This window comes from Harpia harpyja, chromosome 23, assembly GCF_026419915.1.
Source record: "Harpia harpyja isolate bHarHar1 chromosome 23, bHarHar1 primary haplotype, whole genome shotgun sequence".
Classification (NCBI taxonomy): domain Eukaryota; kingdom Metazoa; phylum Chordata; class Aves; order Accipitriformes; family Accipitridae; genus Harpia; species Harpia harpyja.
This window is the reverse complement of record NC_068962.1, coordinates 15,843,237-15,987,415: the sequence shown is the minus strand read 5'-3', so window position 1 is coordinate 15,987,415 and position 144,179 is coordinate 15,843,237. Positions and strand designations below refer to the sequence as shown.

The 144,179-nt window shown below is 39.3% G+C and overlaps 3 protein-coding genes across 8 annotated transcripts; all 3 read left to right on the top strand.

Annotated features, from left to right (window-relative positions):
- Positions 1–15,287: 15,287 nt before the first annotated feature.
- Positions 15,288–41,720, top strand: CPSF6 (cleavage and polyadenylation specific factor 6). Of its 5 annotated transcripts, none has more exons than XM_052774244.1 (11): positions 15,288–15,423; positions 23,873–24,082; positions 26,001–26,104; positions 26,875–27,020; positions 27,760–27,933; positions 29,044–29,548; positions 30,781–30,873; positions 31,870–31,985; positions 32,319–32,472; positions 33,473–33,664; positions 41,305–41,720. In XM_052774244.1, the coding sequence occupies exons 1-10, from the start codon at positions 15,364–15,366 to the stop codon at positions 33,657–33,659; spliced, it is 1,749 nt and encodes a 582-aa protein (XP_052630204.1). In that variant the 5' UTR covers positions 15,288–15,363; the 3' UTR covers positions 33,660–33,664; positions 41,305–41,720. The 5 variants fall into 5 exon arrangements, with proteins under 5 accessions (XP_052630204.1, XP_052630202.1, XP_052630203.1 ...); XM_052774242.1 differs by having other exon boundaries at positions 33,470–33,664; XM_052774243.1 differs by having other exon boundaries at positions 33,470–33,664; positions 33,802–41,720.
- A 17,687-nt stretch (positions 41,721–59,407) lies between these two features.
- YEATS4 (YEATS domain containing 4) lies at positions 59,408–64,876 on the top strand. The gene is made up of 7 exons (XM_052774544.1): positions 59,408–59,571; positions 59,695–59,814; positions 60,211–60,277; positions 60,377–60,471; positions 61,949–62,041; positions 62,119–62,206; positions 64,275–64,876. The coding sequence occupies exons 1-7, from the start codon at positions 59,521–59,523 to the stop codon at positions 64,442–64,444; spliced, it is 684 nt and encodes a 227-aa protein (XP_052630504.1). The 5' UTR covers positions 59,408–59,520; the 3' UTR covers positions 64,445–64,876.
- Positions 64,877–85,668: 20,792 nt separating this feature from the next.
- FRS2 (fibroblast growth factor receptor substrate 2) lies at positions 85,669–143,548 on the top strand. Of its 2 annotated transcripts, XM_052774417.1 has the most exons (7): positions 85,669–85,810; positions 126,640–126,745; positions 129,294–129,385; positions 131,207–131,393; positions 134,609–134,767; positions 135,691–135,854; positions 138,247–143,548. In XM_052774417.1, the coding sequence occupies exons 3-7, from the start codon at positions 129,320–129,322 to the stop codon at positions 139,195–139,197; spliced, it is 1,527 nt and encodes a 508-aa protein (XP_052630377.1). In that variant the 5' UTR covers positions 85,669–85,810; positions 126,640–126,745; positions 129,294–129,319; the 3' UTR covers positions 139,198–143,548. The 2 variants fall into 2 exon arrangements, with proteins under 2 accessions (XP_052630377.1, XP_052630378.1); XM_052774418.1 differs by lacking the exons at positions 85,669–85,810; positions 126,640–126,745; positions 129,294–129,385 and adding an exon at positions 133,883–133,914 and having other exon boundaries at positions 131,289–131,393.
- The last annotated feature ends 631 nt before the right edge of the window (positions 143,549–144,179 follow it).

Below are 144,179 nucleotides of genomic sequence, written 5' to 3'. Positions count from 1 at the left end.
ATTCTGGAATCCTGGTATGAATATTTTGAAGTATTGACATGAAGCTCTTGTATGCTTCTGACCTGTACATCTTCCTGAAGAACAATATTGGCTCACTGGCATACACCAGTAAATACACACGCATTTTTCACATTGAGGAGAGTCAAACACTGGAACAGGTTTTCCAGAGGTGCTGTGCAGTATCCATCTTTGGAAGTTTTCAAGACCTGACTGGATAAAGCCCTGAGTAACCTGGTCTGGTCTCATGGCTGATGCTGCTTGGGGCAGGAGGCTGTGCTGCAGAATTCCTGACATCCCTTCCAGCCTCAGTTACCATGTAATCCTGGGATTCTAGGACTCTGCATTAAACATAGATATATATATACACACTTTTTTTTTTTTTTTTTTTTTTCAGTGGGTTTGGGACTTTCATTATCAAATACTAGATAATCTTCACACTGCCACATTGTAAGTCCTGGTTGTGTAAGCCAATGAAATCGATACAATATTCTGTTTTTCTTTGAAGTTACAGTGTTTGTGATAATTTAACTATTCAAACTAACAATGATAGAGTGTAAATATTTTTACAAAATATGTTTAAAAATATACATTAAGGTTCTCTTCCCCCCCGCCCCGAAATGCATAGGGGCGAAATATTTCAGTCTTTCCAGTCACCATAACTGCAAGTTCACACTATATATGCCTAAGGATGCTTTTAGAGTCGAGATGTACCTGTTCACACACAGAAGGGTAAAAGCAGAGGATATAAACCAGAGAGAGATAAATCAGAACAGACAAAATGATGATGAATGCAAGAGAAAAGAAACAACATCTGGTGATATCTTTCCCCAGTTAAATAGTGTTCATTGCTGTCCTGAGAGTTGCTGTTACCAGCTTCAGACACCAATAGCATGCAACTCCCACCGATTCCCTTACAGAAGACATTTCATGTTCATTGTGACATTTTTGCTGTATTCCCCTTTGTTCTCTGGTTCATCTTCCTTCCTCCTTTTGTTCCTTTCCATGGCCTTACAAGGTCAGGATTCTTCTCCCCCCTCAGTTTACAACTTCTCAGAGTTCACACCCTTTTCATCCTCTCTCTCAAGAGCTCTGGCAGTAACCTTTCCAGAAAAAATAAACTTTCATATTGCATAGTGATTAGAGAGATTATCCACATTAAGCATTCCCCTTGTGAGCATGAACATAACAAAAGCTCTTTTAAGAAACTCAAGCACTCTGCTGTAACTGGGAGAGGTATCGCCTACCTCCTACAAAAGTGGCCCTTTTATTCCCCTGCTAGATTTAATCAACCATCTGTGTCTGTCATCTCCCGCAAGAAGTCCTTTTGCTTCGTAAGCTTTGTATGAGTTAGAAATGTTGCTGCTAAATCACCAGAACAATTGTATTAGTTTCTAGTTTTTCTTCCCATTTCCTATCTGCTTACCCTGTGCTTAGCCTACTTTGAGATCCCACTAATAATTAAAAGCTCACACCTGTTCTTATAAGGTAGAAAACATTAACTAAAATGTCTGAAAGCAAACAGAAATGTCTGCTGTTTCTTCAGAATATTTCTCTGTGACATTCTCCCCATCTCCATCACTGTAGGCATTAAAATGACACGGCATGAGGCAGAACCAGAAGAAAAGTTCATTTACTAGGAGATTTGACTCCAGTGCAGAGAACCATGTAAGTCATAAATTTTTTTTAGATAATCACATCCTTTTCCCAACCAAGTATCCTGTTGTCCCAACAAATTATCTACAGGGCACCATTGAGCCAGTAAATTGTCTCTAAGATAAATATTTTGACGTTTTTCTTCCTTTCAGAAAATGCAGGCAATGAGGTGTTTTCAATTAAGGCTAAAGAGTTTGCTGAGGATTTGGGAGGTGCATTTGAAGTTGGGAAAAAAAATCAGTTGACAACTCTGATCACTTTGGCATGGCACCAAGAATTACAAATGCAAGAAACCATGTGATTGCCTGTTACCGCTGTCTCCAAATGCAAGTGTCACACTGAAGTCTTCCCTCTGTTCCTGCACGGTTCTTAAGCTTTTCTGTTAAGTGAATGTGCTACATTTGGCTTATGGTTGTTAAATTCACCATAACAGGTGCGATATCAATATGTCTACAAGAAAACATTCATCTACTGAGGACTCAAATGCTGAATTTCCCTTAGAAATTAAAGAAAAACAACAAATGCCAGTAAGTCCCATGTCAGTCATGGTCAATATTGTCATGTAGCAGGTAGTATGTGAAATCAAAAAATTACTATAAACTTATTGTTTCTGATAAATGTGCTAAATGCAATATAAAACATTTGTAATTACTTTTACTTAAAAAAAAAAAAGTAATTCTAGATAAAGAAACACCTTTGACTGTATCAGAAAATGTGTTTCCTTTCCATAATAGGAAGCACAGCCATTTTCATTTTGATCTATGCGCTACGTTTCCCTGATCATATTGGTAGAAAATTTCACCTATTGTCAGATTAAAACCGAGCATACAGCAGCTGAGTACATAAATTCAACTTTTTAGCCAACCTTTTAAATCACAAGGCCTCAGTTTAATACCAGTTTTGAGTAGGTGTTACATTCCTGGAAAAGAAGTATAAAGGACTAAATTTTCCAGCCCCAGATGATGAGAAAGCTGAAGAACTGGAAAAGAAGCAAGCAAAGATCAGGGATAGGCACTGTCTAAATGAGTTTATTTTTTAGGAAACAAACTGCAATGCAAGTTTTGAGGGATTAGAAAAGACACGTGCAAATAATACATTAAAAAAAAATGATACAAGCATTCTAAAATTAACCTTCCCAAGAGTAAAGTTGTGAATCTGAGTCATCCCAGATTGTTCAGGGTGTCAAAAGCAGGGCAGTTACACTGCCTACTGATACACAGTTGGTAGTGAATAATTTTTCTGAAGTATTTTCATAACCTCACAGTACCTGTGGAAGAAATAAGGGACTTAGGTAATTCTGGCAAAACAGAATCAAACAGTACGTTGAGTACAACTATGGTGAGGTCGTTTTAATTTGTAAGTCTGTTATGCCTATAAAATTAATATAACTACTATTATAAGAACATATTTTCAAGATTATTCTTTCACTTATATATATAAATGGCTTATATTAAACCATAAACTTTTGAGAGACTCATTCCTTATAGTAGTACCCTGGATCTAAGGATTCTGACCCTTTTATTTCGTATCTGTAGTTTAATGATGTAACATCCAAAAAGCAAGTTATTAGAATAGTGTGTAATGATTCAGTGAAATATATTATAAAATTATAGCAGCCTGAGACAGACACTCACACTGTTTGAATTAAGGTATCTAGTTCAGGACGCCCTTGTTAATGGAGTGAGTGAGGCTCCTCTGCAGGTTAGCTCAGGGAATATCGCTATATGAAAACCCTCATTAGGTTCATTTTTAAGACAGGTTCCATAGAAAGGAGACACCTGTGAAACTAAAAATGAGTTCTCTCTACTGTATTTCATGGTGGATATAATTTCCTTAAAAATTTGCATTGTAAATTTGTATTTTAAAGTAGACCTTGGTAACTGGTCTTTTTGGAATAAAAAACGTGCCTGCAGTTTCCACTTATTTATTTAGATTCACTCCTTTACTGTTTCAATTATTTGTCTTACCCAGGCCCAGCTGTTTACTGTTTCAAATCATGTCTTGAATAGTTGCTCATCTGAGGTTTCCTACATGATTGTTTATGTGTCAAGGTAAGAAAAAAATCAATCTTACGAAAAATGTACATTATGAATAACAGTTGTGAGGATTTTCCTTGTTTGCATAAAAGTGTGCTCTCTGCTTTTATTCTGGCAATCTACTGTACCCTAGTGCAAACTTGAATCGCAGATTTAGCTTTTGGAAAGGCTTTGTGAGCTCTTTACCAAACAAATAATATTCCTAAGGCAGCAATATCTTATTCTCCCTGGCTTTCAGATTCAGCTCTTGTTGTCTTTAAATTCTTTTTCTTATACTAGAAAAACATTGCATTATAGGAAGTACTACCAGCAGCATAACTGGTCTGATGAACACTGTCATATAGAGGCCAGTGAAATATAATAAAAAATACCAGAGTCCTTTCTGCACTTCTTCTTGAGCACTAACAAAAAACCTTACACCTCAAGATCTGGTTTTATTTTGTCTGTGTATTACTGAAGAAACAAAGGTCCATACATATCCAAAATTATCTTGAAGAAAGCAATGACCCTGATGGAATGCAGTAGCTGCCACAGCTGTATTTCAATATACACTGGACAATAAAATGATACATCATGGGAAGGTTTACATCTCTTATGCTTTCTTGTAGAATTACTTCTTTCTCTGCTTCTTGGAGAGATTCAACTTGTCTTTTAAATACATTATCAAGACAGAGAATTAATTTATCTACAGCTCTCTGATTTTTTCAATACCCTGAAAAGAAGTTTAGTAACAGCTACAAACGCCTTAGGGTGGTCTAAAGCAACCATCTTTATTTCAGCTATCCAGTGTTTAGGGCCTTTTCCAAAGTATATAGGGGTTAACAGCAAGACTTGCTTCAGACCAAGCCTTCATTCTGCAAAACACCAGAACAACCTAAACACCAGCGTAGAGGAATGTGAACTATTTTCTTCAAATGGGATACACAGAACAAAAATGTGCTCTATGTATATCTGAGATACAGATATATTCCATATGTAATGCAAGCCTCCATTCTAAGGCAGTCCCTATGTGAATGAGGTGAAGCTATTTGGTCTATCTGTTCTTCGTTTTTCTATTTGGAAATATGAGTAACATTGCTACCCTACCTCCTGGGATATTATGAGAGCACAAGCAGTAAATTATTTTGGGGTGCTCCAATATTATGGGTGTAGGGTCAGATATACATTCGAGCTCAGATATAGATCAAATTAATGTGCAAATACCGAGTATGTGCAGTTATCATTCCAGGATGTGATCTTCCCAATTTATAGCCAGATAGGATCGTTTCAGTTAGTAATAACAAGATAGCAAGATTAGATCATTATGTTGTATGTTGCTGATAGCAATCCAAAGATTTTCACAGAATTTAATAAAGAAAACAAGATGTATGTGTTTTCAGGTGAAATATTAAAAGGAACAAAAATAAGTCTCTGAGTGGAGAAATGCAAGCAGATGGAAAAACTATTACGCAAATGCATGATTCATAGTTTTCCTAAGGAAATAATTTGACCTGAAAAATCTAAAACTGGAATTTGGCCACAACACAGATGCATGCCAAAGGCCTGATCCTTACTTACTTTGTTGGAATGTTCTTTAAAATTGCACAAAGAATCCCATTATTTAGAGGTTTGCAAGATCCCAGTTCAGCTGACTTGCTCACTTAAGTTATAGTGCCATCTACTGTAGTAGATAGTCCAGATATATTATAAGATTTCCCTGTCCTGAGCTTATTTTTCAATTATTTACCACTGTAGCTGTAATCAAATCAAGCTATGAATTTAGAAGCACTCAAAATAGTATCAGATATGAATATAAATAGAAGGGACATCCAGAGTTACAACAACATAGTTAGAATGCGCTATTAGGAAACCAGACAGACCTACAAACTACAGTGAAGACTTTTTGAGGGTGTATAACTTGCTTTGGAGTTCAGGATGGCCAAAAAAGCCAGTCTTTAAATACTAAAATTAGAAGGAAATTTTCCTGCTGTTGGGTTTTCCTATACCTGCCAGAACTGCAGTTTTCACAGCTTCTTTTGAAGCTTCTGAGAGTGCAGATGCTGAAGAAGATACCCCGGGAGATGAACCACTCTTCTGCAAGAGGCATTTTTTTCTGTACTCTGCTCTATTAAATGCACTGTCTGCTAACCTTAATCCCCTCCCTCCCCAAAAAGATGCCATACAGTTGAATTTTGTGCCCATCTGCTACAGCAGGGATGCAAAGTTGTACATTTCCATGCATATCCTCCCCCAATGCTGCAGTGTGATGAGCATACGTAAAATATCACAGGACATTGACACTGAGATTTCAAAGACAGAACTGGGGCTCAAAACCTTGCCTTTTTGTAGACAACTACAACACGCTGCAGGGACAGATGCTAGTTAGAGACGGTTCCCCTGATTCAAGCAATGTGGAGACAGATACGGAGTAGCCTCCAGAGAGCCTTCTGGCACGCTGGTATCACGACTAGGACATAACCGTCTCTTAGGACGGGGACAGTCGATACACAGCCTACAGTTTTGCAGCCCATGTGTTCATTGTGCAGCTGTAGTCTGGACAGCCCTGCAGAGCAGAGAATGACATACAATAATCTCATTTTTCTACATGCTCATTAGACCAGAAGTAATTATGTTCCAGAGACCCTCTACATCAATGCAAATGAAGAAAAAGGTGCTAGCACTACTCCTGTATCAAGCTTCACTCTGAAGAGTGAGTGAGCATTTGTTGTCTATGATTCTGTTCATACTCCAGACAACATCCGCTAATTTACTGAATCTGTAGACAAGTAACATTTCTTATCTTCCTCAAAACCTTTGCATCAGCTTCCAAGTAAAGTCAGGAGGATTCACATCTAAAATGCACCTGGTTGCATCACTGAACATCAAATTCAATGCAAGACTATACCGCTTTATGTCTTACGCTAACAGGGCTCTGTTCTTTTTGCTACCTACTTCTTGAAACCAGCCTGCCCTTTCTGCTGATTCCTCCGACTGTTTTGCAGCTGACGGCTGCACTGCAAAGGCAGCAGAGATTTACAGCTGGTTAATTCGCCCTTTCCAGTGAACTGCATTGTATGCCCTTCTCCTTTTTGCTTGTATTGTGAATGATTCCCCTGTTGGAATTTTTAGTGAGCAATGGAAAACAGGCCTTAAAGAAACACATGATAGTGTAGCTCACTGAGAGGTCATCTCATGTAAAGACCGGTGCGAATGGGTTGCGTCCCAGATGGGGCTTACTAAGGATTTAATTCCGTATTGGCAGGTTGAGTTTGACACTGGGCATTTTAGTAAGCCTGTGTGAAAACACTTTACTGCTTGAAGGCACTCTTTTCTGAAAGTCCTTTGTTCAACACATTTATAGCACCCACAGCTGAAAAAAATTGGCTGTTTTTCAATGGGTATGGCACCAGAACTTCTGGAAAAAACAACCTTTAATGAACTAAAAGGCAGGCTAAGGTGCTAAGCAAGGTCATAGTTTCACAGTTGTTTGGAACTGGCATAAACTAGAATTGCCACCGAAAGATGTCACCCTGCCCTTCCCTGACCCTTGTGTGCATGGTCCCCGCCACTCCCACCTGCTCACACAAAGGCTCATACAGCCTCACGTCAGCTTCATTTTTTTTACCATGGTAATTTTGAGCCAGACCACTGTTCTGACCCAGTTTGCCACAGTCTACACGGGTTATGACTTTATTGCTAATTAAGAGAGTGCCAAGCGGTGCAGAGGGACTTGCAGCTACTCTCTTTATGGCTGGTCACCTCTGGAGAACGGCTTCTTCCTCCCCACAAAACACCTGGTCCTCGGTCTTCTGCAGATCACACGTAGTGCCATTGTGGCCCCAAGACATAATTACTCTTTTATGTGGGTTTTTTCCTTTCAAAGAGTCTGAAAGAATGAGATGGCCGTGTTGCAGCTTACCAGGAGAGGTTTTTTTATTGCATGAAGCAGTGGGTATGTGTTGCACGCTCAGTGATAACGTGGGCAGGGAGGGGGTTGATGAGCAGGGAGTAAATTTGGGGGACTGTGTAGGACAGGGGACCCCAGAATTAGCAAAGTCTCATCCATCCTGCCCAGTCAGGGGGATTCTGGAGTGAACTGTATCGTGAACCTTCCCAGGCACAGAGGGGAGGTGCAGGCAGGAGAAGGAGGGGTTGCAGAAGGGCAGCTCTCCTTCCTCCTGTGGCAGTGTCCACTTCAAGTGCCTGCAGGACTTCAACTGGTCTTGGAAGGACATCATGAATCTCATAGCAATGATGTGTAATAAACTGATTTTAACGAAAGGGAATGTAATTCCAAGGAGTTAAAAACTGCTGAGTTGGCTTTGGCATACGTAAAAGATGGGTGAGCACCGGTGGGCTTTAGTTCAGAAGAGAAATGGATCAGGGCTCTGGTTTACTGCTCAGGGCAGAGCAGCTGAGACTCTACCAGGGAGGGACCAGTCCCTGTCCTTAAAGGTTGTTGCAGGTCATCTGTGCGAAATTATATGATGGTGATACTGAATCTTTACATGCTCAAGTTTGGGGGGTAGAATATCATTTGGAGTGTGTGCCAGTAGACAGCAGCATTAATGTCCCTGCTGAAAAAAATACCAAGTTTATCTTCAGAGCCATTCATTTTTAGTTGCCATAGAAACAGCCATTAGAGCCATTTTATATCTGGCTGACAAACCCCACATTTTCTGATCTCTCTTGCTTTTCTTTCTTTTTTTTTTCTTTCATGTCTGATTTTTATTTCAATGCAAAATGTCTGACAGAAGCATAACTTCTACCTGAAACACAGATACAAATTTTTTATTTTTCTCCATGAAATTCTCCATTGGTCCTCATATATGTGTGCTCAGTTCATAATAAAAATAAGTATTTCTAGTTAAAAACAAACAAACAAACAAAAGGAATAAAGACACACACATAAAACAAAATTACAGTTATAGATGCTTTTCCTTCCCTTTTCCATTGCAATAAAGTGAGTATCCGATTAATATTAGGATGATATCTCCCTTTTAATGAATCTAATATAATCTGTTCTCCCAGTTTGCCCATCTTCAGTCATCCCAGATGGGTTAAAAACACAAGAGGAGTTTGTATTTACTTACTTGCATTTAAAATTAGTCAAATTATATGGCTTTTGTGATTGTTTTCATTGATTGAGGTGTTCTTCCAATATTTCTGAAATATTCTATTCTTTTTTTCTGCTTTAGTGATGATACCTCATGACATCATACCTCCAGGAAGAGAAAATCAATGTTTTTTAAAATTTTCCACTCATTCTGAGTAGCTCAAATACATAAAGGTGCTGAATTCCATCAGCATTTACTGACTTCTGCTAATACCACAGTGGCTGGCACTCTAGGTGTGACATTCTCACAAATTCAATAGGTGTTTTTGGAAATTTCAGCCCAAATGTCTCCATTTGATTAAAATAAATACCATGGTACACGTACCTAACTTACAGAGAGAGAGTTAACGAATGTATTATAACATTTGTAAACTATATAATAAACTCAGATTTAAAGTGTTGGGAAAATGTGAAATAATTACGAGTACTTTGTGTATTTTCTGTAACATGAAATTAAGTTGGGCTAAAACTTATGCAGAATGAGACCTTACACACCAGAAGTTAATTATTACATAGGAAAATTATTTATTCCTAAAACACCCTTAAAATTCCTAAAGAAATAAGCTTGTTGAGAATAAGGAATACTTTTCTTCCATTAAGCTGGTAACAGCAAAGCATGTTCTTTTTAGATACATGAAAACAACGCTGAAGCACTCCTTGAGAATGGCCTTGAAAACCGCAACTTTGTTGTATTACAAGTATTCTCACAGTAATCTAGTGGTGTCAGCTCACCAACGCACACAGCTTTCATCAATTCGTATTCTGCTTGTTGCTTCCCTTTGCTGTCTTTAAATCTAAACCTTTGTCCTGTAACAACCGTAATGAGTGCACACATAATTGTGGTTTATGGTGTGCGCTGCGGTTGATGGCTCCTCCTCTGGGGTGAGTCCCCTCCACCCTGAATTACAGCAGTGATTTATTCTGCAGCACCCTCAAGACCAAAGCCCCGGGCTATCTGTGCAGCCTCATCCCTCCAGCACTCTCAGGGTGTGTTGGAAGGAAAACCTCTGAACCGCTGTTCCTCGCTGCTCTCTCTGCAGGCAGGATGGCCCCCAGGAGAGCCGCAGATGAGAGCGATCCCTGTTCCCTGTTGCACATCTGCAAAGGTGCCTGGTGCAGCCTGTCCCGCTGCACCTGCCTGCTGTAGCCCAGCACAGCCACTCCTCAAAATCTCGGTGGTACAAATGGGACACCCAACCCCTCTGCTGCAATCCCAGCAGTGGGATAGGGGTTGGGACTTGCCACACCACAAAAACCACCATCCCGGCAGCAGGAGCGATGAGCTCCCGGAGGCCGTCGGCATGGACATGTCCCCTCTGACCATCGCTAACTGCTTACGCGGACATCACTCAGCAGAGCTGCGTAGACACGGATGAGGACCACTGTAAGGCAGGACGGCATACTGTTTGAATACCATACATTGCTTTCCAGTTCCAGACTAATTCTGCTTATTTATAACGCAGTAACGATAGACATTGCTACTCCTGAAATCTGGAAGTGTACAAGTTTCAAAAAACCAAACCTGAATGTCATGGAGGAGGCTTCTCTTGTCTGAAACTGTATCTCTAAATAGCTGAGCTTGAAAGAGAGGAAGCCTGGAGAACAGTCTTGTACCAGCCTGGGCTCAAAGTGCTAAGGCAGGTGCAATACATGAGTGAGCAGTGAAGATTTTTTTCAAATTCGGAGTGACTCCTGCTATCAGAAGTAAACAGAAATTAAAAAGGAAAAAGAAAATGAACAGAAACCTATGCAACTAAGTTATCCCAGAGCTCAAATGCTTTGAAAAATCAAAACCATCTGAAAGTGATCTTGACAGTGCTGTTCCTTTGTCTGTATATGTGTATAGCCCATTTAGAGAAAGAAACAGATGTTTCATGCACTTAACACATTGAGGAGGTTTCAGTCAATTTAGAAGAGGAAATTAACTGCAGAAAGGTATTGCAAAAAATAGATTAGTGCTGATCTTAAGGGTAAAAACAAAGTTTAGGAGAGGTTTTTAAGCAAAGAGAAAGTGAAGCTATCCAAAAAACAGTGTGTGATTTAAAGCTGAAAATTCAGTTTCATACTTTTTCTGGAGGTAACTGAGCCTTCTGATTAACAGCTCATATGGAAGTGGATTCAAACGGGGCAACGGAATTTGTTATCACCTCTTGCACTATACTTACCTTCTCTAATATACCTTCCTGCCTCGAGGGTTGGGATATCCATGCCAATTGCAAATCATCTGCTGATTACCTGTAATTTTCAAACTGGCGCTGAACCACAGAGTGAACAGCTGAACCAAGAGAATGAGCAGGCTGATGGACAGTTGCAGGGCGAAAAAAAAAAGATGGAACACTATGCTTACATGTATGAGCCCAGAACAATTAAACACCTACAGAAAGACAACTCTGGGCAAGAGATGAATAATACCAGCTATTTTCCTACAATAGCTGTGTCAGCAGGAGTTCTTGTAGATGCCCTTCAGTTTCAAGTTACACTTAATCCAATCTAACTGTGAGCTGCTACCAGAAGAGGAGGTGATATTCCTCCTTTCCCAGCACAGACTGTTGCTGCCTTTGTTTGGGAACAGAAACATGACTGTCCCTTTCCTTGTCAGCCTGCAGTTACATTGAAGTTAATAAAACTTGAAATTTCAGTCTTTGAAAGCAAGTATGCAATCAAGGATTTGTGCCTGTTTGCCACCTCATTTGGAACACAACATTTTTTCTCATTTGTTGTCTGTGCAGTTTTATAAACTGAGACACTTCAGTGGAAAAAACTATTTCTTACACTTTAGAGTGTACAGACTTTTACCATTTGGATTTTTTTTTTTAATTATTATTTAGAACAATAAAAGAACGTGCACAGTGGCTCCAGGCAGCTTTGGAAAGATCAAAAGCTTCAGGACTGCAACTAAAGAAACAAAACATATTCAATACTTTTGGACTAACATAGCTGGGACATAAGTTTATACAACAAAACATACATTGTGCAGATGTCAGCTGAGCCAAGGCCTCTTCTGATTTTGAGTACTATCCTGATTAACACAGCATTTTTTCTTATCTTATATCTTATCTTTTCACTTGTTATCTATAACATTACTGCATGAACAGTTTACTCTGATATTAAAATAAAAAGTCTGTTTGAAAATTCCTGTAGCATTGTCAGTCTCAATTCCTCAGGGAAATTTCTAACATAATTTTTTTTTTTAATGTAAAGATATATTTTTGCTGTGTTGCTGTTAGCAAAACTAGATAACTTAAAAACTGTTATTATATTGAAACTGGTTCTGCCACTCTTACTCGAAGTAACACACTTAAATGTATTTTGAAGTCATCACATGCAATACAAAGGAGTGGGAAAAGTGTTCTCTCCTTTGTCTTGCAGCAGTAACATCCTAGTAGAAAAGGCTCCAAAAGGCCTTGGAGAGGAAAGCATGGAGAGGTCTTGCAGGCCAGCACGACATGCGTCATAATGTTCTCAGAGCACCAGCTGCTGCTTTTATGTTCAAAATGAGGATTATACTTGAATTTGCATCGTTACGGCACAGGAGACCAAAGTAACAATATACAAATAAATAGGCTCTTGTGGATACAATAAGAAACATGGACTTAACATATAGGCCACTTTCTTACGCAGAGCTGCCAGTGTCCCTTTTTCCTCCGTCTTTTTATATCAAGGGAGCTCCAGCTGTTGTTGTCAGATGAAAGAATGTCCCGTGGTGTGAAAGAGGAACTGATGGAAGGCACCAGTTCATCTGCTGCCACTCATTCTCATGTTGGGTTATGGGTTTGGAAGCTGTGCAATTACTTCACAACCCATGGCTTTTGCTGTCCCCAGCAAACCTTACCAGGACTCTTCTCCCAGACCAAGCTGTACCACCAATAACTCCTTCTCTCATGACCACATTTCTATTTCAGCCCATGCTCTACCTCAGCCTTCTGAATTTTGCCGGGTGAAGGCAACATACGGTCTAAATAATTTTGACGTGTACAAAACACAAAGCATTAACATTTTCACTAGAGTGGATAAACTCTTAAGATGCTCCATAGTGAGATTATAAATCATAAAGAAGCTATTGCTGACCACAGGAAAGATGAAGATAAATTTAGTGGGTCAAGTCATGAAAAGAATGAAAACACAGCAGAAAGTAAATAGAACAGCTTGCATAATATTTAGTCTCCTACATTGTTTACAGAATTTGGTTAATGGTATGTATACAAGAATAAAAACGCTCATAGCCTATTCTGTACATGCCTGTGGGCAGTAAATCTAGCAAGTCAAACTATTCAGAAACGCTCCAAAATGGGAAAGCCTCCGGTGCACAAAACACAGCACAGGGCAGGGGGTCCAAGGGCTTCATTGATCACCCTTCATTATCTTAAAGAGCAAAGAAGAGGCGATGCCTTTTCCTCTTCAAATACCCCCCACGGGGTCCCTCAAATGCTACTGGCAATCCCTGAGGTGGTTTCTGAGGTGACTGTAATGACTTTCTCATTCATATTTAATTTTCTTGCCCTTTTAAACATCATTACAATCTATGCATAACTTTCTTAAGATATTCGGACGCATATAAAACATCCACCTGCACACAATCTGCGAATTCTCCTGTGAATTTTTGTCAGATCACTAGGATAGCAAGGGTTAAGTTTTCCTGACTTCAGTAACTTTGTTCAGTGTGGCCAGAAATATTAAGCGTCACAGTGTTTCATTCTGTTCTGTAGAAGACTAGTCAATAAATCAGTTCATCATTAAGCAAACATGTGAACCCAATAGATCTAAATACTTTAACAGTACCTGAAGGCACTGTGGCAAATCCAGAAGTGAATCTTCCTTGCAAAACCAATGAATCATTTAATTGACGTGTGACTTGTGCATTCATAAATGTGAACTTGTACTTCTAACCTGTGATCAAACACAGGATTATCAATCGTAATGGTAACACTAAAAAGTTCAATTAAGGCTTTTTTTTTGTTTGTTCCTAAAGTGTTTTTTTTCAGGTGATACTCTGAACCGTTCCAAAGGGTAAGGGATCTGCTAGTTCCTCTAACCAGGAGACTCTGTCAACAGAGTTGAAAACAAACTCAATCACAGGGTTTCTGGATTCCAGAATTACTAACACCAGGAATGACACGAGGTCTGCAGCTGATAAATTTTAACGTACCACGAGCTGGATAAGAACTCCAGGAATAACGTGTCTCCATGCTAGAGGTATTTCCAGACTGTCAGCAGGTGTGCTCCACAGCACATCCTTTGTTGTGGTTCTCTGATTTTTCAGCTCTTTTCTGGTCTGTTCATCTTTCCTTCCAATGGAGACTACAACGTGGGGGCAGCAAGGTAGACAGGGATGGTCTGTTCCCAAGTCCTGGCCCCAACGTGAAGTCAGGACAGTTTGGGACATGGATGCTGATCCAGGAATTGGGAAGTACTGCCAGTCACGGAAAAAGAAATTTTGAGTCCAGCTAAAGATAACACTTAGCATTTTTACTCCTTGTGGTGATGTTTTCACATTATTTTAATTCAGTCTGAGAAACACAAGCTTCTTGCTGTCAGCTCATGGTAAGGTAAAAAAAGCAGCTTTATCTTTGGATGTACAACATAACGTACAACGCAGAACATCATCTACGATGTAGTAGAACACTATGCACATTGTGCATTACGCTCCAGGAGATGCTCACTGGTTTTGAATCATCTGGAGCTTAAACGTGGATCTGGGCAAGAGGCACATTCATTCAAGAACAACCTGAAGCTGTCTTTGCAGCCCTAACAGTTCTGAATGTATGAAAAAAAAAATAAATAAAATCTCTTGATTTGACACTCGTTTTCTTCATTTTGCGACGTTAAAGCCGAGCTCTGTACCAGCACAGTACTTCAGAGTCCGGCTAAACACAGAAGAGCGTGTGCTGGCTTGTGTCCTTTCTGCACATGGTACTGTGCTCCTGCGACCAGCCTGTGCATCCCTGGTTTGGAGATGTGGCACTCTGCTTCATTTTACAGATGTTAACTGAAGTCCTTGGCTATTCGCAGCAATCAAGGCGCTTCTCCTCAGCCGGGCAGCGCTCCACCGGGGAGCGAGGCTGAGCGCGGAAGGAAACACGAGTAAGCACCCAGCAGAGCCTGCCTCAGCCCCATCCCCCGAGACCAAGAAGCCCCCCCCCGCCCTGCAGGACACCCCGCACGGCGAGGGGCGAGGGGCGAGGGCCCAGCTCCGCCGGCCCCGGCCCCCGCGCTCCCCTCACAGGCTGAGGCGCCGCCGGCCCGCCGCCTCAACATGGCCGCTCCCATGAGGGCGGACGCGCGAGCAGACCCAGTGGCGGGAAGGGGCCCACGCGGGGGCGGGGACTGGCTAGGCGGGGCGGGGCGGACCTGGCGCCGGGGGTGGGTGGGGCTTCTCCAGCTCCGCCTCCCTCCCCGCCCTCCCCGGGCAGCCGCCACTTCTGCAGTTGCCGGAAGCCCCCTTCCCCCGCCCCTTCTCGTGCGGAAGTGACGCCTCGCGCCCCGCCCCCTCCCTCCTTCCCTCCCTCCTTCCCGCCCCCCTCCCTCCCGGTGGCGGCGGCGGCGGCGGCGGCTCCGGTCCGGGCGCGGCCGGGCGGGATCATGGCGGACGGCGTGGACCACATCGACATCTACGCCGACGTGGGCGAGGAATTCAACCAGGTACGCGCGGGCCGGCCCGGCCCCTCCCCTCCTTTCCCTCGCCCGCCTTCGCCGCCGCCGCGCCGCCTGCAGGCCCCTCAGCGAGGCGGCCGGGCCGGGCCGCGCCGCCGTTGCCGCCGCCGCCGCCATTGTTCGGCCGGCTACCGCCGCCGGGCTTTTCCCGCCGCCGCCGAGGGCGCGGATCGGGGCGGGGGGGGACGACAGGCCGCGCCTCAGGCCCGGCCGGTCCGGCGGGTGTTGGCGGGCAGCGCCGGCCGCGGTCTCTGAGGGGAGGCTGCTGGCGGGCAGGGCGCGGGAGAGGCCGCGGTGCGCCGGGAGCGAGCGCCTTCCCTTTCTCCCTCCCTTCCCTCCCTTCTGAAGGCAGGAGCGGCTCCAGATCCTCCTCCCGCCCCGCGCCGGCGGAGGCCGTAGAGGACGGGACCCTCCCGGATGCGGTGGGGAGAGCAGCTCCTTCCCGGCGGCTGAGGGGAACCGCTGCCATTGTTCGGAGATGAATAAAAAAAAAAAAAAAAAAAAAAAGGCGCCGAGCGGTAACAGTTTCTCGTCCGCTCTTTGCGGGGGAGGCAGGACTAGTGCAGATTTATTCTGCAGCGCTGGAGAAACTATCTCCCTTTTTTATGTTGGGTGGGTTTTGGGGTTTTTTTGGTTCGCTGTTCTCTCCCTAGTCGTTACGAAAGTCGCACAGCTCTTCTTTAGAGGAGGAGCTCTATTTTAGGGAGGAAGTGTGGATGAAATAAACACAACTTTCCTGGATTGCAAGCCGACCGCTTTTCTAGTTGTTTTCTTACCCCTCATCTTTCCCAAAAAGCAGTGTGCCTACTTTCCTACCAAAACCTGATGTTCCTACCAGTTTTGTGTGCCATCTGTCCTGTTTGTGGCTCTTGCACTTCTCCAGGTTGTGTTGCCCCAGATTGCATTGTTCCTGCCCTAGAACATAAATAACGGAGAACAACTGCACTTTCACACCTTTACTGGGCTTACAGTTGTATGCCTGCCTGCCTTACAGAGAACTGGGAAGTAGGTAACAAGTTATGGAAGTCACAGTTAATTTGGAAAGCAGCTTATAACTACCTCAGGAAACTTTAATTCTTTAGATATTTATTGATAAAGTAATTCAGAAGACTAGTAATCTCCTAAAGGTATACTATAAAAAAATGCCATACCAGCGAGCAGATGATGGAGAGGACTGATTTGCTCTTAGTTTGCCTACACATGAAGATTTGTCCCTTACAGCTGAAGACCCATTATATGAATTTAAATGGGGATGAACCCTAGGACAAATACCATTTAGCATAAAAGTACATCTCTTCAGTTTCTTTAATAACTTTGTTTTGGTTTAATCAGTTCCAGGTAAAACACTGATAACAAATCAAGTTTTTCAGAAAAAAACTAATTTGAATCTGGTAGTGTTTGTGTAAATTCACGTGTGCAGAAGCCCTCACAGTAGAATAGTTCTGTGCTGTAAGTGTAGTGCAGACAAATACTGCCAGAACAAAAGTGACAGGAATGCTCTGTTGCACTCACAGGGTCCTAGTCTACTCAGGTTGTGATTAATATTGATGCTCCCTATAGCCATGGTGCAAGGAAGGGTGATGGTACAGATGAAAAGAGTCTTGTGGTAATTTGGTTTGGCTTATTCCAGTGGTCAGGAGAGCCTTTTGCTCTTTTTGCTGTATTCACCCCAGTTGCTCTCCTGCTGGGGCTGCGTTTCTGTAGTCTGCTTCATCAGTTTGTGATCCTTGCAAGATATAGGGCAGAAAAGTGAGAAGAGGCCGGTGCCCCTTTTCCCTCAGCTTGGCTTTGTTTTGTGGTTGGTCTTTCTTTCGCCCCAAAATTTTGCTGTTTGTTCTTTTCCAAGTTTCATTTTTGTGACTTTCATGTTGTCTCAGGACCTGCTCGGTTGAACTATATTACTTTAAAATACAAAGTTTTACTGAGAGTGACACCTCTGCACTTTCCCGTTTCCTTCTGTCAAGTACGAAAGAAGGCTAGTTGTTACTGCCTGCACTATTACTTACTACTTCTGACATCATTGTGATGGGTCCTCTATAAGCTTCTATTCATGAATTACTGTTTCTGATTTGAAGCAGACAGCTTAAATTGGTAAGACGGGACATAGTTCTGCATGTCTGTGGATGGCTGAAGATGACAGTAAAGAAAATGCTGTGGGGAGAAAGTGATTTGCATTACTTGTTTGTTTATGTAGCGGACATTTTACGGAATGCCATACTTGTAGGGAGAAATTGCTTTATGTGTAAAGCAATAAGCTGTTGTTTTTTGATTGTGTTGTGCTACGTTAATTTGACTTACCAATATTTGTTCACGTTGGACTACAGGAACCCTTTCCTCTAGTTTTGCCGGTAGCAGGGACTGAAAAATACACTGTGTAGCTTAGTTGTTCTGGGTACAGTATAACTGTATTTATACCCAAGCTGGGACAAAACTTTTGTTTGCATCTGTAGTAAATTAAGACTTTTAGGGCCATTTAGGACTTGTGGCTGGATGAGCTGCCTTGGGTTGTTTTATCTTGTTCTGGGCCTCAAGGCACTCATCCTTGAGGCTCTTCGGGGATTTTTTTTTTTTTTTTAATGCCTTTTTCCAGGAGAAGGGAGGGTGGAATGTTCTGCTTGATTAGCGCTTAATGAACCACAGGTTATAAGGGTGAAATAAAGACCACAGAGCCATGGGTTTACAAGCTGGCCAAGATGGATGACAACTGAGAACTGTCTTGGGTTGTATTTAGTGTTGGTTGCAATGAGCTGACTAACTTGACTTGAAGTTTGATCTTTTTAGTGAAAATGCATCTTTCCGATTCCATCTGGAGCTCATCAAAACTATGTCTGTCAGTGTTGCCTCTTACTCTTTCATGAACTTACTGTTCATCATAATTGTATTCTTTGTCCTTGGGCTTACAGCTTTACTCAGTTTGACTCCGACCAGCTGTATTTATTTTTTTTAAAATCATGCTTTCCCTTTTTTTTGCGCTTTTTTCCACCTTTCTTGCGCGCTTTTTTTTTGCTCCCCCCCTTTTTTATTTTCAGAACTTGGTTGAGTCATTTTCCATTTTGTTCTTCTAAGCTGGCTTCCCCATCCAGTGGTCTTTCATGTTTATTTAAAGTCTCATTTTGAGATGAGAGTCTCATAAACGTAGTACTTCCTGCACACATTGCTTGTAACCTGTAAGAAATAGGTACTGCATGGCATATTTTACTTTGACCATCTCCCTACATGTTACTCATCTTGCTCTTCAAGAAACAGATCTGTGCTTCATATGAGAACTGCATTATCTGCATATAAATGGCTGAGGCTGGCATTCTCTTGATGGCAGAAGACCGCAGTAAGATTAGGGGCGCTTTAGCAAATATCAGGGTATGGTTTTGTACAAAAAAGCCTAGAGTATCAGTGCATGATACTGAGATAAGGAGGAGCCAGTGCATGAGGCCAGCTTGGATCTGACTCAAGGTTGCCTGCAACTTTGGCCAGCAAACCCAGTTACTTTCCTGCAGTCACGAAGATGTGACCGTGCGTTGTCAAATTCTCTGATGCTCTGATCAGCTTTGCATTTCCCAAGTTTGTTTTTTCACACAGACACATGCACATAATTAAACAGTAAAAACCTGTTTTTATTATACATATTATATGTATGTATACATATAAAAGTCCTTCTGACCAAGCAGAGGATACAAAACAATTTAAGGATTCTAATGCTGTGGAAAAAGTGCTTGCTTTGTTTATACTCTAATGAGTATACTTGCATAGTTGCATTGTAGATATGTCTAAACATGCCCGTAGTGTTCTAGTTTGATATTTAAATGCTAACAAATTAGAAATGAAAGAGTTTTGATTTTGTATTTTGTAACTGGATAATAAAAGTGATTTAGATGGAGTAAGCAGCTAAGAGGCTAATTATCTGGAAACCTCTGTGGCTACGGATTCTTAGGAACGTGTTAGTTACTCTCTTGACTTCTTATCTGTACCACAGAGAAAAAATTATTTTTTTGTGTAATAAATAATAAAAGCTAGCATTTAATGGCCCCATAAACCAGGTTATTAAAAACAGCCTTTATATCAGGAGGACAGTTGTCTCATTATGGGAGGGGATGGACATATTGTGGTATAATAAATTTCTACTCAGGACAGAGCTGTCCTGTTCATAAAAAAACATAAGCTGGCAGACCCGCATTTATTATAAAATTATATGCAATAAGGTATTGCACGTACTATTTCATCAGTTCTGTTGATCTGCTGAAGGGGGCCTGGGGAAGAGATAACCTTTGTATATTTGCAAATATCAAACTACAAAGAAAACTTGAAACCGTCTCATCTGGCGCCTCTTAGCTTTGTTCTAATGCAAGCAGCAATATCACCTACATTTAATTTATACTTTTGACTACTTGTGAATTTTTAGTTACTCTATTTGACAAGCGATCAGATTGCTTAAATTTTAGTGGTGTGCCAGTTGTAGAGCTGAGAGTGTTTGGGCCTGTAGAGTAAACATGAATTTTATGGTCTAACAAACTTGTCCACCATGGTGGATGGTTCTGCCACAGGCAGTGTGCTATTTTAGAAACATCAAAGGCCTGCTGATTTGTTAAGGTTCCTGTGTGTGTTCGGGCAGCTAATCGAAACCAGAAAGATTTTTGCTTATCTCTTTAACTTGTTATTCTTCAGGATCTACAAACTTTAAAAAGTGAGCATGCTAATGTGTATTTAGAGTTTTTGACCCCATACACTGTAACTTGAATTAAAAAAATAAGGGAGAAGCTGGATAATTTGCTTTTTCGTAATTGAATGTTTTTTTGAGAAACAATAGAAATTTTTTTCATGAAATTTTATTTAAATCAATTTTTTTAATGTCTTTTTGGAGGTGTAATTTAGTGTTTAACTCTTAAATTGAACAGAGTTGAGCAGAAAAAGCAAGTCTCAGAGATGTATATACAGTTTAAAGAAATTTTATTTAAAAAAAAACAAACCAAACCAACAAAAACCCAAACATTTCCAAAACAGCATTTGTAATGGGAGTGACCAGTTCTTCTCAGCAACTCAGAGGAGTATGGCTGCTAAGTTCCAAGAAGAAATGACACTTTTAATTTGTCCTTTCTGGATACGACCGTGATGTTCCATGTGTTTATGGCTTTCATATTTGAATGTTGCAAAACACTGTGAATGGTAATTAAAATACAAAATACTGAGGAAGGGCTGAGGAACTGGAAGTGTAACAGCTAGTCTGGCATGAATATTTGAGAGCATTATCTTTTCAGTACCCTTTTTATTCACCCAGTCCCACTTAATAGCACAGAATGTGGAATCTCAGTCCTGATTTTCCAGAGCAAATGGTCTGGTATTTCAGACTGTGGTCAAGTTAAAACATGGGCTTTGGAAATGTATTGCTACTCTGAGTTGGTTATAGAGGGGGCCAGAATAATGATGCTGACTTTGTTTCTTAGCATGTTTATCTGTAAGATTGTGAATGACTATAATTGAGTAGAAATAATTTTTCTTCGTGCTTGATGGTCTTCTTTTAACTAAGGAAGTTGGAAGAGGTACAAAACAATTCCTGGTACGGGCAGAGCATTTGTTGAAATAGCTAAGACTAGAGAAGTAATGCTTCCTGTATTCTTTTTCTTACTCTTCTGCATCTGGGAAAGAAGGGTGTGTTTAGGTAAGTTTCCATGGTACACGTATGAAGGAGGAAGGGTTGTGGGATCTTCTGCAACAGCCATTGAGACACCTCTCTTCCATCTACGCTTGCAGTTGCTGACTCAGATCATTCTTAATAATCTAACCACACACCTTGTTGACAGACTGGTAACTGAATTCTATGCTGATGCAAAACCAGCACGATGTAAGAGAGATTATAGTGAACAACATCAGGGTTTCTGTTGTGTTTTTATTGATTTAAATTAAGGCACTGATGCTCTTGGGTGCTTTGCCCCCCCCCCCCCCCCCCCCCAAATTACATGCAGACTGTGCTGCCCTGCTATTTCTCTCCTTCTCCTTTGATGGTGACCTGAAAACCTATGTGATGGAAACTTGATCTGTTTCAGAGGAGTTTCTTGCCACTAGGGAAGTGCAGCAGAGCTGTGGACTGCTGCCTACTCTGGTATTTTGGCAATGCTGACTTTAGCTTTCTCGGAGGGATAGGTTAGTGTACATCTGCTGTAAGACTGGTGGCTGCCCGTTTGGATCTGTCTACCAAGACTAAATTCTACTTCCCTGAAGTCATTATCCATACACACAGATGACTAGAATTACTGCATGTTTAGCAGAGGATTTCCTTAATTGCCTTGTGACATCATCCTTAATCTTGCTGGAAGATGTCATGTTTAGGCCTGTCCCAGGTTGTTCTTTGAACCTACTTTCATTAGCTGTGATGATAGGAGGAATCAAACTGAGACAGAGAACTGGACAGACTAGGTGAAAATATGAAACGCTTACTTAATGTAATGATGATAAACTTATCTTAAGATAAATTTTCTGTTGAAGTTTAGGGTGTATTGGGACAGTGCAGTTTACTGAAGATCAAATCTACTTGATTGACAATGCCAAAACTGAGCTTACCTGTTTTGTTTTATTTATTTTTTCTGTTTTAGCGATACCCTCACTGTATGAATACCAGTTCATAATGAATGTTTTCGTATTTTCAAGACAGCTGAGCATCTGATGATGGTTGTGGATATATTGGGTTTTCAATCAAGATTGCTAGCTTTGCAGCCTCTTTTCTGTGGAATCCAACTTGATTCTCTCTAGTCACTATATCCGGTACCTTGAACTATTCTATCTAGGATGTTTGTGTGGGCTTCTAGATAGAGATTCACAAGATAGTGGATGCTGAAATATCTCCGATATCAAACCTGGTGAGGTGGTTTCTCTTCTGGATCAGGGTGAAGTCCAGGAATCCTCTGCAGGCTTTTGAAGTCCAACTTTTGCATGTGGCAAAGCAAGCTATGAAAGTCAGTATAAAAGCTGAAAGGTTAACATTAAACACTGCTAGGGTCTCCTAAGCTTTGTCAGACCACTGTTGTTCACTGAGAAGTTATTGCCTTCCTGTCAGTAGACATTTAGATGGTGCCTCTCCCTCACACAGATTGGGCTGTTCGATCGTAAGTGATTGGTAGGATAGTAAAAAAGGATAGCAGTGTCCCATTGTGGAGTTGATCACCATTGAATATGGTGAGCGACAGTATATAAGATGAAAAATGGCAAGTATCAAAAGAAGTCTTTGTTTCAAAAATAGTTCCTTAATGCAAATATACAACACCCAGCTTCATTCATATTTGGAGTTAAGCAATCCCACTGATTAAGGTTACGTTGTATTTTAAAAAAAGTTTTTGCATGTTTTTGTGAAGGAGATTATTATCATTTACAGTCAACATGTTTTACCCTTCTCTTAATTGTCTGTCTTTGGTGATGACGGCACAGCTGTCTCTATAATAAAAAGTAATATGGCTTGGTAGTAGCACATCAGCAGATTGAGGCAGTCAGTGCTTAGGCCTCCGTCTACCCCACACGCTTTTTGCGTGGTCTACTTCAGATGAAATTTAGTCTGGCTTTTTGGACCAAATATTCCTACCACACTTCTGATTCAAAGCTATCTGAAGGACCACGGATTGATCTTGACCTCTCTGTTCCCATTTAGTAGGTAGGATGCAGTTGTTGAGCACATGAAGCAGAGCTTCTGGAAAGAAACTCGCTTCCATTCCCTCTGAAACGAATCTAGTTCACTTGGCTAGAGCTGTGCTGTAACCTGTACCAACCCAAGGGAGAAGGGAGTGATTCACTCCAAAACCCCACACTGCTTTTCTGAACCAAAATGTTCCAGAGGCAGACTCATGCTGTAGAATAGTCCCTCTGTAGCCCATGAATAAATAAATGTTTAATAAATATAAACCCTTGGGTTTATTAAGTTTAATGAAACAAAATAGAATTCTGTCCCTGTCTGGCCCCTCTGTGAATGAGGAGATAAAAATCAAGTTAGGAATGCAGTAGAAATCTGAAAGGTAGAATGCGGAGTTTGTCAGTAGGGTTCTTGAAGCTTGGTCTGTTTACTCTACCAAATGTTTTGATGGAAAAAAGATTTGCTTGAGAAAGCATGTTAGCCTCTCATTTTGCACGTTGCTCATGTCTCTAATTCTGGGAGTAGGGCTTGTGGGACTTTTGGATTTCTGTTTATATTACAAGGGCAAAAGTATTGCAAAACAGTGGCCAGAGGTACTTTTTGTGGATTTTTTTTTTTTCTGTTCAGTTTAGAATATAATAGAAGTCATAAGAATTTTATATACTTTAATGTGGATGAAACTGGGGCTTAGCTTTTTAGCGGAGTGTTGTGTCGATGTTGGATCAGACTTCCCATGCCTGTGGAATGTGGCAGCTATCACAGCATTTTGTTTCAAGTAAGTTTTAAGAGTGTTTAATGTTAAATATAATCAAGGTGTCTTTTGTATTTTAGGAAGCTGAATATGGTGGACATGATCAGATTGATTTATATGATGACGTAATTTCTCCATCTGCGAATAATGGAGATGCCCCAGAAGATCGTGATTACATGGATTCTCTCCCACCATCTGTTGGGGATGATGTAGGTAAAGGAGCTGCACCAAATGTTGTCTATACATATACTGGAAAAAGAATTGCCTTGTACATTGGAAATCTTACTTGGGTAAGTATCCTATTACTATTTAGGTGTAGCCAGGAGTTTTAAAATTATGAACATGGTTCTTTGTAAATATTTTTGGCTTAAAAATTCTTTTAAATGAAGTATTAAGAGTACAGCAAAGCAAGTGGGTTTTTGTTGGGTTTTTTTTTTTTTTCCTTTTACCTGAAATTTAGTAAGCCTGTCTGGAGCCATCTTGATGTCTAAAAGATCGAGGAAATCTTCAGTAAATATGAACTTTAAAGTTTCCTCTTGTGTTTTAACTGTTATGAAGGGGTATTTGTGCTACCACCTTCTTAAGGTTTTCAGAGAGCTGAATGAAAGAGGAGAACAAGCTTAAATTATCAAATACTGTATGTCTGGAGATACTTAAGACTACTGAATGAACCTATTTTTCAGTAAACCCTTGCTGAAGTTTTTAGTTTAAAAAGGAACTGGAAGGTTCTCAGGGATTTTCTTGAAATTACTTTGCGCCTTTTTCCACTTCCCTTTTTCCAGGGCAGTGACTCTTCCAACAAAACTGTTTTCAGGTATTTGCCTTGAGGCTTATTTCTGCCGTCCTAGGAGTAACAGGTTTGGGATAACTCAATGAACTGCAGTTGCCCTTAAGACAATTACTTTTGTTAGCATTAAAGCGTTTAAAAATCAATTGCAGTTAGGCAAACAAAGTGCAAGAGCTGGTCAGTAGCTGAACTAACTGGAGTTTATATCTGTTTACCTGAAATCAAATTATTGCAAGTCCACGCATGAAAAGTTCTCATTCAAAGCTTTTTCCCATCTGATTAATTTCTTCCTAGTGCTAAACTTAGAAAAGAATGCTTTATGGGTGTTTAGGTGTTTTTTCATTGCTTATTACAGTATCCTAATTTCAGGAGCTAAACAGGAAAGTAAAGGAGCAGTTGACTTTTAACAGTTTTACCATTCTAATATATACGAATGGAATTAGTAAAACGCACATGAATTAGCTGAACTCATCCAAGTCAAATGTCACAATTTCTAAAGCAAGTGGCCCAATGTGCAGCAGTTTGTACCTATTACCTATTATTAGGCTTCACAAATGAAGTTATCCACAAAAAGTGCATTTATTTACTTTAGCATTGCTATTGTGCTTGTTTTCTTTGTGTTTAGCTCTCAGGAAAGTAATTTGTTGAATTTTTAAAAGAAATCTTGATTTGAGAGAGATCAGATAAGTAGTTCAGAATCTTGAAAGCCTGCTTTGCACTTCCCATATGAAATGTAAAGAGGTGATGGAGTTACAGAACTAAGAAGAAAACCATAATTATTGGTGTATTTGTGTATCTTCAGATATGAGTGAAATTGTTAAATGGTACATAGTAATTAATAGGAAGTTACAGCATGTAGGTTTGGTTAAGTGGAAGCAGTTGTTTCTAACCATAGTTTCTGTACTAGTTTCCCTTCTTTTGTCTGTAAATCCTGCTATTTTTGTGCAAATAATATGTAGTTCGCTAAACTCTGATTACTCAAGGCTCTCACAAAGCACCTGGTTAATACAGCATTTTAAATGGACTTTTTTGTAGAAATAATAGAATCAGTGGGAGAAAAAATGGATTGGGTGTGGAAAAACTAAGTTACTGAAATAGTTCAGTTGAAGCCTTGCACTCTCAGAAAACAAAAGTTACTCAAATACAAATGTTTTTTTGCATACTGTAGCTGGTATACTGTGTGGAGGAGTTGATGCAATGTAGCATATGGGGAAGTGTGTATATTTTTAAAACTAATTTTCTGAGAATTGTAAAATATAAATGACTGCTCCCCAAATGTCAGAAAATATTGACAGCCTGAATAAAGTATTCCTCTTGACCAATTTCACACACACAAAAAAAGAAGGCATGGAAAACTTAGTTGACCTTTTCATGGTGTTTTAGATAGGCTTTCATAGCTTAATATTAAAAATTTTTTTCAGTGGACAACAGATGAAGACTTAACTGAAGCAGTTCATTCACTGGGGGTAAATGATATTTTGGAGATAAAATTTTTTGAAAATCGTGCTAATGGCCAGTCTAAAGGGTAAGAACTTGTCATTTGTTTTTTCTGTAAATGGACTGATGTTTGGGAGGGTGGAAAAGGGGGAAGAGTTCTCAATTTTCATAACTGTCAGTATGTGAACTGATAATGTTTGTTTATTTAACAATGACTGGGTGTATAATTTCATACTAATGACTTAAATTTCAGGCATAATTTTTTATGACGGTATTGCGTGTCTCACTATTTTGTGAGTTAAATCTTGTTGGCACTCTTCATTAAGATTCTACTCCTAGATTTCAGTTCGTGTGGTGGTGATATTTGTTGTTCCTCATAGTGTAAATAGTGTTCCCCTAACCTCCATTATTATATCTTTCTTTACGTGCTTTATTTTCCATTAACTGTTGAAAGTGAGCACTTGAGCCCATTTTTCACTGGCAACCTAATCTTCCTTGTATGAATGTGCCTTTCTCTCTCCTTAGTAATAATGAGAACACACTGAATGCTTAATAACTTGATCATATGAATTAATATATAGTGTATTGATACGCTACCAAAAAGCTGCCTTTGTTGTGATATATTTTGACGCATCTTGTACTCGCACTTGTGGTGGTTTTTATATGTCCTAGAATGAGTTACTGTATCTGTTCTGAAAACTGGACTGAGACCTGTGAGACAGTTTCTGTATTTAGTTTTCAAGTATTCTTTTGCTTACTGTGTGTAACCTTTTTCATGAGGCATCAGGATATCCAGGAAGTGGAAAAACTGTGGTGTAACTTTTTTTTCTTCTTTCTTTCTTTCTTTCTTTCTTTCAGGTTTGCCCTTGTGGGTGTGGGATCAGAAGCATCCTCCAAAAAGTTGATGGATTTATTGCCTAAAAGAGAATTGCATGGGCAAAATCCTGTTGTGACTCCATGTAATAAACAATTCCTGAGTCAGTTTGAAATGCAGTCAAGGAAAAGTAAGCCTTTCTCATGTACTGTCTTGGAAAAATAGAAGTTTATTCCAAAAGTAGTACTGCAACTTTTTCTCTCGGCATCTGATAATCTCTACGCGGTTTAAAATAGCTATAAAGTACTTCCAGTAAGGTGAATGAAGTTGCAGTTTTGTTTGAAGATGGTCCTCTTAAAAGTAAAAATTAAAAAAATCACTTAATGTACTGAGGATCTGTTGTTTTGGCAAGAGAGAGCACTCGCTGAAAGAAGGTTGCAGCTTTGTGAAACTCTTGTCTTATGGTTGGAGAAGCTTTCTCATTTTCTTGTGGATTTCATTTAAAAAAAAAACCAACACAACAGCATTTAGAAATTTAACATTTGTAGACAAATTGGACTGAATTCTGATGTCTGGATAAGTCGTGCTTCTGATAAAAGGGCGAAGAGGGTTCTGTGTTGTGCTTTCCTCCAGCACATTGTCTTCTGCTTCCCAGTCCTCATGTGTAAATGTGTTCCTTTGTGGCCTTGGGCTGCATTAGAACGACTGACAGTCTCCCCAGATGCTATTCCATTAGTATGGGGATATTGGAACACTGTCATATTTTAGCAAAGCACTTTTTCCTCCTGGAATAGCTTTGGGTTTGGGTACTGAGAAACACGTTGGTGCTCATAAGGTCATGCTTTAGTGCTGCATAAAACTTTAGATTGAGTTGAAAAGCTTTAACCTATTTTGATTTATGTAATTACACTTTTGTTTTTCCATTGCAGCCACACAGTCTGGCCAGATGTCTGGGGAAGGTAAAGCTGGTCCCCCAGGAGGAAGCTCACGAGCAGCATTTCCACCTAGTAATAGAGGGCGAGGTCGTTTTCCAGGTGCCATTCCAGGTGGAGACAGATTCCCTGGACCAGCAGGGCCAGGAGGGCCACCACCACCTTTCCCAGGTAAAATAATTCATATATGGAGTTTGTTTCATTTGTGTTTTCTTGTATTAATGCAGCATACTTATTTGGGGAATTATAAAGATCAAGGCAATTCAGTAATGTGCTATAATCAGTGTTCACCGCTGGATTATAGGATTTGACAATATGTCTTTGTTGATATTCAAACAGGGAGTTGTACTTCCTAAATTTCATAGCAATGTAATAACATTTTTTAGAGACATTGTTTATAATGCGTTGATGTACATATTTTTAAAGTATGAAAAAACTAAGATAGATCATGTTAGCAAGTAGACTTGTCTTTAGTGCAGTGTGATTCAGATTTTCTGATTTGCTATATGTGATGAGAATGCCTGTGTTGCAAAGCATAAAGTAACTCTGTTCCTTACTGCATTACGGGTTTGCACATCATCAGAAATTCAGCTTTGATTCATGCCTACTGAGAAGTCAGTTAGTTGGTGCTTAGGATACCACAAATTTGAAGAGGAGGTATTAACGTTTAGTCAGGTTTCTGATAAGGGAGAGATCTGTTTAACAATCAGGCTTGCATTGCAGTGAAGTTCTCGTTTCAGCTTAAGTAGTTTTAATGAATGTCATTGAGTAGTAGATTGTCTACTAACAGTCAAAGGGACGTGGTCAAATTGAAAAATTACTAATGAGGACCTGAAAGTAGGTTTGGGTACAGCATTTACCTTACCTTCTCCAATATAGCTTTTCCTATATTTTTAATATATATTGTATCTTATGCCCCATATGAAAGACTAGCTGCAGGTGTAAGTAGGATGCAGTGTTTTCTAGGTTTTGTAAGGTTTTGGGGGTTTTGGTAACAATAGCAGGTGATTAAGTGATTGGCGGGGGTGGGTTGCCAGTTTTCAAGTTAATGTTGTTGTCTTTAAATATTGATAGTCAAGCAACTGTTAAAAAATTTCGAAGCTATTGGTCCCAAAGTGGGACCATGCATGTCTTGTGTAAGTTGCAAATTGTTCAGTGAGGGCTGATCTTGGTTTTTTGTTGTTTTTAAGAATAAAAAAAAAAGGCAAGATTTTTAATTATTTCGCTAAGCTTTCTTTCTTTCTATTTATTAACTTTTAAATTTTTTTATTTTTATTTTAGCTGGACAAACTCCCCCACGTCCACCTTTAGGTCCTCCTGGCCCACCAGGCCCACCAGGCCCTCCACCTCCTGGTCAGGTCCTCCCACCTCCATTAGCTGGACCTCCTAATCGTGGTGACCGTCCACCACCACCAGTTCTGTTTCCAGGACAGCCTTTTGGTCAGCCTCCACTTGGGCCACTTCCTCCAGGTCCTCCACCACCAGTACCAGGATATGGGCCACCACCAGGTCCACCACCACCTCAGCAGGGTCCACCTCCACCTCCCGGTCCATTTCCCCCTCGTCCGCCTGGCCCTCTTGGGCCGCCCCTGACTCTTGCACCTCCTCCACATCTCCCTGGGCCACCTCCAGGTGCTCCACCACCTGCACCACATGTGAATCCAGCTTTCTTCCCCCCACCTGCCAATAGTGGCATACCTACTTCAGACAGCCGTGGCCCACCTCCGACGGATCCATATGGCCGACCTCCACCATATGACAGAGGTGACTATGGGCCACCTGGAAGGTGAGTACTTTTGGTGTGATGTGCTTGGTAGCAGATTTTACTCCGCTTGTAGGAAGCATTTGGTTTTCCTTTTTAATGGAAATGTTAAAAATGATGCAAAATAGGGCCTGAAGGGATCCCAGCAGTCATCTAATTTGCCCCTTTTCACTTCTCTCGGTGACATACCTCTCAGAAGCAAGTTTGTAGCAGTAAGAAAAGCCTGAAATGCAATACTAGTAATCTCACTTTCCCTTTTCAGCTCTGAATTGTTTGTCTTCACTGTTTGTATTTGGCAGTGTCTTTATTCCATGTGTTCTACGTGCAAACTTATATATCGCTTCCTATGCAGCAGCTTCTGGTTGCGCTTCTGCCTTAACTTGAAATTCTGACTTGTACCTTCATCATTGTGCTTTGCAAGCTGTCTTTTTAGAATGCTCTGGAGCTCTCCTTTTTGAATATGTGCGTATGTTGAGTACAGTGCCATGCCAAGCTCATACCATTTTCATCTTTCAGTAGCTCTGCTAGTCCCTTTTTTCTTCCAGATTCAATTCAAAGTTAGCCTTTGTCTCAAAAACCAGGTGTGATTTTACTGCAAGACTTTCATCTTCCTTTTCTGTCAAGATGCTGTGGCTCATTTGGTGCAATCTTGCTATGTTTGTAGCAGTGGCTTTTCCTATGGTTAATCCTATCTGGGACAGAGTTTTTGAGTCTCTCTGACTTGACTTGTCAAGTTTTTCACATCTTGTTTGAAACATCTTTTTCATCTGTGCTTTCAAACATCTCTGTCTTGCTCCTGTTCCTTGATTTTCACCATATTTGTATTTGTCACAGAATATTTTGGGATAAATTGTAAGAAATACATTTTTTACATAGTTACCTTCGGATTTTTCAGTTGTGATTTTACTGCTAGCATGAGAGATGCTTCTCTTGCTTAAAATGTTTTCTGCGAAGACACTTTGGTTTCATTCTTCTTTTACCACAAATTTTAAAAAACCCCACGCATCTGTACATTCTGTGTTCCTACAGAAACTATAGAAATTCAAGTATTTGGCTTAATTGCCTGAAATATAATAAAACGATAAGGTGTTGGTTGTTTTTTGATGGACAAAATCAAGGTTGTCTGCAGTTAATAGAATGTCTGGGGAGGGAAGGAGTGGGAATAGGACGGTATAACTTACTGTCCAGTATTTTCATTAATAATGTTAAAACTATCATCCATAACTATTTAAATTGTCATTAATTATATATCATAGGCGTTTCACTGGAAATAACATGTCCATAAGAGAAAAATTACATATTCCATTCTATGGGAGGCACACGAAAAATAATACTCAAAACTCAGGGAGGTATGAATTTTTAGACATTTCCTCTTATGCTAAACTGGCTATAGGATCTTGTTCCACTTCTTGCAATTAAGAGGATAGCATTGCTTATTATTCTGCATTTTCTTTCTACCAGAAGAACTAACACTGTTCTAGAAATATCAAGCAGTGGGCCAGTTCAACAGTCTCAACATTTGTCTCTAACGTATTTCTCCAAATTTTCTATATGATACAGAGACTGGCTAATAGGACACTGCAAAACTTTTGGAAAAATTTTTGTATAGGTTAACTTCTGTTACTTTGGAAACCCTATATAGGTAGCTAATAATTAAAGTAAAGAAGTGTAATGAGTATGAGGATTCTGCTTTATTGCTTCCTCCTTACTGTGACCAGTCTGGAGATCAAATTGGAGCACATTGAACTTGACCAGAAATAAAAAAAAAACAAAATTAGCTGTAAAATGTTGAAGTATCATTCAGAAAATTGAGTGTTTTAAAGATGATAGACTATATTTGCTTTTCATAAGTTACAGCATTCTGGTCTTAGTTAAGATCTGGGAAACAGGATCATATAGTTCTAATTCCAGTATTGTTTTAAAAATAATCTCTAATTTTGCTCAAAGTCGCATTGCCTATGTACATGTATTTCCACATTCATTCAATTGGGATAATATCTACTTACATACCTTCAAGGATTTTATGAAAATTATAAACATTAGTAAAGCACAGTATTGAAGTGCTGCTGAATCTTCAAAATAGATGGGATGAACAAGAATATAAGTCTATTTATACAGCAATGTCTTAATTGTTTTTTACCTTTTTTCTTTTTTTTTTTTTTATTTTCTAGCTTTCAGGATTTTATACTGTAACATGGTCCTTAACAAAAACCAAAACCAAACCCAGATCCTGCTTTCTTTTCTGTTTGTCACTGCTTAAAGTTGCAAACTTGGATTGTTAAAACTGCAATGATAGCTGCTGGAGTTTTTCTTAACCTTTTAAATACTAGTTTTATTGCTTGCAGAGAAATGGATGCTGCAAGGACACCTCTAAGTGAAGCAGAATTTGAAGAAATCATGAATAGAAATAGGGCGATCTCAAGCAGTGCCATTTCGAGAGCTGTATCGGATGCCAGTGCTGGTTAGTAAAACTTGATTAATGTGTTTGCTATTCTACCCAACTGAAAAGAGTTTATAGCTTTTCTATTAGGAAACTGGCAGCCCTGAAGCCACATATTCCTAATAGGAGGCTGAATTTAGGTACAACATATGACTGATTTTGTACTGTGCTCCAGTTAGTTTCTGAGAATGCCTTCTGAGTACTGATCTGGACAGTATTTTAATATTTGGTTCTACAGTAAATGATCTGGATGGCTGTTGAAGAGAAGATACTCGAAATGGTAATACTATCACAGATAAAAATCTTTGATTTAATTTGTATAGTTTTCTGATCATGATCTTGTATCATTTTCAGGGGACTATGGAAGTGCTATAGAGACCTTGGTAACTGCCATTTCCTTAATTAAACAGTCCAAAGTATCTGCGGATGATCGCTGTAAAGTACTTATTAGCTCTCTTCAGGACTGCCTTCATGGAATTGAGTCCAAGTCTTATGGTTCTGGATCCAGGTAAAACTTTCCTCTTCCATCTGCCCTTACTTACAAAAGGGAAGGTGTAGCACAGGACTAGTTCTCGGAGAAGAAACTAAGTTATGTAAGAAGCATAGTGATTTGCTGAGTTGCACAAGAAACCTGTGAAAGAACCAAACAGGGGTTTCCAGAACTTAGCTGCCTTTTAATTAACCCTCTTTTCAAAACTGATCTGACTAGCTTAAATTGAACTCTTAGTTTTCGTTAGTATCCTTTCCTACACGGTACTCTTGCAATGTGTAAACTTCAGAATAGAATTATCCTTTATCAATTAAGATGTCCAGTGCATAATTTTTATTAGAATTCGCTATTGAAAATTAAGACTGAGGATATTTGATGCCAGTTTTCATTTTGCTTAAAAGTAATCTTCTCCACACTTGTCACAGTAGAAGTACGCTCAAGTTGCGGAAAAAAACTTGGGCAGAATGATTTTGCCTGTTGTCGTTTGTCATACAATCTAAAAATTGAGAGTAGGTAGATTTGAAATTCATGGACTCTTCTACCTAGTACAAGTAAGAGATTGGTATTTCTTTCAAAGCTTAAATAATGCCCCTTTCAGTGTTAGGGCAAACACTGAGCCTCTAGTTCATTTGGATATTGTGGCAGTAGTGTAGTTGGCCTTGAATATTAAAAGCACAGACAGCTGGTTTTGGCACATGCTTTCAGTACGCAGATTAGCAGCCATGTTGTAGTGATAGTTTGAGGTATGGTGCATTCCCCTGGCTGATTTCAGCCATCTCATCCTCCATTCTGAGCATGCACTTTCTGACTTGATAGATTAGAAAGTGGATGCACCTTACTATCTGTAACTGAGTTCTTAGCCACCACCTTTTATACCAGCTATCTTTCATGTTATATACAAAAACACATCTGCATCACAGTGAACAGATAGTTCTCTCATACCCCTTTTTGATTAAACTTGGCATGGGGATGGCTTGTATTTTGAAGAAAAATTTAATGAAGTAATTTCTTTTAGAAGACGTGAGCGATCCAGAGAGAGGGACCACAGTAGGTCACGAGAAAAAAGTAGGCGCCACAAATCACGTAGTAGAGATCGTCACGATGACTATTACCGGGAAAGAAGCCGTGAAAGAGAGAGGCATCGTGATCGTGACAGAGATCGCGATAGAGAACGAGACAGAGAGAGAGAATATCGTCATCGTTAAAGAAGGTGAGTGTTTCGTGTTCTTGAACTTTACTGTTACTGACTTACTAAAAGTAACTACTCTAGGTTTGGGATTATTTACACCATTAATGTCTGCATTTAAGTGGTCCTGCAGTATGTACTGAATCACTTTCTTCTTGCAGCATCTGACATGGACGTAGGTAAGTAACAACAGGTAACTGGTCTTGGGAGGGAGGGAGTATTTGTGTGACTATCTTCTGCAGTTTGCATGCTGCCTTTTTAATTTTAGGTGGTATTAATGTTTGCGGTTTTTATGAAATGTGATTGAACCAATTCTTAAAAAAGCAGTAAGCCAGACTGGTAAGTCTGCTCTCTGTAATCTTAGAAGATTATATGAAATTTATGGTTGTATTTCTTATTTAAAATATTTAATTTTTTATTTAAAATATTAATTTTGTGTTTTAAAATCTCTTTGTGTAAGGACTGCAGCATTTAGCCCTTCATATGTCATGTGTGGATTATTTCAATTTAGGGAACACGTGTATATACAGTTGCTGTCCTTGCACAAGTATGGCGGTGGGGTTTTTTGGGTTTTGGTTTGGGTTTTTGGTTTTTTTTTTTTTCCCCAGTGAGTTTTACTCAAATTCAGGAAATATAGCCAGACTTTGCTCTTTATTTTATGACGTGACCTGTCAGTATCTTCTGCCTTATAGCTAAATTCAGGTGTTATCTTCAATAAGATTTATGATCAGTTGTTCCCTACCACCCTGATTTTTCATTCCCTCCCCTCTTTGACAGTAAAGTCATTTTATGAAGACTAGTAAACAAATGTGTGACACAAGGATTGTTTCTTTTCTGGTTGTTCACAAACTAATGTGTTCTTTTATCGCGTATATCCGCAGTCTTGCATGCATCAAATGTCTAGATAGCTACAGAGTAGCATGCTAAATAATGCTTTTTTCAGTGTGCTGCTGAGAGCTTTAAAATACATAGAAATGTTCATCACATTATATAATGTACCATTTTGAGGATTGGGAATTCAAGCTACCCATGATTCCTTACATTTGACAATTGGAAAAACCCCTACCTATTCTTTTGTCTGCAGTGGTCTTTTCCCTTTTTAGAAGAACTTCCCACTACATCTACATTAAAATTGAAGCTTGCAGACTTGCCTGGCTGCCCAACTTCCATTTCTTACATTTACCCTCAGGTTTAGTTTCTGGATTTGCATGTGGTATTTATTCATGGAAGTTCATTTAGAGAAGCTAAATGGAGCAAAAGCTTTTAGAAATCATATAAAATGTAGTATAGTCCTAAGTGAAAATATGATTTTGTATTAGTTAAATGTCAGTTTTTCAGTCGGGTTTTTGTGTCACCGACTCCTTTGGGAGAGAACAAACTGATACTAAATGCTGTAGTCTATTGAGTATTAAGTGGGTTGTTGTCTTGGGTTCACATACTAACAGGGGATACACGAAGCAGTAACTGACCTAGAGAAGGGGAGTCAAAGGCTTAAATAGGAAGGTGAGATGTGGCAGCTGAAATGAAGTTGGCAGTATATATCTGTTAATGCCACTTTTTGCCATAAAAAATGGATTGGTAGAAATATTTCTGGAATTGCATAAAAATAGCAACTGTGGTTCTTAACTGTAAAATATCAGAGCATAAAAATCCAGATTTAACAAAAGTGAATGTAGTTTCTTTTGTTGAACTGGATTTTTACTTTTTGTCATAAATGAGTATTTGTGATATTTGCAAATAGCTGTTACTAATAGGAGGTAATCATTGAGCTGAGTGATGGATGCATTTCCAGAGTGTTTTCCTTCTGGTGGAGATGAGCGAGCCATACTAAAAATTGTTAATAACCTGGAATTTAAGATTTTTTTTTTTTTTTTACCCTTGGCATACTTTATTAATCTAGCTTTAATTTTTGTGTATTTAGTGTTGTGCATGTAGATACGGAGTGTCTGTGCCAAGTACAGATTCCCTACCCTGTCACCCCAAGAAAACATACCAAATAGCATTAGGTTGCATTTTATAATTTCCAAAGCAGTTTTAAAATGAGACTGTGGTTTCAGTCTTGTTCGGGTGGGATTTATATATGCAACATCCTTCAACTTTGTTGTGTGCTGGGACTTCTCTTTTCTTTCAGAAGGGTTGCGTAGGTAAGGTTCCCTTGTGCAAAGAAGAAAATAGGTCCCAAGAACTTGATTTAAAGGGCAAATTTAGTATTCTGCATGTAAATGAAAGCATTTGGTATTTTTTTAAAGTTAAGTTGTAAACATTTTGTCTTGTTACTGTCTTAATGAAGAAGAGCTTTATTGTAGTTTTGGTTTTATATATTTATACACACACACATATATAAAGGAAATAGAGTTATCTCCTGGTTTGTATGTTTCATTTTCACTAAGATGTATGTTGCCATACATTTTTTTGTTTCGTTCTTTACATTGGTTAATATTCATAAACGGATTTAACAGTCTCAGTCATTTAATAAATATCAGCAGTGCTGAAAAGAGTTACTCCCCATATTACTGTGTTTTGCCAGATAACATGAAGTTGCCTCTGTGCCTGCACCCTATGAATGGCACCTATACTTCTCCTTATTGTGTACCTATAGTCATAACTGTGATACTGTACTGGCATTTTTTTTTTTTAAAGTGTTACACATCTAGTTTAGAAGGATTTTAAAGGTCCATTGTGAACATTTTTGTATACAGTGATATTCAGTTTGTACTGTATTACATTTATAGAGATAACTTACTAAATGTGTTTATAATAATAAAACTCTATTAAATAAAGTTTAGATGTACCTTAGCAGGTATTTACACTTCTGTTTGTACACTTCATGATGTAAAATTAAATTCTTGCAAGATTTTTTGTGCCTTCACTTGAGTAAGGTTTTATGTACATCGATAATCCATTCTACAGAATTACTATAAACTGAATGTTTCCTTGAAACATCTTGCCTTTGCTTGTAGAAAGCCTATAGATATAAAAGAGAACAATGGATTTAAGACAAATGTCTAACCTGTATTAGTCAAGAAAACTAAGAATCCAACAGAATGACGTTTAGAAGGATTAAAAACAAAATTAGTGTACAAACAGAATAGTAATGTAAATTCATCAGCATGAGTCCTGACTTTTTTTAGACAGAATTTTATTTTTTTAGTTTAACTGATACTCAATGATGTATTTCTAGCTGATACGTTGTCCCAATCTTAATCTGTCTGAATTTCTATAACTGCTGAATGTTAAATTTTTCATTTTATGTTTTTGTTATTGGGTTGATTGATTATTTCCTATTTAAACTGGATTTGGACTGAATTGCAAAGACAAAACCACAGCATTGTAACAGTTGATATGTATGTAGACTTTGTACTCCATATTTCATGTTTTTTCTCTGATTTTTCTGCTCTCAAACCACTGTAAGCAAAATAATTTGAAGTTGGAGGCTCACATGCTTCTTCAAAACCTGCTCTCAGCTCTCTCTGAAATAGTTTCAGCTTTGGAGTGATCTATCTAAGAACTAACATGGTTGAAATTTTTTTGGTGTCAGTAGGAGGGGAAATGGTACTGATAGTTAAAGTAAGATTCATTATATTTTGCTTGTATAAGTAGGAACTGTCCTGTAACAGTGTGTTAGCAACCACTTAAACATCAAGTGAAGTATGAAATTAGCCTTTTAAGAAACCTTGTTAATTAATAGGAAAAATGTCTATTTTTGTAAGTTACTTTAATAATAAGCTTCTAGGTAATACTGGAATTTTAAGTGAATCATGTGGTAGCATTGTTCAAGACCTGGGTATATGTACCTGTCTAGGATTATTTCAGATCTTCTTAGTATTAAGCTATTATGAACATTATCTACCTAATCTCTCTTTTTTAAAATGTGTATTTTTGAGGAAGCACATATGTGGGGCTGGCACTATTCTACTGCATCTAGCATTCATCAGAGAAATAATGATTTCTGCATCTGATTCAGTATTTGAAATCCACCATAGAGTGAAAGAGGCAAGCAGTGCCACTGTTTTATGTGCTGCTTAAAGTATTTTATGGCTACTCTGGTGCTTTATAGAAACATATAGCTTGTTTCTTAATGTTTAGTGATTTCTCATTTTCTTGAGGGTGGTAAGATGGTTTGAAAAACAAACTGAAAATCTTATGCCATTGTTTATTTTCAAATGCATAACTGCATAACTTCTATTAATTTTTTTCCATGAACATGTTGCTGTAATTTTGTTGTCCTCTGAGGTGTCTTTAGACACGCTTGTATTTTCGTGTTCCCCACATCCTGTGCTTTTTTCTTTTGTTTGTGAAATCAGTAGTTTTGACAAATTTGAGCTTGTGAAAGTTCCCCAAGAAACTTTAAAGCTTTATAGTATTTGAAACATAAAGAAGTTACTTGCAAGTGAAAATGTTGGTTTGATGCAGTGTTCTCCAAAGAATGAAAAAATTCTGTTTTTTCCTTTTGCTCATTGTGGTTTGAGAACTAAGATTTCTTTTTACAAAAAAGAAAAAGAGAGAGAGAAATGAGAGATCTTCATTTTTATGTTTTCCTGTGGCAGCCTGATCTACCTTTTTATGTCTTCCTCATATATTAATGTGAAAGACTTGCCAATAATTCACATCTTTTTAATTTGTAAACTAAAGATTGAGTTTTCCGAACACACTCCTCTGTTCATCAGTTATTTTTGGTGAATACACAGGCAGGGATAGTAGGAGAAAGACATACAATGAATGAAACTAGTTTGGGACCATTCTTCTTTTTCCCATGTAAAATTATTTATAAAATCAGGAAATTGTTCTAGTGTTGATATTAAATTATACACTAAGATTGAACAAAGATGCCAGGTAAGTACACTAATAATGGGGGGGGGGGGGGGAATATGCAACAAATGGAAGAAGGTGCTAGTGGTGGTAAAATAATCTGTTTGTACATGTATGATGAACAGAGTTGCATATGTATCTCAGCTTACATGCAGAAAGACAAATATAGGGTCAAGCTTGAAATTCCTTCTTTCTCACTGTATTATAGCTAAAGCATCACAGTATTTGGAGATTTGTGATGTTCTGGAATGTAGGTTAAGTTAAAACAAATCTTGGCTTTCAAGCTAATACTTTCTGTGGGATTTTTGCTTTGTGTATTTTTTTCTTTATGTATAGAATAAAATAAAATAAAGGAGAATTACATGAAGTAATTCTTAGGAGCTATTAGGATATAATGACAAGTGTGTATCATGCATTTTACTGAAATGTGAACATGTTGGGAGATTGAAATTCAATCCCTGAAAATATCAGAAGTTACACTACGATAACAAAACTTGACGGGTGTATGCACATACAGCTTTAAACTACGGTAGAATTTTCACACTTCTAAAAGCTGTTTAAAGCTTTTATATGCTTATTTGGATAATTGGAATTAAAGGGGAAAAATCAGTTGCTACTGCAAGATGCTTTATATATAAGAAATCTATTGGGTTTTGTTGTAAGAGTCTGTGGAAAAAAAAGTGCTCAAGTTGCATCTTGCATAAATACAAAAATGTGTGATCACTTAAGTTCTGGGATTTCATTTTTGAAATGTTCTGGCATAAAACCCTAGCTTTTAAACCACAAAATAACTATTAACAGATAAGTCTGAAATTTGGGGTTTATTAGTAGAAATGCTGAGAAACCGATTGCTGTATGGTGTTAAATTCTACAAACCTAACACATGCTTGGGACAGATAGCTTATACGAGCTTGAGGCAGATGGAAAACAGCATTGCCAAGAAGTATTGACTAGAGATTTAATCTTTTTTTTTTTTTTTTTAAATGTTTCTTACTTCAATATTCTACTTGCTTGTAGAATACTGAAAAGGGCTGAGCATGAAGGTATAATCCATACAGATTTATTTCTTCCTTTTGGAACCACAAAGGCTTCCGGTTTTGCCAAGAACAGTGGCAGAATACTTGGAACCAAAATGTACACCACTTTGGATTTTAGTTGGTCATGTTTTTTAAAATGAAGGTTCAGTGTGGTGCTGACCATGTTAAGAGCCCTATAATGAAAAGTATTAATCCTAAGTCCAGTTTATCATGCATTCTTTAAAGTTCCTGTAGTTCCATAAGTACCCTTACAAATCTAGCAAATTATTCCCAGGAACTGAAGCTTTCTTATGCTAGTATTATAAATCATATATATGTTGCTTTGGATCTGTTAACTGTCGCCATAGAAGTGATAAAGATCCATTATTCTTGCCACAGCAATTGTATGATGAGAGCAGCAAATTCTGACATGCAGTCTCACAGCTGTCATATACTTCCTTTCTCCACTTAAAAAACTGAGATTCTCCCCTGTCTGTCTGTGCTAACTTAGCTCGCAACTCTGAACACATCTTCTTGTGGAGGCAGCACTTTGTCACTTTGCTACTAATTAATTTTAAATGTACATAACAGCTATGGAAATTTTGGTCTCTGGGGAAGGAACTTCCCCAAAAGTAGTTACTGGATGATACATTCATGATTTGGGAACAAAGTCTGCGAATAAGAAAAGAAATTCTGATCACTGCTTTGGATTTGAGTTAGTTTATGTGCATACTGTAGTGTATAGAGCCTACTTGGTTATACATTTTTTTTAAAGTTGTTATTAACAGTCACTTTGAGGAAAGGAAGAAGTGTGTCAACTGCTTATGCAAAAATTGAGTGCTTTGTTTTCCCAACTGCTTTGAAAGTATTATAGTTGAAGAATATTTGACAGCTGTGTACTGGTGCACGTTCATGAAATTGCTCCTCTAAATGTCTTGTTTTTCAAATGAACAATTTAATGTGTTGGGTTTTTGAACAATTTGATTTAAACTATTTTGAAATTATTGAATGTTGAAATTGTGAATTATTAATGAAATGAAGATAGCTAACTGTTTTGTAATGGAATTCAACTGAAATCCAGTGTATGGAATTATACCATCCCAAGTATTTTGTGAACTCTTACAGTAATTAACTCTGAATGGTGTGGTTCCTTAATTTGCCAAAATAGATGAGAGTAGGAAGTAGGGGCTTGGGGTTTTTTCTAGGGCAAGTAGGCGAGGAAACCTGCAAATCTATATTGTATTATTTGAAAAGTGGGTTCTTGTGATTAAACTGCAAGTGTGTATTTTTAGATGTGAAGCCCATTCTGCTTGCCACTAGTCTGAAAATTTTGAAGTACTGGTATGAGATTCTGTGCACTTTTAAATGTTACTGAGCTGTGAGCCATCCACTTCATTATATAATCAGTGCATTACTTAAATGTCAAACCAGCTTAAAACTTCTGTAAGCGGGCAGGTAAAAATGTAAAAACCTAGTTGTGGCAAAATTACCTTACGTGCTTGTTCGTTCACTCTTGCAGAATGCATACTTTAGGAAATGTTCTATATAAATGTTTCCATCAGTCACAGGAACAGTAGCTATTTCTTCCTTTATCATTCAATACTTCAACTGTGAATTTTATATTCTTTCAACTTTGTTGTACAACAACCCTAATTTTTAACTATTGTATTAGAAAACAGTTTCGTGCACAAACAAGTAGCTGCTGCTTCTGGGTATTTTGTGTTAGTTTACATTACAGTGAAGTAGATGCACGACTTGTGTATGTATAGATAAGCCAACAATTTTCTGTGTATTATGGGGACTAGCAAAATCTACATCACAAATTTTGACACATTACAGCTGAAGGAAGAGGAACAGCGTGCAAGACAAGATACGTTCTTCAAGGAAAGATGCTTGTCCAGCAGTTTGCTTCATGTGATTGAACTGAGCCTGTAAGGATTCATGGATAAAATGAACAGGAATAGATCTGAATAAAGCAAATCTGCATACATGGTAACCAGTAGCTCTTTTACTTTTTTATGTTGCTTAACTGTTTTATTTGAGGGAAACCTGTGTGATTTAAACCTTATAGCTTTTGCAACTTTATTACTGGTTATATACATTTGGCAGTTATAATGTGCAAGCAATTGGAAAAAGTCAAGTAAATGCTTGTTTTTATAGTAGTTTGTTCATGTTAAACTGTTCATATGATAATGTCTGTACACAGCACCACTGATTACAGTAGATGTAGTGTTGTAATAAACTGTTTAATGGGGCTGATGTGTAAAGCTGTTCAAGTTATTTGATGTTTACACCTCAGGGAAAGTCTTGTGTTCAGCAATATTTAAAGATAATGTTACAATGAAAACATTGATGCTGTCTTTAAAAACATCGCAATAGTCTTGCATATGCCTCAACCTAATCTTGCATTCAGTGAGTTAAACATACTAATGTCGCTTTCACACATTCAATTTTGATATGAAAATAGGTGGTTACATAAAACCTTTAATGCTATTTTGCTTTCTAGCAGTGTTTACCTAGGTGGCTTGTGAATTTGCTAATTGACATATAAAACTGTAAAAACTGCAGCTCTTTGTGGTCTGTTTTGAGGAGAGGTGGTCCCAGGTCTGTGATCTTATCACACTGAAAATTTTCTCTCTCATACAGCCTTGATCCTGATTGACACTACAGTTAATATAAACTTATACTGTTCATATGAACTTAAACTGTCCATATTAAGGGATGGAAAGGTTAGGTTCAAAAAAACCCAAACCAAAACCCTGCAGTTGTTTACAGTTTTATAGTAATAGTGCTTGTGTGTGTTCCCTCTCCACCCCCAAGGCCGTAGCAGTCTGTACATAGTTGTATATTAGAAATGTGCCAGAAGAAACCAGATGTTTCCATTTTTCAGACTTTATGGGTTTGGTATTTTCTTAATACTTCGGGGTTTATTCACATATGCATATAAAAGAGAAGGTACACTTGTATGTCCTTGTTCAGTGATGGGCAATATTTAAATGTCTTAGCAAAAAGTGGCACTAATTAAATCTGTCAGATGAGGTTTTGTAAATTTACCTAAAAACAAATTATTGTAGCTCACAGTGAAAGTTGACTTCAAATTTAAGAATTTGTTTTAAATTTCATTAAGTGTGAAATGCAAGTGAATAGAAAGTTCATGTAAGTTGCAAAAACTTAGTTTCTGGCAGCCTTTTACAAAGGCTCACTTTTAGTCTATTGTAAATCCTTATGTAACGGATTTATTCTTGGAGTTTTCGCTTATTCAAATAGCTGCACTTAATGTTTTAAGTTAAGTTTCAAGACCTCAGATGGCTTTAAGAGGCAACTCTTAGACAACTCTTGATTTCTTTTTTTACTGATTTTGAAGATTTTACAGCCGACCTAAAATGTTACCCTGTTCAGGAAAGCACTTAAATCCATTTGGTTTTCCAGAGCATTTAAAGCATGTGCTTACATTCCATAGATTTCAAGGAATGTAAACATACACTTTAAGTACCTTATCTGCATATGTAAGTGATTTTTATGCTTTACTGAGTTGGGACCAGTAGCCTGTGCAACTGCAAAAGTTTTGCATAAGTCTGAAATGCTCTAATATTTTTGTCACCTACCACTCAGCCAGGTTTCCTGCAGCCAGGTTGATGCTTGTTGGACTTGGCTACAGCTTCAGGCACTTCCCCCCCTCCCCCCTTTTTTTTCCTTAAATTGTGTACCTCAGTTCCTCATGCATGGGATCACTGGTGTTTATTGAACTTTGCTACTGAGAAGATATTTGACATGTTTGTTTAATCCTGTTTGAAAATGAAAACTGCCTTTTAAAATTTTTGTAAAACTGAAAGTTGTATCAAACAAGTCATGACTCATTTCCTGCTTTTTGTGAATAGGTGTTGGTTACAAACAGAACTGTTGTAATTTTTTTTTCTTTACTTAAAAACATTGTTTACTGCTGTGTGTAATAAGTTTAAGGAAGAAATAACCTGCCTGTAGCTGTTACATGGGGAATAGCTAATACTGGAGAGGCAGCAGGTAAGTAATGTTCCATTGCATAGATATATTAAATCTTAAAATAAAAAAGTAAATTTACAAGCATTTTATGCAGGAACTGATATTTTACTCCACACTGAAATAGATTTAAGGAGACTGTTGCTCTTTTTACACAGAGTGTAATTTCTCACTCGCATATAGATTTCCATTGCAGGCAATGGAAATGGCAGGGAGGGAACAGCAGGGGGAAAATAACATAAGTTAAACTGAGCAATCATTGTGACTCGAGAGATGAGGTCCCTGTATGAAGCCCCCTTTTTCTGCCTGTTCTCTGAATCCTTAGTTTTAACTGATAAATGTGCTGTGTTGCAATTTAGATAATACTCTCTGGTTATTGTGAGTTTCATTTGTTAGGGTTTGTTTTTTTTTTTAATGAAACAAAAAAATGTACAGAAAAAAAAATCCAAAGACCCTGATAGACACCAAAAAGGAATATGCCTAATGCACATCATGTATAACTGGATCTGTAGTAGAATTTTTACCAGGTTTTGGTTTATTAAACATTACTGGCAATTTCCTGTGCACGCTCAGGAAGTAGCAGTTTGGTAACTTACAGACTGGTCATGATGCCATGATGGCTACTGCTGTGCTCTTTGATATTCATCCAATTGTATTTCATCTCCTTTTGCTGATGAAAGGACAAAATAGTCTGTGAGGAAATACTTTATTTCTTTCAAATTCTGATTTTATAAGTAATGTTGAAAATAATTATCTTAAGGCTGTGTCCTTTATCTTGAAAGACAAAACGAACAAGTAGTGACTTGGGGTGGTGGTGCTTTAGCAACAGAAGTTGTTTTACTGGAGGTTTGTTTTCTAGAAGTAGAGGTTTTGGTTTGTTTTTTTTTTTTTAAGTAAAATTTCTACTGGACTATACGTTTTGACCGGTCAAAAATACTTCTTCTTCAGAAGAACATAGCATTTTGGAAACTGTACGGTCTTTTTTTTTTTCCTTGTTTCCTTTTTGTTTTCTGTGCCAATAATTTTAGTTCTGATTGCATTTTGAAAAATGTTTGTCAGAACTTCTTTGAGTTTTTATTTACAGTGTGGCTTATAAGCTTGAATAGCTGTTGGTTTTGTGTTAAACAAGATATCTTATTAAATTTAGCCATTAGCTTATTTTTGGGGGTTTTGGTTTTTTTTTTTTAAGGAGTGAGTGCTTTCTGGTTTTGTTCCTTTGAAATTGGTGAGGCTTAGTTTTTTAACTGTATTTTTTTACCTGATTGTTTAGTTGCATACCCAAACCCTTGTAAATTTTTTCCTAGTTGTATGTGGATAATCGGAGATTTAAATGTTGTATATACTTGTCATCTGTGTTTCTAGTAAAAATACATGGTATTCTTTATAGAAATACTTAATTCCTGATTTCCTTTTCTTACCCACTTGCTCTCTGTGTACAGGTTAAACAGACTTTGCTCCTATTTTTATTTATAGAATTTTATACGTAGCCTCTTAAAGTTATCGTTGGTTCTTGTGTAAACTGAGATACAGCCTTAAATTTCTTAACATAATGCTCATTAAGATACTGTTAGTCATGTAGATTCAAATATAAAACATGCATGTTTAAGACTGGTACTCTTCAGAGATCCAAGACACTGAATTGCTTTTGCATTGCAGTATAAACCCTTCAAGATATTAGAGAAGGAAAGTGCAGGTCAGTGTGCATATACTTGAAGAAAATTGAATTCTTTTCCAAAATAAGTATTTGACTTGGGAAAGAAGCAACATGGATTTGTTTAGGATTTAAACTATTTTGGTAATTGACTGCACAGGTCTTAAACATAATGGTTGCAGCATGCTAATTGGTCATGATGTTTATGCAGAAATACTGTCTCTTGTTCACTCGACTGTTCACTATGATGCCTTGCAATTAATATTGCAGACAGGCTTGGGGTGGGTGGGGGTGTTGAGGTGGCTTTCTGTTGTTTCCCTCACCCACACCCACCCCCCTTAAGATCTGACATGCTGTGTACTTTCAGATTCATTTTAGCTTTAGAGGTTGAATTACTAAGGAGCAGTTTGGAGCGTAGAAGTTCCTCAATTTGATGTTCTCGTGGGATTTTTTTTTCCCCCCATGTTGGACAAGATATGATAAAGCGTCTCATTCTATTTGTATAGTATGCACTTGTTAGTTCTTGAATCCTTTCTATAGCCCCAGTTATTGCAGTGGGTTCTAGGTTCTGGTATGACCTATGCCTGTGCTTAAATCTTTTAAAGCTTCTTTGGAAATACACTAGTTTTACTGAAGTCCTTTGAAAATAGTAAACAATATACCTTTGATCCCAATGAAATGGAGCATTTAAGTTGTAAAAATTCCCATCTATTCATACCATGTAATGTGATTTTTACATGATTCAGTGCTAACACTTTGGAGTGTATTCAAGTGATAGACTTTGGCCTCACCCTCTTGTATACTGTATTTTGTAATAGAAAATATTTTAAACTGTGCATATTATTATTACATTATGAAACAGACATTCCCTTGATCTTCAAATGTAAGAAAATGAGGAATGTGTGCGCTTTTATAAATACAAGTGATTGCAAATTCAGTTTCCTTACTACTGCAGGTGTCCTTTTTTAAAATATTTTAAAAAAAGGAAAAAAAAAACCCCAAGCGTTTTAAAGGTGAAATACATTCCTATTTGCTAAACCTTAACGTTTTTATGACGATTACCAGCACTGCTGACTTTCTAAACAAAAGGCTGTATTGTCTTCCTGTACCATTCTGTTTCCTGATTCCCATTTTGCACAAGGATGTATGAGTAAACTATTCAAGAAATGGTTTTGAAATACAGGAGGGGAGCTTGTCTGAGTTGGAATGCAGAATTGCAATGCAAAATGTAAGGAAATGGATGCCTGTCAGAATGCCTGACTCCAAAGGATTTTATATATATATAGTAAACAGTTTCCTGATACTGGCAGGCCAAAGAGTCTGTTGAATACTTGAGTTTCTGGAGACCTATATTTCTCAACAAGGTAAGATGGTGTCCTAGCAAATGTGGATTTTAATACATTTTCAGCAGAGGTACTTAGTTAATCTATAAGTTTAGGGATAATTTCATCTTTTTTAGATGTTATACTTGAAATATTGCGTAACTTTTAGCTTTCATGGGTTTCTTTTTTTTCAGCCTTTAGGAGACTGTTAAGCAATTTGCTGTCCAACTTTTGTGTTGGTCTTAAACTGCAATAGTAGTTTGCCTTGTATTGAAGAAATAAAGACCATTTTTATATTAAAAAATACTTTTGTCTGTCTTCTTTTCGCTTGTCTAATATCTTTGGAGTGCTCATTATTGTCAGAGTCTCTTCAAATTTTCAGACATTAAAACAGCGCGGTCATTCTAATGTTATTATAGCTAGATTCTGTGCTGTAATTATTTCTGAATCTAGAAACAGCTTTGTTCATACTAGCTCTTGTCCTCATCTGATCTTTAAAGACTTTTTGCAGAGTTTAAAATTAGTGAGAAGTGCAGACCTTTTCTTATTTTAAGCCAACCTTTTTTATTTGGTCAGGCATTTTTCTGTAAAATGCAGCGATCCATGTGTAATGCATCAACTGAAGGAAAAAACCAAAAGCATGCTGCAATTTCAGTCTCTTAAAATTACATTTTCACAATCAAACATTAGTGTACTAATGTTTGGGAGCTGTGGGCTTGCTAGGTAGGAGGCATTAAACCAGTGATGATAAAACTATTTTAATCTGGCTTCTTGAGTTGACTAAATCTGGCAAATGTTAATCGTTACAAAGCATGTGTGTGTTAAACACAGCGGTGGTAAAACAGCTGTACGGCAGGCTGAACTGTTGTCAGCTCATCTCATGCAGACAGTTGGTCTGGTACCAATGACAGTATCCTTCCTGCAACGATGTAAAACTACTTTTGGCACTGGGGTTTCATCAGCAAATGTTTTACTCTGCTGCTAAATCGGAACATTGTATTACATAAAACACACATTTGTATGTGATATACAAAGTCATTAGTGTTGCCATACTCTGCCATGCTAGTGGTGAACTTTCCGTGATTCGTAGTATTTGTTGAAGTTCATTTACTGTAGCGCGAAATGAGCTCTATCCGTTGTACCATCTTAGATTGCTGGTACCGTTTTGCAGTGTTGTCGGCTCCAACGTTTGTCTGTGACGAGCCTCCAGCATTTGGCAATGGTAAGATTATGTGAGAATGCTGGCTTTTATTTGGGAAGAATATTTTTTTCTAATACTTATAGCTTCAAAAAGACGACTGAAATGCAATCTGATCGGCTTGGAAAATCACAACATTCATGATTTCATTTAAACCTGATTTTTGAATGAATGAAGGTGGGCGATTGTACAGGTCTGTGTAGAGGAAACAAAACGCTTATTAGAAAATGAACCCGAATTTCTCTGGCTAGTGCTCTAAACCTGTAGTAACGAAAATAACATTCACTTATTTTAAAGGGCTCAGACATTAATTGTTCAAAATAGTTTTCCTATCCTGTTGCTTGTTAACTTGGCTGCTGATTATTTACTGCACTGTGTCTGAATTTCGCAGTTAACCCAAGTTTTTAACGATGTGTTTGTTGTAGCCTGGCTTCATTGACCAAGTGAAGGTTTGGACAGAGGTGGAAGGAGTGTTGGGCTGTGGCTGGTGGGGTTCGGGGGACTCCAGGCTTCCTTCTGGGTGGAGAGCACAGGGGAAAATCATTGCTAACTCTTGATTCTTAAAGTATCCTGTTGCAATTTTCCTCCAGTTTAGGGTGTTCAGCAGTTCCCATTGCTGAATGGGAGAGAATTGTAGAGCATCCTGTCCCCGAAAACATAGGATGTATACTCTAAGATAAACACAGCGAGGATTCAGTAGTACATGGATGAATTCATTGTCTAAGTGTTTGAGTGTAGGCCAACTAACCAGGATGCCAGATCACCGAGGTATGATTTGAAACGGTATCAGAAGAATGAGGAAGGTAAGCACTCTGAGTACGGGGTTTTTTCCTTCCACATAAGCTCTCTGGGGAAAATACCGTCCCTTGAGTTGGAGTCAAGGAAATAATTTGATAACACTTATTAGGAAAACTGTTTCTTGCGCAATTCTACTTGCAAGAACCTTGCCTCCAACCTTTTTCAGTGCCTTCTCTGTAGCTGCTGCAGATGGGAAGGCCAGAGCTTGAGGTGAGCTGGAGGGGAGAGATCTTGCTGGAATCCAGGCTTCAGCAGAAGATTATTATCCTTGCTTATTCCTCCCTCCAGTGCCTAGCAATGTGTAAACTGGTGCAGAAGCCTCCTCTCTGCCACCTCTTGCTGCAGGCTGACTGGCCTCCCATCTACCTTATCCTTATCCAAAACCCAAAATGACCCACATCAGGATTAAACCCGTTCCTGAGCACAGCTGTGCTTGGCTGAGTAACATCCCTGTGTGGCCCTTAATATTGACTGGCAGGTTTTGGGGAGGAGAGGGAGGTGGAAGGCTTTTGTGGGGTTTAGCAGGGGAGCCTGAAATAGTCACTTCTGTGAGCCGTGTGTTCTTGCACCAGCTGCAATTGCAGGGAGATTTCTGGGCTGCAGGAACTTGCTGTGAGGTAGCTCCCGAGTTCTTGTGCAGATATTCTGCTGTGGGTTTCACAGCCCAGGCAGGGGGACTGCGACGTCCCCAGGATGTCTTTACGCAAAGAGAAAGTCTTCCCTTCTGCTGTTGCACCCGTTCTGACCCAGCCTCCCTGAAGGCACTGCTGAACTTTCTCCTCTGGCAAAGCCCTCGCCTTGCTTCATTTCCTGTCATTAGAGGAGTGTTCCTGATTGGGGAGAGGCTTTAGTTCTTAAAATTTGTCTCTATGGAAATGAAAGACATCTAAGCACCTGCTGGGAAGCAGACATTGAGTAAGCAGTTGGGAGCGTCCTTTTTGACCCCTGTTACGTTTGGGGTGGGAAGAAGTGCTCAGGTTCAGAGTATTAACGCTGTTCTCTACCTTTTTATTCTCCCCTGGTTTGTCTTTCAAACCGTTTCCTAATATTGCAGCTGGTCCAGGGGAGATGGTAAGTTGCAAGAGAGAGGAGGAGCAGAAAGCAAATCAAATGCCAGAATCAGCAAGGCAAAGTCTGTATGAAGCCGTGGAAGGTAAGTTTGTCCAGTGCAGGCTGAGAGGAAGGCAGAGGTATATGTGTATCTTATGCTCACAAAGATACCTTTTTTTAGAAACATTGCTACAGGAAAATCAGATGTAGGCACCTGAGTGTCTTTATGCCCAGCTTACCTGAAATGCTAGACTATAACAAATCATGACATGCCAGGCAAGGAAACACTGATTTAATAATTATGGGGCCAGAACCTCTGTTTTGCTTTGGGAATTACCCGAGTCCTCTTGAAGGCCTGTAGCATCACACTTGGAAACAGTCAACTGAGAAAGGATGTTTGCCAGGTTAACCTCTGCATTTTCCCAAAGATAACCACCCAGTAGCATAGCTGTTAGAGGCATGTAGTCTGCACACTCAATGCCTCTGACAGTGGGTTTGGCGTATCCTGAAGTAGTTAAAGCACGACACTACTTGATTTTCTGAATGCATCTTGGCTAACAACAGAGATCACTCCAAACACAGTGAAGAATTTAATTTTAAAGAGTTGATGCTCATTCATGTCTGATGAAGGTGAGACCACTGCTGCTCAGGACAGTTTGTCTTGTAAGAGATGGACAGATTAACTTGGACTGCAAGAGGAAGAAAATGTATCAGTCACATTGCATTTTTATTTTACCTCTTCGAAGATAGGGAAGTGATTGCTTCTGAAAAATGTGAGTAAATGGCTGCAAGCGGGGAGATGATAAGCCTGCTCCCCATCCAAGAGAAGTAACTTGTTGGGAGATGTACAAGAGCCTTTAGAGAGGCAACAGGCCAAAAAGAGAGTGAGGTGGGAATATATTTCCTTTCTTAGGCTGGAGATGAAAGGAGGGGTTTGTGAAAGGTGCAGAAGCAGTTTGATGGAGTGGCAGGTACGGCAGGGCAGCACGTTTGTTTTCAAGGATGTTGCAAGCTGAGCGGTGCGGTGCTGTCCCTGGGCTGAGGGAGGGAGAAGGGCTGGTGCTAAATGAAACAGGTTAAGGGTTTTTGTGCTGGGCAGATCTTTGCTGGTTAAGTTTGAGCTGGAAGTGAGCCAGAGAAGAAACTCTGTTATTCATGTAACATAATGCATAGTAATACAGAAAAAGGTGAAATGCTGGTCAGTTCGTGCTCTTAGTGCTGAGACACAAAGTATGTGGTATTCAAGGAGCTGATCAAAAGTTTTCTACCTTTCTTACTCTGTTCTTTTTCTGCTCCTGGAGAGACGGTGTGAAAAACAATTGCAGACCATTTTTATTTGTACAAATACAGGTCTTTTTGCTGTGGGTAGAAGATTGCTATCCCTTTTAATTATCTGTTTATCCATCTCTTCTGAATGACTTGCAGAAAATTGTTAGCACTCTGCTTCCCATCAGACTGCAGCAGCTGTAAGTCTTGTATACCTTGTGGCCTTTGTGTAAGTGGGAAATAGAGTTAATTGCTTCTCAAACAGTGTTTGCCAATTTTACAGAGATCACCCAGTGTAAACAGGTGGTTTTTAAAAAATAAATAAATAAATTTAAAAATTTGCTGAACATTTTTTCCAAAACACTTTAATCTACTCAGCACTGGCACTCATTGAGTAGATTTTCTCTTCTTATCCTGTACATTAATGGTGAAATTTGGCCCCTAGGTGTTCTGTCACACACACAAGGAAGGATACGTTCAAAATGGTGCACATGTGTACAAGTGGTGGAAAAGGGTCTCCTCGTGCCATCTAGCGGCATGAAAAAAACCTCTCCGCTTCATTCATCATCTCATGAATTCTGATGTCTGCGACCCTTCTTTGTCTAATTATGGTGATATCCACACATTGGTCATTTATCCCACATACCCACCTCCTTATGAATTCTGAGCTTTGTCAGCAGAACTAGATGTGATAATTTGCAACTGCCCTAAATTTAAGAAGATGGCAGTTGCTGCTTCCCCTTTTCCCACAAAATAACAAGCTGTATTGGGGTTTTTTTGTCCTTGCCTTGACGCCTCATGAAAAAGCCCGTGTTTCTTGCCTTATTTTCTGCATATTATCTTGAATGCCTTTTAAGTGTGCTGCTCTTTAAATTCCTGTGCATGTTTTCCTATATAATACACTCAGAGTGAAAGAAATACTTTAATGCTCAGAAGCCTTTCTTTGACGCTGAAAACAGTGGAAGATATGGTCCACACAGGCAGAGAAAATGTTGGCTGTCGTTGAAGGCATCTCCCAAACCCAGCAGAAGATGGGTGGGTTCCCATGTGGAACAGGCAGCATTTGCCTCTGAAGGACCAGGGAGCTTCACAGAGTTACTGTATTTCAGAATGGTTAAACTGATGCTTAAAACTGGTTTCTAGAGCTCGCTGGTATCCCCTTTCCCTATTTAGACATCTCCTTCTTTTTGACAGACAGGCAGGTACCCTCACCACCTTTTACAGACTGCAGGCTGTGCTTCACTGCAAAAATCTGTGGCTCTGACTGGATGTGTTACAGCTCCGCACTGGTGGGAGGGGATGAAAACAGTGACCATTCATCCCAAACAGAATCCTCATTCATGGGTCAAGCTGTAAGGGACTTGGGCTCCCACCTCAAAAAGTTAATTGGAGCCTATATGTAATCAAAACTGCAGTTCTCACTTTCCTAAATCATTCAGCCTGGAATCTTTGCAAGATGTATGTCCACAGCCCCCATTTTCTCAAAGACCTGTAGCATAAGGGTAACTAAAATGGTGAACGGTGTAGAACGGGCAACAGAGCCCTGCAGAAGAAACTGTTGGAAATCGTATCTAAATTGTGTGGTGGGTTCTTTTGTTAATACATAAAGTACTTTGAATGAAAAGGGTCAGAGAAGGCCAAAGTTTTATTAGCAGCTGTAAAAACAGATGAGAGTGATTAGCCTTTTTCTCTACAAGCAAAGCTGTATTTTGAGCTTCTCTGTGTAAGTATAAATTCTCCATGATGATTAAAGCTATCTGCTGGCTGGCTTCCATCTCAGCTGGAGTCCAGAAAAATTTTCTCAGTGTTTCTTTCACAGTGGTAACAGTATAATACTTCAGAAAAATAACTTTTTTTTCTGTCATGTGGGATCCCTACTGTGCCCTCCTAATTTTAAGTTATCCCTTGACTGTTCCATTCAGTTATTTATAATGTTAAAAAAGTAATTTTATGCCTTTTACTCAAAATGAATTTAGAAAAACTCTTAACCTCTACGTTATAACCTCCTTCAGCATTTTTTTGGTTATAATTACAGCAATAACTAGCTCAGATTTTTAACTGAGGGGCTTGGGTGCATTACTGAAGCAGAAGGGAAGGTTTCTGAAAATTCAAGTCTTTATTTAGAAAACTGGCAAGTTGCCAAAACCAAAAAAGCGTTACCACCAAATTAAATTAATAATCTGTTAAAACCATCAGGGCTAGCAAGAGAGGTGGTGGTATAGCATTCATTGCTGGAGCCAGGTTTGCGCTGCCTCCAGCTGTGCCTGATCCTTGGAGCAGGCGGCCTCTTCCCCCACTCAGGTTTGTCCTTTCTAGGACTGGAAGAAGTTTGAGGAAAGTCTTACATGACACTTCTGCAAAGTCGAGTCCTGTGAGATTGTATGTAATACCCTTACAAAGAATAAAAATGTTCCCACCTCTTTTTAACTTGAAAAAATTGGCAAATTTAAAACCACAGTTCTGGAATTAAATCTCGGATTGAGCTAACCTGGGTAAGGATGCTGAGGCATCTGGTAATTTTGCTGAGGGTTGGAAGTTGCTCTTTATTTATCAGCTATGCCAGTATCCATGTGCCATCTGAAGGAGCTGTGAAATGTAAAGGCGGCTGGCAGGTGAAGGACTCGGCCCTGTGAGGAGCAGCCAGCTTGCCTGTGCATGGCTCACTTCTTTTATAACAGTGGTGTATGGTAAAGCTTCAGCTAAACTGCACGCTTGGGCAGAGGCTGGGCTCGGCAGTTACGTCGTGGTGGCAGATCAGGTGCAGCAGCCCCAAAATAGGTTGGTAGAAGCAGGTTCAGCACCTGTGTGCTTCAGGGCCCTACCAGCCCTTTGCTATAGACAGGAACCTGGGTAACACAGTCTAGTTCAAACAATCCCATCCATTTCCAGTCCTTCCCATGTCATTTTGTTACACAGATTTTTTTCATTCCACTTGTACCTAGAAAGGTTTTCTGCCATAGCTGGCCCTGTGCCACAACCTACTTGTGACTCTGAAAGTGACTGCTTTGAAGACTGCTCCATTTGAGGTGATTTCCTTTATTTCAGTAGGCATAGAGCACACATCCAGTGCCAGTTTCTCTAGTTCTGCCACTTTTCTTTCTTTCTTTTTTTAAATGTGCTTCCATGCTGGTAACAGTGTTCAAGCCTGTGAATATTCAGATAGTGAACCCATTAAGTATTCTCTTGGTGATCAAATCTTTGTATGAGGTTTTAAAAAAAATTGAAGTTATTTTTTCATTCTCCCATAGCAGTCTTCTCTATGACAAGTCATGCCCAACACGGCAAAGTAAAGGTAAAAGGGGCTGGGAGTGGGGTGGGTGTCTTTTAGCTTTGCATACATCATTGCAAGGCCACAGGAGAAAGCAAAGTAGCAATACGGACTGGAAAATACCACCTAGGACATGAAGTTCAGTCCCATCCTGGCGCAGCCAACTGTGTCTTATAACCCCTTCTGAGATTTATCTTACAACCTGATAGGATGTAAATTACTACCTGAAGTTCTTCTTGGCTAGATTATATTAATTTGATCTTGTGCCGATACTGTTCCCTCTCTAGTTATTTCCCTTCCCATTGTACTTAACCCCTTAAGGCATTAACAACAACTAGTTAATACTTCCTCTGCCTTTATTTTGGTGAATTTGTTTAAGGAGGCTCTTGCCTTCTTTAGGACAGTGTCGTGGTTTAACCCCAGCCAGCAACTAAGCCCCACGCAGCCGCTCACTCACTCCCCCCCCCCCCCCCCCCCAGTGGGATGGTGGAGAAAATCGGGAACAGAAGCGAAACTCGTGGGTTGAGATAAGAACGGTTTAATAGAATGGAAAAGAAGAAACTAATAATGATAACACTAATAAAATGACAACAGTAATAATAAAAGGATTGGAATGTGCAAATGATGCACAATGCAATTGCTCACCATCCGCTGATCGACGCCCAGTTAGTCCCTGCGTGGCGATCCCCCTGCCCCCACTCCCCCCAGTTTATATACTGGGCATGACATCAAATGGTATGGAATACCCCGTTGGCCACTTTGGGTCAGCTGCCCTGGCTGTGTGTCCCCCAAACCTCCTGTGCCCCCCCCCCCCCCCCCCCCAGCTTTCTCGGTGACTGGGCTTGAGAAGCTGAAAAATCCTTGACTTTAGACTAAATATTACTTAGCGACAACTGAAAACATCAGTGTGTTATCAAAGTTCTTCTCATACCGAACTCAAAACATAGCACTGTACCAGCTACTGGGAAGACAATTAACTCTGTCCCAGCTGAAACCAGGACAGACAGACTGTATTACACCCACTTGCCCCGTTCTTGCATATTTGCCTTTCAGTTAATTTTTCCTATAACAGGAGAGAATATATATTCCTTTAACAGAAACACACACACTTTTCCAGATGGGGTCTTAACAGGGCTTGTATGGTGGCATTAGCTTTTAGTCCATTGACTGCAATTACCTTCCCTGCTGCAGCCTCCTGGGGATCCTGTCATCAGCTGGGGTACGTAGTCTTGTCAGATATTTCCAATAGAGAAGTTTTTGGTGCTCCTAAATCCTGTCCTGCTCCTGCTATGCCATTTTCTAGATCATTCAGTTGTTCCTGTTCCTTGTTGTCCTCTATTAATTCTAAATTTGTATTTTTAACAAATACTAGCCTATTTTCATCTTGTCTTTAGTGGCCATTTAATTCTTCGATCTCTTTTCTTCCCATTCTGTTGATACCACTGGAACTGGAGTTGCCACAATTTGGCAGTGAAAGCTGTCTGGCTGAAATCCTCATGCCTCTCGCTGTTCCTGCCAGTCCGTCTTATTCTTTGGAGTCATTCCTTAAACACTAGAGAGGAGCATCCTTGTCACTGAATTTGCATTTTATTGCTCCTGCTATGTAGTTACTTTGAAATAACCCATAGACACTCTAATCAATTTTGCTGGTGTTTCCAGCACATCTTTGTCCTTCACAAAGCTTGTTTAAAGTATCATACTTTTTTTTTTTATAATCTTGGCAAACTGTTCAGCTGTCCATCACAAACCGAACAGGAACGTTTGGGGCAGGCTGACATCAAGTGAGAGGCAGATGAAGCGGTTATCTAGCTCAACAGAACTAAGAAATAACAAAGCTGCAGCGAACAGTGTTGCGGGATTTGTATAGGCACACCCTAAGCAGTTTGCCAAAGCCACTCCACAGCACTTCACTTGTAAAATAAGTCAGTTAACCTTTCCCATGAATGGCATGCAGAATTGTCACGGCATTTCCTGCTGCTTTACTATAGTGAAATGATAAAATAAGAGATGGTGGAGTAACACTTGTTGCTGTAGGTGCTCTGCCATCCGAGCAGTGATTGCACTTGCATCTGCACACTCAAAATGAGGGGTGCTCTCTGTGGATCGGTAGCACGGGCAGTGATGTTTCGTTACTGTCCTGCCCCTTCATTAATGTCACCTAGGAGGGCATCAGCCCATCCAAAGAACATGGCCAAGCTGGAGCAAAGCTGCTTATTTTCTGTACATCATCAAGCTTTTGCTACTGATCTGACTGTTGCCTCCCAGGTACTTACGTGTGGCTCATTAGATCTTTATTTCTCTAGGATTTGGAGTCAGAACTGCCAGATTAGAAGGGAACATGTAGTGGGGAACTTATCCAGTAGCTCCAGATCGTCCTTTAATGATGATGCTTCTTGTGAATGTTTCTGTGTGTGTGAACGTAGAATTGCCTTCGCTGTTTTCTCTCTTCCGTGCACTCAGGAATGTTTTCAATACCAGAGGAAAAGAGGAGCGATCTTCTCAGCACAGGGGAAGTTGTCGCACCTGCAAAATAAAGGATGATAATAGTATCATATAAATAATAAATGAAGGTTCATAGCCTCCAGGTCTGAAAGACAGCCAGAAACTATTAGGCTTCTTTAAATGCAACCTTTAAAAAAATAAAGGTGTTCCTAGCCAAGATACTACTAGTTAGTATTCTCATGGTAGGAGAGTGTTAGACTGACTGGGTGAGTGACAATCGATAAAGGCAGTTTCTTCTCTTCTGCTTTGCTTCCTGCACCCCAAAGAAATGAAGGAGAAAGGGGTGTCTTCCACCCATCATGAAGACTAAGGCTGGAAAATACTCTTCGACTCCAGCCGCAGGAGTGCCTCGAGGCATCTGTGGGTTGTGAATGCAGTCACTTAGCCGTGACAAAAGCATATCTTGAATAACATGTTTCAGGTTTATAGAATCAACCTGAACTGAAAGTAACAGTAACGCTTTCAAGTTTTACTTCCTTTGGGATGTGCGGGTGTTATTTCCCAGCTCAAAACGTAAAGTGGAACAACTATACAGAAGACCTAGAAAATTGGTTAGTTCCCAGATGACTGTAGTTGGAGATAATTTTGGGGAGATTTGCCCATAAATATTATAATTTTCAGTCAATGCTCTGGTGAATAATTTTGCTTCAGCTTTCTGAGCTTTCATTGGAAGCCAGACAAAACCTCCCTTTGTATCCCCCTCAGAAACTGTAGCTTCCTGAGGAATAAGAATATCCTAAAACAATCAAAGCAGTATTGTTTTCCAGAATTGCCCCACAGCCTGAAAGAACAGATCTGAGGGCCGCAAATGGGATGTTGAATGCCGAAGTTTTAACGTGATGTTTGAAACGTTAGTATTGCTAATTACTTTAAATGCTCATTATTTCAGTGAAATTTGCAGCCAGTGTGCTTGCCCTGCATTCTCACACTGTGAATTTTTATTGAAAATGCCTATAGCTACCCAGACATTCAGTTCCTCCCCTGGCAACTCTTAGGGCAGTTGTGATGAGCAGGACAGGACCTTTCTTAGAGGTAACCTTTCACAAAGGAAAATTTTACTTTTCATTAAATAGAGAAAAAAGGGAGAGAATAGAGATGTATTTCATTTTCCCCAATAGCAAAGCTAATTGCATTAAAAAGTGGTTATAGGAGTAGCAAGGAATAAATAGCTGGGTTTGTTTCTACAGAAAGAGAGCCCAGGAGCTCTAAATCTATACAGACATGCCATTGTTTAAAACAACTCCCCAAGTGCTGTTCCTCTTCTCAGAAATACGGCAACCTGTGGTTGGTGTGAGGTGGCTGATGGCCACCTCTGCAGCTGCTGTACTTTGAGCCTTTTTCCACTACAGTGACAAGTGTCCCCAGGGGTTGTTGCTCTCCGGGAGTGTATCGCTGCAGATGTGCCACCGCCAGTCCCTCCTAGCCCCTTCCCTCACCAGCAGCTGGAGCATTCCTGCTGGTGCCTTGGGGGGGTGTCCTGAAAACCTCTTCCCAGCCCAGCTCAGAGCAGGGAGGAATGGTCCTGGAGAGGGAATGTGGAGCCCTGCTTCCCACCACCGGTGCTCACTGACCCACCTCCGAGCGTCTCCAGCTGCGGGAGACCCCCACTCCCTCTCCTGGCTGCAGGCAGAGGCTGGGGGATGTCCAGCCGTGTGAAGAAGCAAGGGGAACGCCGTTCCCCACAAAATACCAACAAAGAAGGGATCAGCAGACAGACTAGAGGACAAGACCTGCAAGGCTACTCCCTTCCACTGCAGCGCTGTGGGCAACAGCAGGGTAAGACCGTGCAGTTTGCAAGTTGGAGGTAGAAGGGTACGAGGCCATGGGCCATGGAGAAGGTGGTGATGGGCTGGCATGGAGGGAGGGGGCGGTAAAGGAGGTTTGGGATTTTGTTTCCTTTTAATTTAAGCAGGTGCGGGCAGGTTGATTGGAGGGCATCGCCCTTAAGAACATGCTTTATGGGCACCTTGCAAAAATTCCTGCCATGCATCGCTGTTTCAACAGACTTCATAGGAATTTGCAGCATCGGTTCAAACAGGAGTCAAATTCCTGCTGTGGCTGTGCTTGTTCACCTTTGTAACGGGCAAGGTGTTTCCCCCAGTCATGCTGCAGGCTGTGATTTAAAGGCCTTCATTCCTGTGCATGGCCATAGCTGGAGAGGAGTGAAGCAATCTCTGATTACACAGCTTTGCAGGTTGACAGGTCGTGAGGCCATGGGCACAACCTGAAATGCAGGAGGTTCCCTCTGAACGGGAGGAAACACTTTTTCACCATGAGGGTGACCGAGCACTGGCACAGGTTGCCCAGGGAGGCTGTGGAGTCTCTCTCCATCCTTGGGAGATATTCAAAAGCCGTCTGGACGTGGTCCTGGGCAGCCCCATCCTGGTGGCCCTGCTTGGGCAGGGGGTTGGAGCAGATGACTTCCAGAGGTCCCTTCCCACCTCAACCATCCTGTGACACCCTGAAGTTCAAAGCGTGGCTTCAAGTACCCCATTTGTTGCTCAGCAGTAAAACTGGCAGATCAGCCGGGTTGGTACATCTGCGGCTGGCAGGGGAAGGAGGCGGTAACGGTGAATATTTCTGCTCAACCAACGGAAAGCTACAAGTTTCTGCGTTGGTATTTAGAAATGCTAATTGTGGAGTGCGCGACAGGAGTGTCTCTTCAGATTTTTTTTTTTTTTTCTTTTCTTCCCTGTTGGTGACAGCGCAGTTCTGGTTATGAGAGTCAACTTCTATATGCGAGGATAAGAACAGCGAGGAAACCAAATCCCAGCTGGAAGGCTAAGAAGGTTTTACCCGCCTTTTTCCAGTCAGTCAGTCAGTCAGTCAGGGCGGCTCCCGCCCTGCCGGCGGCGCGCGGCCGGAAGCCGGGGGGCGGGGCCTACCCTCCGGGCTGCGGCGGGGCCGGGCCGGGCCTGGCGGCCGCGGCGCCGGAGCTGAGGGCGGGCGGCGCGGCTGCGGCTGCGGGCGGCGGCGGCCCCCCCCCGCCTCCGTGCGGGGCAATATGTTCAAGAGAATGGCTGAGTTCGGGCCTGACTCCGGGGGCAGGGTGAAGGTGCGGGGCCGGAGGGCGGGAGCCTTTGATTCGGGCTGCGGGTGGCAAGCCAGCCGGGCGGCTTTCGTAGACGTGACGGTTTGGGTTTTCTTTCTGTTTTGTGTGGTGTTTTTTGGTTTTAAGGGCGTTACCATCGTGAAGCCGATCGTGTACGGGAACGTCGCGCGGTATTTCGGGAAGAAAAGGGAAGAGGATGGTCACACGCACCAGTGGACGGTTTACGTCAAGCCTTACAGAAATGAGGTGGGGCCTTCACGCGCCGGTGGTCGCCCCCCCCCGAGGCGGCCGAGGGGGGGTTAAAAAAAAGCCGGGATTTGAGGGAGGGGTGTTCGGGTGTAAGCGGGGGGAACTGCACGGGCTGGCGGGGCTCCGAAAAGGAGAAAGAGAGGGAAAGGCGCTTTTCCTCTGAGGTTTTTCCGAGTGATCTTGCAGGCCGGGGGAGAACTGGCGAGCGTTCGTGGGGACAAAATACTGACAGACCCCTGCGCCGGTGCCAGCTCTTTTTATTTACCGTCTTGCTTTCCTGCTGTTTTTAAAGGTAGCACTGTCAGAAGAAACGCTAGTCACGTAGGACGGATGAATAAACGGTGGTTTGGTGTGCTGTGTAAGTAATCAGAAATAACGACGTTTCTATTTTAGGATATGTCTGCCTACGTGAAAAAAATTCAGTTCAAGTTGCACGAAAGCTACGGTAATCCTTTAAGAGGTGGGTTTTGCATTCAGGCATTTGCTCCTAGAATGGGCTTTTTGATTAGTTCCACTGAGGCTTTATCGCCCGTATTAACACCTCTGTGTTCTACTGCAGTTGTTACCAAACCACCGTATGAAATCACTGAAACAGGCTGGGGTGAATTTGAAATAATCATTAAGATATTCTTCATTGATCCGAATGAAAGACCTGTAAGTACATCGAACTTTTAGCAACGCTTAATTAATTATGGTGGCCTAAAGCTGTGCTGTAGGGTATTGCTGGTCAAAATAAGTCCCATCAGCCATGGCAGTAATAAAGCTTGTTCTTGTAGGAAATGTGTTTAATGATTGGCCATGTTTTCCTGTTCCTGTGCTTTTACTGCTGGCTGGGGCGTTCATAATGGCTTTTCCCGCACTTGGCTTCTCGGATATTTACTAATACGTGAGCACGTGTTGCGCTTTACCTGGGCTGAACACATGCTGAGGATTTCTCTTCTGTGTGGCTTCCTAGTTGTAGAATATTTTAATTGTCTTTTTTTTTTTTGGTCTGTCAGCTTTGGTCAAAATCAGTCAAAAAGCAGCAAAGGTATTATGCTAGCATTAGTCTCTTTCCCAAGAAAAGCAGGTTAAGACCCTTCTCTAGTTCTATAAAGCACTGGAATGAATTTCTTCCCATCCTGTGTTTTAGACATGTCTTGCAGGTTCGTTTATCCAGGTTTAGGTAGGAAACTCAATTACCATATTTTAGGGGAAAGGGATGTTTTTTTCTGGAAGAACCAAGTTCCTTCTGTTGCATGAACTACAGCAGTCCTTTTGCTTTAGCCATTTTTTTGCCAAATGAGGGGAAAACTGAATTTTACGTTTTTCTCGAATATGTGAAAATTGATACTAGACTAGAAAAAAGGGCTTCCTGTGCTGCTGTGGTCAGTAGCATCCTGACTTCTGTTAGTTCCGTTCACGGCTTGACCAAGCTGTTGCAAAGTTGGCTGGGTGTTTTTTCTGTACTGCTGTTCTTGGGAGGCCGTTTCGGTGCCTGTCGTGTTCTTCCTTTCCAGGAAGTACCAACCGGAGTAAGGTATCGCGCTCTTCCAGCACCGTTCGCGGGTCTGTTCGTGGCAGGGAGGAACTGTGGGCTGTGTGTCCTCTTCCCAGGTCGTGGTCCAAGTGGTCAGCGGTTCCTCAGGGCTGGACAGAGGGCTTCCATTCCTCTCTAGCTCCTGCCGTTTGCAGCACAAGAGTAACTCCCCAGAGAGAACTTTCAGTGAAAAGCGACTCACAGCCCCCCCCCCCCCCCCCCCCCGGTGTTTTTCTTTCACACAAAGGGATGATAAAATCACAGAAAGCACTTTCTAACTGATTAATTGGCAAAGTCAGCTTGGAACTAAATCATCTGTTTGGAAATGTTTATGAGAAGGTCTTTGTAGTAGTTTTTATACACCAATCCTAAAGCACTTGCCCAGACGTTCTTAAAGTATCAAAGAAGCCTTTGGGTAGTTGGTGTGTTTAACACTGAACATTAAAGTTAAGTGATTCTGCTGAAGTTATAAGACGTTTATTTGTGTATTCCTAAAAGATTTTTAAATCATGTACAATTGTTTGGTAAGAACAAATACTGCTTGTCGATACCTAGAAGAAGGTTTGTATTTCCCTAATGTTGTCAAGCTAATAAAATTCTGTCTTTGTATAGGTAACCTTGTATCACTTGCTGAAGCTTTTCCAGTCCGATACTAATGCCATCCTGGGCAAGAAAACTGTAGTTTCTGAATTCTATGACGAAATGGTATGAAAATTTTTAATGTAATCCTCACTTTATTTTGAAGAGTGTTAGTGATAGCATGTATTTTTTTCCTTCGTTAGATATTTCAAGATCCTACTGCAATGATGCAGCAGCTGTTAACGACATCTCGTCAACTAACGCTAGGTGCTTATAAGCATGAAACAGAGTGTAAGTTGAAAATTAAAATATTTTAATTTTAGAAATAAACAATAGTTAGTTTTGCTTTTAGTGTTTTTTTCTGGGCTGTAACAGTTCAATGGATTTGGATGCTGCTAAAAAGTGGTGTTTTTGCATTAAATTAGCTTCAACTTTTGCAAAGATATTAATACTTACTTGAAAATGTTTTAAGATTTTCTGATCTGTATGCCTGCTGAAAAAAATAATGATGAATTACTCAGTATGAAGAGTGATGGCATGATCTACACCTTGTTTAACATCTTTGAAATGAGTTAAACCCGAGAATAAATTAAGGCTACTCTGTGGTACAGTTCTGTTCAGCTCATCGGGGTGTTAACTGCAAGCAAAGATGACACTTTAAGCACTGAAGTACAGAAGAGTTAGTACTGTTAAGTCAAAGCAGCAACCCTTTGGCGATAAAGAGTTGTGCCTGAAGGCTCTTCTTGTCTTTTTCCCTTCTGTCTCAGTCTTTAGCTGTAGGTCATTTCATAACATACTTCTTCAGTATAGCTTAATGTTCTTTGCGTCCTTTTTATCTAATCTCTTTTTAAATATAAACCAGAATATTAAGGGAATGAAAGAAATGACATTAAAATACACTGATTTGTAAAACGTAATGCATTTAGTGATGATTTCTGATCTTCTGGATTTCATCTCTTTTCTTCTACTCTCAAAAAGCAAATGTTGTATTTATTGAGCCCAAATCCTACCTCTTTAGTTACCAACTCTAATGCCATCGTAGTCCAGCTCAGCTGGCCTTTGGCTTGTCTGCGTGTTCCCCTGACAACAACTGTCAGGTATTTTTAGACGGTGAATACCTAGATCTGAGAGTGGTTTTGAGTTTGCAGCTCTACAAAGTTAGGGTTCCAATTTGCCTTACATCTGTTTGGGGGTGCGGACATGTGAGCTACTTGTATTTTCTACCTCAGTTTAGCCAGTCTTGAGGTGGATTTTAGTTATATTGCATGTTGTTACAGTTTACGTGTAGAAAATGTTTAATAATTTGCATCATAAAAAAGCCATGCCCAAATTTAAACTTTTCTTGCTTAAAGTTTCTGGATGTTTCTCCTGAGAGTAGAAAGAAACTTTTAGTGGGTTTTTTGTGTATTTTTCCTTAAAATGTGCTACTGAAGCAGATAAAAATTAAGATTTTTTTTTTTTTTTTTGCCACTGCCCACGATTATGTAGTGTATGGGATATGAAGATATACCCATGGCCTCCACAGATTTATTGGCTCTACCAGCTTTGTCCAAAAACTTGTGCATGAACAAGTTAAAAAAAATTAGGACATCTCAATAAACCAGATTGAGATGTCCTAATGTCAGATACTTATAAAAGCAAAGGCAGCACCACTACATCTTTTAGATACATGGAATTAAACTCCAGGGAGACAGAGAGTAGAAAGCGGTTACAGTACACGGAAAAGGAACCACAGGATGGTTGAGGCGGGGAGGGACCTCTGGATGTCGTCTTGTCCAACCCCCTGCCCAAGCAGGGCCACCAGGATCAGGCTGCCCAGGACCACGTCCAGACGGCTTTTGAATGTCTCCGAGGATGGAGACTCCACAACCTCTCTGGCAACCTGTGCCAGTGCTCGGTCGCCCTCACGGTGAAAAACTGTTTCCTAATGTTCAGAGGGAACCTCCCGTGTTTCAGTTTGTGCCCATGGCCTCTGGTCCTGTCACTGTGCACCACATAAATTATTTGTAATTCTCTGTAATCTCCCATTTATTTGCTGTCGCCATGTCAGGTTCCCCCCCCCCGCCTTAATCTTTAAAATCTCTGGAAAATTATTTGGTGAATTATGTAACTCCATCTACAAAACTGGTAGGCTGAATGAGGCCACAAAACAAGCTTGGTTTTTCTTCTTTTATTTTTAATTTCAGGTTTTTATTTGGATACCATTTTGACTATAATCATTGAATCTCTAAGGCTAACAGTGATAGATTTTTTTTCAGGACACACACCATCCAGATTACTGTTGCAATTTAAAAAAATTGCGTAATTACAAATTTCCATGCTACTTACAATATTTATTTTTTCTTTATCACCACCACAGTTGCAGATCTTGAAGTGAAAACCAGGGAAAAGCTGGAGGCGGCCAAAAAGAAAACTAGTTTTGAAATTGCTGAGCTTAAAGAAAGACTAAAAGCAAGTCGTGAAACGATCAACTGTTTAAAGAATGAAATCAGGAAACTTGAAGAAGATGATCAGTCTAAAGACATGTGACGAGTGTTGACTTGAAAAAGAGCCTATACTGAAAACAGAAGGACTTCCTTCAATCATGGAATTCTATGTGTTCAATTCTGTAACTGAGACTACGTGCATTTCACTTGCAAATGATTGACCTATGTGGCAATCGACTTCATAAATGGAAGAAAAAAGAAAGAATGTATCCTTGTTTTATAGTTAAAATCTGTGGGTACTTACCGATTTATTTCAAGTAGAAGGGGTCTTGGAGACCAGACTACTTTTTTTTTTTTTTTTTTTTTTTTTTTAACTGCATTTGAGTGGTATATGGAAACTTTGTATTAAGTCTTGTATTAGTTCAATGTGATTTTACAAAATGCTGGTGTTTACTTTTTTTACTTGTTTTTTCTACTGATTGTTTAGACATGCATCTTTAAAGCTGAAAATAAAATATGCTTTTTTTAATTTTAATATTTTTTGTCTCTGTCCAGTTGTGGGCTTCAAGAACAATTGTAAATAGCATACCCTGATTTAAGGCAGAGGTTGAAATATAATGGTACGCAAGTTGCTTAAGTCTGGTTACAGTGATATCTGCATGTCTGTCTGTTAATCAGCACAGTGAAAAAACTTCCTGAGAAAAGGATTTTAAATAACTTGTATATCTACAGATAAGAGCCCCACATCTGCTTTAACAGATATAAATGCGTCAGTTATACAAGTTATGCTCAGAAGTAGGAAATTATTCTGGTCCTGTTTTGTAGAAGTTTAATGCTTCTACTGTACTGTGGTCAGTTCATTGCACGTTGTCTCTGCTGCTCTTTCCTCCTCACCCTCTTCCCCTGCTCCAGTGTGCGGTCCCTCCCATGGGCTACAGTCCTTCAGGAGCAGACTGCTCCAGCGTGAGGGGTCACAAGTCCTGCCAGTAAACCTGCTCCAGTGTGGGCTCCTCTCTCCAAAGATCCACAGGTCCTGCCAGGAGCCTGCTCCAGCGCGGGCTTCCCAATGGTCACAGTCTCCTTCGCACATCCCCCTGCTCCGGCGTGGGGTCCTCCCCGGGCTGCAGGTGGAGATCTGCTCCACCGTGGACCTCCATGGACTGCAGGGGGACAGCCTGCCTCACCATGGTCTTCCCCACGGGCTGCAGGAGAGTCTCTGCTCCGGCGCCTGGAGCATCTCCTCCCCTCCTTCTGCACTGACCTGGGGGTCTGCAGGGTTGTTTCTCTCATGTGTTCTCACTCCTCTCCAGCTGCAGGTGCACAGGGTTTTTTTCCCCCTCTTCTTAAATACATTATCCCAGAGGCACTACCACTGTTGCTGATGGGCTCGGCCTTGGCCAGTGACAGGTCCGTCTGTCGTGGGCTCCCTCCTGGCGTGGGCTTTGTCGGATGGGGGGAAGCTTCCAGCAGCTTCTCTCAGAAGCCACCCCTGTAGCCCCCCTGCTACCACAACCTTGCCACACAAACCCAATACGTATTCTTATGTAACTAGCAAGTGGTACCCCTGAAAAACCAGTACGTGATCTTTTGCCTGTAACATTTTTTTTTTTTTTCCTTTCCTAGAGGTAAAAGAGCCTGATAAAGATGGTGCTACATCAGGTTTTGAAAAGGCTTGGGCATCTTTTCTACTGCTTCAAGATACTGTGTTGCAGTAAACTCTGCTATAGAGAATCAAACATCCCACATATGCTCTCCCATAGAAAACAGGATTATCGACGCTTTGGGAACAAAGCACTCATTTCTTCATATTTGAAACAACTGATGATTGGCTTTTACCATGGCTTGGTAAAGATTTAAAACTGAAACAGTTTCAACACTCAATACAAAGACTTAAGTTTTTCATTAAGAAAAATAACTGTTAAAACTTGGCATATTTAAGTTTATGTTTAAGTTTATGGTATTATATATACACACAGGTTGAGGAACAGCTTGCACCAGTGCTGTCCACACAGATCCTTCCTAGCACTGCAGACTATCCCAATTTTTCTGGCTACCTAACTGGTTTGGTTTATGGATTCAGTAGCCAATTTCCTTTTAAGTAGTAGCTGAAGAAGAATGTGCTAGGCAATTTCAGTACAGTAGAACGTGCCATTTTCAGAGCTGTGCACTGAAAATAAGGCTTGTGTGGGCCACAGTATATTACACATTTTAAGGCTGAACGAACACTTTTCATGGAAAAGTTAAAAATTACTCATATAATTTGCTTTTATGATACCTAATTATGCAAAGTGTTTATTTGGTTGCTTCCTTGTCTTTGATATCAGTAGCAGATTTTTAAGGAAAAATATCGTAAGGTTAGCACAAAGCGAGGCCTTCCAAGTATATTCTCTTAGCTTCTTGCAGATTTATTCCATTTCCCGAGGAGGTTTTTAAGGCACATTTTGTTTGCTGAAACAAAAATGGGAACGGAAAGCACGGTTTTGGTGACACTAGGTTGTATGCAACATTATTATCTTCATATTTGTCAGTTAAAATAATACTAAGGTAGAGTAACTCAGATGGAATATTAAGTAGGTTTTGCAAGAGCTGTGACTAACAAGAATAGGTCTGCTGCAACAGGCTTGAGCAGACCAAAAAAGAATGGAGTGGTACCTTTTGAATCTGATGTTTTTGTAGGAGCAGAAAGTATTCTTTTTGTTTACATTTTTAATAACATCCAATAAACAGCCTAGTATTCAACTTTATACAGAAGCAATGATCCTGGCTCTACTGTTAGTAGCCATCAACATGCTAGACTAGTGATGTAATTTTTGTTTGTGGTTAGCGTGTTTCTTTTTCCCCAGTTTTTTTTCAGCTTTTTGTATTTTTTTTTCCTCTCCTTTGTGCTCTCTGTAAAGCTCATACAAGAGTCATTAGGTTCCCCTGTCAATACTAAGGCAAGAAAATAGTCCTAACCTCTGTCTGTGCTGAGCAGTTACTGTTGACAGAAAGCATGAAGCGTACCTTCTGCTTTACAAAGTTCCTTATTATGTTCTTCAGATGCTGAGAAAGCAATTGAGCCCTGTATTAGGCAGTAACTAAATTCCGGAAAAAGTTCATGAGAATTAAGCAGGATTTTGGATTGAGAATAAATATGAAAAAACCCCCACCTCCCTGCATTTGACAAGTAAACCTATAGCTACCTTCTCTACATGCAACTGCATGGTTCTCAATTAATAGGTTATGTTTGGATCTTTGTGTTCTGCCGTTAAGAGTTGTTGATGCAAACACCTGAGATAACACGTGTACACAGTAAATGTACAGTGTTGGCCTCCTAGTGCGTATCATTTTCAAAGTTACTAGGACAAAAATAGAGTGGGGCTCCTAAGGACACAGTTGCATTTGACCTCCATTGCCTTGAAGAAAAACCCAAACGCTACACTCCGCTTTATTTTTGGCAGCCCTACGAAGATGCGATTCCAGACAAATAGTTATAGTTTGTGCTTGCCAGGGGTGCTAACTTAAATGCTAGCTATTTACATTGCTGAGACTGACTTCAGACTGTGGTTTCACCCTGAGTTATAACTGTGAAACACAGATGTATTTAAATTAACTTTGCAAAGGTGGGAAAAAAAATCCCTCGTGCTATAGGTACAGTTTGATATCAGTGAATTGCACAGTAATCAGTCCAATTGCCTACACTGAAACTTTAGGCTCCACTTGAAGTAACCCTTTGGTAGGTAAAGATTAGACGTGATTTATCTCAGTTTATACGCTTACCGTTACTAACTTTACCAATGAGGAATGTTTACTTCAGGCATCAAACATGCAAAAGTGGTAGTTACTGTCATCGCTGCTTCCACTATAAAAACTTGGGGGTTTTAAGTATTTTAGCTAAGACATATTAATAGTCATCACAGTAATTTCAGACACTGACTGCTGACTCACTTATTACCCAGTATTATCTACTGCTAGTCCTTTTTTTACCTAGCTCCATCTCATATAACGTCCTTCTTTCCTTTGCCTTTGGGTTTGGCACACTGTAGTTCACAGTTAGACTGTGAAGTTGTATAAGGCTGTGCCCAGGAGGTTTCTCATCAAAAGTGCCATTATCTGACAGGAGATGTGTAAATACACTTAATTCAAAGATTTACTTGAGAATTGTTGTGGTTAGTAGAGATGGCACTGGAAGGAACGTTAAGTCACCCTGTTCCTTTTCTTTCTAGACAGATGCTGGTAATAACACCGACCTAGACACTTCTGCTGCTTATCCATTTATTCCATATTAAATATGTCACTGTGTGTTTGCTTCTTAATGGGAATACAGATTTCAGGTTGTTTTCAGACATAAGGTTGTTTTCCAAACACCAGGTGGCAGGTATGTCCAAAATATTCTCCAGTCTCGACAGCATTTTAATTACTGGGATTTTGGCAGATCTGTGATATTTTTGCTTGATCTCATTTGCTTTGAGACTTGATCACCCGATTAGAGAACTTGTATGTGTTTGACCAAATTATCTCTTGCATGTTATGAAACTGTTCAGCAGCCTTGTGAGCAAATTGAACATGCTGTGCCACGAAGCAAAAAAAAGTGTGAATATTTGTTTGCAATTTTTGTTCATTTGGCAAGGGAAGCAGCTTTCAAAACACAAATCTCTGGGGTTGTTTTTAGGGGATTTTTTGCTTTTTCAGGCCGAGATTGTGTGACAATACAACTGAACAAAACATAACTTAGGTATGCTACTGGACTGCATACTTTCCTGGCACTCAATCACTTGCATTCAATTGCAGGTGCAAAATGGCAGCATATTCCACAAGTAAAAGTAATTACTTTTTTAAACTTAATGTTGATAGAGTTAGTAAGCTTCTTTGACTACTTACTGCTTAATGAATACTATGAATGAACCTTTGGCTTCCAAATATATTGAAATTTTTAATTTTCCTGAATACAGTAGGGAAGAACAGCTTAACTTAAGTAAGGGGAAAAAGAGAGAATTAGGATGGTAAAAAAGAATAGCAACAATGAGAAATTCTTGTTATATATACATCGTGATATAATTAGTTGGGATTTATTTTAACATTAATTTATGATACATTTATACTATTTCTAAATGTTTTAAGCTAGAACATGAAATCACGTAAGCTTCCAGTGAAAGTCTTGCCTATGCAAATAGCTAATACACATCCAAAATTAAAATTTACGTTTCAAATTTCATAGGAAAAACCTCTTGAATGCCTAGTGATTAGGCCATAAAAAGAACTCATTAGCAGTGAGGAATATGCTGTACTTGTCCTACTCCCTCCCTACAATATAATTACTATACTTTTTAATGTGTTCATGTGTTAAATGAGTGGCTAGCACTCCTTAGTCCCACAATTGTGGAGGATTCTGTACCTTAAGACAGAAACAAATGTCATCTGATCTACTGGCTTCTGCTTTGTGAATACTTTCACCTGAAGTGATCAAAAGCTTTGTTCTTCAATGTCTAATTCTGCAATGTCTGGCAAATCTCACATTTTTTCACAGTCTACAATTCAGCTTTATTTCAAATATATTTTATTTAACCTCTGATCTAGCATGTTACTAAAATGCATCATTTTTATTTAAACAGGCTTCTAAGTTTCTCAGTGAAACATTCTGGTATCTTTATTCATAGGATCAAGGAACAAGACATATGGCTGAGAAAGGTCTTCTTCACCTGCTGAATTGATCAGACAAAACTGCACCTCAGTTTAATGACTCTGAACAAATGATTTGAAATCATTTCACAGTTAAACCATAGTTTCTAAGCTTGCATCTTTAAGCACTAGCATGCTGGGTAAATACAGGTATTAAGAGTTGACAGAAGCAACAAGGTTTATGCGTCTATGCACGTAACAAAGGTGCCAGCTTTTGGAATCAAAATTTGGAGAATGAATAGTGCTGCAGCACTTTGGTGTTCCATGTGCTGAGTCTGTTGAAGGCAGCAGGGCCAGCATGTGGCTCCTTTTTCCCATCTATGTTTATGAAAGCAGTAATTAATCCAGGTCATTTTTGTTTTAATCACTGTCCACATTAGAGTGATAACTATGTCCCACCTAAAACTTTATTCAGGTCCTAAGCCACCTGAACTCTGACTAGGTAATATGGAGAATGTTGAAAAGTTAGGTTTTGAGGGGCTTGCGGTTAACTTTTGGTGTCATTTCATGGTTTCTGTATGGAAGTCTATGTAGCAGTTAAAGCATTTACTCCGTAAGCTTCCGTAAGGAAGACTGAATCTGCATCTCGCAGTATTAGAAGTTCATAACCATGAGGTCATGCGAATACTCTCCATCGCTGCTATTCACAGTGAGCTTTAGGCAGTCAGCTCTGCAAGACTTCTCTAGGACTGGACAGGGAACAGGCGAAGGAAAACCATAACCTCACTTAGGCATTAGGGCATTGGAGAAAACAAACAGTGCTTTTCTTTGAGCTGAATAAAGCCACCATCTCAGAAAAGGGTCAGATCCTTAGTAAATGAACATGTCTAAATTAGATGGAATTAATTTCCCATTACCTTCAGAAGTTACACACCTTTTTAGTGATTGTAGAAGAAATTTATATACTGGACAAATTAGAACTGATTTTTTTCCTTCTTGCTACAGGTTAGGCACATTTGTATGGTGAGGCAAGACACAGGATAGGCACTTAAACTAGACAGACTGGACTCCACCACCCTCCTACATAGTGTTTGGAAATGATCAAAGCATCTGCTGCTTTGCAAAGCTTTGTGGTTGCTCTGAATCTTCCTTTTTTAGTCCTTACCAGCAACAGCCAGGAACTGCAGTGCTAGATGAACACGGGCATTGCCCTGAATCATGACGGAATGTCGTGGGCAATGTCAGAGGGTAAAACTGATTTGGTATGACTCAACTGCCAGGCCTGCAAGTCAGCATGTGGCTGCTCCTCTTGGGTAGCAGCTTGTACTTTTTGAGCATCTCATCACTGATCAGTCTGCTAGTCCTGCTTCCTGCTAGATTCATTCTACAGTATTTAACAGTCATGAGTCTGCAATTGCAAACAGCTAACGCAGTCTAGCTGAATTTAAAATAAACTGGTTTGAGTTTTGCTTACTTTTTATTAATAAACAAACAATGGGTCCTAGCTCTTCTGTGTTTGCTAAGAATAGAGAAGATACATTTCTAAGGCTGTGAATTCTTTCTAGGTTGTTTTTTTTTCCCCTCTAGTATAAAAGGCAGAAACAAAGTCATTACTGTAAAGATGATTAATTTGTATGAGTTTCAGTGTTACTACCTTGGAACAGGCTGACACAGTATGTCTATTTTAAAATGCAAAAGCAGTAAAACTTTTCATGGTTTCATTGTCTGAAAAGTGAAATTTAATTAAAGTTTGTTCATAGTCTAATCTGACTCCGTATGGTACTAAATGCTTTCAAGTGCCCTGCCTCTGCATTTGGAGCTGGCAACGCTTAGTGCTTCACTAAATAAACCTGACCTTCAATCCTTGTGAAGGCAGTGGGTTTCAATCAGACCTCTGGTGAATGAAGGTAATAAATCAGTAAATGAAGAAGCCACATTTTCATAGGAGATGGGCCACTTGAGAAAAGGGCCACTTTAGTCATGTTTTATATTTCATGATAGTTACACTTTACAGTATTCCTTTACAAGTATTAAGCTAAGGCTTTTGGAAGTCTGATAGATACCTACACAAAAATTTAAACAAACTGTTTTTTTCATTTTGTCACCTAGCCATTACTACTTATGCCCTCTTGTTGATTTTGCAGTAAAATTATTTTCTTGTAGCGTATTTTGTACATTTGCCCAAAGATTTGCCCTTTATAAGTTCCATCTCTCTCCTCAGTTCTATGCTACAGCTCCTTCACCACTCAACTGAAGAGAAATGAAATCTGTAAGACAAAAAGGAAAGTATAATTTTTTTTTTGCTGCTGTTGTTACTTCCAGAGCTTTATCTGATATGATGCTGCGGAGTGCTGGCTTCAGAGTCTTACCTGAATCTAGAGATAGTTTGTGTGACAAGTTTGAATACATTTTGTAATCATCTAATAGCTGTCCACACACAAGCATGTTGAACTTGGTTAGCAGCCATTATACCTGTGTCACCCTTCCGTGGCCTTCTGTAAAAATACCCCCAAAAACCAAAATGCTGTGGCTGAACCTCTATAGTAGTGTCCCTGGTGCAAAAAATAAAATTTCCTGATCTACAGTATTTTAATAATAGTAACATTTTGTAAACTGCATCTAATGCTAAATCATTGATGCACTGTCAGACGCTTATTATCATTACAGCTTTGGTTGGAATTTCTGCCTAAAAAAATCCCACCACCAAATAAATTGACTCAGTTACTTGGGTGCATTCTGATCTCTCTACTGCTCTGTAGTCATACCTGGTTTTTGAGGACTGACTGTGGTTTACTCCACTTGGACTAGAATTGCATCCAAACTAACTTCAGTAAAGACACTTCGTAATTGTGAAGCAGAACTGGATTTGAAATAACATTCTCATGATCAAAGATTCTAAGAAGCTTTTGTAGTAATTGGAGAATAACAACTATATAAAATGTGTTTGCTTCTCATATTTAAATTAAGCATAAAGATAAAATGCATGAGAGGCTTATTAAATGAACATACAGATAATGCGTCTGATAAGATCAAAGCAATTGAGTGGGATTTTAATTTAGGCATTTGACTGACTTTGTGTAAAAAAAAATGTTTTTGAAGTAATGCTGGCCTTGTTCCATAATATCTGAGAGGTTCACTCAGTTGTGGATTGCTGCACTGGGCTATTCCCTCCACTGCTGATATATTATTATTTATATCATACCCTGAGAATACTGCACATGTAAAACACACAGGCAGAGTTCCAGGCCTGAAGGCCTTCAATCTAAATGGGCAATATAGGATGGGTGGTATAATAAATTGCAGTTCTTTACTTGAACTGTAAGCAATGTCTTTCAGCTCTGAAACTGTACCCTTCATCCACTGTGAACTGAAGAAGCATTCAGTACAGTTCTCATGCTGTGGCAACACAGCTCAGTCTGGCTACAGTGGATAAGTGAAGCGACTGCTGTCTATGGGTTTCACCATCTTTAACAAAATAGGCTTCTTTAAAAAAATCAGTATTCCTGGAAGTCACTTGCATGAAAATTGTTCTTATGGTTTTAAAAAAGGAGAGATGGAAACAAGACTCGAGCCAAAATTCTCTGGAAATCTCCCATTTGTATCAAAAAGGCTTTGATTTGAGTGTTGAAGTGGGCATGCAGTTGTTTGGTACAGAACTAAGTAGCCTTGGGAAGAAAACTTAGGAACAAAATCTCTAAGCATCTCGCTTCATTACTTTGACAAAATAAGCCTGTACCCGCCAACTGTGAATGCAGAACAAAAAACCCAAATACTTCAGGCTGCTTCATAGAGGTTTGCACTGACAAGTGGGTCTTAAAGACTGGGATATGCAGCCTGCCCTGAGCTCTAACACAAAGAGCAACTATTTGAAAATCTCAGGAAAGTCCAAGAGTATGACAGAGAGAGAAGGAAAAAACCATCAGAGATGATCTATGGCCTGCAGTTACCAGTTTCGTTCTTCTGTCACAGTGAAGCTCTCTTCTGCAGGGGGGTTGAAGCTTTCTTAGCAGTAGAATGAATTTCCCCCAAATTTCTTTGGGGTTCTTTAATGTAAACACAAGCCATTTTTTTAAATGCTTCATTAAAGCAAAAACTGTTCTGTCATCTTTCTCTCCTCCTGCTAAGAGGCAGTATGGAATAACAAACACAATCAGGACAAATATGTCTCTGTAGTAGAATCAGCTAGTCCCACCTGAATCAAACTGCTTTGGGAAAAATTCCATGAGCAGGATTTCCTTGGTCTCCATCCTTCAGACTCTTCCCCATACTTGTTTCTCCATGAGAGAATAATGTTGGTATATATTTTGATTCTGTCCCTGATTTGGCTTAAAATATATGCTATTATAAGTAATTGAAGGGAAATCTAATTATTTCTGCTTAAAATAATTGTTGCTTAAAATACCATTAAATTAACAAGTCTGCTTTTATTTCCCTTGTTTCAAGTAATTATGTAGTTTGCTTCTACCAGCTTTATGTGTGAATTTAGGCAGTCCTGAAAGTGAGAAATAATATGCTGGCTGCAAAATAAGGCACTGTAAAAGCAGCTTTATATTCCATTACCGATAGTTCTGCTTTGCCAAACTTCATCTTTTCTTCTATGCCTCTTCTCAGGGAACATGCCCAAAGTTATCTCATAGACTTTTATGTTGGCTGTCTCAGCTCTAATTTTAAAAGTTATTTTTTCACGGACTGGAGTGGTTCCTCACCTTGGATGGCCCGTTACCCTCACTTAGTGGTTTCTGCCCACGTGGTAAGAAGATTCTCGCTTTCCTGAAGAAGTCCACTCCTTATATACTGGGGAGAAATAAAAAAAACCCTGGCATTTGTGTTTTTCTTCTCTTATAACGTCAGGCTACGATCAGTAGTTCAGCAGCAGCCTCATAAACTGAGCCCTCCCCCAAGCGGGGGTAAGACCCTTCAAGGGAACGGCAGGTGATATCTTTCACAGTCCTCCGATTTTCATCTGTCCGTATAAATCACGATGCTCAGTTATCCATTCACATCTAGACGTGATTTTGGAGTACGTGGGACAAAGGCACATGAATGAAGGAGAGCGAAGCCTGCTGTACCAGTGTTCAGAACTGTTGATCTTGCACTTTCTTTGACCACTGCTTTCACTAACAAATTATGATTAAGAGGCAAGAAAGAAGATTAATCCTGCCACTGTGAGCTTGGGTTCCCTCTGCAGATTTACTGCTGAGCAGGCAGAGTTGTTTTGGAAGACAGAGAGTGTGTTTCACTGTTTTTCAGCATGACAATTTGACTTCTTCAGAGAAGCTTTTATTTCTTGCATAAAGTAATACGCCCACCCCAGAGAAACTGCACAAGGTCACTGTGGGTCCAATTTACTTCACTATTTACATCAAAGTTAATTTGAAGTAATGTATTTTACCTTTTCCACTCCAGATAGGAAAAACACTGGATGAAAACAAACACCATTGTATCTGATTTTGCTAAGTCAGCTCTATCACTGCTAGGGCAAAAAATCCAGGTTGCAACTTTAAATGTTCCTTTAAACGTTCTTCCTGAGCACACCAAAAGGCAATTTTCTTGAAAAAGCCACAGTAGCTCTCTCATTGCACAGGACACAGTAACTTGTGCGTTAGAGAAAGGAGTTTCAGAAAGGCAGATACCTAACTCTGGTATGTGATGTAGATTAGCATTTGACATTACAGACCATTTCCCAAAGACAATCCAGTCATTCTGTCAACCACAATGTCCCTTAGTTATACAAATGACCAAGTAGAGCAGCGATTATCTGCCTGTGCCAATGCAGATTTTTCCACCACTAACTATACATTTTTGTGAGACTACCTGCTGCCCCTATAGGCACCGGGTCCCCTCAGAGTCATTTTAACAATCTCTGAGCATGAGAAAAAAGTTTATTTAAATGTAGTCCTGGAACCTGGAATGATTAATCCATCCATTCATGAAAAGCATCAAAAGATACTCTGAAGCTTTTATAAAAAACATTCTGTAAATCATTCTGTAACCTGATGGCGAACTACATACTGCAAAATACATAGCTGTTCTAGTAAAAGTTTACATCATTTTGCCAGTTTTCTTTTATCACTGTCTCAGATCCTGTATGTTGCCATGCTATGGCCAGACTTTCTGTTCTTGCAATGCTCTTCCTGACTGCAAACCATGGCAGGACATATTCTTGTAAGGATGCAGGCCCAAGGAGAAAGCAGTGTTATTTTTAACGTTTTCTCTCTAGTAGTTACCATTCATAACTTACAACATATACTGTGAAAAGACTGAGAAAACCATTTATTGATTTAAATCTGCCTTAATTTTTTACCAAAGGCAAAAACTCCACACACTGATGATTAATCATACTTTGCATCATGTACAAGCACGCAGTTTTCCATACAAATTCCATAAGGTGTTTAATCTGCTATTGCAAAAATACTTATTTGCATACAATCACACCCTGCTGTGGTTTTAAATGTTTTCTGAGAATACATTTTGAGCCTATTATCTTAACCTCACTGCCTTTCTACCCACATATAGACTAGCAGACATGCAAACCCTTTAATTTTTATTCAGGCCTGACTGTAATTAAGTTGAAGTGCATTTGTTCTTTAAAACTATAGGACTCAGCTTATTCCATAAGTATTGTTGATGAATACACTGTTGTTAAGTTGCTGAGCTGTAGCAGGGTCTGCAGCTTACAAACAGAAGTTCTTATTACAGGTGAAAACAGTGATGGGCAGTTTGGGGTATTTTTGTAGTCTGAATTGTTTGTTCATGCCATGCATGCCAGCTGTTGAACAGAAGCAGTCAGTCACAAGCAGCACTATCTTATCTTTCAAAAATCTTAACCCAAACACCAAGAAGCACTGACCCTAGTTAGATAAATCAGGGTGAAGAACATCTTTTTACTGGTTTTCTTGTTGGAGACAGATTTGATCCAGATGCAGAGAATAGAATATGCAGTTACACAATCACATCGTGTGACATGGCAGCACATGGTACGCTAGGTATACTCTTCCCCATCATTCAGTGTCTGACAAACTAATTATACATCATTTGTTTAAAGAAGACATTGGAAGTAAAAACCAAAAACTGTAAGCATGGACAACAGTATCATTTACTGACTCCTGCTACAGGTGTACCCTGACAAACAACTCCTCTTCTTAACATATTTTTACAAAGTATTTTAATGACTACTGTCAAGCCCCTAGACAGAAAGGTACCACAGCTGACTCTTGCTTTCTTTATGGCAAATCCAAAGTGTCTTGTCCCCACTATGTTCTTGCACTGAGTTTTAATACATATTAGTTAATCCAGACCAAATACATTCCACTTTTGCCAATGAATATACCATATGAAATAATGTATAGTTAGGGCACAAGCACATGGTAAGAATCTATCTTAAGAAGACAGAACCACATAGGTAGCAATGGGCCTCAGGAGGCCACCTAGGACCACCTACTGCTCCAAGCGGGGCTAGTTAGAGCAGAGTGCTTGGGACCATGTCTAGTCAAGTTTTTAGTATCTCCCAAGAAGGAAGTCACACAACCTCTCTGGGCAACTTGTACCAGTATTTGACCACCTTCATGATACAAATATATAAATCTCTGTATCTAAGCAGAATTTCCCATGTTTCAACATGCGTCTCTCTCGGCCTGTCACTGTGCACCTCTGAGAAGAATCTGGCTTGGTCTTCCACGCGGACAACAGCAGTAAGATTTTCCCTTAGCCACCACCTTAAGGCTGAAAAGTATCAGTTCTCTCGGTCTTCTACAATATACCATTTTTCCAGTCTCCTGACCATCTTGGTGTCTCTCTCCTGCACTAGCTGCAAAATGGCCATACTGTATCAGACTATGCAGGTATGCCTAACTGACTTCTGAACTTAATGACCAGGACTAAACAGTCAGGAAGAGAGTAGAAAGAACAGGTCAGGTATAGCGCAATCCTTCTTGATATATATTCAGAGTTTTCAGTAAATCCTTGATTAGGCAAAACCTGAACCAAAGGCCACTGTATTCCATTCCCTTTACTAGCTGCCAACGCACTCCTTCCCTTTTGAGTTTAGTCCCTTTTTGAAAGTAATGATAGTTTTAGCTTCCATGTTTCTGGAAGCAGTGAGCTCCATACTTTAGTTCTGCAGCATCTGAGAAAAAGACTACCTTTTTGGTTGTTTTAAACCTGCTGTCCATCATTTTGCCTGTGCGCCCACTTACTAGAAAAAGTAAATGAGAGCTCCCTACCTTCTCTCCACAAGCCACCATTTTATATAATTCAATCCTCTTCGCTCAGTCGCCCAGGCATTGTCACTTTTGTCTTTTTCAAACTGAATAAGTCCAAGTGTTGGTAGTCGTGTTTTAAACAGAAACCATTCTCTATGTTTTATTACTTTTTTCTACCTTTACCTTCTTTCAGACCTGGGAAACGAGAACTTCATTCTGTTCTCTAGATGTGGCCACACCACTGGTCACACAAAGATGTCACAACATTTTCCACTCCATTCTGTCTTCCTTTTCTAGAAACTCCTGGTATTTTTTACTTGGAACTGGAAATGAAGTTTCCAAAGAATTACCTACAGAGACTCTAAGAACTCTTTCTTCAGCAAAAACAGCATATGTAGAACTTAACAGTAGGCACAAATAATTAAGATTGGCTTTGCCTGTATGCATTACTTTACAGTTACTGAGACTGAATTTCAACTTTTAGTTTAACACCCATACTGTTCAGCAGAATGAGATCCTTTTGAAACTCCTTGCTGTCAGCTTCCTACTCCACGACTGTAAAGTATTTTGCATCACCAGCAAACTCTGCTGCTTCCTTACTCACTCTGTAAGACCATTTCTGAGTATGCTAACTAGTGCAGGTCCCAGCATGAATCCCTGTGGGAGTCCAATCATAACTAGCCTGCAGTGTAAAAAATGACTATTTATTGCTAGTCCATTAACCCTTCTCTTTCAGCTAGTTACTAATTCACAAGACAGGCTTCCTTCCTAACCTATGACAGCTAATGTTCTTTAGCAGCGCTGGTGAGGAACTGTGCCAGAAGTTCTTTGAAATCACTACAGTGAATGTTATCACCCTGGTTTATCAGTTTGTTGATTTTGTCAAAGAACTTCATAATTATGACAAAGGTTCTCTGTCTACAAAAACCCATGCTGATTTTTCCATAGTCTGGCATATTTGCTGAAGCCTCATCCCAGCTCTCTCACTGATTCGCTTGTGTGACCTGAGACAAGTCTTGGTGACTACACCAGTAAGAGGACTCAGATGCTGAAAATGAACACTTATTATCCAAAATTACTGTCTTTAAAATTCTCATTTAGTTGCTTTATAGCTATGGAGGTGCTTTCATTCCATAAATTCTTATTTCAGTGAGGTTCCCAAGACGTCTCTGACCGCTTTATCATATACCCGCCAGCAAGCTAATTCTACTCCTAAAGGTCCAGCCCAGACAGTCTAAACTATTTCAGTAGCTAGGATTAAGGAAGCTGTAATAACCATAGGATGGTTATAGCACACCCCAAGTGAAGAAAAATATTCATTTATATGTTCACAGGTGGAGGATGAAACCAAATGCAGGTCCCTCACAAGCTGAGTTTCAGGATTTCTAATCACTGAACTATAGGAAAAGGACATGATCATTTCTCCTATCCTTAAACATTCACGTCCTGTATGAAGGGGCCCTCTTAGGCATCTAACATGATAGAGCTTACTGAAGTGGACTCCAAGCAGATCAAGCAGCTCCTTCCAACTCAGTTAGTTTTGAGGATGTTGAGACACACACTTGCAGCTGTACTTGCCTGCCTGCCTGCTCTGCCTCTGCACTGAAACACCTCTCATGGAGCTGTGTTGGCAAAATGGACTATTTGTCTGTGTCCTGGTTATGAACTTGCAGTGTGGACCTAACTTAACAGTCCTGAACTAGCACTGTAGTGGCTGAGGCAAAGGCACATGGTCCATCTGCCAGTTTTCCAATAGCAGTCATAATACCTGCTTGTGGGACACAACAGACACAAGCCCAGCATCTTACAAGGTTCTTTAGCACTAAGCCCTGGTCACTGTGACTTCAGTCACAAAAATGTCATTGGCCTTTCACAGTGAAAAGATTAGTCAGCTTCCTGTTCAGAGTGGATCCCCCGTGATTCTGTTCCTCCACTTCCTTCCGCCACGTACCATATAGGAAACCTGGATAGAGAACTAGTTGCGATTGATTTCACCCACCAGCAAGGTTCTTCAATGTTAACTGCCACAAATCTGAGCAGTGCAGTACCAAGACCCTCTGTAGACCTAATCCACACTCCCTTGTAAGTAAAATGAAACTATACTTATTTTCTTGTAAAGGAAACACAGAAATAATTCCACTAATGCTAATGAAGCATCAAGTAACACAATGGCAAATGCCCTAAGAATACCTAAGTGGTTATTCACTGAATGAATAAATAAATAAGGCAAAGGGTACTTGCTGCACACAAAGATTTAAAATAACTAGCTGTTTTCTCCTATGAGAGGCATCTATTCTGTGTCCTGAATGAGGAAAGGGCAAAATAGAAAAATGGCATATGATAGGCTACTTAATTCTACCATACTTTGTGCCCACAAGGGAGTCAAAATTACAGTTGCACAAGTTTCCTAATTTTTAAAAGTCTGACATTGTAACAATGCTCTTTGAACGCTGTTTTGTACACAGTACATAGTCAACCATGCACAGTTCTGAGGCCCTGAAACTCTGATATACAAAGGGGTGAAGTAAGGACATAGCAGCAATCTGCACTTGGAATTTCCTTGCTTTTGTCAGCTGAAGTCAGATCTTGAATGTTATTGCAACACACTGTAGCTTTTTTGCATTTAATTAGATTTACATCCCACTTGGTTATCACAGGCTAGTTGGAAACAGACACGTGTACATTCTACAGTCAACACATTGATGCTCCTCCTGGGAAACAGCCAGCAAAAAGTTACAGGAACTGCATGTGGCAGCCTTTGTTAGGGGAATGGAAACAGTTCCATTTGGTTAAGCAGAACATTCATTTGTGAGGAGAACTGAATTTAGTATATGTACTTGGGAGGCCCAAAAGGCAGCTTCAGTTGCAATGATGTTTTTCAGGCTTTCAATATTCAAATAGTAGGGGACCAAATAGCTAGTATCTCAAGGAGTAAAATACGTAGTATCTCAGACAGCAACCTCAGCCTAAAATGAGGTCAGAGAAAATACCTAAGTTTAAAATTACGTTTTTGCAGCTCATTGTATTATCTTTAAAAGTCTACCGACCAACTGTCACAGCTGCAAGTATCCTGTCCTTCACAGTACATTACCTAGAGCTCATTGATCCTTTAACCATGTCAGTGGTATATTTGTACAAGACGATGACAATTTATACAACTGACGAAAAACAAATTACAATACAGCCACCTGAGGAATTCCGGAATGACCAGGTCTGCTCCACTTTTGCCTGGATACCACAGGAATAAGAGCAGAAGGTCCATCATATTCCAGCAGTCATTTCAGGAAAAGTTTCACTCTATGAATTAAAATGTCCAGCTGCAAGACACCTTTATTTACTATTGGATCTGAACTTTTTTTTTTCCACTTTTAACTGAAATGATGACAACTTAACTAACGATGACAATACTCAATGAAGTAGTGAACAACTTCTTGATTTGATATACAAAGGGTAATTCTAGTCAGCGTGCCACACATGAGGGGAGGCAGAATGTGACATGACTGGCGTTACTCTGTTCAGCTAGCACACGAAGTCCAACTCTCTCTCTTTGTAAATCTATTTTCCAGCTCCTGAAATGTTGTTACAGACTGCATGTGTGGGTTTTTAAAAAAAAAAAAGTTTTTGTTACAGTGTCAAATGGATTTTGGAAAGAGGCGTCAGAATAAAATTACACTCTAGGTAGCCTCTTACAGCAGAGAAAGAGAGCAAGCTTCTGTACCACATTTCAACCAGAAACATGCTTTCGCTGCTGAGTCATAAACCCTGAAAGACAGTGTTTATAATAGAGCCCTCACCTATAGCTGGGTTACGTGGTGCCTTTAGCAATATACAAGGCCTTCTTTATTACAAAACAAAGTGACTGCAAAGTTCTATGATTTGTCATGAGGCTGTTGCTATGGTTTTATTTTTAAAAGGAACTGTTTACTCTCCTATGTTTACTTCAGGAGTAGAATTTATAGTTGAAACATTAAGTATCTGAATCAGCATCCATCTCCAAAAATACATCCAGGCTTCATGCTGTGGTGTACACATCTCATACTGATCAGAAAAGACTTCCCCGACGAGAAGACAAACTATACATGAAATGGGATAGGTTCCAAAGTTCTTGGGAGGAAGAAATAGAACTCCTTCACTTCATACCCCTGAGAGGTTTGTTGCCATGAATCTCTGAACAATATATGAAAGGAAATGGCAGAAACACAATGCAGAACTTGGCATTCTATTCCCCAAGAGTCCCCTCTTTGTCAGGCCCAGGCATTAAGAAAGAATACAAGATAAATAAGGGAGCACTTTATTAATCAGATACATCTGCTGTTAAAATGTTGTATGTGACCGGACTGCTCTCTTGCTCACATAATTGTATACTGCCTAAATCAACGTAGGTCACAGGCAAAAGCACTTGACCTGCAGAGTCCAAATTGATAAAACCCACCACAAAATGTTGAATACCATCTTGTAAGAATTCAGGAACTAGAACAAGAGGGGACTATGAACCGACACTGAAATACATTAGGACAGTGAAATGAGAACTTCTGGAAATACAAGCTACAGTATATCTGATGCAGTTCAATTTTATTTCCTCTTCAAAGACTAAGAATCTTTCCAAAATATTTATATGACCTTCTAATTTTTAAATAAAAAGGCAGTGTTAACCTGAAATTTTTCATTTGAGGTGAAAGTTTCATTATTAATAAAGGTGTTAATTCTAAATAGTACTAAAATTTAACACCTTTAAAATGAACATTTAATTGGGTAAACCAGTTATGAATCAGAGAACGATGAAATGTATGATTACTTTTGTTGCCTCAGAAAAGCCATGCATTTAGCACACCCAGTAGCCACTGTATAAGACCATGTAAGAAATGCCCAAGCAAACAAATGGAAATGTTTAGCTACTAAAATAATAATTTTACAAATTTTAGCTATGGGCTAACCACTTACGGAAAAGCTTTAAAGATGGCAGCAGCATCCAATTTTAAAAAGAGAGAATATGAGCTATAGTGAAATAACAGAGGAGGTCTCTGACTTCAAAGTTGATCTAAAGAAAGTTTAGGAAGATCTAACAGAACCAAAAATGCCATCAGAGGACTTAAAGCAATGTAAATTCATAATTTGCAGAAGTCTGCAAGCAGCTATGCAATCTTTGAAAGACTAGTAATCGATACAGCATCTGGACAGAGCTGCAATGATCTCAGTTTGGGATGACAAAAATGATTCATATGACCAGCAACCAATATGTCATGGATCCAAAATATCTATGAAGTGAGAAAGAGAAGGAACAACGTGACCAGTTTGAAATTCTCAGGAGGAATGAGACAGAGCAAGGTCTTAGGAAGCCAGAAAACCACCTGGAGAAAGATATATATAACCGCCACGGAGCACAGCAAAGTTCCAGTATCTAAATACAGAATTGGTCTGTCAGTAAATCTGGGTGAGCTGGGTAAGATAACAACCAGGTAAACGGTGAAGATGACCTATTTCACAGGTGAACAAAACCAGCACTTCACCTCTGATGAAGACATTGAACTTGACTGTCAAAGAGACACTATGCTATCCAAATTTAATACAAATCCTGACATACAGTTTAAATGCAGCCATTCACATGTGCTGGTGAAGGAATGGTGAGAGCTAGAGGGAGTAGAAAAAGAAAGAAATGACCCAGCAGAAGAGACGTGTGGAGACTTTGTTCCTTGCTCATCCAGACACTGCCGAGGCAGCTATGGAAAAATTGCAAGGTACAAATATTTAGTTGAATGTGGACTGACAGGTCGAGATCAACAACTGAAGCCAAGCAGACTTTACGGCAAGTCTGCATAACAGAGGACCTGAAGGTCACGAGGAATCCTGCAGATGTTTGTCTTAAGAGCAGCTCATTGCTTTGTAGCCTGTTGATATATTACATTTATGGGATATGGGCATATACAGTATGTTAGATGACAGTTTGCTACGTGCCTTCACATATTATGTGACTCAGCTACAGGAAAATCCCATTCGCTCTGCTTTATCCATCCAGCTCTCTGAGCACTGACTCATACGCGCGGAAGCCAACAGCTGCAATGGTACAAATGTTAAACCGCAGTTGTGCTCCCTCTCCCCATTTCCTTCTAGATATTATCACCTTTCTAGCATGTACATCTGAAGAAAATCTCTGCATGGACTTCAGCTTCTCCAGCTCTCATACAACCTACAGATTAAATGAATATTGGGTTAGTGGAGTAATGTCATCCTTTTGGTTCTGCCACTTCTGCTACGAAGCGGTAACTGTCAAGGGAAGGGAGGAAAGGTGAGCAACTGTCAGAGCATGATTCTTCATTCTCCCTGTCAAAGACTTAGGATAACTGAAGCACAGTCGAAACATGAGTTGCACAACCCCTGATAAAGTAAGGTACATAGACAGACCAGTTCCGTGAAGTAACTTGGTGCTAGGCATTGTTTGGTGGAGAGGTCAGAAGTTAGAGCAAGGCCAAAGAAGCTAGACTACAAGAGGGAAACCTATGTCGCACGATCTGAGACAAAGCTGAGAGTTTTGTGCAGGCTGCTGGCTGCTCTAACTGCGAGCAATGTGTTTGATTTGTGCGTGTGCTGGGACAATAATCACACATTCATGATTAATTGTAGATCACAAGGTCTTCTGGCCCAAGACCTGTCACACCTACTGTCTGTAAATAGGCAACAGACAAGATGATGTATGGGTTGTGACAGTAAGAACAAACGTGAGGTGTCTTTTTGCACCAGCTAGCGGGAATGTTCAGTGTTCCACAAATCTGTAAAACACGCAGGCATGGCACCTTCTCTCATTCTTCGTTTCCCACAGTTCTTTTTGCTGTATCTTTGTTTTAAACATATACACTGTCTACCTTTCCTTTCAGTTGCCCATAGTGTACTTCATGAAAACAGAGCAACTTCAACGGCTGTAGACGAGACACCATGGCAGCATCTAAAATAACACCGTGACACCGTGTACAACACAACTGACGGAGGCTGCCTCTCAAGAAAATTAAACCAAACCCAACCGACCAAGCCAATCCTTTCCAAACCTGCGCGCTACTACAGCTTTAATACTTTTTTTTTTTTACCTGAGAAACCAGTAAGACCCGCTTCGTGGCCGCCTCCCTCACAGCTGGCCCCTGCACCGCTTTGAGGCGTGTTCTTCACTGCGTGCCGCTTCCCGGGAGAAGCCCTGCCGGCTCCGTGACCGGGACGGGGCCGGCTGACAGGACCGGGGCCGGCTGACAGGACCGGGGCCGGGTGACGGGGCCGGGTGACCGGTCCTGGACCGGGGCCGCCTGACAGGACCGGGGCCGGGTGACTGACAGGGCCGGGGCCGGGTGACTGACAGGACCGGGGCGGGCTGACAGGGCCGGGGCCCGGTGACTGACAGGGCCGGCTGACAGAACTGCCCCGCCCCCGCCCCGCCCCGTTCAGCCCCGCCCGCGCGCGCCCCCAACGGCTCCCCGCGGCGCCCCCGCCCCGCTGGCCGCTGCTCCCGGAAGGCGTTCGCGCCGTGCCCCGGAAGTTGTCGCGAGGCAGAGTCCGGCCCAGAGCGAGGCCCTGTTGCTGCCGCTATCGGGAGGCGCAGCCGTTACCCGCGGGGGCCGCCGTCTCTCCCGTCACAGGCGGCCCGGCCGGCTCGGCTCGGCTCGGCGGCCAGCGCGGGGCTCATGGCGGAGGTGGGTGCTGGTCCTTCTTCCCCCCCCCCCTCCCCCGGCTCCTTCTCGCGGGGGTGCCCAGCCGGCTCCGCTGGGAGGGGGCGGCAGCGGAGGCTCCCGGGGCCGGGCCCGGCTCGGCTCGCCCGTGGGCGGGAGCGGCCCCGCGTCTCGCCTTCTCCCGTGGGAGCCGGGCTGGGACGTGCCCTGCGGTAGGACCTTGCTCTCTTTTCCCTCGCGGTGGCTCGCTGTGGGGGTGGCACTGGGGGGCTGCGGGCGGGGGTGGAAGGCCGCTTGGGGGGGGGGGGAATCGCCGCCTTGGTCTGGGGAGGGAGGGAGCGGGGGTGGGCGAGCGGAGCGTGAGTTTAAAAAAAAACCAAAAGACGAGCCCTTAAAAGTTGTGCTGGCGGTGGGGTCGCTGGGGGGGCAGGTCTGGCGCGGGGTGGGGATGCCGGCGGGCTGACCGCCCGCCTCTTAGGGGCTTGGTGCGTCTGGTAGTTCGGTCTCGTCTTGTGTGACCTGTCAAGCGCTTGCCCCTTCCTCCAGGTCGGCTGCTTCTGCCACACGCCTCTCCAGACAAGTGCGTGTTCTGCTGCTCGTCGCCGATCGAGTCCAGGGGCTTTCGAGGTGCGAGCCCTGAGACTAATGGAGAGCTCTGTCGGGTCGGTGGGTTAGGGCTGGCGGACAAGAGCTTTCCGAGGGGAAGGGGGTCCTCTGGGCTTTCCACAGTGGTGCTGTGTGTATGAATGAAAGGGATACTTAGCCCGCTTGCTCGTCATTTTAAACTCCCCTTCCTCGGACATACCCGTAGATGCGAACGTAGGAAGGCTAGATCTGAAGAGTCGCAAAGGTCAAAAGGTGTCTCGGTACTCGTTTGACTCTGTTCTTCATCTAAACTTGATTTTCTGGAAAGTGAAAGCACGTTTTCTCATCTTTCTGGTCACTGCATCTTGTGCAATGTTAATGCATAAGAGGTGATAATCATGAGTAGAAATCTCCAGGAATGTTGTTGGACTGTGAGTTGAAAATAATACCGTTATTGCAATGAATACATACTGTAGAAGTCAGGGTTGATTTTAGTAAGTGTTGAAAAAGTTGCCAACTGTGGTTTGATATTAATATTTTTAACAATTTTTTTATTTGTGACTTTTTTGAATAGTCTTCGAGGTTTTTTTAGCTTTTTTTTTACTTAATGTGCTAGTGACAAAGTAACATATAGTGTAATGAGCAAAATAGTTTTCCGAATAAATATTTTTTAGCTTTCTTTAAGGGTGTTAATGTTAGCAGCAATTCTACAGTATGAATCTGTCATTAAATCTGCTCTGCTAGCTCTACAACTTATTTGCATTTAGGGGAATGAAAACCTAATTTTTTTAAGATTTCTTGCTGTGTTAAAAGTGATTCGGTATTAAGATACGTGGGTTCAGATCCAAGAAGCATCCTGTTTTCTTGTTAAAGTCAGCAGAACTGCCAGGGAAGTTCGTTGTCTGTTTTCCTCGGTTAGCAAGTGCATTTGAAAAAGCACACCTGTCTACCCTTGCTTAAAAATAAACCTGTATCAGTATAAATCACCAGTTCAAGTCCAAAACCTGTTAACTCCATTCCAAATGGAAAGTGATTAAGAATGTTATACCTTGACTGAGATTCCCTGAGTTTATTTGCCTCTGTGTCAAGAACGCTTTGAAAATGCTTGTTGAAACAATGCACCAGCAGTGGTGTGTGTATCTGGTTAAATGGCTTTCCAGGGTTTTGCTCACTTTCCAGTTCAGTGTCTTGCCTTAAATGTTCATGGTGAGTTGCAGTCAAAACAAACTGTTCTCATTTCTGTATAATTCTTATAGGCAGAGTAGTTTGGAACACTTTTTCATCATACAGGAAATTTCTGTTAAGAAAGGTTGTCTTAAATTGTTGGAATGGGCAGGTGGTAGTTTGTGGAAGAATCTGTAAGATGAGAGTTTCATAGACTGTAAAAATATAATATATGGCACTTGGGAAGACTGGTTTGTGGGTACATGAATCTGATTCTGCACTTTAGTTACACAGTTTTTGAACTGTAATGTTGATATGTTTTGTCTTTTGAATTGATAGGGTTATGTTTCTTTTCTTTGTTAACTGAATGAACATAAACAAATATATTTACTTGCCATGGAAATAACTCCCTGCTAAATCTAACAATCCAGAAATAAATCCTATTGTTTGGAAGTTAGCGAGATCATTGCTAACAGTCTGTCTGTGCTCCTAGTTACGATACTTTACTGTTCAAAAATTAGCTTGAAAGTCGCTATATCCATGTTTATTAGGGGTCTGATTCTGAACTCACTGAAATGAATTTAGTTCACTTCTGTGATCATTGGGTCTTGTAGTTTAAGCAAAACAACTTTTTGAGTAGTGGATGAAATTCACTCTGGAGCAGAGGGGTTTGTAAGACCACTTTAATCACCTGAACCCTTGTTTAAATTCCTTGTAAATACTAAACTACAGTTAAGATAATACTTAACATGACTGCATTGGTTTTATTATGTGTATGTTCTTCCTGTGGAAATATCTGAGGTGATTTAATCAGTGATATTTAAAAGAATATCTGGTGAAAGTATCAAGTTAGAGTAACAAGTGCTCTATCTTCATTTTGTTAAACACAAAGAGCGAAATTGGTTAATGCAGTGAACTGGCCTTGCTTCCTGCTGCTTGTGCCCTGGTAGATATGGCTGCTTAGGTTTCTGAAAAAAATTTGGACAAGGTTTACTCTTAGGAACAAATTAATTAAAACGATCGTGTTCAGTGGCTCTGGCGAGTTTAAATTTAAAATGTGGTGGTGTACGAGTGTGTTTCCACAGCATCACAAGCTGATCAAAATTGGACCTTCTGCCTTCCCAGCCTCCTTCCTCCTCTTGCTTCCTTGTGCTGGTAAGGATTGCGCTGGGAGCTGGTTCAGGAAGCTGAACTGGCTGAAAACTAGCAACTTTTTTTTTTTTCTTTTTTTCGGTAGAGTTAGTTTTTAATTGACTCGGCGCCCTGAACCGACTCACCCTGCAGTTGCATACCTGTCAGTGGCTGTGTGAGCAGAGAGGTGTGATCTGGGAGAGGGAGGGGAAGAGTGGCACTGCAGAAGCCTGAAGGTGTGAGCCTGATGTTACGGGACTCCAGCTTGCAACCTACTGCTTTGCATAGGCGTACAGCTGGCATGGACCAGCTCCGCCATTGAAAAACATGGTCCTGTTTGTTTCCACCCTGCTCTGCTGCTTCCTCCTTTGTGCAGGCAAATACTTGTATGGTTATGTGGTGAACTGGGTTGAGGTTTGAACTAACTTGGAGGAGGGGCAGGGAGGGGAGGGTTAGGTTTAAGCTGGATCAGTTTGCTGCACAAACATTTGTGCTGGCGCAAAGATGGGGGTGGAAGCAGTAAGGGGAGCAGGGCGTGTCTGTTTCTTTTGGTGACAGTGACACATTATGCCAGTTTAAAGTATATTTGATACTGGCCTCGTTGAGTGAGGTTAAGCTCGTATGGCATTGAGGGTTTGAAGACATTGTTCAGTTATGGTTCATGGGCATATTTTACATCTAAGACCCCTTAATCCGTGGCAGTGTGTCTCTGATTTCATAATGTACTTTGAAGGGATTTTGAGGGAAGAATCTGGCCTTTTGTGTAGTAACTAACTTTTTTTAGTATTTTTATTTGGTACCTATTGTTTCATTTAGCGGTACTTAATGGGAAAAATACGCTCCTGTTTATAACTGCTCTTCATCCATCAAATTCTTGAAACGATGAATTTGTTCAGCCTGTATACTGAGTTTTTAAATTTAAAAGACTAAAATCAGAAATTATGGTGATCAGAGTGTCCACTGAGAAAACTGCAAGGTATTTTGCAGTAATAAGTAGATTAAAAAAACCCAAATGAACAAACCTATGAAAATTATGAGGCTGACCTAAGACACATATTATAACTTCAGACAGTTTCCTAGGAGGCACTGTGTGACTTTTCTTCTTAAGTAACCATTTAATCCATTTAATGGTTAGTGGTTTTCAAAATCTGTCTTAAGGCTTTCAGGCTATCACAGAAGTTGTACTTAATGTTTCAGGATATGGATAGGCATTGATTTTTTTTTTTTTTTTTTTTTTTTTCTGGCAAACATCTGGGAAAATTGTAGATACTGTGTCCCCCAGTCATTTGTCTCTACTGCTCTGCCATAGATTACCATGCTTAATGATCCTTTCCACCAAAGCAGCTGTATGCAGTGGTACATGCTTTAGGCATGATCAGCAGTTAAATGGACAGTATTAGCTCAGTCTACCTTCACTGGTCAGTTACCTTGATTAATTTTTCCTGAAGTGGATTAGTGTGCTCTTACACGGTACGCTCTCTTGCAAGTCTGTACGGGTGGTAACCTCTCTTTGCTGGGTGGCAATGAGTAACTCTGGGCAGTAGCTACTGCTGGAAGAGATGACCTATCTGCAGCTTTTCAGTGACGTTTTCTGAAACAAATGTAATGAGTGTTATTTTTGTCTGCTACTGAATGACATCATCTTTATCAAAGCTATTTGAGGAGCTGTTGGCCGAAAACTGCTGTCCAGAGATGTGTAATTTCATGCAGTGTATGCAGGTGATATTTTAGTTACGTATAAGTTGTAGAACAGCAGTCCTAATATAACAGACTTTGAAATTTTCCACTCTTAAGCATCATCTTTTCTTGTTGGCCCTTCTGTGTAATCAGTGTTAGATGTGAACGTTCTTTTTGAACTTGAACTGGTGATAAATTGGTGTGTGGTGTTTTCTCATGTAAGTATGTATGCATATAAATGTGTGTGTATATGTCGTGTTCTCCAAGTATAGTGTACTCTTCAAAGTTTCCTCTTCACTGCTTCTGGCAGGGTGGCAACAATCACGACAACGAATTCAGTTCAATCTTTATTGAGGCCCATCTTCCTGCAGCCATGTGATTCTCCAGAATTTCAGTCTTTCCCTCAAGCTTGAAATGACAACAGAAATAATTATCCCTTGGGTTTAATAAAAAGAACTAGTAACTTATTTCTGATGTTTATACAATAAAATTTCATGATTATTGTGTGTTTGGGACTGACTGTATGCATTCTTTTCTAATTAGTGGAAATGGTGTTGTGATTACTGACTGTTTCGTTCTCTTGTCTTAGAGTAATTTCATGTCTTATTTGTTCTTCTTCTAAAATGCTTTCACGTCCATATGTGGGGTAGTGAGGTGAGAAACTTCTTGTCACGTGAGCTGTACTTAATCTGTCACCGACTTCTCAGGTGGTCCAGGATAATGCCTAAACTTTTTGCCTGAATCTCAGTTGACAAAGTAATACTAATATCTGTGTTAGGCAATGTGTTCTTCTGAATTACTGCAAGGGTAAAATTGCTGTGTTGTGTGTCGTTGCTATCATAGCCACCCGTGCTGGATGGCCACCTTTATTTACTTCAGCTTCCAGGATCAGCCACAGTTACTAGACCTGCCACTTCTTCTCACAGAACTTTTTTTTTTTTTTTTTTTTTTTTTTAATGTAAAGGTTGAGGTTCAGTGTTGGCTGTTGGTAGAAACACCTCTGTGTTGGTATGTTTTTGAACTGAGATTTTTGAAAAAGATTCTAAATGTAGGTTTTAGCTCATCCTTTTTTCCTTTATTTAAGATAAACGTGTATCTTACAGCAGAATTTCTTGCTATTCAGCTTTTCCTTGTACATGCGCCTGTTACTTTTCTGTTGAGGAAAATGCGATTCAGAAATACTGTATGAATTGTCTATGCTTGTAATAAAAGCTGAGAATTATCGGGTAGTGGGCATATCTGAGATAGTGATAGTTATCCTCGACTGTACTCCAAACTCAGGGGAGACTGGGGCACCGTGTTTTTAGTCTGAAGAATTGACTTCTTTCCCTTGGCTTTTCTTCATAGTGATTTTGGTCCTGGCAGGGATGAGATGCTACTGCTGTCGTTCATACAGTGGTGACAGTTACTGTAAACCACTGATCCGTTTCTGTGTGCTGACTCAATGGTGAAAAGTTGCTTTAATTTCCTGCCTTTTCAAGGGTAAAATAGACTCTCTATCCCATATGCCGGTACCGGGATTCCTGTGTTTCTAATGGGAGATGCAGAACTTTGATCCATCTCTCACTGGAGCTGCAGTTTAAACTGGTGTGTTGATATTTCCACTGTTTTCCTGTGGCTGCTGCCAAAGAAGTTAAACTGCGTAGTAGTTCTTATCTGCTGGGATTACTCACCTTGACAACAAATGAAGCATTTGTCTTTCAAGCAAATTTTTTTAAATGCTTTGCACAGGGATATTATCTTCTTCTGCGTTAGTAATGACACCTGGCACAATATACAGGTGGGGACATTTCATTCTTACCATAATTCAGTCAGTAGAAGTGATTATAGTAACACTGCTTGTTTAGAATCAGAGAATATCACGAGTTGGAAGGAACCCATTATGTGAACATTGGAAAGATATTCATCCGCACAATATTTGATGTGTTTCTGAGGTGGAATGTCTTTATTTCATGACTTGCAAGATGTTTGACAGGGTGGAGAGTTGACTGGTTTTGCCATGCCTTAGGACAGTGTGACATCTTTTTCCCAAATGGAGATGTTGAAGCAGTAGCTTTAAAGGGGAAACTCCCGCTATTTTTTTTTATCCCTGCAGAAATGCAAACTTTGGTTTATACATAAACTTAAAGTGAAAAATGAACGATCCAGTGCTGTGTTCGATCTTCGTAGCAATGTTTGTAATGCTGAGCTTTTCTGAAGGGACAGCAGTAGCTTTTTGCTTAGCCGCACAGCAGAGCAAAACAGAGCTGACTGTGAAGCAGTTATCCTTCAGACATGTCTAAATTTTTCAGTCTATTTATGAGTATCAACAAACACTTTGTGCATACTTTTGCCATGCGTTGAATGCTTCTATTTTCCTTTAATTTAGCTTAAAACTAGTAATGGAATTCCTGAGGTTTTGAAAGGAATAGCTCTTGGCAAGCCTAGAGTTTTGAAACCAAAGGCAAATTAAGATACCAAGCAAACACAGGGAGGGCTACTTCTTCAGGGAAGTATGTTAAGATTCTTCCGACATCTTAGAGTTTGTTGTATATATGTTTTTAAAAAGCATGTATCTCTCTTAAATTACTCCTTTAAAGCACAGTTGTTGTTATTTTTCTTTAAAAAAAAAATCTTACTGGAATACAAGGGGACTTTTTTTTTCCTTTGATGTCACTCAACAAGTTTAGCCTTTCCAGCTAACCATTAGAAGTAGAGGGTGTACTACTGCTTTCTTTGTAGCTGTCTGTATTTGTCAGTAACTCAAACACTGATTGAAGCATGTAATTAGATTACAAATTTTAGTTTAAATAAAATATGCTCTTGCTTTTAAATCACCACAATAATTGTAATTGAAAGTAGTTGTTATTATGCATCTGTCAGGTGGTACAATAATACAATAAAATTATTTACATTTTCAAAGTGTAGCTGTGTTTTTTATAAAGTGTATAGCTAAGGCGCTTGAGCTTTGTGGGAATAAGAGGAGAAAGGATGTAGGGAAACTTGCCTGGCTGTCACAGCCTTGTCCCTCTGCGGCACCTGGGGTACTGCTTGCTGCAAGCATCTTCCCTCTTTTGTACCCTCTTCCTACTAATCCCAAGGCGTACAGTGTTCATAGAAATTTTGCGTGCTATCTCCTTTATTTAGTTTACTGCATTTCTTTGTAGAGTTTTGTGGCTCTATGTGCCTTCATTCAGTCCTGCATTTCCTTGCAGTGTTTCTTATTATCATAAACATTTTGAATGTCCCAGAGCTCATTATCCTCTCTCTCAAACTTAACTCATTTGCTTGCCACTTGCAATGCTGCTGACAGCAGTATAATCCTCTCTTGCCCAGGGCAGTTGTTGGGGAGTAGCCCTCTTTTTTTCCTCTTCTCCTTGAATCCACAGTCATGTTTTATTCATATCCTTCTTCTTCCTTGTCCAAACAACATTTTCAAGACCACGTTTTCTTATTGTGTCTCTGCATGAAGTTTAGGCCTGCATCTGTCATCTGGAGTACTCCAAGTACCTCCTCCCTCTTCTCCTGATACTCCTATCTTTGCAATCTGTTTAAAATACAGCTGGTATGATTTTTCAGTATTCTGACTGCTAGCTTTCCTCATCAAGCTAAAGCTCATTGTCTTTGAAGACCTGCATCTCGTATTTCTGCATGATATTCTTCTTTTCCCCTGCTACTTCTGGCACTCAAATCTGTCTGTCTTTTTATCCCCCCCCCCCCCGATGTCTTTATTTATGTTTCATGTCATATTCTTCACTTTGATTTAGGAAACTTTTGAGTATAATTGTATGTTACATATGTTAATGGCACTACAAGAGAAAATTATTGCACCTCTGACTTTTCTTCATGGGTATTAGAGTATCCTGTTGTCTCTCTGCTTATATAGATAAACTGCGTTTTTATCTACCAAAGCTGACAGGGATGCATGTTACCTTTGGATCTTTTCCTATAGAGACCTGTGAAATGTGTGTTGCTGTATATTTTCCAAATCTGGTTTGCTTGTCTGATCACTATACTTTCTACTTAATGGAGTAAGCAAAGAGGACCAGTGGCATGCTTTAAACTCTGTTGTGCAAGTACAGTGTCAGATTTTGTGGACTTTTATTATCGCATGTAATTTCAGTTAGTAAATATTTTTTCTGCACTTGGCAGGTTTCTTTGGTGAGTCAAATCAGTTGTAATCTGCAGCTTTAATTTAAATGACATACAAATTGAATTAAACTGGCAATAAAAGTAGTATTTAAGTGCCATGTCCTATACTTGACTTATTGCAGAACTAAAGCTAATATTAACAGAGGTAATGCTTCCCCCCCCCCCCCCCCCCCCCCAATAAGGAAAGCCAAGTGACTCTTAAATATTTTTTTTGTGTCTCATGAAACTTTGGGACACAAGGATTTTGTGGCTTGTGTTTTGGTTTTTGTTTGTGGTGGTGTGTGTTTGGTTTTGGTTTGGTTTTTTTGAGAAAGTTGAACTTTTGGGGCTCATTATTTGAATGTTTTTGGCTGGTAATACAATGAAAAAGTAAAACAATTATAATAGTTAAAATAATAAATTTTAACACATAGCTTGCTGTACCTGTCTTAGAAATGTTTTAGGATAGCAGAGTTAAATCATCGTGAATCTCTTCTGGGTCGTGGCAGCTGCCTTGTGTTTCATTCACTTAAAACTGTAACTCACCAATTTGTATTGCCATAAATGTAAAAGGACTAGGGCAGTGGTGGTTTTCGTGATAATTCTCTCAGGTGTACAAATGTTAATGCTAAAGTAAGCCGGATGTTTCGTATCAGTCTATACAGTATTTGTGCAGCTAGACTGGAGGTAGTCTTAAATTCTTAAATAATTGGTCCCTCCTTGAAGATTCCTAAAAGCATTTAATTGGCAAGTGTTTCGATGCTCTGTGAATGTGAATGCCTACTTTCTTATCTTTCTGATAGCTGTCTCTTTCTTCGTTTACTGTGTAAGTTTTAGGCAATGGTATTCAGTTCCTGAGAGAGCTTCCTCTGCACTAGCAATTTTGCTAGGAAGGGTACCATTATGTTAATCTTTATTATTAAAAGGCATTTGGTTAAGACATTTTAGATCTTAAAAAGTAATGAACAGACTAATATTAAATACAATATTATCCAATAAATTGTTCTCTAAACTTGAACTTTGTGGTATTTATTTAGTATTTTTACAATAACATTGTTGTGCCTATACTTAGAGAAATTCTGAGTAATACATGCCAATTGGTCAGTCCTGCAACTCCAGAGAGTGCTCCATTCCTAAAAATTGCTGGACTAGAAAAGAATGTATACAGGAAGGGAAAAAGGGAATGTGCTACACAGGCTTCAGACAAACTTTTCTTTTTTTATTTTTTCTTCCCTTCTCCTCCTTTTTTTGGTAGACAGGTAGATGGGTGAACCTTTCTTAGCCAGTGCTTGCGTACTCCCTCCCCAAGTTCCAGAACTTTTTCTGATAACAGAGGTGGGGAGGATTTCCAGCTTGTCCTCTGGGTCTTTAGTTCTAGAGCAATGTGTGTTTTGTCTCAGAGGTACAACATATACCAGAAACTTAGATAAGCTTCTAGTTTCTGTAAGACTGTTTGGGTTTAAGTGTATATTATGACTGTTATTTTAAGATACTTCTGGCCACTTAGAGTCTTGAAATATTTCTACTAGTGAAGGGCAACAAAGTGCCCTTCAAAATCTAAAGTTCAAGTTATTTGTCTTGGATTTTCTGTGCCAACACTGAATGTGGATCATCTGACCTTCACAAATGTGTTTTCTTTTACTGTGACTTTAGTCCATAAGTGTCAGTACGTTTGCTTAATAAATATGTATTTCTTTCTGCTTCAGGGTTCCTTGTTCTGTTAAGTCCCTATAAACTGGCCCCTAGAGCACAACTTTATGTGTGTCTGCTAAATTTAAGTTTACTTCCCTTGAAGAGTTTGTATTTCTTATGTCAGCTGTAATATAGAATTCTATTTGTTAAATGGATGTAAGTTACTAATTTTAAATGGTATGGGTTTTAAATAGTTTCATATCAAAGTGAAGAGTAGTTTAACATTGTCAGTAGTGTGAAATGAAAAAGAAAACTACCTTTCTGAAGGTTTGATTGTGCCAATACCATATCAGTTTAGCATTTTTCTGTGAATTCTTCACTGCTGATGGTAAAATAAATCAATAACATTTATTTATACTACAGCCTGTCCCCTATCCTGTCTCCCCCCTCCAAGGACACAAGCACCTCCGATTTACCCTGGGACTCAGCCTAAGGCAAGCTGTGAATGTTTGTGTCCAGGTTTAAATATTTGTGAAATGTTAAGGTTCACAGGTACAAGCGTGTAAAAAATTAATTGGCAAGCAGTTAAATTTTTATGTTCACATTTCACCTCTGATAGCTTCCTATGCTCTTATCTATTGATAAGTAAATTGGAGCACAATTTTGAGCGTGTCTGTTTATTTAGATTCTGATTCACGTAACGTTTTGCTTAGTGTTTTGGCTTCTCATTGAACTGTAGGTGACAAAACTTAGAGAGATATGTAGGAAGAATAAGGTTCAACTTAAGCATATGCCGGTCAGTTTGGAATTTACTGGTCTCCTTTACTAAGCTGTCCTTAGGAAGGATGATTTCTTTGGAGTTCGGAGTAGGAAGATGTCTGAAGAGGAGGAAACCTCCTCTGTTCAGCTGAGGCTTTGAGGACTGACTGAAGTACTTAGTAAGTAGTGTACTCTAGGGAAAGCTCTTAATAAAGTGATTAAATGTTGACTACCATGAGATACTTTATGCTAATAAGTAGAGTGATATTAACCGGTTATGTGATATGTCAAACTGCTCTTGCATTGATTATAAGGTGACTGGTTACAAGTGGTACTATTGGATTGATCGGCTCTATTGCTGACTTATAAAATGAGCAGTGCATTAAGGATGGTGCATTGGGTTCTTATAAAGTGTTCTATCGTAAGTGTAAGTTTTCATATTGTACATGAAATATGTAGTTCTAGGATTTTGCACTGAAAAAGTTAAGTATTTGTTTCAACATGCTATGCATTTAGTAGCTAATTATTTTGAAATTGTCTGACAGCTTTTTATGAACCACTGTAGTGCCTGATTGCATACAGTTCTAGATTTTTTTTCGAGAAAATAAACATATTTGAAGTCAGATGAGTTTTCTAATCCTGCTGTCAGATGTCAAAATGTCTAGAATAGGCAGACTGTATTTCTTCATGTTGCTTTCCAATGCCCCACATAAAAGTGTGTGACCTGGATGTGTGTGGGTTTTGTTTTTTGTTTTAGTGGAGTTATGCAAGTTAACATAGCTTTTATTGTTGATTAATAGCTAAAATTATTGGGGGGGGGTAGGATGGGGAAGGGACGGCTAGTGTTCATTCTTTTATAGAAAGATAATCTTCGGCTCTCTTCCATTGCTTGGGTCCTTTCAGCTTTATGTTCTGCTCCATCATTAGTCTGTAGAAATGCTAGCATTCAGATTGTCAAGAATTGGACATAACCCAGGAGCTGAAAAGAATGTAAACTCTTGTATAATGAAATATATAAAACTTCCTTGTCAGCTAAGGAGGAATAAGTGAAATACTGTATTAATGAGGTTTCGAAGTAGTTAGATTTTAGGTTTGTTCTGTATGAAATGTTATTTCTCAAGTGTGCTGTACCAAGGAAATGTAGCTTCAGAAAGCCTTCTATATTCTTGACTTCAGAACAAACAAGGAAATAGCACAGAAGAATGCTTGAGATGAGGGAATAATAAAGCCTAGCAGTGTATGGTGAACAGTAGAAGTATTTTACATATTACTTTGAATAGTAAATATTGTGGGCTGACTCTTAGTGATTTGAGAGAGGTCTTGGTTTACATTCATTGTAAAGGCTTTCTATGAATTAATTCTGATACCAAACACAACTTAGTGAAGTCACATCATTGATTACCTTTCATTAGGAATGGACTACTTGGAGGTGGGTAGTTATAGGAAATTTTGTAACTACATAGGGGAATGTAAAAAGAACATGAAACTAGAAAGAATAAGGGGGTGTTGTCCGTGAAATGCAAGTCTAGACTTTTGAATAAAATGTAACTAAAACTGTCACCAAAATGTTTGATGTTAAATTTTGTATGTTAAAAGCTACTTGCTGAGTTACTCATAGGCTAACCCTAATAACAAACTTTATTTTAAACTTTCTTTGGGTTTCACTTCTGTGTGTGTAAATATATTGCTTTTAAGCTACTGGTGAGAGTAAAACCATTGTTAAACAGAAATTTGGTAAAGATCTCAGAAACCTAGAAGGTGAGTTTCTTTTTGCTCTGTGGTAAAATCCCATCGCACTTTCTTTCCAAATCGAGATATGGAGAAGGAGAAAGTTCCACTTTTTTTGTGTGTGTTAAATAATGTGTAATTTGGAACTAGGGACACTTGCTTTTTTAAAAAATATATTTTTAGAGAAATGCATTATTACTGAGACTTGAAATTTTTATGCTGGTGCAGATACACAGTGGGTAGATCATTCCTACTTCCTCTAAAAATATTTTTAAGTTGTTTGAATGGCAGTTTTGCCCAGCTGCTGTACAGTTGGATGAAGTGTTAACAGTTAAATTGGATGTCAGTAGGTTTTGGTTTTTTTTATTTTAACTCAAAAATAGCGACAGCATAGCTTGGAGCAGGCAGTGCACTTTTTCCTACAGTTTGCTTTGCATAATCACCTTGCACATCCATGATTAAACTATTTGTAAATCAGTTTACAGTATGCCTTACAGTATTTTTTTGTTTGTTTGCTTTAAGAGGCCATGATGTGAACTGCAGCAGTTTAGCAGCTGATTCGTGAGTGGTTCAGTGTTTGTCTCCTGAATGAGGTAGGGATTTTGTTGGGGGGCTGGCACCTTGTGAGGGTAGTGAATTTATCCTCTGGCTCCTTGGTGATGGTGGTTGCTTCCCAGAACTTAATTTTATTTCCAAGAAAACTGTAAACGCTTCCCTATGAAGCGTGTGCATTCATAGGCACACATTAGGCCTGTGTCTAATGTAATGAATTGTACCAATGGGTTATGTGGTGCCCTGTGATTTTTTTCATACAGATTTTATGCATTCTTTATACATCTATTTTAGTACTTTTTTTACTAAGCTACTAGATGTACTTCATCTAAGGTTATACTTCACTATTGATGGCATAAGTCTATAGTAGTGACTTAGCAGAGATTTTAAACACTTGCAAATGTAATTAAATTTCTCAAAAGTGTCAACTGTAGGTGATTCTCTAGAGAAACTCTCAAATGAGTCATGTACAGTACCACACAAGTAGTAGACTCAGTTCTGAGGATCTTATGATTACTTCTTGTTCCCTAGGCTATCTGATGGCCAGCGAGGAAGCCTAGATGTACTGGAGATTAAAGAACTTGGCTATCACTTCAGTGTGTAGTGAGTTAACAAAAATGGCTAAAATTAACGAACCCATATGCATTTGTTCTATCTAGTTTGGCCCTAGTTCAGTGACTATAATAGGCAGAATGTATCACCTCAGCAGCCAAGAATTAATGCATTTTTAGATTGAATAATGTAAAAATTACACCACTGGGGCTAACCGATCCATGTTGCTGCTGTGTAGGGCTGTTAGAATGGGGACAGTTAACATGCTCATGATCCTGTCTGAAGTAGGCTAGTGTGATAGGACTGCCTGCAAAAGTCACTGTCTCTGCTGCAATAGAAGAATTTGCATCAGTCTGCAGTACTAGGCAGGTTTTAGAATTTGACAGCAGCCCTCCTTGCAGCATATAACAGGCTTTCAGCTGCTGGCGCAGCAGAAGCGAGGGATGAATATAATCTGGCTGTGGTTCCATCATGTATTATTTAAAAGTTTTCCAACTGTTTGTTTTCCCTTCAGCATTATGGTTTGCTGCCCTCTCACTTGTGATGTTATAGATGTATATAGGGTGACTGAAATAATGTAAATTAAAAGTCCTCTCTCCTTCCCAAGGAAGGTGCCATCAGTACATGTGCTTTGCATAACGTTCTTGCTTCTCTAGTTATTTTTCAGAACACTTGTTAAGCAGTATTGACTTCAAAATGAAAACCAACAATTTTCTCCTACTGTAATATAGGACGTAATGTACAGAAATTGATCTGCATATTCAGATGTACAGAAATTGATCTGCATATTCAGATAGTCAACATAAATGGGTTGGAATTTGTGAAGGAGTGTAGAGATGTTAGGTTAATAATCTTTGAAATATTCAGAGTTAAATAATTTACTTGAAGTTGTACAACAGTATCAAAGCACATATCATGTTTAGAGTAAGCAAATTACTAGTGTGTTTTAATGATCAGCTATTATAGAGAATACATCCGATTCAGATGTAGAACTGGACCTGTGGAAACCTGGGGTGTTTCACGTAGGTGAACAGCCTGAAGGTTGCTGGGGTTAAACAAAAGTTGTGGGAGCTGGGCAAGGTAAGATGAGGTAGTGGATGAGCATAGGGAATTGAAGGGGAACTGATAAAGAAAGGGGACTAGAATCAGTTAGGAAGAAGTCTGATTTTTGGAATATTTTTAATTTTGGGTGCTTGTCTTAATTTATCCTAATATCACCTATTACATACAGAATTTGAATTACAGTGTTTTACTGTCTTAGCAGTAGCTCATTATCATGTTTCTTAGTTCTAAATTACTTTCAAAATATCTGCAGCATTGTTAGGCAGGGATAAGTGGCTTCTCTGCTTTTGCTTTGGGGTGTCTTCCAGCATAGACAAAGGGGTTGCAATAAACGGATAGAGTATGTGGGATTAAAGTACACTGTAACTAGCATAATGATTATCTCACACTGCTTCTGTAACTGTGTCTAAATTTTCTTCATTCCTTTCTATTTCTGTTCTAGAAAATAATGTAGCTTTTGCAGATCTTGTTGGATTGCTGTTTCTGTAACATACTCTTGTTGACTAATTCAGTTATTGCTGGATGTAATGTGTTGCTTTGACAGAAGCTTGTGTTTTGTTTGCTTTTACAGTCTGAGACACACCATTTTCATTCGCTTTTGAATTTTTTTATATTAACTGCAAAAGTACAGAGAGAAGGAATAGGAGTCATGGTTTATCTTGGATTATCCAAACTTGCTTTGGAACATTATTGCCAAAGGCTATTACGCTTAGTGATTATTATGTTTATGAAGCTGTTGTATTTTCTCAAACCACAATTCTTGTAAAAGGATAATTAAGTTAAAGCTTGGGCTATTCTTTGCAGATTCTGTGCCAGCGCCAAAATATTTTCAAACAATACGTAGTTATCATTTCAAAGATATCCTTTCAACTTGAAATACTAAGTAGTGTAATAAGTCTTTAAAACATACTACTGTCCTTCTAATTTACTGAATATTATTTTTAAGGTGAAATCAAGCTATTTATCTTGCACTGTCATGAGAAATCAGATGTGAAATGTGCTACTTCATATGAAGGCTTAAAGTTTATGTTCTTGCTCTAAATTAATCTTTATGCTTTTGATCTTTTGCGGGGGAGGTGGGACGGGATGGGACAGGATGGACAGGACAAAAACCTGGCTGTTTGTAGCTGTTGTTGCTGAACGCTTTAATAATCAGGTTTAGCAAATCACAAACTTCCAAAGGTTTCATGCTGCGTGGTTATGTAAAGTATAATTTAATACTGAGTTGGATAATGCTTGAGCTGGAGTTTGCAAGGATGCTTCACATCTGTAGTTGACTTTTTGAAAGATGATGGGAATGACTTCTTTCAGTCAGGTGAAACAGCTTAAAAGTCAGGAGCTTAATCTTAACTGGTACTCTTAAGTGAAGTTTTATCTTCTTATTTTAAAGAAAATGCAAAAGTAAGTGGACTTTTTTTTTGTAAACAAAATCTGTACTGGCTAAATGGTCACTAATCCTGTTCCTAAACATTTAGGAACTTTTGAAGCTGTATTTGTGCAGAATTTTGATGCAGTTACTGCAGTGTAAATAGAAGTTAGAAATAGCACTGTTGGAAGTTGTAGAATGCTGACATGCTGCTTGTATAAGTCTAAGTTTAATAAGCCTTATCAATACCATTCTTGATGTTGCAACTGAAATACTGTGCTTTTTATAAAAATCTTACTTTTCCCAAACTTTAAACAGATTTCAGTATTTGCTTGAAATTATACTTTGCACACATAACTGTAGCTTTATATTAACTTACCTTTACATAAAATACATTGAAAGAAAGCAGTTTCAGAGGCTACAGCCTGTTTTCTTTTCCCTTGGGTGTTCTATAGGTTTGTGTAAAAATGATATACAGGTTGATCTATTTTAGCAGATCCCTGTAATATCTCTTTACATTGTAATGAAGCTGTATTTTCATGACCACTTTAAAATTGCCAAAGTATGACCTTGTCGTGGTTTAACCCCAGCTGGCAACTAAGCACCACGCAGCCACTCACTCGCTCCCCCCCACCCAGTGGGATGGGGGAGAGAATCAGAAGGAAAAAAGGTAAAACTCGTGGGTTGAGATAAGAGCAATGTAATAGAACAGAAAGGAAGAAACTAATAATGATAATAATAACAATAATAAAATGACAATAATAATAAAAGGATTGGAATATACAAAACAAGTGATGCACAATGCAGTTGCTCACCACTCGCTGACCGATGCCCAGTTAGTTCCCAAGCAGCGATCCCCCCCTGAGCCAACTCCCCCCAGTTTATATACTGGGCATGACATCACATGGTCTGGAATACCCCTTTGGCCAGTTGGGGTCAGCTGTCCTGGCTGTGTCCCCTCCCAACTCCTTGTGCTCCTCCAGCCTTCTTGCTGGCTGGGCATGAGAAGCTGAAAAACCCTTGACTTGGTATAAACCGTACTGAGCAACAACTGAAAACATCAGTGTGTTATCAACATTCTTCTCCTACTGAACCCAAGACATAACACTGCACTGGCTACTAGAAAGAAAATTAACTCTATCCCAGCTGAAACCAGAACATGCATCTTGCCAAAAAAGAAGAGTATGATTTCTCCTTAGGCTTCATGGTCCAGCCTCCCTTTTGTTGGCACTAGTAACAGTGTGGCCTTCTGATCAGCAGGATCAGTGCAGTGGTTTGGATTGAAGCTTGTCTGGCTAATTAAAAGATAGGCAGAGCAGGACAAACCATGTCTTTCAGCTGTAGTCACCTTTAGCATTCTGAGAAGGAAGAGCACAGCAGTTAATTTAAAATATCCCATCTCACAATGACTGTTTAATTCACAAAAGGAAAACTTCAAACTACGTGATAGCTGTGCACCTATTTTCTATACATGAGAGGAAATAATATGTCCTTGTAAATTGAATTTTTATTATCTCAGAAATGTAGGCTTGGTTTTGAAAGAGGTGGTTTTGTTATCTCTTACCTCCTGTCAGTTCTAGTAGACATAATTCTAGTAGAGAATTAAAAATTTTTAAAATAATGATTTATTTTTGGCATTTTTCTGGGCTTCAGTGTCAACATACAGAGAAGAACAAGTTGAGTGGGACATAGATACATAAATATTAGTATTGACTCATTTGGACTTCTCTCTGATTTCACAAGAGTAGTAAGAATTTTTTTTTTTTTTTTTTTTTCTTCAGGAAAGCACGCAGGGCTTAGCAGTGTAAAAGTTTATGGGGTAGCCCAGTATTTAATCTGCAATATTTAGAGTGGCCTTTAGTGAGTGTTACACAACTGTTTTGATTATCAATATTCACCGTTTTGACTTTTTTCTTTAAAGGTGTACAGTCATCTTAATTATTCCCTGTATGTAACTAATATCAAATGCTCTGGTTAAAGTACATAGGTGCTACTCATAATGGAAATGATAAATGAATAGAATACAACTCAATTTCTTTTGTAAATGGGATTTTTTACATCATTCTCCTGACCTCCCAGTCATTCCTGTACCACACATACTTAAATATGGCTACTGGGACACAATTAATGTAGTGTGGTGTTTAAATTGTGATAGAAAATATTTAAGAGAAACTCAAAACTTCTAAAAGTTTAGCTTTAATCTTGAGTGTATGGTTAAAAGAACTTTCACAATTCCAACTTTTGGAAGCTGTCTGCCTGTAATGTTAAAATCTTTGACATAAAACGTGACCCTTATTAACATGAGCATCTGCTTATAAGGTTAGGAAAGGCACCCATTTTCTTTAACCTTAATATTTTCTTTTCATTATAAATACTTGCTGCTACCTATAAAATAATTGTGCTTTTGGTTATGTTCTGCCTAGATTAATGCTCTTCCTTTGATGTGCATAATAAATGAAGGTGCAAAATTATTTGGGATTTCTCCTCAATGTTCAGTTCAGAATGATGAAAAGATTATTACACTAAACTTAAAATCTTAATGCTAACTTGTAGCTTTACTGACTGCGAGGGGTGGTCTTTGACGCAGCTGCTCACCGGAATTTTTTTTCTCTGTTCTCCTCAGAAATGTCCTATCTGTCCCCATTGCTTGAAGACAACAGAAATTCTGGGTTTCTGGAGTTGCACTGAATCAGTAGGAAGCTTGTGATATTAATTAAATATTATTAATAACATCTGGTTTTGCTGTTCATACTGCTGTCTTTTTCTGGATAGACTAAATAAGCAAGAACACTTAAATATTTTGAATTTGAAAGCATCAGTTTCTGGTAATTGAAGATGTGGCTTTTAAGGAATGACTTGGAAAATACATATAATGGCATCCTTTAATGTTTTATATTTATCTTGATATTTATTAAAATATTATTGTATTGTGTATATAGGAAAATTTCTATGGGAAAACGTGCACAGAGTATGATATACATGCCTGTGCTATCGTTAATTTGTTTGACCGCTTTTGGTGGTGGTTTGAGGAGGGGTGTTTGTTAACTCAATGTGAAATTATAATCTTGGTGTTAGTCCTCACAGATCTGTTACAGCTTTTTGAGAATCTGTGTTTATTTTTACAAGTAGCATGATTTATCTAGCTAGGACAGGCAGCAATAGCATTGAAGGGATGGAGGCACAGACAGGCAGTTGGTGCCTTAAAGTTTCTAGAAAGCTCAAAGAGACTATTCCTTTTTATGAAATGAAGACCGGCAACCTATTTCAGAGTTAGTGGAGCAAATACTGTATTTGAGTGTTGTGAGACCACATGTAAAATCTGTCCTGGTTAAAACCAGTCACACTGAGTAACTGGGGTGTTCTTTGTGTGTAGTAAAGCTTTGGAAAGGAGAAACAGCATGTTCAGGAACTGGCTGTGTCTGTATTACCATGTCAGTGGGTACAAATGATCCTGTCCTTCTGCCTGTTCATTGTGTAGCTTTGGTAAAGATTGAACTTTTTGCATTAGAGACCGTTAACTTGGATAATTCTGTCTATTTTGGGACTAGGTAATTAATGGATGTTTCAATCCAACTAATGACCAAAGTTCTTTGAACCAGTCAAGCATACTTACCGACGTGTTTCCAAAACATGCCGATATCCAAAATTACAAGCTTGTTGGGCCACTTGGGCAGGTTGATGAGAATTTTTCTGCATTTGGTAGAATAAGTTGCACCATCCTAGTGACTATTTATTCATTGAAGTTCTCACTGGTTGTTTGTGGTGTAATCCATGCTGATATATGCTCAACTTCATTTACTATGCAGTAACAGTTTTTTTTGAAATGTTTGATGGGTATGTGTTCACCTGACCCATCTTCTTTCCTTGCCACAGACTTTCCCTTGTATAGCCTTCAGATTGTAAGGGAATGGTGGGAGACTTTTTGACAAGGTGCCCTTTTGGCCTTAGTATATATGAGCAAAGCTCTAAAAATGGTTATGTATGGAAAAGGTTTTAATCTCACATGATTGAGCCTCCTATATATGGGCCTTTGGACGTACTAGTTGTATTATCTCTAAGAATACAGTTCCCTTAGGAAAAGTAAACTACTTCTGCCACAGCGTGTCTTGCGAATGTCTTTATTTCAAGGTCTTCACCATTAGTTTTTCTTCCCTTGTCTCTTGTACTATTGCAGACAAAGGTTTTAAACATAATAAAAAAATGGATTTGTCAGCACTGTGTGCTGACTGTAAGGTATAGCTGGAGTTCCTTAGGAAGCTTTTGTCTAAGTCAAGTTTACTGACAAGTTGTACACTTTCCCCTCTCGAAGTCTGTACCCATCAGCTCTATGTTTGATGTCTTTACAGTTGTGGGTTTGAAGAGTTGTAAGCAGTACAATATCAAATAACAGCTCTGTAAGTATAGAATTGCACGTAAAAACTCATAACTTGTACTCAATTAAGGGTGAAGCTCAAGGCACTTAAATTGTATGATAAGCATAACACTGTTTTAACATAGTTGAAATGAGTCTCCTTATTGTCAGTTCTTGGACGGAGAGTATTTTCATTGCATGGGAACACACAAAAGCAACAAGATAGGTGTGCCATAAAACGGGGATGCCAGTTTAGACTGGTAGAGGTGTTTCTGCCAAGGAATTATGGCTGAACTTACAGTTTCCATGTCTCTTACAGTGTGTGTAATGGTCAGCGGAAATTACATCTCTCTTGTGGTAGCTGCAGTAGAAATATTAGGGCAGGAATTACCAACTGTTTTTTAGAGTTTATAGTCTAAATGGATAAGACGGGCATGCAAAATAAGAAAAATACATGTATTATATAAGTGATTGTAGATTGACAGCAATGGTAGTAGCAAGGTCCTGGATAGGGACTAGGGATGAGCCGAACAAAGAAAATAGAATGAGATGCAGATAGCTGAGATGAGGTGTGGTGAGAGGAGGAGGAGCACGAAAGTGAGATGAAGACTGTAATGGAAAGAAAAGGTCAAGCCAATGTAGGAAGGACAGTCAGCGAGATGTACAGAGAATCTTCTAAGTGTCCTGGAAACCAAAGGTCCTGGCCTTAGTTGCCTCTGGTCCTGTGTGAAGGGTTAACCCTGGCTGGATGCCAGGTGCCCACCAGAGCTGTTCTATCACTCCCCCTCCTTCTCAACTGGACAGGGGAGAGAAAATATAACAAAGAGCTTGTGGGTCGAGATAAGGATAGGAGAGATCACTCACCAATTACCGTCACGGGCAAAACAGACTCAGTTTGGGGAAAAATTAACTTGATTTATTACAAATCAACCGGAGTAGGGTAATGAGAAATAAAACCAAATCTCAGAACACCTTCCCTCCACCCCTCCCTTCTTCCCGGGCACAACTTCACTCCCGGATTCTCTACCACCCCCCCCCCAGCGGCACAGGGGGACGGGGATGGGGTTTACGGTCAGTTCATCACACGTTATTTTCTGCCGCTTCATCCTCCTCAGGGGGAGGACTCATCACACTCTTCCCCTGCTCCAGCGTGGGGTCCCACCCACGGGAGACAGTCCTCCACGAACTTCTCCAACGTGGGTCCTTCCCACGGGCTGCAGTTCTTCACGAACTGCTCCAGCATGGGTCCTTTCCACAGTGTGCAGTCCTTCAGGCACAGACTGCTCCAGCGTGAGCCCCCCACGGGGTCACAAGTCCTGCCAGAAAACCTGCTCTGTGGGCTCCTCTCTCCACAGATCCGCAGGTCCTGCCAGGAGCCTGCTCCAGCGCGGGGTTCCCACGGGGTCACAGCCTCCTTCGGGAACCCACCTGCTCCGGCGTGGGGTCCTCCACGGGCTGCAGGTGGATATCTGCTCCACTGTGGACCTCCACGGACTGCAGGGGGACAGCCTGCCTCACCATGGTCTTCACCACGGGCTGCAGGGGAATCTCTGCTCCGGTGCCTGGAGCATCTCCTCCCCCTCCTTCTTCACTGACCTTGGTGTCCGCAGGGTTGTTTCTCTTACATGTTCTCACTCCTCTCTCCGGCTGCCGAATACCGCCGTCCCAACTTTTTTTCCTTCTTAAAAATGTTATCACAGAGGCGTTACCACTATCGCTGATTGGCTTGGCCTTGGCCGGCGGCGGGTCTGTCTTAGAGCCGGCTGGTATGGGCTCTGTCGAACACAGGGGAAGCTTCCAGCAGCTTCTTACAGAAGCCACCCCTGTAACCCCACCCGCTACCAAAACCTTGCCACACAAAACCAATACATCCTGTCACCTGGGGTACTTGTCTGGCTTCATCTGACTGGCCATCTCCACTGGACAGAATAATTGGCAGTGTGGTGACTGATACTCATCACCCAACTGATTCACTAAACCCCAAAGTTGGTATAAAAGGGCCAATTGTTATTTTCAGGGTATTTCCCAGCAGAAGTCTCTGTGGCAGGAGATGGAATGCTATAGGAAAGACAGGAAAGAAAAATAAAACTGAGGTAGAGAGAAAAGGAAGGAACACTATGTTCAGTAATCATGCTTTACAAATCAATTGTCATATAAAATTATTACCTGAACTGTGTGCTTCTGGAAAACCTTTTCTTATACAGTACAGCGAGGGTTTTTTTTCTTTATTGAATAGGTGAAACTCATCATCAAAGATACGAGATCAAAAGTACCCCTTATGTTAATGAAGCCTTAAAGTTTGCCCTTCAGACCTTGTAGCTTTGTTACATGGCAAGTGTTTTGATTTTTCTATCCAAAGATGCACATACTTTCAAACCCTGTGTGTTCATTGATGTTATTTCCTCTGTTCATGTTTTAAGATACTTAGTAATCATTTCTGTAATTTGTCAGTTGTGTATGTAATGCAGTGATATGCTAAAATGTAGTCCTTGGCAGGAATATATTTTAACACCAAGTTCAAATGTAGTTTTTATTCTAAAACTGCTTTTAAAAATCTTTAATTATTGAAGAAAGGGGTTGTTTTTTGGTTGGTTGGTTCTTTTTAATGCCAACATTTATTCTTAGTCATAAGCTTAAGGCTAGAATGGAGGAACCTAGTCTGACTCCTTTGTATTCTGATAAGATACTACATCTTGCCCATTTACTCTTGAATTGAAAACAGTTAACTTTCTACCTAAATAATGTATTCCAGAAAGTTTTCTGACCTTGATTTCAGAGCTACTCAAGACATCAAAGCTCCACCAGTTTTCTTGTCAGCTTATTACAGACATTAATTACCATGTATTTACTATATGTTTAATTATTTGGTGGTTTTTGTACTTAATGGTTTTTAAAAACTATTTTTTTTAATACTCAGAGGTTCTATCAACTTATCTCATCTTGAAGTGTAAACTTTTTTTTTCCCATTTGACCAATGATTTTTGGGTGTAAATATTTGTGTAAATATTTATTTAACTGTAACTTCTAAACCTAGAAGTCCCATCTTAATCCATTTATAATGAACTTCCTTGCTTAGGATAAAACAGCTGATGTATTTGGCAATACTCCACATATTTTGAACACAAGAGAGCACCTCAAAAATCATTACAGCATTTCTTTTCTTCACAGAATAAAACACCATATAGGGGTCTCGGGTGACAGGGTGTTCAGCTTATAAAATATTTATGAAATAGCTCATCAGAAATTACTTTTAAATTGCTGTATTTTGTTATGATAACTAGTAAAAACAAATCCTCTCTGTGGACAGTGGTGGTTCAGTTTAGCTGATTTAGACTTTTTGTATATCATTCCCTGGCCTTTCCTGAGCAGTTGAAATGTGTTGTAGGAGGTGAGAAGCTCCTTTAACTACTTTACAGGAGTTTGAATATTAACAATGGTAACAAGCAATTTCCCTTACTTAAAAAAAAAATCGTTAAAATATATAGTTCACTGCAGAAATGCTAGTAAGCTGGAGTAGAGAAACTTAACAAGGAAAGTCAGTACTTACTATATAGGTATTTTACTGCTTTGAGTTTTCACCTAGAGAGTAAATCTAGAAGGGACTTAGTAAGTCAAATATCTGTTGGAATTTGTTTTAAACTTGCATTTGTCTGTACCTGAAGTCTAGTTTAAGATGTTGAATCATACAAATTAATACTAAATTTGAAATACGAATCTAGTTCTTAGAATTGAATGAATTAGAGTAGATTTTTGTTTTCTTTCCATTCTTGTCTAAGTGCATGCCAGCAGGCTTTATGGGCTTGTTGTTTAAATGGGTTTTATGCCAAAACATTTTACAACCCATGTTTTTAAATAAATTGTGCTGTTTTGCTAAAGACCACCGAGTTTTCACTCACAAAATGCTGTAGTTGTGGTATCTGTGAATGATTAGTTTTTTTATCATCTTTGAGCAGACTTCTAATACTCCGAAGCAGCAAATTGGCTGTTTAAACTATGTAACTAAAGTCATCTGTCCTCTTCTAGAAAATTGTTGGATTGGGTTGGTATCCATTTTGCTTGTTGCACCTGCTTTAAAATTAAGCTGCAAGTCCTTTTAAACTTTTAAAACTTTTAAAATGTTTCTGTTAAAAAAAAAAAACAAAACACAACCACAAAACTGCCTAAATCTGAATTCTTCTGTGTTCTGTCCTTTCCTTCAGGTTTTCTGTGACTTTTCATTGACAATAAGGTGTGATTGATTATTTAACTGCAGCACAGAGTAGAGTAACTACAAAGGTGTATCTGTGGGCATAGTTTCAAAGAGCATTTCTCTTTGTGGTGCCGTTGGTATAAACAGTGCCACCCCCTTACCTGGGATGGGGTGAACCTGATCAGGAAGCTGGTCCAGATTAAAAAATAGCTCAGCAAGGAAAATAATGATTATTTTTAACCCAGATATTTTTAGCCCCAGTTATGAGTAACATACTGATGTTTGGAAGTGATGGGTAACGGAAGAAACATTTCAAGAAAGTAAAACCTGAGGTAGCTGAAATTCAGGTGTGTATGGGGTTTTCTTATTAGTTTTTCGTTTGTGTTTTATTTCTCAGTAGCAATAAATGATATTTTGCATGCATTTAGGCGGAGATGTACATATTAGCTGGAGGGAGGAACATAAGTGAATTTATCTGTGGTCAAGTTGTGCTAACGAAGCTGTGATCTGGGTATGGCTTGGAGTCCCAGGTGAGCCAAGCACACAGCTAGCTGTGGTCCTGCTCCCCTGCACATTCCTGCCTTCTCTCAGTTGTGCCAGCTCTGTCACCAGGCCAGCAGGGAGGCAGCTCAGGAAGCTAAACTGGCTGAAACGTAACCTTCCACAAATATATTTTCTGCTGGCCTTGCTCCATGAAGCAGCTCACCATGGAGACCGATGAGAGCCACAGCTCACCTGTGGTCAGGAGCAGCAGGAGAGCCCGTGGCTGTACCTCCAACCTGTGTTATTGTGTAGCCTCCAGACAGCAGGAGTGTGACCTCCTGAAAGGTAGCTGCGTGTATTTCTAAGCAGCCTTGCCATCCTGCTCTCTGCACTGCCTGCTTGTCCCTCCACGCTACCGTGGCATTACAGCGTTACCCCTGCCTGGTTTCGGCAACCCCTTCCTCCCCTCTGCTCCCCTGGCACCCTTGCAGTTCCCCATCGCCTCCTGCAAAATGCTGCTCGAACTGGAGGGGAGAGTAGGAGGGATGGGAAGGTGAAATGAGCCTTGAGCTTGTGGACTTCAGTTTGAGGAATGCTGGTTTAGGAGATGCGGTGGCTGGTATATGAATAGGGACTCTTCATAAAGGAGACAACTTGTCTGCGTTAGCCAATAAACCAGTTAACGTCAAGAATACTTCAGAATTGGCAGCTCCCGTGGAGGTCTGCAGGGCTTTCAGAGCATCAGTAGTACATTTATTTTGGTTTCTTGTTTGCAAGGCCTTTTTGAAGTTTAATAATAAAAAATGTAACAGAAGAGCTACTGTTTGTACCTAGTAAGCTAATGTACTCTACCAAGTGGTGGTACTTAAATATCCATTAAAAAGCACAGCTGGCACAGCATAATGAGAGTGTGATCTGTTTGGGTAGTGTTACTGATGAAAGAGAGTATAATATAATTATGAAGAATTAATGTAATGTACCCTAGGAGCACGTATGTTGGTTGGTGTCCCCCTCACACCTTCAATGTATGTTTTCCACTGTGGAATTCATCAGAAAAAAATAAATTGTGTAGCTGTGGAGGGTAAATTTTGGAGGCTTTCGTCCCGAGTAAAGACGAGACCCTGTTGTGGAATTGATATCATTTCCAAAGGGTGCTGTGGGTGCTGCTTTGACGTAGTCATAGCTAGTAATGGTAATAAAGTCTTGGCATCTTCAGCAGTCTCTAGAATTAATCCTTTATGAGAGAAAATGGGCATTCAGTATAGCCATCAGATGCTAGCAGAATGGATGGGCAAGGACAAGCTTGTCCATGCTAGCTATAAACCAAATCAGCTTGTTTTCCATATGCAAGAGTGTTTGAAGTTTTAGTGTGGTATTTTGAACTACATCAACCTCATTCTTAATATCTAGAAGTTGCAGAAGTTTGCAGCACAGAAGATTCGCTCACAAAATACAGAAATATAAAGCCGGTGTGCACTCGTCTGTAGAGACTACTACTGAATGCAGCTGGTAGAGAAACAAAAAATCTATGGAAAGGCTTTGAGGGCTACAGTGTTTCAGGTAATATTTGACACTGTACAGCACTCAGAATTCCCTGTAGCCACGGTGGGGTGAAGGTGTGTGAGGTTTGTCTGAGGCTGAAACTTAAGGCTACTGTCCCAGCACCAGGGAAGTTCAGTGCACTTCTTAGGCTTTTAATTTTTTGGTTTTTAAACTGAGTTGTGTCACACTTATGCTTGTTCAGAGGGGATTATAGCCGAGTCTTCATATGTACTTAGGAATCCCAATCTTGGATATGACTGCTGTGTGAGAGCATGTCCTGCACATATTCAGGCATCATAGTTGTTGATTAGAAAACATGCATCTGTTATCAAGACGAGAATCCAGAAAGATTATTTCTGTATCCTTAAAGATTATCTACCGCTTAAGATTAACAGGTGATAATTTCAGTACAATAAGGTGAACATGACTTTTCTGTGTAGTTGAAGGTACCCATGCTTATGTCACGTGACACGCAGTCAACAGTTTAATCCTAAAAACCTTCCACAGAAATTATTTTCTAAATGACACCTAGTCAAACTTGTTAATGGAAGGAATCTTTTGGAAGGACTTGTTTAAATAAAAGTATATGTGACTTTTTTGGTGAGGGAAGCTTCATTTTATTGTAAACTTCTGTTCTTCAAAATGGGCACCGTCACTGTACAAACAGTCTTTCAAACTACAAATTTGGGACAATAAAATGCCTGAAGAAGAGGTTTCAGTAATGTCTTGGGAAGAGGTGAGTCTTACAAAAAGAAGAATCAAGTGGGATTTTTTTCATTTCCCACCATCTCAAATCATCTCACCCCAGGCCATACTCTTCCGGGTAGTGAAGATATAGTTCGTAACAGAGATTTAGAAAGGTGTCCCGGGGGGTGGGGGGTGGGGAAGTGTAAATAGTAGCAAACATGAGGTCCACAACTGTTGGTATTGAGGAATTTTAAAATGTGGCTGGGTTTGCAAGCCATGTGTGCATTCTTAGGTACAATCCATTATTTTGAAAAGTGAAAGAGAGCAAATGGTTACTCAAGCTAACTTTGTAATGAAACCAGTGGTTCTGTGACAATTATTTTACAGTACTAATAAAAAATAAAATTAGTTTCTCTCTTTAGGAAGAATGGTATAACAAAACTCAGCACAAGGTCCTACCGTGGGGCAAGGTGGTATTTGTTTCTCTGAGCTCTCAGTTACTTGACACTCATTCTCTGACAGATTTCATTTGCTTGCACTCTTGTGTCCACTTGCTCAACAAGCAGCAAGACCTGTGCCCAAGTGGTTTAGCCAGGATCCCTTGTGAGTGATACAGGACAAAAAAAAAAATCTGTCAAATCCTCATGACATCTTGGGCCCTTATTGACTGGTGATGCCAACCTGATTTTTGGATGATCTTTTAACCATCTTCAGGTGGCGTGGTGTGGTTTTTCTCAATCTTCAGCTCCCATAAATCTTAGGATAGGCAGCTGATTATTGTCCGATTTTCCCTTTTTTTTTTTTTTTAAATACATGTTTTAAATACGTGTCAATAGTCTGTTTTGAGAATGCGCTAACAGGAAAAGGAACGATATACGCAGTGTGATGCAACCTCAGTGCTAACCTTCTGGTGTTAGGCTGCAGGCTCTTCTGCTGGCAAGTGGTCTGTGCTGTGGTCTGGTCGGAGAACAGGCCTTACTGCTGGGAGCACTGTTGTGGGAACGGTGCCCTTCCTTATCAGGACAGGCTAAGCTTTAATCTTCGTTCTGCTGCTTGTTCTGGTGTGTAGACACCGACACACACATGCACACACAAAAACCCGCCTTTCCATTCATGTTGAATATCCTTCTAATATTACTTTTACAGATCTTTACAATATTAGGAAGAGATTTATACAAAGCAGGCCATTCACTACGGATTCTGTAGAAAGGTATGTTTAATCGTTCCTAAAAGAAAATGCTGCGTGTTGTTAACATTGGACAGCAGTTGTCTAATGTGGTATAATAGTTATCCAACAGAATAAAGCTTTGTAGGGCTCTATATTGAGAGATCTAGGCCACTACAGAAATTTCTGTAGTGTTTCAGCAATGTTCAAGAAGGAAACAATTTATAAGACCCAAAAAGGAGCTTTTTTAAAAAAAATGAAAATATAATACAAGGAAATAGATCTTTTAGCTGTGTTAGGTGTAAAGTACTAAGAAGAAAGATTTTTCATTTAATGGAACTTTGCTCTCCACTGTACAGGTAGCTCAAACTACAGTTTTTGGTAACTTCCATCTCAAACAGGAAGATAATTTTTAGGGATCAGCTAGACTAATGAGGAGTGTGTTAAGTCACTAACGAAGGAGTACTCAAAACTATAGAAGATGTTGTAGTTACTTAATTGCATAGAAGTTGACTAAGAGATTCAGCAGTGGAAGAAGGTGCTAAGAACTTGCTGATAGCAAAAGAGGAACCAATGGATGGATGATGAAAGGCATATCTTGAGAATACATACTGACACTGTATTTATCTATTTATTTTTATAAAACACAGTGGCATGGTCTTAGTTTTGATAACATTTTACTGAATCTGCTTAACATTTCTGTAAGAAAGACCTTGCAGGCTTTTCATTGTTGTTTCTATTAATATATTAGAAGACTATGTAAAACACGTCAAAAACATAAAAACAAAACTTAACCTTTCCTGAAATGTTTGAATGAATGATGTTTCAGAGATTAAAATATTACAAAATATAAACTCAATGCCATTTACTTAATTACAAAATTTGGCACTTTGCTGGCTTTGAAGACTTGGCAAGAGCTGTGGGCCTCAAGTTTTAGGAGGCATTTGTGGTTAAATATTGGAGAGCTGACTCACTATTTAAACAGTTTCAGGCCAGGCATCCTTTTCAAGAATCAAGCTAGATTCTCTCTTCCTCTTAGGCCCCATTACTCAACTTAATTGTTGTAGCCTTCTACTTTATTTTCCCATCTCCTTGCCTTTCGCCTTGATCCTATATCCAAAAAGCTTTTCCATAGCACTGATGCTTAAATCTTCTGTCCCGTTTCTGCTGTTTTATTGTTGTATAAAAACGATGCTTTTTGTATATGCCATTCCTCAGAGGACATTTTTAGGAGATTCAGAATTTCCAAGAATAAAAGAATGTAGTAGTGCTTGCTTGTTTAACCTAATGTCGTGGTTTGGAGTTTGATGTTCTGGCTGTTTCTTTTAAAAGGATGTAGTTAACCTGGCAGACATTCACAGAAAACAATATGGTGGTGTGGATCTGGAGAAATTGTTTTAGTAAGAAAATGAAAAATATTTGCATGTGTGTAAGTTGTTTTAAAAATGATACCAAGTAAAATACAAGTCTTGTTTCTCTGGAAGTTTAGAGTAAGAGGATCGTTTTTTGGAGAGTGATTAAAGAATAGAGCAAGGAACGTTGTCACACATCCTCAGAAGGATTAATGGGGATGGTGGAGCAAACAGCTTGTATGCTCCAGTTCAAGATACATGTTCATTAAAGACCTAGAGTTTTCAAAATGTGCTGAGGTAAAGATTTGAAACTCCATTTAATGCTGCATATATATACATATGCACCTATTGAATAGAACAGCTGTGTCAACCTAGTACCTGGATGAAATGTGTGATCGCCTTTTATGTCGCGTTAGGATAGGCCAAAATACGGGGTGCCGCACCTCAGGGTAAGGGAATGTGGGTCTTAATGTCATGCTGGAGCGAAGCGGAGAAGCATAGAATCAGTGTCACATGAATCAGTCTTAAACGTCATGAAGTATTTAAGTGTTGGCACAACATTGCTGCCTGCTGCAGTTCTCTCTGCTCGTCTAACTCAGCTGTTAGAGTTGGTCTTTAATCTTCAGTTCTACTGTAATTGTGGTGAATATAAGAGCTTTTCTGTCAGAACGAGCATGGTTTTTTAAGGAATTACTGATGAACAGTGTTCCAACAAATATTTAACTAACTTACCTAAATATGAGCGTTTTGATAAAATGATCACTTTTAAGGAGAACTGTAGAGAATTAATTTAATACTAACATGCCATTTCAAAGTTTTACATAATGACTCTTCAAGATCAGTTGGCAGTCCTGAATTTAAACAAACCAACAAGGCTCCTAATTTGCTTTTCTTTATGGGTTTTTTGGGGGTTGTTTTTTTGTTTGTTTTTTAAATGCTGTTGGGTATTTTTGTATAGCACCAAGGCAGGGTGGGGTGAGGGGGAAAAAGTAAAAAGTTGCTGATCGCTTTGAATCCAAATACACTGAAACACACATAGCAAAACAGATCCGAGTCGTGAGGCTCTGGGTGTTAAAAAGGAGTAAGAAAAGAAAAGAAAGCCTCCTGTGAGTTTGAGGAGCAGGCGGTTGGCAGCAGCAGGAGGTGCCAATGGAGGAATGCTGCTGAAAGGGCGAGTTCCCGGTGCGATCCTACATCAGCCTCCTCGCCGCGTGTTCAAAGAGGGCTCTGAGGGCGGCGCGCCGAAACGGCAAGCTTGTGTGCTGAAGCTTGTGTGTGGTTGCAATAATTTTGTTTTCATAGGAGCCAGAAGGCTTTACAGTTTAGCTTGGGTTCTGCCAGTTTTGTTTTTTGGGTTTTTTTGGTTTTGTTTTTTTTCCTTTGGAAAGGGCTAAAGAGAGAAAAGGAGCGTGCATTTATTACTGTATTTTAATCATAAGTCTGACAACATGCTCATTTAATAAAAATCTTGAGGTAAAACTCCACCTGTTAGCATAAGCAAAGTTATAAACTAGATTCTGCAACTTCACCTCTACCGTTCATAGTTTGTTTTCCATAATTGCAGCCAGCGGCACCAAACTCTTTTTCAGCATGTTTAGTTTCTTCTTGGATCTCCTTCATTGTCGTCTTTAACTCTGTTATGGTTTCTTAGCACTGCTGCTTTTTCATCCTTCTAGTACTTAGACACCTTCAATATTAATTTTCTTAATAATCATTGCCAAGTGGATGAAGGGCAGGGATTATGTCTGACCTTAGTTCAGCTTGCTTTACTACTAAAATGCCTTTTCCCCAAAATGTATTCACTGTTTGGGGGTGAATTGTTGCTACGTCATCGTTCGTCAGACTGCAAGGGAAGAGTCTTCCAGGACACCTGAAAGAAGAGGAGTTGATCTGAAGGATGGTGGCATGCGTGTGTAGGCAAGGAGAGCGTTTCGTGCCCCTTTTGCTGTATTTCTCAGGGTTTCCTCCTGTTCTGCTGAACACTCGTTTCCCTTTAAACTGCTGTGTTTCCATGGGAGAACATTCCAGCTTTGGCACCTCTTACGTCTGTTCTGTCTCCAAACATTAAAGTGAATTAGTCAGTCTTTGCTGATGTACAGAAATCTTTTATTTTTTTTCCAAATAATTATAAAGTGAAGAGGTCCTTTTTGTGACCATTGGGGGAACGAGGCTCTTGGAGCTGACCACACTCGGTAATTACTAGTTCAGGGCAAATGCTTTATTTCGGTGCTACATCTCTTATGTGCATGTGAGGTCTGGTACGTGGGAGTCCCGTGTTCCAGAAACCTAAGTTTTGTTTTCCAATTGCAAGAACTTGGCTTCATGGTAGTGAAGATATGCTAGCCAAAGTAAATAGAAGGTCAAAGTATGGGCTATTTTAAGTCCTAAGTAGGATACCAGGATTCTTAAATCATATAGAATTTGCCACCATGAATTACATCATGACGCTGAAGACGCAGGATTTGCCACATCAGATAAATTGTTTATCCATTTAATCTGTTGTATTAGCCAGTTACGGGGTGGGCAGTATTCGGCTACCAGCAAAACTCAAAGGACTGGTTGCAGTACCATTTCAGCCTTCTTCACCTATCTTCTGGAAGGAATAAAGTGGCAATAAAACAATCATTATTTTACTCAGTAACGTTTTTTCCTACGTGGTAAGTTGGTTCCTCTGTTTGTTAGTCTGTTTGCTGTCTCAAGTGCCTGTAGGACTTCCACTTTCATACAAAATTGTTTTGTGCAGAAAAATTAAAGCTGCCTTGCTGTAGTGACAAGTTTGGTTAATGAGCAGAGGATGTAATGAGTTACTTAGGAATTGTCTATGTATAACCTGAAATGCTCAGATTTAAACTCTGTTTGTACTTAATCTCTGGGGTGACAGTATCCAGGTGAAATTATTCCATGCTGTAGAATAACCATTAGTATCAACAGTGCTCAAAAACTCTGAGCTGAGAAAATGACTTATCATAAAGTATCCGTAGGTATTTGGCTGTGCTTTCTTCAAGCATTTCCAATTGTGAGAGTTTAAAAGAGGAGAAAGATGTACTGGAATGAGCTTCAGGGAGGGGCGGGTTCTGTGCTGTGTGGCTCATCACAGAGCAAACAGAAAAACAGAAGACAAGTTGAGTGGAGTTACTTGATTTCTTTGAAAGCTAGCATCTAAGCTTCAGGTTCTGTCATAAGAAGATTTTGGGCTGGTAAAGGTAATGCAAATTTTCCATCATTTGGGGTGAATTTTTGAATAGAGGATTTAATCCACAACTCCTGCAGTATCTCTTAAAGCATGTTTTTCCTTTGACATATTATGTCCTCAGTATTCTTCATGAAAGATCTCGAAAAATAGACTGCTTTATAAATTGCATCCCATCCTTGCTGCTTATATTTTTGCAGGGTGAAAATTCACTGTTAAACAAATGTAAATACACCAGTTGTAATCAAATACCAAGCAATATTTAACATGGTATGCAAGGGTGGAAATGATGAAACATGAAGGATGTCAAATCTGAAATAAATCAATTTATATTTAGTATCATTCTGTAAAAAGTTTATAAGGAAAAATAGGTCCTTAAGGGAAAAATGAGGGACAGGGAAAGAGATTAAAAGTTGCAGAGAGTGGTTTGTATCTGTAAATGTTTGACAGTGATTTTGTTTCCATATACTGAAAGCCATAAAAAAGATTAAAAATAACTTCTGTTTCAAAAGAAATCAGTGTTAAGACATCTGTAACATTCCTATAAGAAGCCACTCATCCAACTGTAATGAAATTAGATTGCTTGTTTTGAATAGGTCACCTCTCTCACCAAGTTACCTGTCATGCAAGATTAGTCTTGCAGCACGTGCCTGGTAGGTGCACTGATGGTCGCTGTAATAGCCGCTCTGAATTAGGGATGCTTCTTGTCTGAATCCCCGTATAAATGTAAACATCCAAACACTTGGGGGCCATGGATTTTGAACTTTGAGAGGAAATTATCAAAGTTAGTTTTTCCCATTTCAGTGTGTTCAGTTGCCTAGCAAATAATTTGTGATGTCTACTAGTGTCTAGTTTAGATGCTGTTTAGACAACCAAAATTTGGACTCTGTTTCTTACACACTAAATGGAAAGAGGGTAAGTCTCTGTGGGGTGAAGGCACTGATTGACAGTGTTCAGCTTAGTGACCTAAAACACAGGATGAATCTGTTGTCATACTTAAATAATAAACACCTTTCCTCCATGCTCCCTAGGTTTTCCTTTGCACCTTTCCACTTGAAGTAAAGAATTTACTTTTTTTTTTTTTTTTTTTTTAACCCCAGGTGGGGTAGAAGGAAAATGCATCTGTAAGAGGCAAAATCTAGAAATGTGATGGGTCTGTTCCTGCACAAAGTATTTTAAGTGTTAGCTATCTTAAGTTATAGGTTTGAGGAGAATTGCATTTATTTTTGAAGGAGTTTTATAAAAGGTGACAACATTAACATGCTTGGAGAAAGGAGAAGAGGGAGTTTTACTTAATACTGAACAATTTGTGCATATTTTTATATAGATACAAATAATTTGCCATTGCCATCAGTTCTGATAATTCCTGAACTCCAAGGTATCAGGAGAAAGAGTCCTTTCTGGGCTTGGGATGATCCTTTGTGGAGAGCTATTTCTACCTTTAAGCTGCAGTGACAACAGACTTCATGTCTCTTAGTGGAGACTTTATGGGTTTTCAGAAAAAAAAGTCATTTTGTTGTCTCCCACTTGCTTTTGTAGTTTGAGGCTACATCCTTTTACCAGAGAGGAGGCTAAGGTGGGGGACACCCTCAAGTTCTCCCATTTCAAACGGGCTCACACAACAGGCATCAAGAAAAAAAACGCGCTCACAGCTTGCCTGTGACGCAGTTTATGTGGGGGGATTCAACTGTGTCACAGGAAAACGTGGCTCTGATCTGGCTTATAGTTTAGGTCCACAACAAGGCAATTGTAAAGGCTTTAGGAAAGCTTCCCAGGGGCCTCCGGATTTTCCTGGAAGGTCTGGACCCTACCGCTGTTACGGCCATCAAACAGAACAAAGAAATTTGGCTCTCAAACGTGTTCCACCTTACACAGGTTATTTTGTCTGCAAAGTCGCGGTTTCTATGAAAGATACCATTTTTGTAGGTCTTCAAGTAAACTTGAGGTGTGGTCTTGAGATGAGAATGCTTCATGATGAAATGTGCCCAACATTGATGACCCTAGGATGGAAACTCATGTGTAAGTTAAAAACGTTTCCTTTGGTAGTAGTGTCTTTTACGTGGCACACTTAAATTGAAACATGGCACAATTTGAGTTTGAAATAGGTTGTAGAGTCTGTTCTTTCAAAGTTTTAAGAACTGAGGAAGAAAATGTGCTAGCCACTTTCAAATTTTCTTACTCCCACAAACATTGGTTTCAGCAGAATACTTTTTTTTTTTTTTAGTAACAGTTGTCCTTTTCTACATGTATCTCATGTTCCCAAATAACTTTTAACTTTCAAAGGCCAAAGAGAACCCAAAATGGGGAGGAAAAAAAAGGTTAATCTGCTTTTTCACTATTGTGATTAGGTAATATTAAATTGAAAAGAGCTAGCAAACAAAACTCTGCAGCTAAAAGAACAATTTGAAAAAGTGAATTTGAAAATATCCGAGAACTTGTTTTTTTAAAAATAAATAAATGTTTGTCATTCTCACTGTCCCCTACACAATAACTTGAATTTATTTCACAGAAGGCAGCTATGATACTGAAACCTTCCTAGGCGCCGTACAGATGACAACCATTACATTGTCTGTTCCCTCCACTCCCCTCCCAAGTACTGGACTTCTCCTTTCCAAAAACGTAAGGATTTCTCCTGAAGCTATCAAGTACAACTAACTTCCTTGGTTGTTGTTTTTTTGTTGTTGTTGTTGTTTATTTCATTGATCTGAGCATTAATTATGAAGTTAAGAAAGAAGCAGGTGTTGAAACCATTCATATAACTTCTATTTTAAGAGCATGTTAATAAAACTTCAGTTTTAATGTAATTTTTTTTGTTTTTTCTTTGCTAGTGAACAGCTGTGAGAACCCAGTTCTATAGTTCTGAAATACTCAAGTATTACAGTGCTGGCGCAGCTGAAAAAAAATCTTAAATAGACTTAATTTTTGAGCTTTCTGAATTGTAATGATTGATTTCAGTGTTGGTCTAAAGCATGGTTGGCTACCTTGTTTCAAGCTTAGGTAAACCCTGGTTAATGCTTGGCAATGGTTAGGGAACACATTTTGAGAAATGTATTTTAGGAAGTGGCAGAGTTTAACCATGAGGGTTACATCCTTGCATTGTTATTAAAGACAAAAGAAATATGAAGTGCCAGGCAGTTTCAACTTTTAAAAATAACTAACAATTTGAAAAATATTATTCCACTGACTATGCTAAATAGAATTGTTTAAAGAAATGAATGAAAAAGTTAAATACTCCTGATGTTGATTTATCTATCTGTCAATGAGTTTGCAATTTTAATATACCTTCAAAACTCACAGCATTTCTGTTGGTTTGGTTTTTATCATAATGACTTTATTTCCACAGAGCTTGATGTTAAATGTAGAGCGTTTGATAGTACTTCTTTTTACTCTACCTGTTTAAGAAATTATTTTAAATAAGAGTAGGAAATAAAAGTGCAGAGGAGTTCGGTGTTCTAGTGGTTGGGATTATATCCTTTTATTTTAATTTTTTTACAATAGCATAAAAAACAAGAATCAACCTCTGAAAATGGTTGATGTCGACACTTTAAAAATAGTTGTAGTCTTCTAAATTGGGTGATTTAGAATGTTATAGAGAAAAATGACAGCATAAGTGTGTGTTTATATCGCTTAGCTGTGATCAAAATACTATCAAGTGCTTGATAATAAGTGAATGAATAGGTTCAAGTGCTTGTCAGCCTGAGTGCTAACAACCTGTACACAGGCACCGTTCTCCAGTTACTCCGCTGTATTCATTGGGCTTTCTAGATATCAAAATTTCTGAAGGAGGAAAAGGCCCTAGTAATCTTTTTGGGTTTGTTTGGTTTTCTTTATTTGAACTACAATGTTGTGGTATAAAATGCCTTAAAATTATGTTAATGCACTTTAGTTATGTTTTCTGCTCTCTACTTGTAGGTCTGAGAGCAAGACATACAGAGGATAGAGCACTGTGGCAGCTAGTGGTTTGAAAGGCCACTTTTTCATTTGACAAGAATATGTGCAAAAGATTGGTTTACAGACAAGGCACCTTTGCTTGTCCCTACCTCTTCTGAGGTGTGCTATGGTTTGGGGTTTTTCTTTCCCTGATTTTTAAAAGGTGTGTGCTAGGAATTAATATGTACAGAAAATAATCCCCAAAGTTAATGTTTGATTCTGCAACCAGAGCGTGCAGAACTAAGTTAATGCCAGTTTTTAGATTGGCTTTGCAACCGTGAGCTGACTTTAATGGGGCGACCAGTTATTGTGAGCGAAAGGAGGAGTACGATGGCAGCTGGTCCATGTGGCCGGTCTTACACAAGGGGAACGCACGCATTGTTCAGACCATTCCCAACCTGGGGAGATTGCAGAATTGCAAATGTTAGAATTTCTACAAACTTTTGACTGTGACTTAAAAAAAAAAAAGTATCTACTGCATGTACACTGATGCCTTGTCTTCCTTGACTTTTGAGAGATTAGCATAACTTGTTGCCACTGCTTAGTCTATGAGGGAGAGAGATATGTTTTACTTTACAAAGCCAAGTAATAAATCTTATGGAGGTTATGGCAATTCCTAACTTTCACTCCGGTTAACAAGGTTTAGATAAGTGCTGGTCCTGATTTGTCTTGCCTGGAATTTTTACCTTGCAGTGCAGTAATGAATGTGTTAGGGAGAAGCAGAAAATACTCTCCATCCCCTTCCCCCTCCTTGCATGACTGCACCCAACCACCACTGATGCTTCATGAACGGGAAGTTACAGCTCCTAAATTTGACATTGTAGACAACTGAAAAGATTAACTTTTAGGGTTGTGACTGTGAAAATATCTACTTCTCCTTGTATGTTTAAGTTTGGGTAAATATTTTGCAATCTGGGAAGATTTAAGAAAATCCCAAACAGAGTAAATGGCCAACTTGTAATTGGAAACAACTGGTTGGAGAATTTTGTTACTGCTTTCCCTTTAAAAGAAGTTAGGTGCTGTAAATTTGTGTGCTTTCTTTTATCCATTAAAAACTCTGTTTAGATCATTTAAGAATCATTCTTAGGTAACTGAAACAGACTACTCTGCTATAGGTAGCCAAACCATGTGAAGGCTTTAAAACTTTGCTAGAAAAAGGTCAGGGTAAATACTAGTGCAAACACACCTGCATTAGTGTAGCTTGCCTGTGAAAATTTTTAATTTTATTATTTTTCTAATGACTACCTGTAAGATTCCACCAGAGTGGGTGGGTGGATGGGTCAAGCTTTCTGCTCCCTCTTTCCTTTCTTCTGTCCTGAAGATTTTAGCAGGGAAATTGGTAAACTATGTAAATCCCAGTAATTAGTGAAGGGGCTAAGTTTTCTGAAAACTGGGCAGAGGTGACTAAGGCTGTGATTCTGTCCCCAGCTGGCTCTGGCACTTGCTAGACTCTCTGCTGAGCTGGTTTGGTGTGCTAAGCCAACAAAAATCTAACTTGACCAAAAAACATAGTTAAATAATACCAGCTGGATTGGGTAGGGCCATCACAGAACCAGAGCCTGTGTGTGTTGCAGAGGGATAGGTCTTGAGTACAACTGTATACAATTTCATCCAAGATCAAGAAAGCTTATGGCTGAAGGGCAGATAAATTATAGGAAGGGTATGTGACTTGCTGCAAGTTCCTGATATTCAATAGCACTTAGGCACAGCAGAGAATCTTTATGTTTACTATGTGTATGCAAATACACATATGTATCAAGTAGTTCAATAAGTTTATCCTTCTGTACCTTTGTGAAATCTAGGTTTTGGTTTCAAGTTAAATGCAAGTTGTTAATTATTTCTTTTTTTAATGTCTTATGACAGTGCACTCAAAAATTTATGCTTAGCCCATGTCACCCATTTATGTTAACTAGAATGGCTTTACTGGGTCAGACTTGAAGTATTGGTTTGTTCAGTATCCTGTTTCTGACAGTAAATAGTAAATTCTGACAGCCAATAGTAAATATATACGGAAGGGAATAGTAAGAAGGAGCATTTTATGATCATTCCCTAAGACCCTTCTAAATATTTGCAGCTTAGAGACTTTTTGAGCCAGATGTGACATCCTTGAGTTTAAAAGCTCTTCATGGAGCTTGCATTTGTCCAGTTACTTTCTGAATCCTTAAATTTTTGGAACTCATTCCCACAAGACGTTGTGGATCACAAAGTTTAACTACATACCATGTGCAAAAAGTACTTTTGTGTAGTTGTTTTGCTTAATAATGTCAACTGCGGCTCCCTAATGCTTCCATTTGGAAAATAGTTGTGCTTTATTTATCTTCTCCATGTCACCTATAATGCTGTACTCACCTTTTCTGTCCTGTGTGGTCCCTTTTTCCAGGCTGAGCAGTCCAAGTAGCATACTTCTGGTTTTACTCTGTCTTTTTTGACAGGGGGAGACACGATTGCATACATTACTACATCTGTGGGTGCACTGTGGATTCATTAGAGAGAATTGTATTTTTGTTTTGGCTCTTTTCGTTCTTTCTGAACAATTCTGTGTCATTTGCTTTATGATAGCTATTGAGCTAGTGTTTTCATTGAACTGCGCAACTACATGACTGATCTTTCCTAACAGAGCTCCTTTGCTAGGTGTGTTATTTTGCATTTAACAGTATTGAATTTCTGCTTTTCTCTTGCACAATCCCTCCACAGTAAGAGTGTTCTGCAACTGTTACCATGATTCCTAGGATCTGGGATAAGTTTGGGACTATATCACACTTGATACTATGCAAAAAAAGCAGTGCTTTGGGTTCCGAAAATGCTTGTAATCCAGATGCAAGGCAGAGGACAGCATATGATACAAAGAATTGTGGCAGTATTGATAAGCAGAGCTGCAATGGTCTCAAACAAGTTTGCACAGACATCCTGAAAGTCTGATAAGAAAGGCTAATAATAAAGTAGTTTTCTGAGAATTTAGCCCTTCTCTTGAGTTCAAGAAGCAGCGTCAAAGGAAACATCAAGTGCACATTTGACAATTTTACAAACAGAGAATAGAGGCTGCCAGTTGTTAGCCTGATGGAAGCAGTATTTGAGTTTTTGGTGTTAAATGTGAGTGGAGAGCTAGTATGAGAGTAGTTGGGGGCAGGGAGTGAAAGGAAGCAATACATGGTTAATGTCACGGAGCAAGAATCGTGAAGAAAGCAGAGAAAGGGTGATGTGTTAGCCATACAGGTCAGCATTTGTATATGTGCAGTAGCATAAGCAAGAGGGAGTTAAGCAGAGTAAGGGGTACGTGTTCTTCTGTTTGCTGTGGTTTGGTTCGGTATGTGCTAAGGATAACGGGAGCTTCACATCTGTCGTTTCCACACACTAAATTGGGTAAGGAGTGAGTGGAGAATGAGTGGAGTCCCCAGTGTGACAGGCTATGCTGCAGAAAGGGACACCAGATTATTTTCTTCCAAGACCCAACTAAGCATGGAAATGCTGGGGAAGCTCTAAGCGATCAGTCTCTTGTCTAAAACTCTGCTTAAGATGCCCCCTAGCCATGAAGATCTCATTTGACATAATACTGCCAAAATAATAATTAAAAAAATATGTATTTTTCTTAGTTTACTAACTGGCATCTTAAAAGCAAGAAAAATTACATTTTTATGTACTCTTCTAGTTCTAGGTCAAATGATTAGTTCTGTGACAAGACAGCATGATACTTTGAGTATGACAGAAGCCCTGATGCTGCAGCAGAGGCTGGGAATATTAATGGCCAAATCTAGGTGAGTGATTTTTAATTCTGCCAGTTCCCTAGCTGTTTCATTTCTTTCTCATAGCCTTGGTTCACACCTCTCCTTTGAAGCAGCATTGCAGTTCTTGGTTTTCTGAAGTATTAATATTAGAATATATTGGAGACGAAATAACAAGCTTGTATGATTATTCATTACATACCATTTCTTTGTCAGTCTTGAGATACAGTGGCTATACTTCATGCAGCTTCATATACTACAGCTTGCTACTTGCAACTCTAGTGATTTTTTCCAAACTACTTTGCAGTTAAGGATTTTTTAAAATTGTTTTTTAAGTTTGCAGGCACCTGCCTCCAACAGATTTGATCAGTTATTTAATGCTGAATACAAAGAAAGTCATGATACTGTAACAGCATGCTGCTATCTAGTTCTGTTTCCACTTAGTCAAAAAGTTTGGGGAAGTCAAATACTGTGCTTTATTAATAAAAAGCAAGCATCTGTGCCTGAAGGCTGCTACAAGACTCTGCAACTGACTGCTGTGTGGACCAGAGCTTGAAAACCCTTGCTGAAAATTTATATATTCATTGTTAATCTGCATTGCAGCTGTTGTCACCTGTTGCTCTTTTTAGCTATTGTCACCTGTTGCTCCTTTTATTCTCAGAATAAGTAGGGTAGCATCAGAACGCTAACAAGACCAACATCTGAACATTACTGCAGTGAGGCATTGTGGGGTGCCAGGGTAGGAAATTAGTAATGGGTGTTATCACCTGTATCTCCCTTTCTAAACAAAACAGGCAGAATTCATAAGCAAAAAAATGGAATAGTTAAAATAACAATGGGATATATGTGTGAAGACTATTAAAAATCTATAATTGAGAGAGTGATTGGACTGATTAATAAAATTCAGGACTTCACTATGCAAAAAACCAGTTGTGTGTAGCATAGCTTCTCTCTGTGACAGTAGAAGCAACCAACCCTCCAGTTTCATGTTGAGTTGGGAAAAAAGCTCTGTCAAATTAATGCATGTTTTCATGTTATGGCCAGAAATGACATTAGAGAATCCGTGATTTTGACTATGTGTCTGGTGCTCTGCCGCTTTCTTACTGGATTAATCCAAGCCATGTTGTTACCCTTTCTGCTAGGTTCTCCATTTTACCTCTGCAGGGGTTTGGTGGCAGATTTATGCAGATTTATACAGTCTCTAGGGTAGCAGCATCTCTTTTGAGAGGCTTTTCTGGTCAAAAAGAGGGGAAGAGTTAGCTGCTCTTCATTGTATTCCTTGCACCTTATTTGTCAGCAGACTACAGTGCTACTTGGATACTACTACTGCATGCTAATACAAATGCCTGTCTGGAAAGCAAGTTCCGGTTTTCTTAAGGTGACATCAGATTTTTTTCCCCTTTAGTCAGGAAAAGTTATCAACCAGTTCTGTCTTCCTTCTTCTTGGTTCCTAGTATCATATCTCTTGTTGACTTACTAGCTCTCTTCCAGGATTTTGCCCCACTTTTCATTTTGTAGTGGAAATATTAGTTCTTATCCAATATAAAGATGATGTAAATGGATGAGGTTTTCTTTTGTCTGACTTCTCGTATTTAAGAAATACAAGACATACCACACTCTCCGAGGTGGTAAGGGAGGAGAAGCAAGTTTTGAGACTTGGTTCTATGAACGTTTTATCCTACTGTTTTATGAAAGTTTTACCATACCTACAAAAATCCTTAAATGAAAATATAAAAAAAATCAAATATTTATTTTTGGTTTCTTTAATTTAGCCATGCTGTTCTATGTTAGTTGAATATTTTACTGTTTTATAGCAAATGAAGCAGACTGTGTAACACAATTTAATCCAAACGGAACTCAACAGAAATAAAAACCCCAAGTTTTAAAATATTTGTGTTGAATGTGGGCTTTTCTTCCTTCCCTTGACTTCGATTACATAGTTTTATGTACGTTGCTACATGGGAAGTATTTAAAAGTGGAAGCACAGAGCCTCACTGCAGCCCTGGAAGACCTCCACCCTCCGTTGCACGCCAGCCCTGGAGCTGCCCAAGCCAGGGCAGCCTTTGAGGATGGCCGTGTGGGCTCTTTGTGTCGCCTGTGCCTGGGGGGCTTGCGTGGGCGTCACTAGGGCTGCGCTCAGCAGTGGACGCCGGGTAGCGCTCCTTATAGACGGAGCTGGAATCCAGGGAGTTTCCTCGTGTAAAGGCCCTGGTTTAGGAGATGAGAATTGCACCCAGTAAGTTTGTTGGGTTTTGTTTTCCCCCAAGCTGCTGCCATGGGAATTGAGGTGACAAATTGGATGGGTCTGTTTGGTAGTAACCTCCAGCTGAATTATTGGTAGGACTTTAACAGCTCGGTGTTACCACTCCGTAATGCCAAATCTAACTTAACTATTTTAAAAAATTTGTAATATTTATGTTGATTTTTTTATTACTTATGACTGCAGAATTCATCATGAATTGTAATTTCCGAGAGCAGTTTGTGTTGAGTTGTTTTATTGATGATACTCTATTTTTACTTCAACTAAATGATCACTTTGTGGTGTTCTTTTTTTTTTTTTTTTTTCTTTTCCCCCCTTTAGAGATCACATGGTCTTCTAAAGAAGTCATGGGTAGCTGTTGTAGCTGTCCAGATAAAGAAACTGTCCCAGATAACCATCGAAACAAGTTTAAGGTAAGCAACTGAAGTGGTATGCTGTGAATTATTTTGTTGCTTTCTTGCACGGTAGGTCTGTGATGGAAAAAAAATTTAAATGAAAATAGGGTGAGAATTACTGAACAGTTAAAACATCGGAGAATTGGAGGTGTCTGTGGCTACAGGTTTCTCTTGCCCCTTTGAGAAATCCTCTCTTACCAGCAGTGACAGGAATTCTTTAGACCAGGTAAGCTTTTTTATGACAGTTTTGATCTTCAGGAAGCAGAAGCAGCCCTGTGGTTTTGGTCCATCTCCGTTTCAGTTGGTAGGGTCCAAGTAAGTGGTGTTGCCTCCGGGAGGTTATGGAAGTTAGGAGGGGAGTCATAAGCATAAGGGAAGAGCTATTGGAGAAGTGTGATTATGAACCTGGATGTGGGGTCAGCAATGGAAAATTTTACTTGAAGGTCACTGCTGATTATAGGCTTTTGAGAATTTTTGTCCTTTACTTGAAGAAATTTTATTTATAAAAGTGCTTCTGTCCCTTATATCCCTGGAATTTATAAGCTTGTGAACACTTGTTCATTTGCTTAGCATGCCTAACATGAACCTGCTGAAGTCAGTGACTTTAAGTAAACATACCTTTGCATAGTCACACAAGTTAGATTTGCTTCTGTGCTCCAAACTGTCTCTGTGAGTTGGCAAAGGAATGTAATGCTTCCATAGTGAAAAATTATTCATGCATTGCCTTAAGGCAACACTGAAATGAGCTTTAAAGCCATGGGAATTTCTGGAAATGTTTAATATTATCAGTACAAAAAGCTGAAGGAGAAAATATTTTTCTGTTTACTTGCTTTTTATGCATTTGACATCACTTTGTGTCACTAGTTCCTATTTTTCTCATTGTAGAATTTTTCTATTGTTTGTGTGGGTCACTGATTTAGCAGCAGGAGGGAGAAGATGAAAGACTGTAATTTGCAAAATGAAGCAAGTTGGCATACGCCTTAGTGGCAGATGAAACTATTCCTAATTCTTTTCAATTGACTAGATTTCAAGTTAAAAATGTCTCTTTAAGGGGTGACATTAATTGATACCATAGGGAAGATTTTTTGGTAGCCTTTTTATTAAGAAAGAATCCCACTAAAAGCAGTATTGTGAGGTGAAATGCATGTGGAGGAAAGTATACATTGTCTGAATTCCATAAAGGATGCAGGTGACCTCCAACTGGTTTAAAAGCAGAAAGAAAAGAGTTTAAGCTTTATACACGTGTTTTCACACAAGACCGTAGGGTATTTGAATTATTTGTTAACTTCAAAAAGGCAGAAAAAAACCCCCTAAAACAGTCTGGTGGTTCAGCACAGTGCAAGGCTATACAGGTATGTGAAGGAAGCTTTATCTTGGAGCCCCTTATCCTTTTTCATTCCTTTTCCCAACTATAAGTGGAGTTATATGACAAAGCAAATATATATTTTTTTTTTTTTTTTTTTTGTTTTAGAAACAGGGCTCTGAAAGATTCCATTAGCTGAGGTATGCCTTATCTGTGTGGAAATACAGAATATGTACATAAAGCCAGTTTAAAAAAAATAAAATTAAACTTATGAATCTGTTCTATTTTAAATTTCTCCTCAGATTTTACAATAATGTTATGCAGTCTCATTCATATTGCTTTTAAATATGTATTATTTTAATTCTGGGTTGGGGGAGCAAAGGAACTGGTTTGGTGAGGTGGTTTTTTTTAAACTTAAGGATCGTAACTCATGACAGAGCAGATGGAGCGCATCAGTGAAACATTAAGATTATTAGTAGTGCTGTTGGTGCTCAAAAAAGTACTTAACCTAATGCTATTTAACTTACTTTTTATAGGTTATTAATGTGGATGATGATGGTAATGAACTGGGTTCTGGCATAATGGAACTTACAGATACAGAACTAATTTTGTACACCCGTAAAAGGGACTCTGTAAAATGGCACTACCTCTGTCTCCGTCGCTATGGCTATGACTCAAATCTTTTCTCTTTTGAAAGTGGCCGAAGGTGTCAAACTGGACAAGGTATGTGGAATTTTGTTTGTACATAAAGCTTTTTTGAAATTTATTTCATTTAAGAAGACAATTTTGTTTAAAAAAAGTATCTTTTCTTGTCCTTTGGCAAGGGTTATAAAGGCTATAGTTTTATATGTGAATGTGGTTTCTGGAAAAAAAGTTACCTTGTGAGGAATGGTCTTATGGTAAAATGAGGATTTGAGTTGCACGTGGTTTTTGGCATTGTAGGTCTGGAACACTTCATGCTTGTACGTGTGGATACTTCTGGTCAACTTAGGAGGTGGTTTTGACAAGGAAATTCTCCTACCTCAGGGGTTGACTTGACTTTCAGGGAGGAACAGTGAAACCTGGAACTGTGGAGGAGATCTCCTCAGAATTCAAAGAATTCTCTATTTTTAGATTTTTAAAAGACTGGAGCACTGGTATGAACTGGATATTCCTGCCCTATTATTGTCTTCAGTAACACACTTGTGTTTCATCCTCTTCCTAAAACAAATAATACTTCCATTTATATCAGTGACATCATTCTCAAATTTTGACACATTTTTGTACGAAGTGTGTAAACTCCAGCTATGTGCAGTTATTTTCTGTGTGGCTTTAATTGGAAAAAGATGGTTACCTTTCCAGTTCCCAGATCATGCCTGCCTTGGTCAAGGTTGGCTCCCAGTGAGTTTCTCTCTTCACCTGGAGCAGTCCCTGAGGGAATAGCTGTTTTGGTTGAGGTCTCAGCCTCATTTTGCATCTTTCTACTGTGATGTAGCTGTGTGTAGGTGGAATTCTTATGTATTTATATGTTGTGAAATTGAGTTGCATTTTTATTTTTCTTATAGATTTTTAGCGTTCACTAATGTTTTTATCAATAATGAATTTTAGCAATTGCAATTTTTTTTTTTTAAATTTCACTGTAAAAAATCAGGAATATGAAAGAACTTGATCATAAACAAAGCTAGTCAATCTTCATTGTCCAAGCAGAGGTAAGGGCAGACAGTTTTGGGGTGTTTTTTTTGATAAAAGTTTAGAAGTCATTCTCAGTTCATCTCCTAATGAGAAATAGAGATATTTTCAAATGTTACAGTATACTCCATACTAAACTAAATTTTCAGACTTCTAAGAAGAAAGTAGTAAACTTTGTTTTGAAGAAAATAACTTTAATTATTTTGCAGGTTTGATTTACTGCTTCTTCTAAACATGTGAAATAGATTGAAAATACTATTTTGAAGGTTCTTTTCCACGGCCTATTAGCAAGTCTGCAAAATTTTCTACCGAGTCTAATTGACTTCTCTGCTTCACTCCTAATTTCTTTTTTTTTTTTTTTTTTTTTAAATAGAGAAGATTAAGCAGGCTGTGTGAGCAGCAACCCTTTCCTCCCTCTTTTGTTTCTTGCCTTCCTTACGTAATATTAAAATAGTGCAAATATTGAGAAAAAAGAAATCTGGCAGAATATGTTCTCTCTGCTGCCATTTTGCAATGGAGCATTGTTCCTGAGACCTACGCTGGGTTTTGTGGGCACAGTTGCAAAACTTCATCTTCATTTGGTGAGATGACCGAGCAGTTTCTCATTTGAGAATACCCTGAATACTGCCGAGCAACTTTTACTGATTACATTAGTCAATATTCTTGTTTGTATTTTCTATTTAATCTCAAATTATACCTACTGATAATTTGGCAGAATGCAATGACGGCAAAACATTTGAGTTTGTGCTAGGTATTAAAAACCCTGAAGACACATTTTGAGAGCAAAGCTAATAGATAATTCACAATAGAAAACTTGAAGGAGCTGGTATGTCACCGTATTGTGTAAGTGACAGATCACACTGTATTTAATGTGAATGTATTTAATAAAAATCAAGGTTTCATCAAGTTGTTTTTGCTTGTAGTTTCAGTGCCAATTTAGTTCACCTTGTCTTTTAAGGAATCAGCAACTTGGAAGCACTTTTTTTAAGCAAAGGGGCAAAGGCAGCTGAATTTCTCAGAAACATATTGGGAAATGTTTAAAGCTTGTGAACCTAGATCTTTTTATTTTATTTTATTTTTTGTCCATTAAGATTTAAGTATCCAGTGTGAATTTTCAGAAATACACGAGAAATTAAACGTGGGCTATTGTACTTCAGATGGATCATGGGTTGAGGAAATGTAGAAGCAGCTCTACAGCTGCTGTGTTGCAAGCATGAAGCTTGTTCACTGCACTAGCTGAATATTAATTGTTGAGCGTCGTTCCTCTTAGCCCATTTACTATATTCCCAGCTGGGTTTTTGTGAACTTCTGCCATGCAGAGCATTTCTGGTAGTTCTGATCTGTCACAGTTCTGCGTCCTTAAATAAACATATGATTATAGTAATTGCCAGCATATAACATAATTGCACTTACAGAACTAGCTATATAGGCAGGTAGTTTTTAGTAAAGATTGTTTTAAGATTGTAATACTCACTTTAAAAAATGAGCACCTGCACCCACGTTTAACAAGCATGTCAACTTTAACTTCATGCTTTCAATGGAAGAATAATCCAAAGCTGCGACTTTGCTGGTGAGGGTAAGTTGGGGCGCTCCCTGCTGTTTAAAGGCAAAGTGGCACAATACGCACGCAAAATTCATGGTATTGCTGCTAACTTTGTGTTCTGTGTCTATCCTTTAGCCTAAAGCAATTGGTTTGTTGCTGTCCGTTTCACACAGTTTGTCTTACTAGATTGTCATTTTAATCTTCTTAAAGAAACTAAACTTTTACCTAGTGTTTAAATCCTTCTTTCCTGTTCTGCAGGTATCTTATTTTTATGGTAATTTAATAGAAATCTGGTTTAAAAAAATATGACCTAGTAGCACCACAGTAGTTTCATTTATTTATTTATTTGTTTGTTTGTTTGTTTGTTTAACAGGTATCCTTTTTATCAGCTTAAAAAAAAGAAAAAAATCTTGCCCTGTTTTGTGGTTTGTTTTGGGTTTTTTTACTCCTTTAGCACTCAAAACTTAGTTTTGCTCTTAACTGAATCAGTTTTCTGTTCTAAGTTAACTTTTGGTGCATGGGAATCTTATTCTTCTATTAGATAAACACTTTGAAGGTTCTCACAGTAATTTTGTGTGTTTTGGCACGATAAAAATTTCTTAACAGTTTTGCTTCTTTAACAGGTATTCATTACATCGATTCCAGTTCTATTTTTTGAAAGTTATGTACGTTGTAAGACGTGTTTCTTACGTTAAAGGATTTTGATTTTTTTCTTGTGTATTTATAGGAATCTTTGCCTTTAAATGTGCCCGTGCAGAAGAGCTATTTAATATGTTGCAAGAGATAATGCAGAATAATAGCATAAATGTGGTAGAAGAACCAGTAGTAGAAAGGAATAATCATCAAACTGAGTTGGAAGCTCCAAGAACCCCTCGAACACCTACCAGTAAGTATGGTTATACTGTCAGATGACATACCTGAATGTAATGTGGTACTTAGCTGAAAATAGCATTTAATTTGCATTAAAACTTTAATTAAAAAGAAAACTAATTTAAAGCTAAGAGGCTGATTACCAGTAATGCATTCTCTTGAGGTACTTGCTGAGGATTCTCTTCCGAGAATCCTAAGTCTTGGGAGCAAAACTGCCATAGTCAAGTTCTTCAGCTGTAAGACGTAAGTTTTGGGAACTTGGTTGTTGCATAGAAACACTGCTTCAGTGAAGCAGTGTTCTTATGAACACATAGGAACACACCTCTTGAATTGCTTTGTAGTAAATCACCATATTTTACTTGTAGCATTTCTGAGAAATGTTAATGTTGAGCAATGTTCCAACCTCTTTATTAGGGGAAAAAAGTAATGGTAATATCCCATCTGCAGTGGGTTTGGAATCTTTCTTTTGCTGTTGAGTAGATGGATGGGTAAAGTGAAGTCCTTTTAAAAATACCAGAGGATTTTAGGTAATCTCAGGCAGATGGCTTGGTATTTGCAACTAGGAATTCCAGGTTATTGATGATTTCAGAGAAAGGGAAGCTTAAGTGATTAACTCCCTGTTTGGTAGGGTGGCATGTTGTTCATGGTAGAAAGAGAAGTTGGATAGGGAGTTTACTGTGAGTACTGCAGTGTGTAATACACCTAAATTTCAGTGGTTGCTTCAGACATGTTTCCCAGTAAATACTGGGATGCTATACTCTGCAATTTGCTTTCCCTTTCCTTCCCCCCAGCAAAATTGAGTCTTGTGAATATTTAATATTGTTTTACATATTTAAATTTATCTTTTGAAAATTGAAAATGAAGATATAAAGCATCTTACTCATATACAGTAAAATGTTCCATTTTAATATGGTTTTGCTTGTTTTCTAATTGAATCAGCTCCTGGGTTCAATGCACAAAGTTTACCTAACGGCTATCCCAGATATCCATCTTTTGGAGATGCTTCATCACATCCTTCCAGCAGACATCCTTCTGTCGGAAGCGCACGCCTCCCCTCTGTCGGTGAAGAATCAACACATCCTTTACTTGTAGCAGAGGAGCAAGTGGGTATTTTTTTTCCTCTCCTATAATTTAGGTTCTACATCAATTCAGATTTTTTTTAATGCTTGTTCTGTAGGCTTTCATTTGTGTTTTTCAGTATCAGGTGTAATGTATTTCTACTGTATGTTAACTACATCAGAAGAGTATTTGCTTTGCCTTTTTAAAATGATACTTTGTAGGATAGCTTGCTGAGAAGTAGTAACTATTTTAAGTTGCTCTTCATATTTATATACAAATAGAGATATAGAAAGTATGTATTTGCATATACACTTCAAAAATTTCAGTAATTATTTTTAAATACATAAGTTGTACTCTATAATGAGAGATCCTGGTCAAAATGCTTCTTCACATGTAAGTCTTCTATTTGGCAAATAGAAATCATGGAATAATTCAGACTAGAAGGGACGTCTAGAGTCCCCTAGGTCAAATTTTAAAGTTAGAGGCGGCTGCACAGAGCCTTGTCCTGTCATGCTTTGAATAACCCCAAAGAAGGGGATTCCACAGTGTCTCTGTGCCATGTGTTCCAGTGCTTCACCACCTTTATTGTGAAAGCATTTCTCCCTAATATGTAATCAGATTTTTTTTCTGTTACAGCTAGTGTCCATTGCCCCTTAGCCTTTTGCTAAACATCTCCAAAAAGAGTCTGGCTCTGTCTTTTCTTTATCTGCGAGGTAGTTGAAAACAGCTGTTACGTGGTTTCCTGGCCTTGTCTTAAGACTGAACAAGGATAGCTCTCCCAGCTTCTCCTTGTATGTTACATGCTCCAGATTCTCTAATCATGGCCCTCCACTGGACTTGCTCCAGTATGGTGATGTCTATCTTGTACTGGGGAGCCCAGATTCAGTCTCACAAGTGTTGAATTGATGGTATTAATCACTTTCCTTAACCTACTGGCTGTGCTTTTGCTAACACAAACCAATACACATTTGGTTTTCATTGCTGCAAGGGCACACTGCTGACTCACATTCAGCTTGCCATCCACCTGGACCCCTGGTGCTTTTTTGCAAGGCTGTTTTTAAGTCAGTTGGTGCCTGTACTGTTGGTGTTGTTCCATACCAGGCACTGGACTTTGCATTTGCTGTTGCTGAACTTCCTGGGGTTTCTATGAGGTCAATTCTCCAGGCTGCTGAGATCCCTCTCTGTGGAAACCCTACCAATCTGGGATAGATTGAAGACTTTCAGAGGGTGTGTTCTATCTTATCGTTCAGGTTGCTGATGAAAATGTTAGTCAAGTTTAATAAAATGTAATGTGGTTTACGAAGATTCTTGTGTGTGACAAGAAACAGTGTTGGAAACAAGAGAAGGTAACCAGAGCAAAGTGCAGTGAACCGGCTTGTGGGAAAGGATTTGTTCGGAGCCCCCCCGGAAGAGTCCAAGTGTTATTGTTGGAGTTATTGAAGAGTAAATGAGTTTAAAGGATCAGTGTAGGAGTCAAGTGAGCTGTAAATAACACTTCAGCTTGTAGAGCTTGACAGAGAAGTTGGGAAGGGTAAATGACTGCTGCTGTAAAATACTACTTGTGCTGTTTGGATATCCAGACACAGAATTAAAATTTAGAGGAATCCATTATTCCAGTCTTTCCCATGCAGCCTTGTGTTGATCCACTGTGGGAACTTGGAGGGATAACCTAGTGGTGTATTTCTGCCTTTCTTAGTGGCATCTGGTGCCAACTCCTGCTCCTTTTCAATTCTGAGTGCCACAGTTCATATGGAATTGTGTATTTTCCTACTTCACTTTCTGGTATTAGGAGGCCGTTGGCTCTTGATGAAAGAATGGACTGTTCCAGCAGAGAGCCAACCTCTCTTCTCATTGCTTGAGTAGTACACAAGGCGAGATCCTGGGGTTTTTCTAGGTCCTTTTTTTTTTTTTTTTTTTTTTGAATGGACAGTAAGTTTCCTTTGCAGTGTGAAAATTACAAAGATAAATTTAGCCAAAGCAAGTGTTGAACTGTTGGTCACTGTCGTGTTAAGGGACAACAAAGTAGAGCTCTGCTTCACTGATTTGTCTAAGTGAACTAATGAGCTAAGTTGGAGCAGCCCAAGGTTGCCCTGACCACAGCAGAGCTGGAATAGAACCTGAAAAGCTGTAACTAGAGCACTACTGAGATAAACATCAAATCAAAATAATTATTAATGTAGGATGTAAATTCTCTTCTTTTGTTAGAGTAACATTAACAAAACCAACAACAAAATTTCAGGGAAAAAACCCAAAACTGAGCTCAGTTCAGCAAAATGTGAGAGAGATGATCTTTGCTCTTAAACAGCTGCTTTCAAGAGATTTGGTTTTCAGGTATTTTGATTTGAAAAGTGGGGAGCTAAGAAGGAAGGAAAGTTGGGGGGAGGGGGAAAAGCACAAATAGCATTTGAATTTCCTTTTTTTTTCTTCCTCTTTTAGGTGCATACTTATGTCAACACTACTGGGGTACAAGAGGAAAGAAAAAATCGATCAAGTGTGCATGTGCCACTGGAATCAAAGCTTTCAAACACTGAAACAACTAAAGTGAAAGAAGATCAGATGTGTACTGATGACAGAGATGCTCAGGTTCTCCTGGAGCCTGAAGGAGTCAAGTTTGTTTTAGGACCAACACCTGTTCAAAGGCAGTTAATGGAAAGAGAGAAACTGGAGCAACTTGGGAGAGACCAAGTTAGCGGCAGCAGCACAAACAACACTGAATGGGACACTGGGTATGACAGTGATGAACGTAGAGAAACACCATCTGGTAATAAATTGGTGTATGAAAATATAAATAGGTTGTCAATCCCTAGTGCCTCAGGGGTCAGGAGAGGTCGTTTGACATCAACCAGTACCTCAGACGCCCAGAACATTAACAACTCTGCTCAGAGGAGAACTGCGCTGTTGAACTATGAGAACTTGCCATCCTTGCCTCCTGTTTGGGAAGCCCGCAAGCTGAGTAGAGATGAAGATGACAGTTTAGGACCAAAGACCCCATCTCTGAATGGCTACCACAATAACCTAGATCCAATGCATAATTATGTCAATACAGAGAATGTAACAGTACCAGCAAGTGCTCATAAAGTAGAATTTACACGACGTCGGGACTGTACCCCAACAGTCTTTAACTTTGACATTAGGCGTCCAAGTTTAGAACACAGGCAGCTCAACTATATACAGGTTGACTTGGAAGGTGGTAGTGACTCCGACAACCCTCAGACTCCAAAAACCCCCACCACTCCACTTCCGCAAACTCCAACCAGGCGCACAGAGCTGTATGCTGTGATAGACATTGAAAGAACTGCTGCTATGTCAAGCTTGCAAAAAGCACTGCCCCGAGATGATGGTACTTCTAGGAAAACTAGACATAACAGTACTGACCTGCCTATGTGAGCCTGGGAAGCATTAAATCATTTGCACCTTTTGTGAAGTTTATAAAATTGAAGATGCAAATACTTTGCATTTCTTAACACTAACGCCTTTTATAGACTAATAGAACTTTTTCTGCATACTTCATGTACTTGTCTAACTAAAGGGAATTAATGTAGAGCAAGTATTCATTTAGGTAACACTCTTTCATTCTACAGTAGTAGTAATTACTGCATAGCAGCATCACCACCTTTCACAGTGCCTCTTTAAATTGATTAGAGCCTGAGTGACATGCCAGTTTGAATTTATAAATATTCTGGTCTGGTGCCTATACTTGTTAATGGCATTTATAACAGTTTTTAAAGCCTCTTGATATGTGCATTATTAGCAGGTAAACCTAATCTTTCAAGATACCCATCTTACGTTCATTCCTCATTGAAGTGGGTCCCCTGGAATGAAATGTATGTAATGCATTAATTCACTCAGTTTGATATACACGAGATATATTGGTTCATCTCAAGGGATATAAACACCACACCTTTTTTGTCTGTTGTTTTGTTTGTTGTTTTTTCTTTTTTTTTTTTAAGACCACATGGGCAAGAAGGCCTCTAATTCCCAATAGTTTTTTCTTAACTTGTGTGATATTTGAGAGGTCACATCAAAGTTCATTGATTAGAGCTATGAACACATCTAAACCCAGCCTTAAGCTCCTTCTGCTAGAAGAGAATTCTGAGTGGCGTATCAAGTTCCCTGTGAAATCTGACAGAATTTTAATCTCATTAGAGTTTTGGGGGTTTTTTTTGGTTTTTTTTTTTTTTTTTTGTAAAGGAATTCACAGGTTGGCTGTATGAATTAAGGCTCTCTTGTCATTTCTTAGTTCGGTGTGCCTTCCTTTCTTTGTATTTGTGTGTTTCTTTTTTATCTGTTCCATAACGTCTTGTTTTAAAAGTCAAAATTTTGTACATAGCTTTAATTATTGTTCAGGGTCATTTATGTATTTGTCTTACTCTCTGCATTTGACAAAGAAAGACTCTTGAAGGTCAAATGGTTGTCTTTGTCCAGTGTTCTACTTTTTTATGCCTGACAGAAATATCCCAGCTCTCCAGCAGCGTGCATTATTGCACAACTGGAAGGGTTTATTATGCAGTTATTGTCTTCCTCTAAAGCGTCAGACACAGGTTACACGGGAGGCAGGGTACTGGACTTGATAGTTCTTTCTAGAAAACTGTACATTCTAGCAGTGTGCATCCATAGTTGATCATATAATTTAGAAAGATTCATAGTAAATTATCTGAAGGTAGCATTATCTACAAGCATACTTCTTTTCCTTTTGCAGTTTGTGAACTTGGTTATAATGATGGCTGCTCAGTGTTACAGGTACATCCAGGTAGAATGTTGTTTGTTGAATATGCCAGACACACCCTTAGCAGAAGTTTTGGGTTTGGTTTTTTTTGTTGTTTTTTTTTTTTTTTAATACTCTGAATAATTTTAGAATTCTGGCAGTATTGCAGGTGCACCTTGGTACTAGCAGCAGAAGAGATTACTTTTGAGCCTGTGATTGCAAAGGAACTGACACTTGTGTGAACTGGTGTGATGCAAAATAACCCTTGAACTGCGAGTGAGGAAAAACATGCAAGAAAAGCCATTTGGAGATCTGAAAAAGAATTAAGGGTCTTCATGCAAGATTTGAATTGAAGTTTTATAAAAAACAAACTACAAATATTTTCAGTCTCTTAAATTGGAGTGTGTTCCTGTTCCTTTGTTAACTTTTTCTTTGGTCTTCTCTCAGTTTAGTGGTGGCAGCAGTGGTAGCACCTGAAATACATGCATCTTGCCACACCATTAGGGCATATCAGGCAACCTTTTCACTCTGACTTTCATTATTCTTTACAGACTGCATGGTACTAAAATAGTAGATGCACAAAGAACATAATTTGCAGAAGTAAAAGATGGGAGTCATTGAGACCATTATGAGGAATTTAAATGAGATTAAAAAAAACCCTCATTAATGATTTCACAGTCAACCTGTGCATACTCTTGTGATAGACCCATTGACTTGTGGGGAAACCTTGGTACTCAAGAAGGGAATGACTACCTAGAGCTAGACATTTTACAGGTCTGCAGTGTTCGTGCTCCTTCACACCTTTGCCATTGCCTCACCTTACGCTATGGACCAGTCTTGGTCTGCACTGAAGAGAAATTGCCAGGTATTGCAAAATACTTACTGGGTTCATGATTCTGTTGTGATTCTTGTTCTTAGCTTATAGCTTATTTAAATTTGTGAGCTGAACTAATGCTTCAGCATGTGTTTTGAGGCAAACGTGTTTGATCTAGCTAGCTGCCTAGAAATATTTGGTCCTCATCTGTATAGTATGGGTGTTTCAGAAATACTAATTAACTGGACCCTTAAAACACACCTGTGAGGCAGGGAAGTAATATTCTTAATTGACAAATAGGGAAACAGAGGCTTCAGCTAGATCCTAAGTGACCTGCTGAAATTACAGCAACCAACCGTATCCCTCCTTAGTTCTGGTGCACTGTTCTACGCGTTTATCGTGAATAGTCTCAGATACAAGGGATGGTCTGAGTAATTTTTTTTATGTTGTTGCAAGCTTCACAGTACTCCACAGTGGGGTCCCCAGAATTGAGAACATATTGAAATTTCAGCTTTCTGTAGCCTTAATTATATTAAGTCTGACATTTTCCAGGACTACTTTTTACCCTCTTAGATTTTACAGGTGGGATAATGCTTTCTTGTTTTGTGTACGCTGCAAACATACCAGGTAGTCCCTGTTGCCTGCGCTACTCATCTTCAGCATTCCTTATTTTCTGCCCCTTGAAGTAGGTGTAGTAGCAATGCACTTTACCCTTTGAGACTTGGTAAATATTTTTTCAATTCAGTCTCTTTTAAAGGCTGTGATGTTAGGTTTAGTGTCTGTAATCTAGGATTCAGTTTTCAGCTGAAATCCCTCCACAGTATTTAGGTCATATTTATTTTGGGCCCACAGGTGTATAGACTGAGAAACTACAAATACATAACAATTTTCTTTAGTAACTGAGACATGTAAAGTTTACATAAACTAGGTCCTGCAAAAATGGCAGCATCTCCATCAGTTCTGCTTTTCATCCATAGCGTGCAGTTGGCTGCTACCCTTCAAGCACGTTTGACATGAGAGAGCCTTTAACTGTAGGTATTCCTTTAATGCAATGATTTGGGAAAAACAAACATTAGTGTATCTTTTAAACAAGGAAACTGAGTTGATAAAAAAGATGAAACAGTGACCAAAAGTACATAATAAAGATTGTACTAGAAGTACAGTTAGTGAGAATTTAATCCATTGGTTATATCAGGAATATTTTTTTTTCTCAGATTGATGTCAAGAGGAGGACCAATTTTTTTAATTCTGTGGTGTTTCTTGGTGACTCCATAAAACAATATTAAAAAGACCATTCTGAAAACCTTAACTCTCATTAGAACATTTTTTGTTTCCCCTGGTAAGTACGTTTTGCATATGACAGGGGTTGAATGTAATGGTGTGCATAGAAGCACTATTCTGGCTCCTATTAAAGTCTACAGAACTCTTATAGAAATCTTAAGTGTTCAAATAAACATTTCATATCATAAACTGCTTAATCCCCCCCCATCCCCAGATGTTTGGATATTTGTGTGTGCCTTTACACCTCTGACTAGGTGCTTGGGTGTAAAAAGGGCCACAGAAAGGTGTAAGCTGTACAAAGCCCAAACCAATGTCAAAACAGGGCTGCTCTTTTGCAGGTGACAGACCAGCAGTTGATTTCGCAGGTTTTTATAACAGAGTGTATTGGCTCAAAATCTAGCTGTCCTTGTTTTTGTTTTATATGTAACCACTTCTTAATGAGACAGAGTCAGGAGAGAGCAGATTGTCTTTATTCACTGTCGGTGAAGTAAAAATGCAAGTTCTGATTAGTGTCAGTTACTACTTCGAGCATATAACGATGTATCTGATTTGGACCTCTGTTTCTAAGCAGTATTCTCCTCTTTGTGTAAGGTGGGATCAATGGTGAAATTCCATTTCTGCACTGTACTAATTTATTTAATGGCTGCAAATAAGATGAACTGATTTAGTAGGAACTAATAGTAGACTTAAATCTGAAATTCTGTTATTTCCCCTAAAGAAGTTTGGTCCTTAAGTTTGATAGATAGAATTAGGTATTTTTGGAATTTAATGATAAGATCTTTCCCATCTTTTCCTTGAGGTAGCAATTCAGGCATTTATATTTGACAGTATTTACTTAATATAAACATAAGTTCATTTATGATATCTTTATTTTAAATTCATATACACTCCAAAAAAAAAATCCAGAAGAAATTCCACCACAAAAAACTGCGTTAAAATGGAGTCAAGGTTGCTGATGTCCTTCTTACAGAGCATATATGAAAAAGACAGGAAGCCACGAGTTAAGGTTCTTTTGCAATCTTTAGGAATTACTTCCTCTTTTGGACAAGATAAGTGAATAAGAAAAAAAGAAAAAAAAAAAACAACTTAGCAGCTGTAACTCTGACCATGTGTACATTATTCCTTGTGGTACTGTGCTGTAAGGTATGTGACTAAGTCTGTTAGATGTCTTATGAGGATATTATCCTAACATGGTGTTTACTCCAGATTAACGCAGTATTTTGTTTGGAAATATGTAGGTGTACAGATAGAAATAGAATATGAGAGATAAAGTTACCTTTAAAGCTGATGAAACAAGTGTTGGACATTTCTATATTTTTATATATTATAAAGGGCATTTTGAAATTTTCTTGCAGTTTTAGTAATTATTTAGTGTGGTAATATACATATATTGTGACAACGTTTTCTGCTATATCCATTACTTTGGTGTAATTCTATTTTATGTAGCAAATATGTGTATATACAAAGGAGATTATGTAAAATATATGATTAAGGAATAGGCTCGAGCCCTTCAGAACAGGGACCGTCTTCCTCTGTGTCTGCAAAGTACTTAATGCCTTGGGGTCCCAG

Bases quoted from the DNA above. Each gene is read 5' to 3' on its own strand.
- CPSF6 (XM_052774242.1), top strand. From the start codon at position 15,364: ATGGCGGACGGCGTGGACCACATCGACATCTACGCCGACGTGGGCGAG. The intron at 30,874-31,869 runs GTATGAATTTTT...TATTGCTTGCAG, and splicing joins AATACTCAAAACTCAGGGAG to AGAAATGGATGCTGCAAGGA. The intron at 32,473-33,469 runs GTAAAACTTTCC...AATTTCTTTTAG, and splicing joins TCTTATGGTTCTGGATCCAG to AAGACGTGAGCGATCCAGAG.
- FRS2 (XM_052774417.1), top strand. From the start codon at position 129,320: ATGGGTAGCTGTTGTAGCTGTCCAGATAAAGAAACTGTCCCAGATAAC. The intron at 129,386-131,206 runs GTAAGCAACTGA...TACTTTTTATAG, and splicing joins ACCATCGAAACAAGTTTAAG to GTTATTAATGTGGATGATGA. The intron at 135,855-138,246 runs GTGGGTATTTTT...TTCCTCTTTTAG, and splicing joins TACTTGTAGCAGAGGAGCAA to GTGCATACTTATGTCAACAC.
- YEATS4 (XM_052774544.1), top strand. From the start codon at position 59,521: ATGTTCAAGAGAATGGCTGAGTTCGGGCCTGACTCCGGGGGCAGGGTG. The intron at 59,572-59,694 runs GTGCGGGGCCGG...TTTGGTTTTAAG, and splicing joins ACTCCGGGGGCAGGGTGAAG to GGCGTTACCATCGTGAAGCC. The intron at 62,207-64,274 runs GTAAGTTGAAAA...TCACCACCACAG, and splicing joins TTATAAGCATGAAACAGAGT to TTGCAGATCTTGAAGTGAAA.